The sequence below is a fragment of the Microtus pennsylvanicus genome, chromosome 7 (genome assembly GCF_037038515.1).
Source record: "Microtus pennsylvanicus isolate mMicPen1 chromosome 7, mMicPen1.hap1, whole genome shotgun sequence".
NCBI lineage: Eukaryota > Metazoa > Chordata > Mammalia > Rodentia > Cricetidae > Microtus > Microtus pennsylvanicus.
This window is the reverse complement of record NC_134585.1, coordinates 84,682,061-84,826,239: the sequence shown is the minus strand read 5'-3', so window position 1 is coordinate 84,826,239 and position 144,179 is coordinate 84,682,061. Positions and strand designations below refer to the sequence as shown.

The following is a 144,179-nucleotide window of genomic DNA, read 5'->3' as shown; positions in this document are numbered from 1 at the left end:
CCCCTCTGAAGGGGCGTCCTTCTCAGCTACTGGGCCTCCAGGACTTCATCATTGCTTCCTACCGCTCTGTTCCCTTATGTTCAACACAGACAGATAGTGATTTGGTCTACCCATTCCTTCTTCTAGGTCCTGGCATTTAACACACAGCTTTCTTTCTAGAAGAAACCATCCCCTCTATAAAGCCACAGCTTCATATGTCATGTGTCTGTTATCCTTCAATACATTGCTTTCTATCCCTTGTTCTAACTTAATACTAGCCATGCTCTCGAGATCAAATTAAAGAAGGAATTTCAATTCTAATCTTGGTTAAATTCCTTTCTTTCTGTTTCTAAAGAACCTTCTCATATCTTAAAATAGTACATATCACATGATAAAACCAAATGTTGATTCATATTAATTTTGTCTGTCAACGTATTAGTCACTTGTATTGCTGCTCTGACCAAATTCCTGAGCCAAACAAGTTAAGGGAAGGGAGAATTAATTTAGTTCTCAGTTTCAGAGAGCCCCAGCACTTGAGGAAGCATCTCAGTGGTAAGACTATGTGACCAAAGAGTTTCTTTGTCTCACAGGGGATAAGAAACAGAAAACAAAGAAGGAAATGAAGACTAGATATAAATACACAACTAAGTTCCTTAGGATCTACTCCCCCCAATTATATTCTACATCCTAAAATTTCAACAAACTTACATATAAGCCAAACATTAACAAGTAAGTCCATGAAAAATATTTCATACGTAAACCATAATGTATATAATAAGCTCCTCAAGGAGTAAGAATACATTATTCTTAACGATATATAAATTATTATGAAAAAAATATATCTGCATATATATGATCATAATTTCAGTTAAAAATCAAGAATTCTGGATTATTGAGATACCTTAACTTTTAGTTACTTTTCTATTTTTGTGAAAATACCAAGACCAAAGCAACTTGTAGAAGAAAAGATTTGTGGGGCTTACAGTTTAAGAGTGCAATTGCATGACCATCATGGCCGAGAGCATGGCAGCTGGCAGACAGGCATGGTACAGGAGCAGCAGATGAGAGCTTCCATTTGGCCCACAAACAGGAATGGGGAGGTGGGCAAACTGGGAATGGCATAGAATGTGCTTTTGGAATTTCAAAGCCTACTCCCTGTCACACACTTCCTCTAACAAGGCCACACTCCTAATCCTTCCAAAACAGTCCCACCAGCTGGAGACCAAGTATTCAAATACACAAGCCTACGGACCATTTTCATTCAAACTGCCACACCATACAAATGAAGTGAATATTGAGACTTCTATCTTGTAGAGATACATAATGAAGAAAAATACTCTCCAAGTATTCCCTACTTAAATAGAAGAGAAAAGCTGTGGTGATTGTTGCCTGTTTCTGGGAATTGGTGAGACACAAGAATAAATTCTGAGTCCTTGTGTGTTGCTAGCTGTATGTGAGGTGTATGATAGGCTTCACATTTTAAGAGGCTAGATCTCAAGTTAAGAGTTCTTATCATACACAAACACACACATGTAGGAATATAAGGAAACCTTAGGAGTTTGGGAATGCATCTATTACCTTGTTTGGGACTATAGAATTACACATAACTAAATTAATCTCACCTTCCAAAGACTTAAAAACACCAAGTACTTATACACATTTCATTAAATCCAAGCTAAATAAAATCCTTGCAATAAAATATAAATGGAAACTTTTCATGCATCAAAAAGCCTATCTAACAGGATAATCACAAAATCCACTGCAAACGGTTAACCTATCTTATAAGTACCTTTAGAAATGACTTCTGTCTTTATAAATTAAAAGCAGGTGATGAAGGTATTTTTGGCTTTAGGTACAATTCTTATCTTTTCAGTTGTGAATAAATATTCTAACTCTAAAAAATATCCTGTTTTGCCTGGCATAGTGCTTGATGCCTTTATTTCCAGCCCTTGGAAAGCAGAGGAAGGTTATCTCTAGGAGTTTGAGGTCAGTCTGGTCTACATAGTGAGTTGCAGTCCTGCCAAGGCTGCATGGTGAGATCCTATGTAGTGCTTTGAATGAGAACTACCCCATAGGCTCATATATTTGAACGGTTTTTTCAGTTGATGGAAATGTTTGGGAAGATTTTCTCAAGAGCAAGGAAAATCATGCGTGATAAAAAACAAATAAAGTAAGTAGACAAGAGAGAAATTGACAAATTTAAGTAGAGAGAAAATAAAAACAATTTAAGACTTACTACACAAGTGTGAGGATCTGAGAGTTCAAAGCCTCAGATTCCATGTGAAGCCAATATCATGTATCTGTGACCCCTATATCAAAATGAAAGATAACAGCAAAAGACTCTCTGACAGCTTGCAGGCCAGTTAGCCTGGTAGAGGTGGCAGACAACCAAGAGACCTTGCCTCCAAGTAGGTGGAAAATGAGAACTGATACCCATGAACCATGGAATATGTGTGTTCATATTGACATACACAAATGTGCACACATTAACACATATGCACATGCACACACACAGTGATAATTTAGAAAACATTGAGAAATAAAGACATACTGACAGAGACTACAGAGAGAGATAGAAGCAATAATCTATTGTAATTTTCCAAACAGAAGTGAAATGAAGACATCTAAGAGGAGGAACTGGAGAGATTTAAAAAATAAAGTAGAAATCGAGTGATATTAAGTTTTTTTCAAGCAAAAATCTTCTGTGTGTACAAGGAGCTCAGCCGTTTACAGTATCTTAACTTCTATTTTGGAACCAAAGTCCAAATACAAGCCCTTTCATCAGTCCTGACAATGTGAAGATAGAATAGCCTATTTAAAATCTGCTATAATAAGTTATTGTTTTGCTAAAATATCACAAATGATAGCACTTGGCATCTTCATTTATAACATCTCTGACAAGTTTCAAAACATAATTAATATCTTTCTATTTATGCATGGCAATACATTTTCCTAAAAATCTCTCTTGCCTTTGAGAAGACTGAGGTTTTGCCAGACCCTGCAGCCAAGTTAACAAGATGCCTTGAGATCATTTCAGACTATGTACTTATGTCTTCTGTGTGCTCACCAGGTTTACTTTAAGCTGTTCGTAAGAGAACAATGTAACCAACCTTACTATGCCTTGGATTAAGGATGTAAGCAACTTATACAACATAAGCCAAGGACACAACTGAAGTCTTAAGTTATGTGCTCTCCCTGTCCCATGCCTTTGACCCCTGAACCATAATGTAATCGTAGCATATAGAGGGAAACCCCACATCAAGAAATGGTCCTGCAAGCAAGGACATCGCAATTGGCACAGCTCTTGTAATCTCTCCATTGCACTTTACTCTTTACAGTTCAGTCATAAGACTTCCTAAATTCAAAGGGAAAAAAGCCAAAGGAGTAGCAAAGTCACAGCATCAAAACAAAATGTGCTAGGGAAAACACTGGTGCAGTATCTTTTTTTTTAAATTTTTTTTGAGACTTCCCGAAGTTTTCTTTCTTATGTAGCCTAGACCAGTATTCTCAAACATTCCTCGTTTATAGACACAGTTATACCACTGTGGTATGCACTTTGATACGGCTGCATCCTTCTCTGTTCGCCACATTTGTCATTTCTTAATTCCATTCTGTGGTGACTTTGCTAATCATCCTTGTACTTGAGATGCGGACTGAGAGATGACCGTGGCCAGGCTGTGATGGACTGTCAGTTTCTCTACCCTGGACAAACCAGTTGGTCTCCAGGCTGTGTATTAATTACCCTAGCAGACTCCATTTAACAAGCAGCTTCGGACTGTGTTCTGAGGGGAAAGAAAGACTAGAGGTTCTGGGTGGACCCAGAAACTGAACCATCAGTCGGCACCTCCAATCTGACATAGACTAATTAAGGATTTATTCCTACGAGACAGGAATCCACATACATGCTTGCCAAAGAGACTTAGAAGACATATTAAAATCCTATCAGGAAAATCAGGTCCCCAAGCTTGCCAGCTACGTCAGATGAAAGGAAGGGTGTAACTCCCTCCCCTGAGCCCGTAAGGTGATAGACACCTAGCAATGGCATGGCATGGCATCCAGCAATCTCATGACTGATGTGTGCATCTAGGGCTGCCCCCAGTGGGATCTTAACAGTGGATTCACCGCTGCTGATATGGCCTATTCAACTGTCTGTCATCTGCTCGTTCACCTGCCTGGACATAGGCCTGACCTGTTTCCTGCTCCTGCCCCACTTCCTACAGGGATGCCCACAAGAGTCGTTTCACCTTGCTTCCTGCAGGCTGGCTGTCAAGCCTGACATCAGCCTTTTGATTTCAGCACTGGTCTGGTCTGTTATCTTCTTCATCCACTGTTTTCAACTCACCCCTGATGCCTCTTGAACTTGGCTGCAGCCAATTTAACGTTTTAACTTGTACTCATTCTGTAAGTGTGTGTGTGTGTGTGTGTGTGTGTGTGGTATAAGTGTTAACATTAGTGAAAAAATGGAATAAAATAATCTACATTTAACTTTGCCAAGATGCCAAGATCAGAGGATTTTCTGACAAACTGCTGTCATTATACCCAGTAAACCTTGGGAGTTTATTGCTACTCAGCAATTCTGACACGGTGGAAAGACACAGTGCTGCTCGCATATGCTTCTCACACAGCGTACTAACAACAGAAATAAGATTTCCTGAAGTCTCTTTAGTGCTCAGATAGAGACAGTGACTTTATAATAATTGCTTGCAGCAAATGAAAGAATAAGTGAAACAGAATTTTCTGGACATAAATGGCTGTCATCTTGCTGTGTATGTGGGTAATAGGTTAATTTGATCTCTCAAATTCCTGAACAAAAATTGTGAACATAAAAGATATAGAGCACTGAAGAGATGGCTCCACGCTAAAAAAAAAAAAAAAAAAAAAAAAAAAAAAGCACTTGCTGTTCTCCCAAAGAACTCTAGTTTGGGTCCCAGCACCCACATCAGGGGATTTGTAATCATAAATAATTCTAGCTCCTCTGGCCTCTGTGGCCATGCACTTACATGTACATACTCAATTCACAAACGCAATACTTAACACTTAATTTAAATATAATAAAATTAATCTAAAAGAACACATTGCCTTCATATGTAAGCTTAGCCCGAGAAACCTGAGCACTAACTACATAGGAGCTATTTGCTATGTTGTCATTACATCATCAGCCTTTCTCCATGAAGTTTCCAACTTAGTTCTACATCTCTACCCAGATGTTATACCAGAGAAGCAGTAATCGCCTTATTTTCACTTCAACATTAATGTTAGATTTTATATTTGGGGACGTGACATAGATCATAGTTTAATTCTATTCTTGTTATCAAGTTATAGGAATATGAGATTGAATTTAAATTTATCTAGTATACTGAATTTCTTTAGAAAGGAGAGAAGGCTATGCTGTAAGAGTGCCTACTCTTTTAAAGAGCTTTGTCTATTACCAGGCTGACCTGTGTTCTGAAACAGGCGATGTGAAGATTCCAGATCAGGGTGCGGTCAGATGGCTATGGGTTTCCCGAAAGAATCAGGAATGTCCAGAGACAGTAGGGACCCCTCCATCCTGCTTAGGCAAGAGGCGATACTTCTTGGAAGGACTTCAGGGATCTTGTGCCCATCAGCCAGGGTGGTCAGCAGGGTGGCACTTCTGGGGAAATTAGAAAACAAAGAGAATATGTTGGAAATGAGGCAACCATGGCTTTTCTACAGTTCCTATCATGGATTTAGTTCATAAAGCTTAATAATATATACTATATAAATGTGTAACCCAGACACTAAAAAGATAATGAACTCAATAGTTACAGAAAAAAAAATAACGTTCTTATTTTCTTTAAATTGAGTCACCTTTATACACATTTATGGGATAAAATGTAACATTTAAATATTTAAATACATTGCATAATAATCAGATATATATCATACATTTACTTCATATATTTATCATTCATTCCTGATAAGTATGTTCAAAACATTCATTGGGTGTCTTTGCAACATTCAGCACAATAGCTATCATCCTCCCGCCATGCAACAAATCATCTTCTTCTGTCTCATAGGTATTTCCACACACTAGCCAGTTTCTTCCCATATACTCAGAAGAGGTGTCCATTCCAATAAGGGTAAAGCACTTCTGCTCCCATGATGAATGTGACCCCATGTAACGAGCCTGCTTCTAGTTTGCTAGCTTGTTCCACTAGGGAATAGATGCCTTTAGGAGGGGCTGCAGGTTGGTCCCTGCTGTTGACTGATCTGGCACTGAGCAATAACTAAGTCCAAGTCAGTATTGCTATGTAGCAGTCCAAGTGACCCAGCCCATATATAACTCCCATCCTTGTCACCATCGTCCTTTGTCCCATAAGCCTATTTTGTTGTGGTAAGCATAACTGAAGAAAGACTTTGACTATTCACAGAACAGGTCATTGTACCCACTTGATTATTCAAGTCTCCCCATACTCCAGTTACCTGTGGAATGTTTACATGATACACAAATATATTCAGTCTTTTGTCCACTTACAGAAGTCTTTTCACATATATGTTCTGCAAATGTCACTGGTTTTCCAATTATATTACCCCAAAGTCTCTGAGAGTCTAGAGGTTGGTTACAGTCAATTAATTGTATGTAGTTGAATACTTTATAGTTTTTCTCCCAAGTTCTACTATATATAATTGCCAAATCTCTACTACCAAAAATATTTCCCATCACCATTCTCCTATAAAGATGTATCGAGAAGATGGTTTAATACCACAGTTGTCCAGTTTCAGACAGCACCCATATGATAATTAAAATCATCTTTAAACTACTCCCTGGTCTTTTCTTTCTCACCTAACTCATCATTGTGTACTCTTTATGAGGCAATGCATAGTTAAATCCTTCAGGCAGATGTGGAGAAGCAAATACCATGGGAAGTAGGAGTGGGAATGCCCCTGCCAAAGAGGGTAATGAGAACATTTTCTTCTGGCACAATAAACACATCAGAATTTAGGAATTCAATGTGCCTACCCTCCTGAGGGTACTACCATGCACCTACATCCAGTTTTCAGGTACTCATTCTCTTCTAAGGGGCCTTGTCACTTTCATGTAGATACCCTTTAGGATGAGTTACTTGCATTGTAAAACATAGGGTTTGTGTTTGGTTTTCAACCACTTCAACCCTATAGCGGTGGGAAAGAACATTCTCCTTTAGGGAATACTTAGATAATGAGATTGTTTGTGAGCATGTGAAGCTGGGAAACTGTATCTCTAAGCTCATTATTCTCCTTTATTACTTTGCTCAGAGGTACTATCAACAATCAGTCAACATTGCTAAATTCCTCACTTTTCAGAAACAAGCAAAAATACCATGTATAAAGTCATTAAATTCCTTGCTCCTCATAAGTAGTGGCTTAAAAGTATTAAATGATTACCTTTAGTCTTCGTCTTAAAGAGTTCATGACATGGATTATCAATGCCAAATTTAATATCATAAGAAGAGTCTCTGGCAACATTGGATTTAATCAAATTAAAGAACCCACTCCAGAAATCACAAAACCAAGTTAGAAGTGCATCCTTATAATTAAACGTCTCTAGAAAAACTCAATCCCTAAGTTTGTGTTAGGCAGTATTCTCTGTAGGGAAAAATCCAACAGAATATCTGTACGTGTATGTAAATATAATAAATTTTATACATATATTTTCTATATAATTATGAATTATATGTTAAATTTGATACACTGGATTATACAATTAGTGGTTGGGTAGTTTAAAAATGCCTGTGTTTGTACTGGAAATGCAGAAGAAAACAGGAAATGACAGTCTCAGAAGTTGGGATCTAATAAGGCACTACCATTCCAATCTATGAATATTAGTGTTACTTAGGGAAGGGTGGGATAATTTGGATCACAGTTTGAGAATATGATACTTCACATAGGGAAGTCACATTACATCATCAGTCATGGAGTGAAGAGAGATGAGTATCATTACTCTGCTCCTTTTGGGCAATCTAGGATCCTAGCCCATGGAAAGTTGCTGCTTTCATTAATGTTAGATCTTTCTGGTGCACATTCATTGACATGTCCAGTATGTAGTCCATGGTGGTTCTAAGTCTTGGAAACTTGGTAAAGAAGATTAACCAAAACTCTACCTCGTGTCAACTTCACATCAAAATACATCATTTTAAATCATAATATTCCTCTCTGGTACCTAGAGCCTCATTTATATCTCATAATTCAAAGAATGTTTAATCCATTTCTAAAAGTTCCAATAATCTTTAGCAGCCTCAACAGTTCAAGATTCTAAGGTCCAGTCTTTTCTGAGACTGAAGGCAGTCTTTTAACTTCAAGTTTCTAAAATAACAGGATTTTAAAAAGATACTTTCAATATGCAGTGTCATAGAAGAAATATTCTCATTTTCAAAATATCTATGTCTAACCTCCAAAAGCTGTAAATGTTACCTTAAGCAGCAAAATAAATTTTGGTAATGTATCCTGAGAATGGAAATACTCTAAATATCATATGATCTCAGGAAACCAGGAAGATTGTTCTGAATAGAAAAGGTCTTCATATAAATGTCTTAACATAATGTCTTAGCTAGGGTTACTATTGCTATGATGAAACCATGACCAAAAGCAAGTTGTAAAGGGTTTATTTGACTTACACTTCCAAATCGTAGTCTATCATTGAAGGCAGTTAGGGCAGGAACTCAAACAAGGCGGGAACCTGAAGACTGGAGTTGATGTGAGCAAGCTCCTCACAGCTTGTTCAGCTTTCCTTCTTAAAGAACCCAGGACCACATCTGAGAAATATTCCCACCCACAATGAGCTGGGCCCTCCCACATCAATCAACAATTAAGGAAATGTTCTACAGGCTTGCCTACAGCCTAATCTTATGGAGGCATTTTCTCACTTTGGGCTTCCTTCTCTCTGATGACTTTAGCTTATGTTAGTTGGCATAAAACTAGCCAACACACATAGGAAGATCTGGCTACAGAATATGGGAGGTCAGAGAGACACGTTGTGAGAACTCAGCTTATCATCAAAGGTTTTGTATGGGGGTGGGGAGGCAGGGGAGATGACCATGAGCCAGAGAATGTGGGCAGATTCTAAAAGTTTTTAAAAGGAAAATAATAGGTTGGCACCTACAGAATCCAGAAAGAAACACAGCCCTAATTGTTTGAAAGCCTCTAAAATACAGAAACGAAAACATGTTTTGATATTTTATGGCACAAAGTCTTTGGTAATTTACTGTAGTGAGGATTTTCTACAGGCCAATCGAATGGTGGTATTTTTTCAGCTGAGCTTCCCTCATCTCCGATGGATCCTAGCATGTGTCAAATTGCACATCTCCTTTGTCTACTAATTGGTCAATCAGGAATTAAAGCAATATCATGGTGTCCTCTAATTTTTAAATAAATAATAGCTACTCAATAAGCACTGAAATGCTTAATGGATTAGAACGAGTGCAATGTATTCTCATAACACTATTTTTCACTTGATCGAGAGCATTAGCTCAGTGGCTGGCGTTCCATTTATATGAGAATGAAAATTATTCTATCTTTTAAGACATTGCTAAATGTAAGGCAAACAGGACAGTGCTCAGGTATATTATTGACACTCTATAATACATTAGTTGCCATCTCTTAGTCTATAAATTACTTCTGACAAGTTTCATATCATTTAAATTGCTACACATTATCCAAAACTATACTAAAACGCTGTATACTGTCTCATTACAAACAAATAAAGACAAATGTGAGAAATTACGGGAGACTAAATCAGGCATCTGAAGCATCCTTAAGCATTGGCATTGGTCATCAGTCACTGGTATTGGTATGTGGAACCATGAAGTAATAAAATGACAGTGTCCAGTGCAGCTGGAAGAGAGAGCACTGGTACAAGATCATAAAAGCACAGAAACTGATGCTATTCGGTAACAAAAAAAGCTCACAGCACATGTACCTGGAGCTTCCTGGAGCCTCACTCACAAACAGGAAGAACAAGAGTTAACATAGTTGGTCTTGGGTAGTGCTGACATTGAACTCACATGCTTCTATATTAAAATACTTCCTCGTTATAATTATCTTTATGATACTTATGCTTGGCTGTATTTCTTTGGGCACTCATGAGGGAAGACACACTTGTTTAAACATTGAGAAACATTCATGGGAGAGATGAATGGTGATGCAAAGCATCCCGTAAAAAACACCTATGTGAATTTATTTTCCTAATTGTGACATTAAGAGAGTAAAGACACACTTCTGCTTAAGAAAAAAAGATAGCAAAGAGTACAATTAATAACAGCTTATCTCCAGTCACAGAGGAGCAGTCTATTATGTTGCCATTTCAAAGCCTGCCCTTACCCCGAGAGAAACAAAGCAAGGTATTTTCAGGATTTATAGTAAACAAGAAGAATGTGATAATCTCTAAGATGGGACAGAAAACATCTCACAAAGCACTCCAAAATGTTCCTAAGTAACACTACTTGTAGTTACCCACTTGATTTACAGTAGAATAATGAGAATTCATGCCTATGATAATGCAATCCTTAAAAAGGTTATTAAGGGCTGTATTTGTTTCCTTTTTGCTGATTCTTCAGCTTAGTTTTTTTCTATAGATTGTTGAGTCTTTAAATGACTCATACGATGCCTCCATGTGAACATTTAAAGTGTGCTAATATATGGTTAAGTATTTACACAAGTTAATCTTCACAGCTACTTGGTGAGGAAAGAAATATTGATAGCTATATACTTCAAATTCTAAGGTTGGTTTATTTTTGTGTGTGCATTCAGTGATTTTTTTAAATTGAAAATAGATTTTGTCCACACAATATATTTTTACCGTTTTGCCTTTCCCAACTTCTCCCATCTTTTGATTTAGGTTTTTCAAGTGATTTGTAACAATTTCAAGTAGTACAGTGCATAAAGCATAATAATTCAATAGATGTATACAATGTTCAATGATAAGATAGTGCTTCCATATTCTCAAATACTTATCATTGTCTTGCAGTGGAAAATTCCATACTTTTAAAAGATATTTTGATACATAGCAGAAGTTGTTGTAGCTATACTTAGCCCTGCTGTGTTATAGAACACCAGAAAAATTCTTGGCACGGAGTTGTATTTTGGTGCCCAGTAGCTGATCTTTTCTTCATTCTGCTTCTCCATACCCATTGTAGGTTCTGATCATCACTGTACTGAGTTGCTTCTAGGAGTGGTTAGATTAATTTCCACAAATGTACAAGATAATGAAAATAAGACAAGATTCGTCTTCCCGTGTCTCATTGGGTTTACTTAGCATTGTCCCTTCCAGTTCCATTCATTTTTTTCACAGTGAAAGAAATCTATTCTTTCTTATGCTTGAATGATTTCCTGTTTAATATGTATACCACATTTTTCTAGTTCAACTACTAACAAAGGAACACCTTGCTGGATCCTATGAACAGCACTGCAAAAAGGATGACTCTGATATGATAGCGTCATTTCAGTGAACATATTCAGTAGAGACATTGTTAGATAGAATTCACAGTTCTACTTTTGGATTCTGAGGGAACTCCATACAGTTCCCATATGGCTGAAAGAATTTATATTCCCATCAACAATCTAGAAGAGTTTCTGGGTCTCCATATGCTCACTGGCATGTGTTATTGTGCTGTCTCTTTGGTAAAAGCCATTTTTAACTCAGGTAAGATGATATCTCGTTGTAGTAATGGTTTTTATTTTCTTAATTGTTAATAATATTTAGAATATTTCCATATGTCCATTGACCATTTTTATATCTTCTTTAGAGAAAAATTTACTAAAAACATGTATTTCCTTACACTTAGGTTAGTTGTAGGTGTATTACTAAATTCTTTGTGGACTTTGGATACTAATCCTTTTTCAAATAAATAATTTGTGTTTTCTCCATTCTGTACAATGTCTCTTAGATATTTCCTTTGCTATATGCTTTGAAAAGCCTCTTAATCTAAAAAGTCTCATTCACTTATTTATTGTCTATTGTTTTATAATATTTTCCAAAAAGGAAAAAAATCATTGGTTATGTCAATATCTTGAAGCAAAGATTTTTAATCCATTTTCTCCTATAGTGTAACAGCTTCAAGTCCTGATCCGTTATTTTATTACTTTGTATAGTGGGAGACAGTCATCTCGTTTTATTCTGAGTGGCCTGCTCTTCCATTGGTCGTTAAGCCTTCATGCCTTTTTTTTTTTTTTTTTGGTTTTTTTCGAGACAGGGTTTCTCTGTGGCTTTGGAGCCTGTCCTGGAACTAGCTCTTGTAGACCAGGCTGGTCTCGAACTCACAGAGATCCGCCTGCCTCTGCCTCCCGAGTGCTGGGATTAAAGGCGTGCACCACCATCGCCCAACCTTCATGCCGATTTTTAATGCCAATTTCATGTAGACATTGCTCCTTCTGATTTTATAGTACATTTGATGCCAACTTAGGTAGGATTTTGTTTTGTTTTGACTGTTTGTTTACTCATTTATTTTTCATTCTGAATTGGTGTGATATTTGATATTTTGTGGGGTTTGCAGTCCTAAATTAGTTATAAGATTCATTTTCTATTTCTAATAGAATGTTATTAGTGGTTTGATGAGGATTGCACTCACCCTGTCAATTATCTTGAGATATTGACATTTTAATCATATTAATTTTTCAAATCTATTAACATGGGAATTCTTGCCATTTTTTCCTGTCCTCTTCAATTTATTTTGTTTTATTATCCACTCCTCTGTTTATTTACTTCTGTCTTGGTTATTTTCCCATTAATGGGAAGAGACACCATGACCAAGGCAACTTACAGAAGAAAGAGCTTGTGGGGTTCAGAGGGTGAGTCCACAGCCATCATGGAGAGGAAACAGAAGGAACTTCTGTTCAATCTTCTCACTTTTTTTTAACATAAGGGTTAAACAACAGGTCTACTCTTTAAAAAATTTAAACAAGAGTATTTAAGAGACCAATTAATTATCAAGGAGTATTAGTGATTGTAAAATATTTTTCTCAAAAGTCAAAAAAAGTTTTAAGACATAAGCAAAGAGAAATCCATTATTAAAGACAAAAAGAAGCATATTTTTATAAATAGATTCTCAGCATAGAGTTGAGAACTCATGAACTTTTCCCCATTCACTTTGGTACGCTTCTTGGTGTCTTCCTTTTTCAACTCATGTTTGAACAGTCATGTTCGTGAGACTTTATTGGTTAACTTCTGATAATGCTGGGGAAAAGTGTGATCCAGGGAGAGGTAACAGCTGTGACCTGCTTACATGCATACGGAGCCATACATTTGAAAATTGTATCAACATTTGACAAATTGATGTAGACAGACTAAGGATTAACAAAATTAACAGATTAATGTGAGTGTAGACCTGTTGGTCTTAGAACTTAGAACTCTCAATCGTAAGAATCTAGAAGCTCATCTATCTCTATAGAGTGAGGGAAAGAGAAGCCATCATCAAATTTAAACTCATGAAAAGAGAAACCACCATCAAACATCCCCAGAGCCAGGGAAAGAGAAGCTGCCATCAAACACTCACAAAGCCAGGGAAAGAGAAGCCACAGTGAAACACTTGCAAAGCCTTTTCCAGACAAAGTTATTATCTCTGAAAAGAAAGCACTGGCGGCATGCAATTCTGAAACTATCTCGGAAGGGAAAAATAAAGTCCTACGCACAGCAATTGCCCGTCTTGCTGTCCTTAAAAGCAAAATACCCAGTTAGCAAATGGCGAAACCTTAATTACATAAAGTAAGACTGCTGCAGACAGGGATGGGAGCATTGGTAAGATTTATCAGGAAAATAAAAGGCTTTAAAATTGCAGGAGGGTCAAATATATTTGTAAAAGCTACAGCTTGAGTTCCTAAAAATACAAGCAAATAAACAAAACAGAGACTTCATCAAAATCTAATGACTGACATCCTCTTCCAGAGCTCACAACCAGGCAAAGGAACTCTAACATGAGAGTTTATGATTGAAAAGTACAAAGCAAGCGTCCTTCTGAAGAAAAATAGAAAAATGTAGAGAAGTCTCTGGAAACAAATTTTCAGAGGAATTTAAAACCTCTAATACCCGCAACTCTGAGAAAAAATGAGCAGCCCTCCTCCAGATTGCATTAACAATCAATAATCTTTAGTTACTGCTGCCCTTTGTAACAAAACTAGCCCTAAGCAAACGCTTATAGAGTGTATACAAAGGCAGACAACACACACACTACAGAGAACACAAGTACAGCCATCTGTACCAGATGAGACAATACTCATTTTGGAATTATAAAAAGCAATAGAATAAGATCATTTTGACTATCTTGTTAAAGTCCTATGATACAATTCTTAAAATGACTGAAAGAAGCAGTGATCACTAGAAAGACTCACAAGATTCAAAGAAAATAAAACTGAAAATATAATGAAGTTTTACTGCCTTAACAAAAGGCACAGATTAAAAATAGCAAATGAAAATGTGCACAAGGCAAACATCCAAGACAAACAAGCACGTGCTTTCAAATGTCATTCTCTGGAAGTAACACAGAGATGCTCTTAATTATCCCTGGATGACAGGTGAGAATACAAGAGAAGCACACCATTCCAGAGTTCTCACAGGACATTTATGATTTCTTGGTTTTTGTTGAAAGCCAATCATGTTGCTAAGTAGAAAAGAAGTTTTCTACTTAGACTCTGGACCCCTCTGAGATATAGCACTATATGCATGTTAGAATAGTGATTGTTAGCCAGGCAGTGGTGGCACACACCTTTAATAACAGCTTTCAGGAGGCAGAGTCAGGTGGATCTCTGTAAGTTCGAGCCCAGCCTGGTCTACAGAGTAAGTTCCAGAACAGGCTTTAAAGCTACACAGTGAAACCCTGTCTCTAAAAAACAAACAAAACAAAACAAAGTGAAAAGTGATTGTTACCAAGGATGCCAGTTATACCAAATTAAGGCTGCCGTTAAATACAATGTTTGGCATAGATAGATCCCCATGAACACACGAGTCTTAAAGTTAGCTATTCATGTGTTACCCATTAAGATTAAGAAACTGAATCAAAGAAAATTGAGGGATAAAAAATATGAGGTTTTTCAGAGGTTTCTAACTAATAATTTAAAATAAACATAACCGAGAAAGCTTTTATTACAGACTTTGTACTGAATCTCTGAACTATTGTGAAAATTAGAATAATTTTTTACCTTTAATTTGCACAATTTTTAGTCTATTCCCTTCACATCGTCCTCAACACTCTAACAACACACCTTGTATAGCTCTATTCCTAAGAGACATGAGCAAAGTCTATTCATCCTAGAGAGAGAAGCAATTACAGACAAAATGAAGAATTCCACCAAATTCCAGCTTTGACACCAGTGAATTTTACTGGGGTTATTTATAGGGATGTGTGGAGAGGTTACTTACAGGAGCAGAAATGACTCCAATCAGCTGCATCACCTAAAGCCTACCCCAGCATGGATACCAGGAACATGTGATGTTTGTCTTTCTAAGTCTAGCTCCTTTTGATTAACATGGCGATCTCTTATCCCATTTTCCTGCACGTGACATAGTTTCATTCATCCTTATGGTCAAATGGAACTTTATTGTGTCTAAGTATGTCACTTTTCTTTATCCATTCATCCACTGATAAAACTGCAGGCTATTCTTCACCAACCCCGCAACAGACAAAGGTCTGATCTCCAAAATATATAGAGAACTCAAGAAACTAGACTTTAAAATGCTAATTAACCCAATTAAAAAATGGGGCGCTGAACTGAACAGAGAATTCTCAACAGAAGAAGTTCAAATGACCAAAAGACACTTAAGGTCATGCTCAACCTCCTTAGCGATCAGGGAAATGCAAATCAAAACAACTTTGAGATATCATCTTACACCTGTAAGATTGGCTAAAGTCAAAAACACCAAGGATAGCCTTTGCTGGAGAGGCTGTGGAGGAAGGGGTACCCTCATCCATTGCTGGTGGGAATGCAATCTTGTGCAACCACTGTGGAAGTCAGTGTTTCGGTTTCTCCGGAAATTCGGGATCAACCTACCCCTGGACCCAGCAATACCACTCTTGGGAATTTACCCAAGAGATGCTCTATCACATGTCAAAAGCATTTGTTCAACTATGTTCATAGCAGTATTATTTGTAATAGCCAGAACCTGGAAACAACCTAGATGCCCTTCAATGGAAGAATGGATGAAGAAAGTATGGAATATATACACACTAGAGTACTACGCTGCGGTAAAAAACAATGACTTCTCGAATTTTGCATGCAAATGGATGGAAATAGAAAACACTATCCTGAGTGAGGTATCCCAGGCCCAAAAAGACGAACATGGGATGTACTCACTCATAATTGGTTTCTAGCCATAAATAGGGTTCACGGAGTCTACAATAGGCGAATCTAAAGAAGCTAAGTAAGAAGGTGAACCCAAGGAAAAACATATAGTTATCCTCTTGGATAAGGGAAGTAGACAAAATTGCCGGGGGGAAAAGTGGGATCTTGGGGGTGGGGTGGGATGGGGGTTAGGGGAGATGGGGAGAGAAAAGGTAGAAGGGAAGGAGGGTGGACTTGGGGAAACAGGAGGATCGGGATAAAGGAAGGTTGGATAGGGGAGCACGGAACCACAATTCTTAGTTAAGGGACCCACTTTAGGGTGGGCAGGAGACTTGACCCTAGAGGGGCTCCCAGGTGCCCAAGCTGAGGTCCCCAGTTAGTTCCCTGGGCAGCTGAGGATAGGGAATCTGAAATGACCCTACCCTAGAGCAATACTGACGAATATATTGCATACCATCCTAGAACTTGCATCTGGCGATGGATGGAGATAGAGACAGAGACCCACACTGGAGCACTGGACTGAGCTCCCAAGGTCCCAATGAGGAGCAGAAGGAGTGAGAACATGAGCAAAGATGTCGGGACCACGAGGAGTGCACCCACCCACTGAGACAGTGGAGATGATCTACTGCGAGCTCACCAAGGCCAGCTGGACTGTTACCAGAAAAAGCATGGGATAAAACTGGACTCTCGGAACATGGCGAACAATGAGGGCTGATGAGACGCCAAGGACAATGGCACGCGGTTTTGATCCTATGCAATGTGCTGGCTTGGTGGGAGCCTAGCCAGTCTGGATGTTCACCTTCCTAGATATGGATGGAGGGGGGAGGACCTAGGACGTACCACAGGGCAGGGAACCCTGACAGCTCTTTGGACTGGAAAGGGAGGGGGAGAGGAGTGGGGGGAAGGGGAGAGGGGTGGGAGGAGGGGGAGAAGAGTGGGAGGAGGGGGAGAAGAGTGGGAGGAGGGGGAGGGAAATGGGAGGCTGGTGGGAGGAGGTGGAAATTTGTTTTTTTTTTCTTTTCTTTATCCTCCTTTTATCAATAAAAAAAATTAAAAAAAAAAAAACTGCAGGCTAGTTCATGGTGTTGGGTCTTGTGAATAGTACTGCTAAAGATGGACGAGCAAATATTTCAATGACTTAATTTAGTTTTCTTTGGGAATATACCCCGTGGTGACATAGCTGGTGAACATATATATTTTTATTTATTTATTTTTCTTTTGGGGAACTTTTATAATGACTTCCATAATGGCTACATTAATTTGTTTTCCCCCTAATGGTATAAAGGTTCCTTTCTCCTCTGTCCTTGCCAGCATTTGCCGTTTAATTCGTATTGGAAGCACAGATATCTTTCTATCCACAGATCTCCAAGGAAACAAGGAATGTTAAGCATACAGAATTGTATTTTAAATGTGAAAGATATAAAACCTGCACTTCCATTCAGAAAGCTTGAAATTGGAGGTGGTATATAGCCTGGCGATCTGTGGTGCCAGGCCATATTAAGCTGCCACAACCAGGATCAAAGCTGGTTAGTAATTTAAATGATCCTTACATTTCCTGTATAGCCAGAGGCAACCCCAAGGTCCCACAAGCAGGACCAGTGGTGGCTAAATGACCCAAACATTATCTGTATAACTGAGACCAGGCCATCACCTTCCCTAGGCCCTTAAACTAGTACAGGTAGCCTGTCTCCAGACCCCATCTTCTGAGAAGAAATGACATATACCCTGAGTTTAGTTTCTATGCAGTTATGCTTCTTTGTGCCCCAGGGACTGTATAACCAGCAAACTTTTCTTCCCAAATTATATTTGCTTAAATATTCTGGCAATAAGCCAACCAGCTTCATATTCCCTGAAGTTTGATCAAGGTTAACGAAGTCAATCGAAACCTAATTTTCATTTGCCCCTCTTCATGGGTCACTGTCTGCTTTGACACCTGCAGAGATCCCCTCAGATTTGAAGACAACCATTTTTACTAGGGTAAGATGAGATATCAATGAAATGTATTATTGCAGAAAAAAGCAAACATCTAAGTTTCTCTGCCTATTGTCCATTTATGAGGCCTTTTAAATATTTCTATAAATGCTTAAAAAAAACCTCAACATGCTTCTGAAAATTAAAGCAAGCATTCTACACTCACCAAAAATATTGTTTAGGTGTTTAAGTAAGCAGAGATTGGGTTTCACAACCAAAGACTCTAGAGCTGCCTAGTCCAGGTCCCTATGCTAAATTCAGTTCACATCCCGTTGTGGCGCACATAATTTTCTGTTTCTTACTCACTGACACTGCTGGATCAACTAAAATTTTTTTACTTAGTAACCAGAGGTAGCAGTAAAATTTATGATTGCTGGAAATAGATTCCTAAGTTTGGAATTTTTTTTCATCCACTTATGTGACTTTAACTTGAATTTTCTCATGACCGAAACAATGAAAGAATTTCTTAACTTCAATGGTTACTATGATGATGTTAAGAGCACTTGGCAAGCAGGGTTTGAAGTGCATTGGGGCCATTCAAAGATTGCATGTGATTGCCCTTTCTCTGATTCCTATGTGACATTTATCTCTTGGTATATACCTTTGACCTTTTATTATATTTTCTAAATCCTAGAACAGTGTTTAATACAATGTACATATCAAAAATGGGCTTTATAAAAATGAGTTAGTTGTTCATCCATCGGTACATCACTGAGCTTTATTTATTGGAAGGGCACCTTCTGGACAATACAAAAACCAATTTTAACTAATAATTTTTATTCATTACTAATTAGAAAGACTGCATACCTAGATACTGATCTAATGTCAGTCATTAAATTTTGATATCACTGGGAAGTCTGTAAGGCTAGTTTCAAACCAATGGCCACCAAGATGATTCTGATTAAATTTAGTATGTCTCAACAAACAAAGCAACAACAAAAGATATGAATATGAGAAGGGACTTTTAGGAAAGAGGGTGAATAAAAGTGAAAGTGGAATTACAATAACCTATTAGTAATTGTAAAAAAAAGTAAAAGTGGAATTACAATAACCTATTAGTAATTGTAAAAAAAGTGAAAGTGGAATTACAATAACCTGTAAAAAATACAATAAAAGATTTTATATGTGTGTGTACCTTTGATTGCTTCCCTACAGAAAAAAAAGCATCATTTTGAAAAATCTGAGAAATTATTTATGCTATTTAGACCAATCTATATCATGAAAATTCAATATAAAAATAATATCTATTATGGGGCTACAGAGACGGCTCAGCAGCATAAAGCAAGTGCTGTCCTTGTAGAGGTCTAGAGTTCAGCTTCCGGCACTCACTTCAGAAAGCACATTTTCATATGCAACTCCAGCTCTGTGTGCTCTACCGCCCATACTGTTCTGGTATTTATACTCACACACTCCTCCCCCTCACATATGTAAATATAAATTTTTAAAAACTTTAGTATCTGATACAATTTTATATGGGATCTTAAGCAAGTGAAAGTGATTCTGTGAGCAATGAAGAGGACAATATGAGGTGACACTATGAAATACATTGTATGAACTTCTCAAGGAATTAGTGAAGTTTTTATTCAGAAAGAACAATAGAATCTCACCCATTTTAAGTGTTATTAGAATTTCATAATTTAACTGTGGCCACCTCTGTAGCAGGAAAGGAATTGCATATATGAACTCACAGTTCTTTTATAGCAAGCATAAGACCTGCACAAGATCAAGTCAGAAAGAAAAATTCTCCCACCATGGAGAGCAGAAGTGAATGAACTCCTACCTCCAGTGGGGGTGTGTGTGGGGAGCTATCGGTGATACACAGCTGCCAGGAGAGCAAGAGCTCACTTGCTTTAGTTGTGTGGCATCTGGTCGGTTGGCCATGTTCCAGTGGGAGGCCACACATCTAAGTATATAGGCAACAAAACTTTAACTTGATGGGTTCAGAACAAAAGAAGTGAGGACACAAAGTTGGGTGGGTATGAGATGAGGGCTGAATCTAAGGAGGTGGTGGAGGGGAACGAATGAGATCGAATTAAAATGTATATATTATCCAAGATTATTAAAGGTATTTTAAAAATAAAAATTCAGGATGGAGATAGTCTTTGCTTCTAATCAGTGCGTTAACTTAGGCTAGTTCTTTCTGGACTTGATCATTGTGGATGCTCTTATGTTCACATACTTGAACTAAATTTTTATTGTTATTCTTTCTTTTCCTCCAATCAAAATTCTTCAAGATAAAACCTAATTTTGTTGAAAGGTCAAAACAGAGCCTCAGTTCATTTTCTCATAAATTTCCCCTCTGAGATTTTGGACAAACTCTCTATGGTACCCTCTGGGTGGTGAGAAAACAATGGTTAGAGAACCTTTAGCTAAGTTTCTGTTTCTTAAACAGTAGAAATTCATATGTATTTTAGCCAGAATCCAAAAGCCTGCTACCATTATATCCATAATTATGTCCCGGTCAGATACATGAAAATGTAAAACACGGTTAAATCAAAGGATAACCAATTTACATATTTATGTTCACCCTGCGTCTTTGCAGGCACAGAGGATATCCACAAGGTTTGAGTCCATGTCAATCTTCTGCCTGGTTACTGGCTATGGTTTAGCTCTTAATACATTGCTTCTCTGTGAGTGCCTCTGAAAACCAATGAGAAAATGCTGTTCTCTTGTTAAAAGCAATATTTAGGTCCTGGCAAATGCTAGTTACAATAATAGCCAGCACTCAAAAACATTTAAGACAAGTCCTACTCAAAGGCCAGTTGCTTGTAACTTAAGAAGGGCTTGCATTCTGACAGCACAGACCCTACCTTGTGAACATTTATAGTTATTGCTTCTCATCACGATTGACAGCTGGGTTCCTTCAGGGGAACTATTTTAGTGAGTTAACAGATATATGATTTTCTCCAAAATGCTAATTAGTCCCAGTTTTATGGTTAAAATACTTAAAAGAAACTGTAGGAACTAAAACTCACTCAAACCAATGAAATAATTTTATATACCCTGTTGATTTGATATGCAGTGCCCCTGGTACAACCAGAGGAGACAGGGGACCTCACTAACAAAATTGCTTTTCTTTCCCTTCCTGTCTCATTCTTTCTATTTATGAGACTAATCTTGAATGTGGATAATTTAGTAGACAGTAATGTTTTGACTGCTGATGAAAACCTTTTCCACGTTTGTTAGGTATTGAAGGTTTCTATTCATTTTTTGAAAGTGTCAATTGTCAAGGGTATGAGTAACAAAATATACAAATGAAAAACAGTAAGTAAAAAACATTAGGTGGATAATATTGTCATTCACCATTAGGAGAAGAGTTATTAGTAATTACATTATGGCACAGCACTGTCTGGTTTCCTGTTCCTGATAAACGGAATAATGGTATATATATAAAACTAGAAAGTTATGCCATCTATATGCATACATATAATTCACTCTTAAAAACCATTGCAAAGCATATATGGTATAGGCATTATTTGTAAGAAACCTTGCAGTGCGTACAAAAGAATAAATTAAATCGGATAGACCACTATAACTGATTGCAGAGCTATATGCAGACTTCAGTAACATTTTTATTCAATAATATATCTGATAAAGATGATTAAGAATCATTCTATTTCAGGTATACTAATCTCCATATATTAGATTTTCTTTGCCTGTCTACTTTAATAATCTTCAAGACTTATTTCTGGGTGAAGATTTCCACAGTAGTTGAGTGCTTCCTTGGGAAAAAACAAAGCCTGAAGTTCAGTTCTCCACACCACAAGAACGGAAAGAAAAACCTTCTTTGCTTTTCACTTTTAATTTTCTTTCCAGATATTATCATGGGTCACATTCAGCAATGATTTCTTCCTCTGGAATTGAAAAATGAAGCTAAAGTTCCGTACTGTGACATGAGGGAAAAGTTGGCAAGTATTAGAAATAGAGAACATGTATATGGTATAAGCATTATTTGTAAGAAACCTTATATGTATATGTAGCTCTAGCACCCATCACTTCTCCATACTTCCCCTCTGCTTCAGCAGTGATGCTCGGGGAGGGACACATGTTAAGTTTCAGCACAATCTAATTCAATGGGCAAGCCGTCCTGTCCATTCCCCAGTGTGTAGTGACCGATTGCCCATTCACAGGGCTCAGTTAACACACACAGCTCAACTGCCCAATCCAATTTTCAGCTTTCCTGCTGTTTTGTAGATGATAAAGGATGGTGTTTCTCACTCTATTATTTTCTAAACACCTGCACAGAAAATGAGGCCTCTTGGCCAAATACCATGTAGGTAGAAGGACCACATTGGAATATTATCTGCTCTATGTTTGCTACAGACATTGTGGGGTTCAGAAATATATGAATCAAACTACAGGTTGCGTTTCTAACCTTATACAGGATTTTGACGCCTATTCGCATAAAGGATTAGGCCCATTGAGAGACACATAACAAGCTGTGGGCTCAATCTACAGCCCATGGTTTTTTTTTGGCCTGTCTCGGTCCTATTGACTTAAAAAGCTACTGTTAATTACATTGTGATTTTCTGACACTGTGAGATTTAAAAAAAAATCTATCAATAATTTAATTGTTCATTTATCTCTTTTGTTCAAATAATCACTGCATGGTATCAGCAGGAATGCAGGCCACTCTCAGTATCTGAGCAGTCTTCATTAATGGTTTTAACCTACTATGTATCATCAAAGTATTTTAGAAAAAAACCAATTGCATCAGGACTTAACACGTTCAGAATTTTTCTTGTTATAACTAATATAGAGGTGCTTTAATGTTTTCGAAAGAGTGTATAAGCTGTATGTGGATTTCACATTATTTTCTACAATGAACTTATACATCTATGAATTTTAGAAACATGGGGTTTCTGGGCACCAATCCCAAGAGTACTACCAGAAGACTGCATTAACATTTAGATGTTGTTTCATGACCATTACCAACCCCCTCTTCGATTTCCCCTTTCAAACTCATAAAAACCCATAAGTAGTACTTGGTACTCTGATACTTTTTATCTTTCATACATCTAAGTCTATTTTCTGGTTCAGTTCATTGGCAATGCCCACATATATAGAAAGTCACATTGTATCATTATGACTATAATCATATTTAACTGATATCACGAGGGAAACGGCCCTGAGTTCTGCATCTTCAGTAAACTAATCTCTACCTCCTTGATTTAGGTGTAGGGTTGACCATCATTACAGGGCGTATAATTTTCTGGCTGTTAACTCCAACTCTAATTCAGTATTTGTAGACTGTGTTATATGTTTAGCATTTTCATCATTGTTGGGAGAGCATCATTGAGATTTTTTAATTGGATAGTTGGGTTACTTTTTAAGAAGATCTGGTGAGGATCTAAAGATTCAATGGTCTTATTTAATTCCCCCCCCCCACCCTCTCCTTCTTCTTTCTCTGGACCCACCGAGTCTACTAAGCATGACCAGACTCTTCATGTATGTAGGGCCATCTACTAGAGTTTAGGTAACCTCCCAGGGGCCTTACTGCTTAAAGAAACTGGCTTTCCTCTCCCCTGCAACCATCAATTGACAACAACTTCTCAACAACTGCTGAGATTACTGACTCCTGTATGTTAGAGTTTTTTTTCAACATGACACAAATTAGAGTCATCTACTAAAAGGGTGCTCAATTGAGCAACCGCCTCCATCAAATTAGCCCATAAGGAAGTCTGCAGTACATATTCTAGATTAAAGATTGCATGTAGAAATCCCAGGAGACTATGAGTAGTGCCACCTCTGGGAAAACTGGTTGGTTACGCTATAAGAAACTGACCTAGGACTTTTACATGTGTGTGTGACAATTGTGTAGCTTGATCTGCTTGTGGGAACGAGAAGTAGGGCCTGCCCCTAACATTTCCCAGGCACCTATTCCTCATACTGGGTTGCATTACCCAGTTTTAATATAAGCGGAGGAGCTTAGTCATATTTCAATTTAATATTCCATGCTGTGTTGATACTTATGGGAGGCCTGCCACTTTCTGAACAGAAACAGAGAGGATTGGAGGCAGGGGAAGATGGAGGAGGGAATGGGAGGAAAGGAAGAAGGGGAAACTGCAGTTGGGATGTGAAACAGATGAACAAATTTAATTACCAAAAAAGAAACTGAGCTGAGCAAGGTATCCCTCCATAGGAAATGGACTCCAAAGAGCCAGCTCAGGCACTAGGGATAAATACTGACTCCACTGCTAGTGGCCCCACAAACTGCCTTGGTCCTGCCTCAAGTGACTATGTGACAGACTGTGTTGACTCCATTTGGGAGGCCTCACCCTTTCTGAACAGTGAATGGGGGATGGGATGGGGAGAAGGTCTGGGAGTGGAGAACAGCAGGGAGAGGGAACTGGGGTTGTTATGTAAAACACCAATAAAACAATTGTTTTAAAAAGAGAGAAAAAGAAACTGAACAAGTCATGGTATGCAAGCCAGTAAGCAGTGATCCTCCGTGGCTTCTAGTTCAAATCCCTCATGCAGGTTTCTGCCTTAAGTTCCTATACTGACTTTTATTCATGATGGACTGTAAGCTATACAATAAAATAAACCTTTTCCTCCCCAGATTTCTTTTGGTCACAGTGTTTACCAAAGCAATTTAAAAAGCAAATTAATACACTCCCTCCTGTATCCATGCTTGAACTTTGTCTGATTTAGTTTTGATGCGTCTTATACTTGCAGCCACCGCCACTATGAGCTCGTGTGCACAGCAGCATCCTCATGTGCTTTACGGTTTTTCTTCCCTGTGTGCTGTAATAGAATATTAAAGATGGGTTGTATTATTTTATGCTGTGGAATATTTGTTTAACGATGCAAAGATGTATTGAGTTCTTTTATGTTGCCTTTGTTGAGCTCTGCGAAGCTGTGTTACTGTGCCTGTCTAAAACACCTGTTTGGTCATATATAGAACTGAGCAGCCAAGAGCTAGTCAGGAGAAAGGATAGATGGGCTGGCAGGCAGAGAAAATAAATCGGAGAAGCAATCTGGGAGGAGGAATGGAGGAGTGAGAAAATGAAAGGAGGATGCTAGGAGCCAGTCACCCAGCCAAGCAGCCAGACACAAAATAAGAAGAAAAGAAAAAAAATACAGAAATTTTAAAAGGTAAAATCCCAGAGACAAGAGGTAAATTGGATAATTTAAATTAAGAAAAAAATCGCTAGAAATAAGCAAAGCTAAGGCCAGGCATTCCTAAGTAAAAATAAGTCTCTATGCATGTCAATATTTGGGACCTGGGTGGCAGACCACCAAAGAGCAGAAAGAAAAAAAAACAAAACACAACTACAGACTTCTACAATGAAATTGAAGATTTTGTGGGGAGGGAGGGTGTGTGATATAAATGTCTCTTTAGAGCTAAGCATTCTCACTGTTGGACTCTCTATACTTTGGCCAATTATGGATAGTGTATTAATCACTATCTACTGCAAAAGAAGACACTTCTCTGATGAGGGCTTAGATGTGAATTACTCTGAGGCTATAAAAATAAGAACTATGAGGAAATATATTAATATATTCATTTATCAGAATAATAGTACTAAGTTCTATCATGGACTATACAACCTAAATAAGTATGAGTTTGGGACCCAGTTAAATTATCAAACATGTATTATGTCTTGAGTAGTGAATGTTAAATCCAGTCATATACAGAAGTTGATTATTTCCATAACAGTCATGCCACTAATATTTATCTCAGTTTCTTTTCGCAGGGAATGTTACCATGGAGTACTGATTGTTGAGAGAAACACAGTGTCGTGTGTGTGTGTGTGTATGTGTGTGTGTGGTTTATGATTTAGTAATGGGACCTAGACATCTGGAGTTGGGTTCTCAATAATGTCTTTTGGTGTAAGTATCTGTTAGACCTCTGTAGTGAATATGTTTGGATCTCTATTTGTTGCTAGCCCCGAATTGTCGGGTAACTGTATATTTCAGATACTTCCAACATTCTTTAATGGGCCAGCATGAGACCCTGATAAATATGACTGTGTTCTGGTATCTTGAAGCTTAGACGAAACCAATTCTTAGAAAACTCTCTTTAAAGTTAGTGTTTTCCTAGTAATTTAATAAATAATGGAGAGTGGAATTTCCAGATGTTCTGTATTTTCTACAGAAATTGTAAAATGAAATCAGTCTTTCTCCCTCTTAATTTGATTTTTGGAACTGACAGAAAAAAAAAACAGGTTATCTTTGGCTGTCTGAGAGCCATATCCAGTCATTCATATGTACATGGATTCAAGGAGCTTCCATATTTGTTGTAACCCCTGACCGTCCATCCTCCAAAAGTCATATAAATATTAATTATTTGCCACTCAGGTCTCCCTTGGTCTCATGCTGAGACATCAACAGAATAGTATCAGTGCAAGAGAAAATAAACGTTTTTCTCCTAACTCAAATGTAAGTCTCCTCTCTCCATATTTTGACATTAGTACCAATTTATAGATTTTTAGAAGAATAATATATGAATAATAGAGACCATGCCACAAGAATGAAAAATTGAATTTGGGTTCCTTACAAAATAAAGATGAAAAGGATGGAATTAACTGGATCAATTGTCAAAGATCCTATTTTATTTCATGTCTTTCACTTTTGAAGTCAAGCAGGGCACAGCTAATGCTATCTGAAACATTACCGTTATTGTATAACTCATAGTTCATCTCTACCATCTACCATCTTTTCTTTCAGACATATTTGGTGATGAGTGGGGTATACTAATATCTGCATCAAGTAGATCCTAGATTAAAATGAAATGTGTGTATTTGAAGTGAATGACTGGGTTGGTCAGGTAGTTGAAGGGATTCTGATCTAACATTCTCAAATAAAAACAGGATGAATAAATGTTATAAACAGATTTCCTTCTCCATTGTTTTGGGCAACGGAAACTTTTCTATGTTTCTATGTTGTTACATTTACTCCAGTAATATGTTCCAAGAACACAGAGTCCATGACCATGCATGAATTTATAAACTTCATTCATAAATTTCTAGTTGGAGCTATTTTTCTCACTGGTAGGCTTTATTTCGTCTAATAGGTATTTCAATTATGCAACTTTGGATTCAATCATTTATCTTTTCAAGTTTTTGCTAGCAGGCATCAGTGTGACAGAACACTCAACACTAGTGTTCATCAGTTCTAATAATGTCTCCTCTATACAGACGCAGGTGACTTCAGTGCCCTTCCTCTCTTCCAGTGACTTGGTTGTTCCACTTCTAGGGAAGCAGATTAAGGGAAGCCCATAGTCCAACCAGAGACATTTAGTCACTTAATTTTTCCTCTATCTTTTGCCTGTTTCCACTCCAGTCAGACAAGGAAATGACTTTTCCACACAAGTAATCAATTTCTTTTAAACCCAGGGAGATAATTTATAAACCACAGCCTGAAAATGTAACTCTATAAACAAGCTTCCTTTTCATAAATTTAGACTCTAAAGTCTGAGATACATAATCCTATTTGCAGCACAGGCAAGCAGTGTTTTGTATTGTCCAATAACAAATTTCAGTGACCTAAAAAGAACAGGGAAGGTGTTGCAGAGAATCAGAATTTTTTTCCTTTTTTAAAAGTGCTTTATTCCTTATTTAAAAGTGATTTTTAAAAGGATTCCTGTAAAAAAAATCTTTTGTCTTGTTTCTCTCTAGGAAGAAAATTATCAATTGCATATTAGTGTATCTCTAGTATGCTAGTCACTGAAATCTCTGAATAAATGACTGATGTTTTTGAAATAGAATACCAAACATCAGAGTTGGATTCAAAGTTTCCTGTGAATACAGGAAATTGTAAGCATAATTGCTTATAGTTAAAGAAGAAAAGCTGTAGTGTAGCTTCACTCTGCTTCTGTCCCAAAACAGAAAGTAAACGTGGCTTTCTTTCCCCAGGGCATCCTTGAAGTGCTGCGAGTTGAAGACAATGGGGGAAAAATTTTCCAGAGGCAGAACACAATGACCATGCACCTTTTCTATGTCCAGGGAATGATGGTAACAGCGGGAGAAAGGACACAACAATAAAAGCATTAGCATAAAAGGCTTTGATTAGATCTCCTCCAATCAAAGAGTGTGCACACACATCACACGTATATGGTCGTTACTTTACAAATTCCATCTCTAAAACTATACTCCAATAACATGTCTAAGGAACGAGATGAAGCCTGAACATAAGAATGCTCTGCTGTATCCTCCTATGCACTGTTAAGTAGCTTTCAGCACCACATGAAGAATGTGACTTTCTTGGGTGGCAATGAGGAGACACATATACACTAACTTACTTAGACGAAGTGATGTCTACTCGCAATGCTGTATAAATGTGGACATTCGTAAAACCTTTTGAACGTTGACTTTTCAGCACTTTCATGTGTCCATGCTATTTTGTTTTATATCAAAAAATTTTCAAAGTCCGAAAAAAAGATTTTTAATGTAGAGATTCAACTCTTCTAAAGTATTGGTTTGTCGTTGTTTAGAAAGCAGAATTTTCCTAGAATTTTTGAGAAGGGGAGGGATATTATAAACTGCAACACAAGTTTACAAATCAAAAATCACATTTATTATCTTATTGTTCTATTGCTGTGAAGAGACACCATGACCATGGCAACTTTATAAAGGAAAACATTTTATTGTGACTGCCTTACAGTTTCAGAGGTTTAGTATATTGTCATCACGGCAGGAAACATGGTAGCATGCAAGCAGACATGGTGCAGGAGAGTGTTGAGAGTTCTACATTCAGATACACAGGCAGGAGAGAGAGAGAAAGAAAGAGAGAGAGAGAGAGAGAGAGAGAGAGAGAGAGAGAGAGAGAGAGAGAGAGAGACTAATGTAATGTTGGGCCTGACTTGAACATTTTAAAACATCAAAGCCCATATCATTGGCATACTTTCTCCAACAAGCCACACACCCTGATACTGTCAAGGAGTACCACTCCCTAATGACCAGGCATTCAAATATAAGCCTGTGGGGGCCACTATCATTCAAATCACCTCATTTATAAATTGACCAGTTTCTAGAAGTCTTATCAAAAACCAGAGACTGTCAAGTAAATATGAGTCACCCACCATAAGAAACCTCTTAAGAGGGACTTTTGTTTCTGTGGGAAATAGACAGGGTTTCCAAACAATAATTGCTGATATCCAAAATGCTTAGTTAGTATAAAACATATTAAAATATAAATTGAACTATGACTCATGTTTAGAACGCTCTCTTAATAACCGCCAATAGTCTTTTCACTTGCTTGCTTTACCCAGTATCTTTTATACCATGAGGTTAGCAGACAGAGAAAGCCATGTTCTCCTCATCCACTGACTTCTCAATGAAACTGAGGCCAGAAAATGGGGTGATGGTGATCATGAGCTATGCACATCTCGACTGAACCCTGGCCCTGCCAGTGCATTCCAAATTACCTCACTGTTTCTCAGTTTTCTCACTTAGAAATAAGAGATATTAACAGTAATCATTCATAGGAATTTCTGTCACGTTAATGTAGATGTTCATGGAGAACTTTCACATTTGAAGAGGAAAGTTACGTTTTTTAATAAAACAAGACATATAAGAAAAATACTGTTGGGGACATCTCTCAAAAAGGTATGAATTTAGTAACAAAAGCACTACCAAAATATGATAATGAGTTCCTTCAAAGATTCTCAGCATCTGGAGGAGGCTCAGCAAACATTAAAAATGAATGAGCATCCCAACCTTCCGTAACATTTTCATCATATGCAGAAGCAGAACCAGTCCTTCAGTGACTGATGTAGACTATCAACTATGTACATGTTGTGTAAAGATGTCTACATCAACAGCATAAACTTTCTTATGGTCATGATTAACCAAATATTACTCTATCAGTATATGTTGTAAATATCTGGTTATAATTCTCCTTTCAAAATTAGTTATATTTAAAACTCAGTCAAAATTATGTTGGTAATACAATTAAATTAGCTAATGGCTATAGATTATGTTCTTAGAAATATTATTAGACATTATATACATTTGAGTAAAAGCTGAACATGAAAATTTCTTATGCAAAAACAGGTGAGACCAATACCGATGTAATGTGTGACTATTGTGTGTGTGTTTGTGATGTGTTTGTGTGTGTACATTTAGAAACATTAATAATGAAAAGGTTGTACAGTGTCATTGGCCATGCCAGAGGAGCAGCAGATGGTAACTGAAGTCCCAGGTATCAGCCCACCAGAAGGAAATTCTCTGATGGGCCAATCTTGTTTAAGTAAGGCCACGGTACTGCCGACTCCAGAATGTCTTGCTTCTGCTGTGCCTTTCCATGTTTGCTGCAGCTTTCTTTCTTTGGTATCTAACATGGTGTGAGTGGATGTGGGGAGACCTCCACTGCCTGTAATATCATATGTTTATCTCTTGGAAACCTCCTGCTCTACTGGGCATCTTCCCTGTGGATTGTTAAAAAGGTGACCCTTCTCTAAACTATACTCTCTAATTTAATAATAATAATGGTAGCCTATACAGAGTTTTGATGAATAAAAGTAAATACAAGGATATGGTTCACAGCTAAGGCATATGGGTTCCACCTTAAGAGCTTCTCAGGTTAATGATTAAAAGGAAAGCACCTGATTCCAGGAGCCAGGCGGGTTCTAATTCTCCGAATGCTGAAAAGAAGCGGTCACGTACCATTAGCTAAAACAAAGCTTCAAAATAACTTTGGGTTAGACAAGATGCCTTGCTAAAAGTTTTAAGCTAAATAATCTCAAAAAAAAACAAGTGAAAATTCCCAAGGACACATAGCTGAGTGGTCTGATTCATTAGGCTAGGGTCAAAAATACAATACAGCCTGATTGTTGCTAGCTCTCCTTGCTAGGTTTGGTTGATGACCAAAGGTGATAGATTCCTTATACACACATCTGTCCTCAATCTCCTGATACAAAAAAACTATTAATGAGTGGATATGTACCCTAAAGATTTAAAGTACAGCTGCCTGAGTTTTTTTTTAAGACTCCTTATGAGATTACCTTTCAAGACAAGTAATGAAGTAATTGGCCCTTTCTTTGTAACTGCAACATGCAGCCTGCCAGTAAAAGACTTGACAAAAACACCTTGCTTTCCCACACAGTTAAGCTATAACAAGTTGTTGAGAATGCATGTGGGTTCTTCGGATAATTTGTTTTCCACTTGTAGCACATAAAATGTTTAATCATGTAAGGGATATGGGGAACATGCTGTTTTAACTGTTTGCTTTGCATTCATTGTAATCATTCACTTGCAAAACAAAATGTGACTGTATTGCAATTCCTATATTTCTTGAAGCACTTTGCTGGGATATATAAGTTGCAGAAAAAAAGTATTCAGTAGAAAGGACACGAGAAAACAGAGAATAAAGAGGGAAGCCATCAAGAGAGTGTGTGAGTGTCTTTTTCCTTAAATTCCCTCAGACAGAAAAGTCTAGCTCATGCCTTCTCTGTGGATTCCTCTCAAAGCACTATGCTGCTGGAGACCAGCCTCCCAGAGAGTGGTAGTGCAGAACCATTACAGCTGATCCTAACCAGCTCTTGATCATGGTTTCATCCTTAAATCAATGTTTTTTCAGACCTCCTTTTGTTGGCTATACCTTGAATCCAAAGATATTTTTTGCTGCATGTCTCTCTATCTGAATGTCAGCAAACCATATCACTGATATTAGACACAAGTCCTTGCTGCTCCATTAAATAGTGACACTCTTCTTTAGCGTGGATCTTTCAAGCTCAACTCCAGAACCTATGCATCAACGTATTCTGGGCACACCCTCACAGACATATCTAGATATGTGCTTTACCAGTTGTCTCTTGATCTGGTAAAGTCTATAACCAAGATTAAACCATAAATTTAGATTTCTATTTGGTAAGGAGGGGTTGGCATTTGTAATCTACTTATCAATAAAGTCAAAGCTCATAGTCTGCCCTTGATAAGGGGAAGTTCTATACTACTGACTATTTGATGAATGATCTCCACATGAGTTAGAAAATTCATGTTTTATAATGAATTACTCATCTCTTAGCTTCTATTTAATAAATTCTTTCTTGAATTTTTATGTCTTTCTGAGGTTAAAAAAAACCCCAAAACTTTCAAAACTGTATCTAACCAAAATGATTCTAGAACGGCCTGAATGAATCTTTGCATTTCACTGACGCTTCCTACCAATTATTGCTGTTAAAGTTGTGACTCAGGAACACTGTGGTTTTCTGAGTCCTTTGATCATTCCACTTTCTAGGAAAACCCTGAGCTTTATCAGTCGCTCCCACTTGGCAGCCACACGCTTCATCTTCATACAATATTGAATTGCATGAGTCAATCTGACTCTGCATATGGCTCTCTGGGATGGATGTCATCCACAGATTCTATTAAAGGCTTTACTGTCCTTTTTTCATGTTTCAGGAGAAGAAGAGCAATGTAATATCTTTGGACCATCAATTTTAACTTGATAATTCCCTTTTTATTTAAAAGACTTTTCTATTTTTCCTTTTGTTCTGTCTGGTTTTATTTTCCTCAGATGAGGTAGTAACAGGAAGAAAGAACCTTGTATTGACTCTCAGCTGCAAATCCAGCTCCTTATTTAAACTATTTGTAAATTGATTTATTTGATTCTATATTTATTTTATTAGATTGATGGTATAATGAAATTATTAATATAGTAGACTCCTATACCAAATGTTGGGTATAATTCTACCTCCTATTATTTTTGGAGATTATGTGAGAATTCAGCCATGTTATTTAACCTCCTTATGCCTCAGTTCTTAACTCAAAAGTTAGAATACAAATGACATCATCACAAAGGATGCTTATGACACAAGAGTGAGTTAGTGCTTATGTATGTCATGCTTGAAATCCTTCAGTACATACAAAATGCTCAATAAACTCAACTTCTATTTTATGAGATTCATTTTCTATACTTATATGCTTGGGTATTTTATACTTAGCATACATTATGCAATAAACTTTTAATATAAAAGATGTATGAGTTAATATAATCATCACTAATTTATTGAGCACAAGACTAAGCCTAAAAGAAGGTAGTATCAAAAATAGAGTAGGATTCCTCAGTTTTAACCTCAGCCTCTCAGTGCTCAAAGCTTAGTTCATTATCGCTATCCAGGAATAGCTTTAAAAAAAATAAACAATAGAAAGATTATATATTTGTTAGTTGATTAGCTACATCCAAAGTCTAACTTTCTTAAAACAGAGAGCACTAATTCAAGGCTAAGTATGTACTGCCTTAGTCTTGTTCATTATTCTGTGATATTCTTTGGAGAATATCTGCAGTAATATCATTAAAATGTTACCTGATTAAATTAGCTTGTCAGTCAAGAATATCAATTCCTCAATAAAACTATCCCTTCATGTGAGTTTTTTTAATTGAATCACCCTAAAATATATATTTATTTCAATTACTCAGATCAAAAGAATGTTTTTCTCAATTCTCTTCTTTCTCAATATCATAAATTCTCTAGGCCACAACATCCTTTATTTAAAAGGTATATAAGTGATAAAAATGTAGAAATGAAAAGAATTTTAAGTGTAAAAGTTAAAGTCATAAACAAGTCTAAATCAATCAATAACTTCTATCATTAAGAAGGTTGAATACCCTTAACTTCTCCATTTCTGTCTGTGAACATACAAGGGATTTCATTGTTCATGCATTAAAAATTAAGATACATACATAATTTGTATGTTTTACTTAATTTTTTAATACAACCCATTCACTAACAGTCTTTAAAATATGCTATTTCCAAAAAAATAAAATAAAATATGCTATTCATAAGGAGAAAAATCTATTTTGAAATATGACATTATTACTTTTATTGGCATTTCAAAATCATTTTACAATTATACTTCTAATGTCTTTACTCCCAAAATAAGGCTACAATGTGTGCAATTTTTTTCATAAATTTCTGTGTGATGTTCTGATTATGTCCTTGCATCAAGTTGCCAGGTCCCACTAGCAATGAACTTACTTTACAGAAGAACTTTTTAAATTACTATTTTGGGTATATATTAATAAGTTAGTTTCTAGTGTATCAACTTCTACCTCATTAATGATATACTGACCCTCATTGGGCATTGTTACCTTGAGAACATTTGCTCTTTGCGGGGGGAATAATTCAGGGAATCATCGCATGCAATCTCTTTATACATGGCTTACCACCCGATGCTTCACTCCGTGACATCTATGAACAGCAGTAGAGCTGCCGTTCTCCCATTTAAAACCCACCTGGGTATCTCCTTCAACACAGAACTTGTTCAACCCAGCAGGGGAATTCATGTTTTCATCCTGTGTTTCCATGTTTCACCCATGTCTTCAGCAGTGTCTCCCTCCCCTTGCTACCCTCGTACAGATTTCTCAAAGCCTTTGTTGGCTCTGCTGTCAGAAGAGAATTGCAACCCTGTATTATAAGAAGAGATGAGATTTTTATAACTATAATATTTTATCAGAATACATGTTCCATAACTGATAGCAGTATGAACTAAGTTAAGTGATAAACTCTTCTATTAATTGAGCTTATACACTATTTTTTACAATTTCCACTGTGACTAGGTTATGTTTTAACTGTTTTCCCCAAAGCTTCCTGTCCTGAAAGTTTTGTTCTCAGTGTGACAATGATAAAGCTAGTGGCAGGTTTTCAGGTCACTGGAGGCACTACACTCACACGGTAATATGACAGTTTTTTAAGTACATCAGTCACTTCCAAAAAATGTTGCAGCAAGAGGACATAGAGACTTCTTTAAATCACTCTTGCTTCCTCTCTAGCCATGCACTGTTTCCCGCTTGCAGATGTGCCCACTGTGATGTCATCTACGATGCTGTGATGTAGCCAAAAGACTCTCTACAAAAGCTTCACAGATGGAGATGCCGAAACTGACCTCAATAAAGCTCTCTTCTGTATAAAGAACCCATCCTCTGGTATTTCATGACAGCAACAGAAAACATACTAAGATCTCCAGGAAGAAAGTATAGTTATAGAAATTCTATACATAAGCTGCATCAGAGTTCAAGTCATACATGATTACCAAGGCTATAATAAAATGAGAAGTCACAAGTTTTTGAAGGACTTGGTAACAAAACCTCATTTCAGTTAAAGTCTGTAAGGAAGCTATGATTGTATGCACCAAACATTTGAGCATTTCTGGTGTCCTCCTTTGATAACGGGGATATATATACTAGAGAAACAAACGCTGTAGATTCAAAGACTATGCCAATTTTACTGAGAGCTCACTGTTTTTTGTCTCCTTGGCTGTACATATCTTTGCTTCCCACACAGGTGTAGCAGAGAAAGAAATAACTATATGGATGATAATTCATTCCACATGATGTAAACTTTAGAAGTGATTCACAAGTCAAAAGAAGAATAAAAATAATCAAAGAAGAATTAACTCCAGATTCTCTTTTGTAAGATACATATTTTAATGAAAGATTATTATAAAATAACATCTATAATTGTTTCTTTGTAGCTGAAACCTCTGAGGAAGTGATTATACTCTTGCTTCAACAGATGATTCATTTAAAGGTTCTAAAAAACAACCATATTTCCAAACGATTTAATTTCTTATACTCTCAACCAATATAATATAATTGTGTACTTTTCTGAAATGTCAAAATCTTCTCAGCCAATTGAATATAAAAAGGCTATTTTAAAATCACTGTTTGAAATACAAACCAGGATTGTTACATGAATCACATCTCTTTTCCTGAGCCTTATTAGAGAAGATATACACAAGAATTGGCAATAATACCATCATCAGTAAAACTGATAAGGTACACCTTCGACGACATCTACAGGTTTGTCCCTGAACTGGGTAAGTAGCAGTTGTGAGAGTCACACTGCTACTACTGCCACCCAGTAATGTGAATAATGCAGGCCAAAATCAAGTGATAGATGATGATATATGATGCCATAGGACACATAAGAGAAAAAATAACAAACTCTTAAAATAGGACACTACTACTGGATGTAAAATAAGAAAAAATTTATTAAGCATTGTATTAAAAACTATTAACAATGTTGAATCTTATTGGTGTGAGAAGAAAAGAGGAAAATGCAAGAAGTCTAAGGTATCACTTTAGGTTCTAGTGTAAGCAATTACAAATTTCAAAGACTTTATATGCTAATCTTATTCAAATATATAGAGATAAAAAGTTGATTTTTATATTTAATTAAGCTTGTAACAAAGATGTTGAAATAACATGGGTCGAAGAATACCAGGCTAAGTCCAAGATAAACAATTTATATTTTATTTATTATTATAAAGGCAAACTCACGAAACAGGAACACAGGAAGGAGAAGTCCAAGCTATACCAATGTAAATTATCCATAAATAATAGTTCACAAGTATTTACTCTATTTTCCACTATTACTAGTGTGGATAAGTTCACACTAAATTATCTAAAATCCCATTCAATTTTTCCTCTTTTTTAATATCTCTGGGCCTAGAGTATTTGAGTGCAATGTTCAATGTGTGTACAAATAAAAATGTAAATTTATTATATGATGGCTAATCTTGGCTGTCAACTTGGCACACCTGGGAAAAGAGGACCTCTTGAGTCTTTATCAGATTAGTCTGCGGGTATATATGTAGGGGCACTTTCTTGACTGCTCGTTTATGTAAGACGGCCCAGTTGACTGTGAATGGTACCATTCCTAGAAAGGGCTGAATGTATAAAAAAAGAGCTGAATGTGAACTTAGAAGCAAGCCAGTAAGATAAATTCCTGCATGGTCTCTGCTTCAGTTTCTGTCTCCCGGTTCCTGCCTCCAGGTTCCTGCCTCCAGGTTCCTGCCTCCAGGTTCCTGCCTCCAGGTTCCTGCCTCCAGGTTCCTGCCTGGAGTTCCTGAACGTCTTGGCTTCCCTGCATGGTGAACTATAGCCTGTAAACTGGAATAAACCCTTTCTTCCCCAAGCTGCTGCTCGTCATGGTATTTATTACAGCAACAGAAACAAAGTACAGCACCATTCTAGAAAGTATGGAAGAACTGAAAGAGCGTTAAATGAACACACCTAAGTTTGAAACAAACTCTAAATGACCTTCTGTGAATCCAGTGAAGACAGCAGGTCTCCTCAGGCCTTCTGAGCAAGGGAAAACAACCGGGAAACCAGTACATTACATCTACCACAAAGCATGCTAGCATGTTTTCTTAACCAAAACATGAATTAATGTCTTCCCAATATGATTTAAGATACAAACTAACTTCAAAAATTATTAGCAATAGAGTGTAAATTCCACCCAAAAATGACAAATACAATGAAATTATACACATTATTGAGAGGTCATGGTTTGATAAACCAAATGTGTTCTTAATTTAGTATCCAGTTGAAGGCTATTAATTTTATGTTTGAAACAAGAGATGGTATGCTAAGCACATAGTAATTTAATTAAAATATTTATTATAGACTCTGTGCTGCTCATCCTTATAAAATAAAATGTCCTATAGTTTATTTGGGAAGAGAAACAGGTAAATTAGAAACATAGACTGATGCAGAAAGTGCAAAGCTGAAATAAATAGAACTTTATAATGAGCTGAGCTGTCCTGTGAACTTCCCTTTGGAACAGAATAAGTGAGGTTATGTTTAAATATTAAGTAATGTAGAAATGGGGAGGGGTGAAAGAATTTTCCAAGAAGATCCAGAATTGTGAGTGCATTATATATCAGACAACAGAATATTTGGGAAGCATATTAAGAAAGAAAAAGTCAATTTCAGCTGACAGTTTGACAGTACAGTGCATCACAGCTGGATGCACTGCATCCGTAGCCATGAAGCATATCAAAAGCTACTCCTAAGATCACTTTCTTCTTTGGACTCAGTCCAGAACTCTGACTTGTAGAATGAATGATACCATCTACATTTAGGGTAGGTCTTCCAACATCAACACAGTCTGGAAGACCCTGCACAGCTGTCCCTAGAAGTTTATTCCCTCTAATCTAGATCCTGCTGAGTTGACAGTTAATATTATCCCTGTTAGTATTGTCAGTAGTTCCTGATAGCTAAAGAACAGCGTCAGAGAGGAGGTGATGAAGGTAAAGACTCAACAAGTGGCCAGATGTTGAACAACCTGCTTATTCTATCCCAAAATGTTTGCTCTGGTTTATTTGTTTTAAATGCAGTAGAGTAGGGAAAGTGCAACTAAAATCGCAGTGTTCCGTTATGAACCTGTCATGGGATCCACAGGAGAAATAAGAGGAGCTGGTCTGTGGGAGCAGCACTGGAGTGTCAGTTGGGGTTTTTTATTGCTGTGATAAAATCCCATAGCCAAGAGCAATTTGGGGAAAAATAAGATGCATTTGACATACATATCCAGGGTCACAGTTAATTGAGAGTAGCAAAGCAGGAATGGAAGCCTACATAGAACCTTCAGCTCTACGTATTATTTGCATTATTGTTCAGTACATTGAACTATAAAATATTCTGCAAGATACACTGGGCTTAAGGTAGACGGGATAATATCAGTTACAAAAAGCTGGTTAGAAACATGACAAGTTAAGACCAGGCATTCATAAGTAAGCATAAGTCTCTGTATGTTTATTTGGGAGCTGAGTGGGAGGCCCCCAAAGAGCAGAGTAAGAATTTTAAAAAAGCCAACTACGCACATGTAGGCATAGTCTTCTCAAATAGTGTCAGTTTATTTGAAGGGATTTGTGTAATAACAAGCAATAATGGAACTAAAATCTGAAGTAATTCTCCTACAAGCTTAGAACACCAAAGACTGTGCAGTGGAGCCAAGGGACAGACATGCAACAGATTCTCCCAAGTCAGACTTCAGCCTTTCCAACTGTGAAGGAATACATTTCTGTTATTTCAAGCCACTTGGTTCATAGCACTTTGTCATGGGAAAATTAATTAAAATGTCAAGCATGACTGCTATAGGAATATGAAGTAAGTCAAGGCTATAACTTCACTAATAGGTTCAGTATGCAAATATTTAATAGGAAAGTGCATTGTCAAAAAGTAGCAAGTACTTAATATTTAGAGTGAGGGCTATATAAGTGGAAACATCAAATGCAGATATCTTGATAAAGAAATTCACTTAAGGATTACAAAGAGCAGTGAAAGTAGTTTCTGTAAGATGTGTTCAAGAAGAAATCGTTCCTTTTAAAAGTAAAGAAAAAGGGCAAAAATAATGAAATATTTAAAAGAGAAAAATGGTTGCAAAAAGAAGTAGTAAAAAAATAATATGTCTTAGGTGGACAACAACTAAATTAGTTGTAACCCATTCCTGATACTGGAATCGTCATTTGGTGACAAGAGATGATCAGGGAAGGCTCTGTCTCCTGCAAATTTTGTTTATATCATTTATTTGGGGTATACAGTTCCCCTCCTCATCTATCCATAACTATCTATTATATTTATCCTTCATAGTGAGGCCCATCCCTTTTATCTAGTCCTTTCTCTATGCCTAACTTCTGTAGTTACACAGATTGTAGCATGTTTATCAATGACTTAACAGCTAACATCCACATATAAGTAAACACATAACATATTTATCTTTCTGGGCTGGTTTACCTCCCTCAATATGATTTTTTTTAGCTCCACTCATTTATCTGCAAATTTCAGTTTTAAGCAGATGATTAATATGGTAACTAGAAAAAACATTTAAGGAACATCTGTCTGCACAAATGAATGGAGCTGTATTGATTGACTGGCTATCTTTGTTGCTCTTCTAGCGCCATGTCAAAGCACCACAGCCAAGTCAACTTACAGAAGAAAGAGTTTATTTGGGGAATACAGTTCCAGAGGGTTAGGTCCATAATGAGGTGAACGGAGAGCAGACATTGAGGTGGGAGCTGAAATTTGAGAGCCAAGCACTCACACTTTGAAATACAAACAGGAAACTGAGATAGTGCACTGGAAAGAGCACATGACTTTTGAAAGTTTAAAACCAGACCCCGGCAGCATAGTTCCTCCAGCAAGGCCACGCCTCTTAGCCTACCCAAATAGACAGCAACTAATAGCTAAAGATGCAGACGCCTAAGGATATGGGGAATATCTCATTCAAACCACCACATTGGCTACCAACAGCATTCACTGGCTTGATGGTAACAGCCCAGAACCCCAAATCTAGAAATGAATTGATATGATTACAAAGCAGTTCTGATGAAATTGCAAAGAAAAACATGTAAATCCAGGGCCAAAGGATGAAGAGGATCTGAAATTGATAAGAAAAATATTTCAACATGGTGAAAATAAGCTGAATATACTGAAAAGGAGTTCTCTGCGAGAGCTGTCAAACAGAAGGTTATTGTCAGAGATATAAATCTGCAGCTTAGACAAATTCTCCCTTCCAAACAGCAGTTGCTCCACCAGACAGCAGTATTACCTGAAATACCATCTTATTATGCTTATTTTGGGAAAGCCTGCTCAAATACAAGTCCCCATAACAATAGCACATGAGAAGTGCTCATTCTCTTTTATATGTGGCTAACAAACAGCTAGAGCCCATGTCCATTGTATAGTCTAAGCAAAAATGTGGCCAGCAAAGTGGAGAAAAATATAATCTAGGTATGAGACCTTATAATAAAATGCATAAGAGCTTCTTGACCAATAGTAGTAAGTAATAAATATTCACATAAATGATAGAATGTTTAATTCTACTTATATAATTAAGTAATTTTAGTTTGTTAGTATGTAAAACATATCAACATTTCAAGCTGAGCTGTCTCCCACCATGGCTATATTTTCCAACTTCCTCCATATCGCATTGTGGTATGAGGTACCCACTTGTCATGCATACACACTCAAAGGTTTTCAGTTCCAGATCCTGTTCAAATAGTTGGCTTCTGATGTTCTACCACATACTTTGTGTTTCTGTTCATTCTTTAAAGGCTATGACTTTTGAAATTCTTATGATAATACAAAGAGAAGAAAGAATATTATATAAAAAAAAAACCTGTGAGTAGGTTGGGATAACAGCAAGATTCTGAATCTGATTATTTGGGTCAACTGTTGTCCAAAACCCTTAATCAGGAAATCATTCCTAACTACTTTACTTTTCAAATGTGTGTGTGTGTGTGTGTGTGTTGTGTGTGTGTCTGTATACACCTATGACATTCTGTATTTCAAGAATTTGCTCCATCCTCACAAAATAATATATGAAGATAGATCCAAAGAATCCTAAGAAGACCTGTGTTTCCAGCACCCTTCCATATAGTTAAACAGTCCAATATTTTTCTGTTCCTTCCTTTTCTTTAGGGAAAGAATGCGCTGCTAGACTTCAGGCTAGCACCTGACATAGCATGTGGGAGGAAGTGCCCTCAATAACTACCAGACAAATACGACAAGCAACCACCTATTGAGATGCAGAGAGAAAAGATCTAGAAAAAAAAAGCCATGATTTGAATTGCTCCCTTTGAGAAAAAAGAAACTCTTTAAAACCCTTTCCATTTTATTTACTCCCAATTCTATTAAGCAGGAAGTGTGAAACCATTAATAGCCTTACCTATTAATACTCTTGGAAGAAGTATTAATATTTGATAACTATTCTGTGCCACATGTATTTGTTTTGAAAGATGGTTTTGTCAAAATAATGGTTACCAGGTTGGTTAAACCCATGTTTCATGTTCAGTTGTCTGTTCGTGCAATAATCACACGTGGCTTTTGAACAACATGCAAAAACGCAGAATGCCTCTAAGCCAGCTTCCATTGACTCCACTTTTTCTCAGTCTGTTTCACCTGAAAACGTGGGATGCAATGTGTGGTGATTACAAAAAGGCCACTACCATGGATCCGGGCCTTCCTTCTACACCGTGTGGAAGGAAACCTGCTGAAACCCCACATCATACCCAGGAGGCAATTAGATAGAAGATGGTTTTCAATGGACACATTGGAAACTGAATTTCAGAGGGGTAAGTATATGGAAAATTAAGAAAATGTTTATCCCTGAGTCCTTGTACATCTGCCCGAAGATTAATCAAGGGAGTTTTGCCTGGGCATCTTCTGAAAAGTTGCCTGTGATGTCCACTCATTGCAGACCACTGTCTGTGGTCTCTGCTCTACAAAGCACTCTCATTTCACCGGGCTCACCTTGCTCTGAAGTCAGGCAAGCGGGTTTGCTTGGAAAGTTAAGGCTTGAGCACAAACATCTCGAGCTACATAAACACCTGTGCGCGCGCGCGCGCGCACACACACACACACACACACACACATTGCTCAGCTGAGTGGAGCCACGTAAACACGTGTGCACCCTCATATTGCTCAGTGAAGCCACTTAAACAAGTGTGCACACTCACATCGCTCAGTGGGGCCACATAAACACGTGTGCACATCCATGCAGCTCAGCTCAGTGGAAACACGTAAACGCGTGTGCACACACTCGCATAGCTCAGTGGGTGCATTTGACCAGGGGATGGATGAAAAGCGACCTACACAGTATCGGTTTGTTTTCTGAACATTTACATCCCTGGTTTACATTCTGAGTGCTGAGACAATTTAATCTGAAAAGAATCCTGGCCGGGGCGGGGGTCCATCTGAGGGGAACAAAGCAGAGGGAGCAGATTTCAAGTAATGAGGGTTAGAAGAAAGGAAGTGGTGGACACTTGAAAGTGGGAGCAAGAAAAGGAATCTCCGACTGAAAATATAAACAGGACTCAAATGCTGACTTAAATAGCGAAGCCGACGACACAGAGTATAGTCGCCTGTACCCACTGCCTGCTGCTGGCTGATTTCCTCCTCACTCCCTCCCCCCCCCACGTTTACCTGTCATCTTGCCTTCTACTTATTGGTGAATTGTTTGTTGTTTCAGGAAAGTACATCTCACTGAAAAACTCAGAGCAAAATCCTAAAGTTAAAAGCAGGAAGACAATTTTGGTAAGATTTGATTCTGGGGACAAAGCATGTCTTTCCTGTGCCATTAGCCGGCAGTCGCCTGAAGAGGAGCAGGAGCAGAGAATGAATGAAACCCTGAGTGCGGGCTGGAGAAGCAGAGAGCCTAGAGCGGGAGCTTGCAGGGGGTGGGGGTGGGGTGTTCGTCAGTCTTGCAACCCGCGACGTCACGGATCCTGGGGACTCCTGGAGACTATAAAGCGCGCCTTCAGAGCAGATCTCAGCTCTCTGGCTGCTGCCTGGTAGCTCCTCCCTGGCAGGACCCAAGCTGGAACAGTCCCTGGTTCTTCCCTGCCAGGCAGAGGCGCAAACTCCCAGGACTAAGTGTGGCCCCTGCTCCGCATCCTCTGCCCCATCACAGCGTCCCAGGAACCGGTACCTTCCCTACTTGCTACCAGGCAGTACCCGAAACCGCCGTGCCCAGAGGTTGGAGAACTTCGAGGAAGCCGGCTCCGGCTGGCAGCGGGAGTGTGGCACGTCCGGGGCTGCAGACGCTGGCCATGGCTTCAGTCCCCACCGCCGAGAGCTGGACCGACGGGGCGGCAGGCGTGGGAACGCAGGCAGAGAACCTGAGCGCTGGATTGGGGGTCACTGAGTGGCTTGCGCTCCAGGCTGGCAACTTCTCCTCGGCTCTGGGGCTGCCGATGACATCCCAGGCACCTTCCCAGGCCCGGGGCAACCTCACGAACCAGTTCGTGCAGCCATCCTGGCGGATCGCACTCTGGTCGCTGGCCTATGGCTTGGTGGTGGCTGTGGCAGTCTTTGGCAACCTCATCGTTATCTGGATCATCCTGGCCCACAAGCGCATGAGGACCGTCACCAACTATTTCCTGGTAAACCTGGCTTTCTCCGACGCCTCCATGGCCGCCTTCAACACTTTGGTCAATTTCATCTACGCTCTTCACAGTGAATGGTACTTTGGCGCCAACTACTGCCGCTTCCAGAACTTCTTTCCCATCACAGCGGTGTTTGCCAGCATCTACTCTATGACAGCCATTGCAGTGGACAGGTGAGGGGGAGGTGGGGGAAGGGCGGACCAGGGCAAGAGGAGCAAAATGGGACAAGCAGTCGGTATGGTTGCAAAAGAAATAATGACCCAATGGGGGCTTTAAAAGTGAAGGAACTACGAACCAGTTTCTCTTCCCATGACCCGTGCACTCCAGCCCCATCACCCTGGGATAGGGCATCTAGAGGGACCGCAGAGACAAATGACTACTCATTCCTGGAAATCCCTCATTCCAAGTAAGCAATCAGCTAGAATAACGGAAGTATTGTTTAGAATTTCTGCTCCGTGAAACTTAATTTTTTGCCTTTCTTTTCTCTGTTGGTCAGTCACTATGCTGGCTTAAGAAAAAAACAAAAAAAATCACAAGGAGTCTCCCATCCCCCTGCCATGTTTTTCCAGAGTCTTGGTCTTAATCATTCTCTGCTCTCTAAACCTGCCCCAAAGTCAGCACTCTCCTGTCCTCCCGTCCAGGGTCCATGAGAAGCAGCAAGACCTTGCTAAAAGTCTTGTCAGTTTCCATGATGTTGCTGAGTAGATTTAACATCTGGTAATTTAAGGAAGATTCGTGTACCTGGAAGGGTGTAATGAATTCTCAGAATATATAAAACATTAGACCCAAAGAATAGATGGTTCATGGTTCTTTAATACATAGATAGATAGATAGATAGATAGATAGATAGATAGATAGATAGATAGATAGATAGATAGATAGAAAATGTTCTTCACCTAAGGTGGAAACTCTGAAATACTTAAGTAATTAAAAGCTTATTAAACCTCAAGTATTTGTTATTATAGTCAAGTTTTTACAGATTGCTGATGCTTTTGTTTTTCCTTAGAGAACACTAGGAAATATGCAGGCTTGTGGAAGCACTGATGAACCCCCCTTATATGTGAAAGCTGGTAACATCTAAATCCGACACAGCCTACAACCAGGTGATCCTGCATTCGGCTTAGTGATTGACACTTGCATGAGCTTAATGCCTAATTTAGCAGTCTCCAGATTCTGTGAAAAGATTGCCTTCTTACATTAACAAACATAAATACTATTGCTACACTCAGCTATCATAATGAGGAAAAATACTGGATTTTTTGAAATACTGAACGAAGAGGTTTTTAATAGTGTAAAGCTATATACTCTTTCTTATACCAGGCCCACATTGCCAACCTGAAGGAACTAGGGATGGATGTCTCTAAGTAGGATAAACAAATGCACTTTTTAAAGGTCTTCAGTAGTGTATCATCCCCTTTCTGTCTGTCTCTGATTTTCCACACATTTCTGCTGGGGATAAAAGTGATTGCAAGGACTGAACAAAATCAGTCCAAAGCTTGGAAAGGTGAAATCCCCCTTCACCTTGCCCCACAGAGAGAGAAGTAAACACTTCTTAGGTTTACATATCACCCTTTGCTGTTTTGTTCTGGTTTCTTTTAAAACAAATTTCTTATGTGTGAGTGTTTAACATTGTGATGGGGGAAGAGGCGTTGGCATGTAATGCCAGAGAATGATCATAATCCTTTTGAAGTGCTAACAAGGCAACATACAATTTGATGGAAATTCGAGTGTGTGTAAAATTGGTTTCTGAGAGGGAAACAATTTATTTTTATTTTTCCAGTTTTATCTAGTCAACATTTCTTAGACAGCTTTGGCATTATCTTAACTGACCGTGCAAAGCAATTTCATTTTATTGAATGACTTGAAATAATAAGACTTTATTACTTATTCTTTTTATTTATTTCATAGGGAGCATCATTAAACTGACTGTAAACAAAAGCACAGCAATCTGTTATGAAATTAAAGTGTGCTCTGAAAGTTTATGTATTGCAAATCTCTTGTTTGAACTGTTATTCAAAAGACTACTCTTATTTGAGCAGATGTTTATTTTAAAACTATAGATGTAAAGAAAACCCTATTTGAGATAATTTTTTGGTCAAAGAGTACAACACATTAAAATTCTTGTTGCCACTCCATGGACCTTTTCAACAATGATATCTTATCAAACGCAGACTGGGAGAACTGGCCCTATAGTGTTTGCAGTCCTATCATAAGCTGAGCTTTGCAAGATTAATCCTTTTGAGGTTGCAGGAACATCATGACTGCTGGGGTTCCAGTTGCATGGATGTACTGCAGCACGTGGCTGACATCATTACTAACTATATATTTCCACAGAATGCATAGTTTCTGGTATAATTAATGCTTTATTAAAAATAACCATAAAATTAAATTATCTGCAATTGGTTCTCATTAATAAGAGAATATGTCACCAGGCACATCCACCCGGTGGCCGTCAGGCTTCATGCATCCCAGGAGAGCTGTGTATGGGGCTCAGTGCTTATGTAAATGACAGTTAGCATCATATAGTATGTGAAAAGGTGGAGCATCCCTGATGTAACTCAAACAACAGTTGTTTCAAGGTGAATGTTCTCTATTATAATATAATATAAACTGGCTTATATAATACCATTCTGAATGGAAAGCACACTCACTTCAATCTGTTTCTTTATCAAAATTAAAAGATCCCCTGAGCGTGGAAGGAGAATGAACTTTGACGTAGACTTGTAGCTTTCCAGGAGCTGCAACAAATGTTTGTTCCTGTGACTCTTAGAAAACTCAGACTTGAAAAGGGTTATTCCCTTGTAAGCAAATGACAGTAACGGACTCACATCTATTCAGTAAAAGGCATTGTGTGGCTTTGAAAGCCATTCTGGGCTAGTAGAGTTGATCGCTTTATATTTCCATTCTGTAAAGGACTACACCAAAGACTTGAATGTGAGATCACAGGTTTTAACCTTCTATTGATGTGTGCTTCTTATTACATTAGTAAAAATTCCTGAAAGCCTGTCTTATTGCCTGGAAGGCCACTTCCCTATCATCACTGTCGTCTTGATACCCAGGCCCCAAAGTCAAGGTAGAATTGCTGGCCACTATCCAGTTGTATTTCTCTACCGTTTTCTCCAAATTTGCCTTTCTGCAATAAAACATTTGACTACAAAACATATCTTTAAAATGCCAAACTTTTCCAAAATCATGCAAAGAAGCAAAGATTCAAACCACTTTAGTCTGATCAGAACTATTTCTCCTCCGAGCCTCCAAGCTATCATATCTAGTGGTCAGCTGTGAAGCCTTTAGTATTAGTTAGATCAAGATTGCCTTTAGACTGTTAGAATCTAGCACTTACTTATACCACATGTGTTTCATGAAAACACATAGCAAGTTCTTTGTTACCTGTGTTTCAGTTGAGAATGTCGGAGGTAGAAAATCACTAAGAGAATAGTTAATAAAAGAAATTGTGGTTTCTGTTTAGTTATTGCATACAGCACTTGATTTAGGGAGATATAAGAAATAAATATTTTCTTCTATTTTCTAGGCATGTAATTTGAAATGAAGTAAGAACTTCTAGGAAGCTTTATTTTTAAAATATAGTAAAGGATGATCACAGGGTACATGGCCTAGTTTGAGCAGAATGCTTGAATAACTTTGTAATATCCAATTAACTTATTCTTCCTGATAAACTTTGAAAAGATAATTTCATATGTTTCATATGAAATGTAACTGCCAAAAATAAAGTCACAACAAAGGACACTTTATATTCTTTAGATTCTGATACATACCAAAATTCATAATTACTAAAAGAAATATTTAAATGAACCAAGAAATAGTGTTTATCTGAATAAGTGAAAAATGAACTTATTCTCTATCTTCTGTTTTTAACAGAGATCTTTGGTTTTCCTATCACATGGTTAATTCATGCAAATTATTCATGAAATGTTAGAGGGTGCTTCTAAGATACTTTGAACAAATAGAAGCTTACAATAGAAAAGAGTTGTCCTAAAGGCTGACTCTAAAGGTATGCTAACATTCACATTATTGCCAAAAATACTATGTTTAATGATTTTGTAAATGTTTCTAGAAATCTTTTTATCTAAGTCAAGTTATCTTTTTATCGGAGTTGAGAGCCCTAAGCCGATTTTGCTCTACTCTTGAGGGAAGCCAACGTCTCTACAGTTACAGTTCCTTACCATTATCCCAGGTGTACATGGCACATTATATAGTCCATAAGATGAATTTGCTGAAGTCAATATAAGATCAATCACTTGATATCACTGAATTATTTACAAAATAGTAATAAAGCTATGTTCTGGGAGATATTACTTTCAGGAAATATCCTAAACCTTTGGCTTTCTTGTAGTTCTTTTATAAAAACTTTAAAAACACTTTTTGTATCTAAAAATTATTTATCTCTAATGGTTAACAGTGAAAGTTCTGTTACAGTGCCATTTGTAAGATTTATTTTATTTGTGTGTGTGTGTGTGTATGTGTATGTGTGTGTGACATAGACACATACAGAGATGTAGGTGCCCACAGACGTCAGAGGCAATGAATCCCCTGATTTGGGGAACTGAATTTGGTAGCCAACTTGCTGCTAACTCATCTCACGAGTCCTGTTGTTACCAGTTCTTATGAAATTAATCATGAGAACATAATGAAAACCATAAATACATATTTATTCATTAGGTGAAGATGTAAGATCAGCACAACTAAGCTAACGTCAGAAGTATGTTATATAATTTGAAGAACTTCAGTTGATATCAAGATTATACCAACAACAGGAAGTAAAATATATCCCCAAATAATCTGTAGTAAATAGGTACCATTGAGGCATTGGACATATAGCTGCCTTTCAATAGGCATGCTTTCAAAAACAAACCCTTAATACATAACATAGTATACCCAAATGTAAAAAGAAAAGAGAGAAATAGAACACCTACAATCTCAGCACTTGGAAGGGTGAGATAAGATTGTTGTGAATTCCACGTCTGGCTGGGCTGTAGTATGTGAGCCTGACTCAGAGAGAGGAAAGAGAGAACTGACCAGTACACAGCAAAGATAGCGTTCTTATACTTATTTCAGTGGCATTACTTTTATTCAGTCTTAAAAGCACCAACTATTATTTCATATAACTTGGCCCAATATAAATCATGTATAAATTAGCAAAGATCTTTCAGAAGTGCAGCGCAGTTTGCCAATGCAAACATTATCGCAGGTCCTCTACAAGAGCAGAAAGAGCTGTTAACTGCTGAGCTGTCTCTTCAGCCCCCACGAAAAACAATGGACTTCAATAAAAATCCACATTAAAGGATTTTTCTAAACCAAAAGCTCAATAATGCAGCACAAATGAAAATCGCAGCAAAAGAGAATAAATAAATATTGGGTCATCTGGAAATGAAAGTCAGTGAAGAAATGAAAATTTCTAAGTTGAAATATAGCCCAGCTCTTCAGTCAGAGGGCCATGGAAGCCATCAAGAATGTCCAAATTTCTTTGTTTGTAAATGTTTTCTTATACAGGTTTATTTTTTATGTCCTTAGATAACATTCTTTTTAAACTTTTTAATCAATTTAATAAATTGTCACTTATTTAGAGTATGTGAGGGGTGTGTGTGTGTGTGTGTGTGTGTGTGTGTGTGTGTGTGTGTGTGACAGAGGACCACTCCTCAGGGTTCAGTTTTCATCTTCCACCATGTGAGTACTGAGCGCAAGCTCAGGTCATCAGACTTGGTAGTAGGCAAGAGAAGTGGTCCTCTGTCACACACACACACACACACACACACACACACACACACACACACCCGTCAAGCCATCACACCAGCTCTGTCAATTTCATAATAAACCAGAATCCCTTCATCTTCTACTGCAACAACTCTAAATCATATACTGTAGTATTAAAGACAAATAAAGTCATTAACAAACTCTTTAAAATAATTGAAATGAAAATCGTGTTGTTAAGGACTTTAAGTTTCACTGAGTCCCTACAAATCAAAAACATGCAAATAACCAAGGCTTTACAAGAATAAATTACCTAAATAAGAATAGTCATCATTATCATGATGCACATTTGATTAAAACATAAAGTCCCATATTTTGAGCTAATATTTTGTTAATGAAAGTCAGAAAAGTAGACAACTTCACCTCTCTACTTAACTAAATTTGAGTTTTCTCTTTTGGGGGGCATGGAATCCAGTTTGTGTTGCTTCATCATTCTCAAGAATGGAACCTGATCTGGAATGTGGTAAACCTACTAGAGATCATATCATTAATGAAAATCAATCACTACAGTTTTGTCCAAGATGCAAAAAAATAAAACCAGATACTAAAGGATGTTCAGCCCTATAGGGAGCATATATACTATGACTCTCCTCCACAGGCCCAGAGATCACTGAAGAGAAAGGAACAAAAAGACCATAATAGCCAGAGATAATAGATGACTCGAAAACATCTGTGTCTTCTGAGCACAGCAAGCCAACTGCACATATGGACTCACAGTAGCTGTCATAGCACGCACGAGACCTGCCCAGCACAAGCCAGACCAGAGTCAAGCATGCAGAAGCGAGTTGGGCACAAGTTCCCTCCATAGATAGACCAAGAGCTTTTGGCAGCTGTTCACTGTTGGCAAAGAGCTGCTTTTCTCTAAGAGTTATTATGCCCTAAGTCAACCATACTCTCTGTGAAAGGTCACACATCCAAGAATATTTGGGCAACACAAATTGGCCTTAGTAGGGCAAGAATGACCAACAGTGGGAAGGAAAGAAGGTTGAATCTGGGAAGAATTGGAGGAGGGGGTAAATATGCTCAAAATTTATTATGTAAAATTTGACCAGCACCATTTGTTGAAGATAATCTCTTTTTCCCAACGTGTATTGTTGGCTTCTTTGTCAAAAATCAGGTGCTCATAGGTTCTATGACCAATGTTTCTCTTTTCTGTTTTCCATGTTGCTTCTATTACTATAACTCTATAGTATAACTTGGAATTGGGGGTGGTGATACCTTCAGCAGTTTTTTCATTTTCAGAGATGCTTTGGATATCTTTTTTGTTTGTTTCCCAATTCAGTTTTAGACTAATATTTCAATTACGGTGAAAAGGTACTTTGGAATTTTTATCGGTATTGCACTGAATCTGTAGATTGGTTTTGGTAGGATAACTATTTTCACAATTTTGTTCTTACTAATCCATGAACATATGAGGTCTTTCCATCTTCTAATGTCTTTTCCTGCTCAATGACTTTCTTAAGTGTCTTAAGGTTTTTATTATATAAGTCTTTTACTCCCTTAGAATTATTGCAAAATATTTTTGAGACTACTAAAAAAAGGGATTATTTCTGTGATTTCTGACTTGATATTTTTGCCATTTGTATATAGGAAGGCTGCTGATCTTTATGTGCTGATTCTGTGCTCTGCTGCCTTGCTGAATCAGCTGTAGGAGTTTTTGGTGGAGATTTAGGGCCATTCATATAGAGAATTACATACCCTGTGAAGAGGATACTTTGAGTTCTTTTCCCATTTGTATTCCTTTCATCCCCTTAACTTGTCTTATTGCTCCAGGTATGACATCAAGCACCACACTGAATAGCAACTGAAAGGCTTAGAAAATCCTCTCCTCTGATCTTCAGAAGTCTGTAGATGTCTGGATTCTTTCGGTGGTCCTGTCGTTCTGGGTCAGACTCTCTGTTGGTTCCAGGCAGTTGGTAAATATGGTGACATAAGCAGGCAGAAAAAGTGATCCAATAGAATTCCCTGGAGTTGTGGTTCTTACTCTGCTCAGTGCCTGTGTGGAGAGCATGGGTAACTGGCAGGACTTTTACTTTCTTATGGATACATTTCTTTTTCTCAAAAACATATGTTTAAAAGTGAAAGCAAATGCAGCTTTTTATTATCAATAGATGATTTTTCTTCAGATTCACAAGAAACTGAAAGCTCGTGTGCCTTTGCTTTGCTCTTTCTGTTGCAAGTTCACTGCTGAAATATCAGGCAATGGCATTGACTTGCCTTAACCTATGACTCTTACAGCAGATGTTGACCGTTTGTGTCCATTCCTACACACTTCTAAATTATGCCATGAAGATAAGTAATGACACATTGTATAGTGTTTCCCATTTATTTTTACATAAATATGCTTCAACCATTGGCTTAGTAATTTTTAGAGGATAATAAAATAAAGACTTAAGGGAAAAATTCCTACAAATACAATATGACAATTTAAATTAGCAAAACTGTTCCACATACGTCATCACCGTCACCATAACCACCGTCATCACCATCATCTCATAACAAGCTGACTACTCATAATGTACAAATGCTTTCTATGTTTGCTAGTTTCGTTCTCTCACTTTCTGCTTCTATTGGCTGCTAATTGGGGGCTGCTAATGTGTTTCTAGATTGGCTTTGTACACTTTTGAGGCAGTATGTAACTTCATATTTTATCATTTTATTTTATGTTTGATTTACATTTACTAAACTTACTTAACATGGTATCTTACATTTTTTTAATCCCAGAAATCAGGAGGATGATGTAGGAGGACCACAATTCCCTGGTCAGCAATGGCTATGTTGAGTTGGAAGACATCTTCAGCTATATAACAAGACACCATCTAAAAAAAAAATTCCCTCAGAATTTATTTTGATTGATGTAAAAATCTAGGCTGTTTAATGCATGACTAAGTTCATCAACACCATCATTTTGTAGAATTCTCCATCATCACAAAGGAACTCCCACCTTTGGTCACTTTGTATTCCCACCTCACCTTCTCCTAAGCCCTAGCAGTGACTAATCAGTCCTCCTTGCCACTTGGTCTTCTTGTGAAAAGGTCATATTAACATAAGCATTCAACATGTGATCTTTGATACTGGGTGCTTTTGCTCCCCAGAACATCTCTGGTATTATCTAATGGCCTGAATAGTTCACAGAGCTGTTCACACATTCTTCTTTATTGCATCCCATGGTGCAGCTCTCCCGGAGTTTGTTCACCCACTCTCTGTGGGACACTTAGGGTCTCCTAATTTGAAGGAATTATAAAGATATAAATATATGCATCTGTGGGCCTTGGTTGACTATTTGTCGAACAACTCGTGGGCTTTGATCTCTGGGTGTCCATGTGTCTGTTCCTATGTCATTACCACACTCTGATTCATCTGCACTTTTAGCGTGATTTGTAACAAGTCTTTTAATATTTTCATCTTTTTTATATCTAGAACCTTTGAGTTCCTACCCGACTTTGGGATGAGCCTTTATATTAAGGAATTGGACTCGGAGATTTACAAGGATAGTGTTACATGTTCTGACCAATTTTGAGGACATTGTCTGTTGAAAATGATTGAGCCTTCTGGTCCATATTCATTCCTTATGTTTCAGTTCATTCAAATCTTCTTTAATTATTTTCAGCATGCTTTATCCTAAGTAAATGATCCCTGCATTTCCTTTTTGTTCATGTTCATCTTAAGTATTGTTTTTTAAATATTACCTTAAGTTTGCTTTCAGATATTTCATAAGTGGCCTATATTTGGAATTTGTCTTCCTAGTTATTTGGTGTGATATTAGTGCAGCCAGTACAGCTCTTTTGTTTTTACTCATTTAGTTCAGTGTTATCATGGTGTCTCTTTGCCCACTCTTTTTCTTTCAACCCACCAGTCTATCTGACTTCGCTTTTTAGTGCATATGGATTTGAGGTAACATTTGGTGTTACTTTCTTTCAGCCTAAAGAACATCTTTCAGCATTTATCTAAGGTGGGTATGTTTGAGCAATTTCTCTCAGTCTTGTTTAGGTGGGAATCCTTAATTTAACTTGCAGTGTAATATATGTTTTACATTCAGATATATGATTCTTTTAAGCTTTTTAAAATAAAACATGAGGTTAATATCAAGGTATTTTTTATATATGGATTGTTCCCAATTTTTCCAAATATTTAGTGAAAAGACTGCCATTTGTCCATTTAATTGTCTTTTCACCTTTGCCAAAAAAAAAAAATCAATGAGACATATTTTTGGAGGTCTATTTCTGTTCTCTTGATTTTGTTCCATTGATCTTTGTCTGTACCAAATCTTCGGTCTTGATTACTGCAGCACAGAATGGGTCTTAACATCTGAAAGTGTGATTCCTTCTACTTCAATCTTGTTTGCACTTAGTTTTCCATTCTGCTCTTTTACCTTTTCATATAAGTTTGAGAATGAGCTCATACCGTTAACAACAAACTCCTACCTTATAACTGCACTGAATCTGTAGGTCAACTTGGGAGATTATTAACATTTATCATGCCAAATCTTCCAATGTCTCTCTTCAGCATATTTAAGACTTTTTAAGATAGCATTTTGTAATTTTCAAGGAATAGATACTGTATATGTATATGTTTGTTAGATGCATGTGTGAATGTTTTTAACTTGTGAAATGATATTTGAAGTTTCTGTTTCAATTTGTTTTTTGCTAGCATATAAATATTCTTGTTATTTTCTTTATTGATCTTCAATGAGCTGACTAATGAGTTTTAGATTAATTGATATCATTAAAAGTATTAGTGAGAAGAGAGATATTATTTTTTCCTTTGTATGTATGTGTCTGCCAATCCTTATTTGTGTTTTAATGCACCACAAGCCCAATGTTTAACAAAGGTATAAAAATGGAAATTCCTGTATTATTCTTAGAGTAGGGAAATGTGTAGCAATGTATCATTAAACATGTCATAAAATTGATATTCTATAGACTCTATGATATTAAAGAAATTATTTTATATTTTATTTTTTTTAATATTTATTGTGTATACAATATTCTATCTGTGTGTATGCCTGCAGGCACCAGAAGAGGGCACCAGACCCCATTACAGATGGTTGTGAGCCACCATGTGGTTGCTGGGAATTGAACTCAGGACCTTTGGAAGAGCAGGCAATGCTCTTAACCTCTGAGCCATCTCTCCAGCCCCTATTTTATATTTTAATGTGCTAAAAATTTAATACTTGCATTTCAGATTTAATTGGATGTTTTCTGTATCTCTTGATGTGTTCAAATGGTTAGTTTAGATTAAATTGATTTTTTAAATAAAGTACCACCCCAGATATTTTATTAGTAGTAAAAGGGACAAAGATGATAGACTTAATATTTGTATAAATAGAAGATTTATTAGGTTGACTTACAGGATGCTGTCTGGGCATTCCAACAATGGCAAGCCCACTTTGGAGAGGCCCAGAATCTCATAGTTGTTCAGTCTATAAGGCTGGATGTCTCAGCAGTCCCAATATGGCACTGAAGGCCTGGAGAGTTCACTGGAGCTTCTGGTTCCCAGCCTATGCTGCAGTTCCCAAGTTAGTTCTAATATTAATGAAAGAATGACATTGTAACAGGATAGATGGACTTGCTAGCAAGAGTGACCACAAGTGGGCAAAAGCCAAGTTTTCTTCTTCCATGTCTTTTCATCTGGGCTGCACCAGAAGATACCACCCAGATTTAGAGGGGTTTTCTTGCTTCAACTGTTCTGATAAAGCAACTTCCTCTCAGGTATACCCAGCATCTTACTTTCAATTGATTATAGAGTCAATCCGATAATAAAGATTAGCTATCACAATTAGATATGACAGACATAATATTACCTAAATTGCTCTAAACATTTATTAAATATCCATCTGCAAATTCTGCCCTTGTATTGTTCAAGACTGGTGCTGGAAAACTAGGTGGAACCCAGGCTGGTCATCATCTGTGTGGCTGTACCTGGGCTGCCATTTTGTCCACTTGATAAACATAGGCAAAGCAGAGTGTGGAGCTGTATTTTAAGTGAGGTTTAGGCTTAGGCCTTGTTGAGCTACACATTGTACAAACTAGGAGTTTCCCTTTAGAGAATCTGAGCTGAACAAGAAGCTAGTAGTAGTGCCATTGTCATCATAAGCACCAGGAGCATTTCCACCCCGAGTCTCATATGCTTTGTGTAAAATTACTCTCCCATTCTTGTCCCTGGAAACCACTAATCTGGTCTATTTTCTTTTCTTTCATGTTTTGTTAGTACCATGAAAATTCAATTATACAGTACTTAGCCTTTTGAATCTGGCCTATTTTTTTCTCACCTAGCATAAGTCTTGTAAGATTCATTCATGTTTTTACATGTATCAATTGACTTTTACTGGATACAAACTGTTGATGTATTCACGATCTCTCTTAAGAATATAAACAAAACTAGTATAAGTATTTCAGGATCTGGAGAGATAACTCAGTGGGTAGGACAGCCAACTGCTCTTACAGAGAGCGTGGGTTCCATTTCCAGCACCCACATGGTTGCTCACAACTGTCTGTAACTCTAGTCTCAGAGGACTCAATACCTTTTCTTGACCAGGCACATACACTGTGCAAATAAACACATGTAGGCATTTTCATACTCATTAGAAAGAAATAAATCTTTTAAAAAATAGAATGATTTCAATAATCTAGTGTCTTCTTGGAAACACTTTCCTCCATTGTAATTCAATTACCCTGTAACCTCATTTGCTTAAGAAAAGTTATGAATTTATAGATTATATGAGATTTTTATATTCAGAGTATGAGTCATGTTGTTTGTAACTATGTAAAACTGTCTTTAAAAAGTCTTACTTCAATAATTGCTAACATTTCCACTGGTGCAAAGGATTCTGGGAGTAGTGCCTAAGAAAGAGAGAAAATTCTCATAAATAACCAGCTTTACACAAATAAAATCTAAAAGAACCCTCAGTATGGTGTCTTTGAAAAACACTGTTAAATAGTTAGGCTTACTGGACCCATCCTTACCACAAGGGAAAAGGCACCGGGCATGAAAGGCCCTGCTGGGTTTGTAGGATCATGACCTTGCTCTTGTGATTCAAGCTTATATCTACTACATCTGATCCAGTTTTAGGAAGAGCTAGCTTTCAGTTTGAGGTTTTGGTTCTTTGTTTGTTTGGTTAGTTTTTTTTTTTTTTTTTGGTTTTAGTACAAAGTGAATTTTAGTAGATTTCTTTAAGAAGAACGCTAAGAACACACTGAAGATCCAGTCTAGCATATTTTTTTGATTTTCCTAGAAGCAACTTAAAGATGAAGACTTGAGCTGATAGTTTTCATCTGGGAATTTGGCCAAGGGTTGAACACTTTCTCAATAATATTGACCTCAGGTGGAAAGGGTACTCTGGAGAAATTAGAAGTAGAGAAAAAATACAAGCTCTGTAAATGCAATGAGACTTTCTTATTGGATGAGAAATAGTTTACAGGTCCTCATTCAAGGAAGGCAGTTTCATCACAAAAACTACTGAGTCCACTTTTCATTAAAGAAATACTTTAAAGGTGCAAAAACTGCAACCAATAGTAAAAGTTCAAAGAGAATATCCACAGTTTCAGAATGGCAATTCTAACTGTGCAGAAGCTCATTGAGGTCTACATGATACAGAGAAATCAGGGTCCCCTCTTGGGAGTCTTAGTTTCATCAGTAAAAGAATTTAAAAGATGGATTCAAATGGAACTGCAAAGGTAATTCCATGAGGGTCTAAAAGAAAAACTGCAAAGCAGAGAAGCTGTAAGTCTTTGGCTGCTGCCCAAAGGGAAATGGAAGTGGGAAGAAAAAAGCCATAGCATGTAAGCTGGTATGGATGTCACACCCGTGGTCCACAAGTAACCGCATGATGGGAAGAAACACTTTAGAGAAACGGTAGAGAAGCTCAGATTGTTGAAGGTGTTGGGGAAAGCTCAAAGAGTAAGGGAAGCCTGGCTATACAAGAGAGAGGAAGAAGAAGGGGTAAAGTTGGGCTTTCTGAATAATTCAGACAGGTAGACCCTTAGGTGGCTGAGGTCCATAAGTCGCTGCTGACTGATATTTAGTAGTAGTAGTAGTAGCAGTGTAGTAGTAGTAATGTAGTGGTAGGGTAGTAGTAGTAGTGTAGAAGTGTGCTAATGGTAGTAATAGTAGTTTAGTAGTAGTTTAGTAGTAGTCTAGTAGTAGTAGTGTGGTAGTGTGGTAATGGTAGTATTAATAGTAGTGTAATAGTGTAGTAGTAGCATGATAGTAGTAGTGTCAGAGTAGTAAACAAGTTTTAGGAGCTGGGAGTCTTCCTTAGTGTTATAATTTACACTGAGCATATACAAAACTCTGGATTCAACCCCCCCAAAAAAAACACACAAACACATGCATACACATAGGCAGAGTTGAATTCTGAGAATAAACACTCTTGATGGAACAGGTCTTTGTCAGAGAGATGGGGAGGAAAAAGGAGAAGGAACGGGAAAAGGGGGGTAAAGAAAGCCATAAATAATTGGAGTTTATATTAGGGCTCTGTGTCTAATGTCACAATAGTTATTGGTTTATATTTTGCTATCTTTATCTGTCTTTGACATCAGGTTAATATTAACCTCAAATATGAATCATAAATAACCTCTAGTTTTGAGTTATGCTGCATTGTGCCTCATTCAGTGTTGTTTTCTTTGAATTTTTCCGTGTCCAAGAGTGGAACCAACCACTCCTAGATGGATAGTTGGATGTTTAATAAACATGGTTGTCATTTGGAGTGAGTGGTCTATAGTATTAAGGAATTTCTCTATTCCTTTTAAGAAAATATCTTCAATATTTGTTTATTTTTCAAACTTGTCTTTATGGTGATATCACTTACTCTATATAGGGTTTTCTGTGTTGCTTGCTCTTCATGGAATACAATGAATAATACAATTGCCATTGTATTATCATCTTCAGGGATTTTTCCAAAGCGTCAGCTTTCAGGTTCACTGATTTTATTCAAACTTTATTGATTTCCTTTCTTTTCTCCTGCTAAATTTGCTTTTCTCTTATTGTTTTCTAGTTTCTTAATATTATAGCCTTTATTTAAGGTTTCTTTTTACTGTCTCTGATATTAAGCATTTGGTTCTGCTTTTCACCTAAGCGTTACTTTAGGTGATCTCACTAGTTTTTATATTTTTATATACCCGATTCAGTACAAGATATTCTTTTAGATTCCCTTGAGAATTCTTTGACCTTTCTTGTGGCAGTCAGACTTTAAAATAGTTCTCGTTATCTCTGTCTCTTGGTCATATTCTTTTAAAAATTATCTCCTGGTGATCGATCTCTGATTCACATCTACCTAATAAAATGTGGCAAATGACATGTTGGGGAATATTATTTTCAGGTGTGTGACTTTTGCTTACACTGTTTGTTTAACTCTGTGACACTGTGTTACTGTGCCTGTCTAAAATACTTGATGGTCCTAATAAAGAGATGACTGGCCAATAGGGAGGCAGAAATAAGGATAGGTAAGGCTGGAAGGCAGAGAGTATAGATAGAAGATGAAATCTGGGAGAAGAGAGAATGATGAGCAATCCAAGAGAACAAGGAGAGGAGGACATCAGGGGCCAGTCACCCAGCCACCCAACTACCCAGCCAGCCACAAAGTAAGAGCGAAAGTAAGATATACAGAAGTAAGAAAACAGTAAAAGCCCAGAGGCAAAAGTTAGACAGGTTAATTTAAGAAACCTGACAAGAAACAAAACAAGCTAAAGCCGGGCATTAATAAGTAAGAATAAATCTCAATGTGTGAGCTAGGTGGCAGGCCCCCAAAAGAGTAAAAAAAAATCACACAGCAATGACATAAGATTGTTATCATGATAATTATAACTCACAGCTCACTAGTAAATACCCACAACAGTTACCCTTTTTCTATTGATGACTAAAGAAACAAGTTTTCATGAAGCTTTTGTCCACAAGAACATTTTCCTGACACCCTTTCTAGGGTGGACATAGATGCTTTATTAGCCAGTGTCCCAGATGCAAATGTGCTCAAAGCTTCTATTTATGTGATCTAAGTAGAACAAAGAGCGACATTTTCCAAGATTTCTGAATCATAGAAATTGGACTTAATTGAACCTGGGTTGTTTATACAACTGAATTGGTAGTAATAGTTTGTTGCACAATACATAGAACTAAGATATAAACCATTGAGTTAGTCCAGTGTGTTGTATAACATATCAACTGGGTTATAGCTGAGTTTAGTATAACTCCTGAGCTTAGAGATTTTTCTATATTGTAGCTTCCAAGCAAAACAATTGTCATTTTCATCAGTACAGTTGTGACTGCTTGAAAAAGGCTTTGAGATTGAGTTTGTGCACTGTCAACATTCTGTTTAGGAGGAATAAAGGAGGATTATGGGACCATTTCTTCAGTTTCTCATGCCCTCTCAGCCAATTGAATATAACTCACTTTTAATTTCATGTGACGATGTAGTTATATGGTGACTTTATGAGACTATAAAAAGCTAGATACTCTTAGTGCAACACACTGCTTATGTGTTTCTGGTATGAAGAAATTTTCTAAGATGTAGTAGCAGGCCGTTTGATCACTTGTTTGTTTCCTGGCCACCCAGACCCCCTAGATAATCACACAAAAACTGTATTAATTAAATCACTGCTTGACCCATTAACTCTATCTTCTTATTGGCAAATCTCTTACATATTATTTTAACCCATCTCCATCAGTCTGTGCATCACCACAAGGTCATGGCCTACCAGCAAAGTTTCACACATCTATCTTCAGCGGCGGATCCATGGTGTATCTCTGACTCCACCCTTCTTTCTCCCAGCATTCAGCCTAGCTTTCCCTGCCTACCTAAGTTCTGCTTTGCTATAGGTCCAAAGCAGTTTCTTTATTCATTAACCAATAAAAGCAACACACAGACAGAAGGACCTCCCACATCACCAAGATACCAGTTTTATAAAATTATGGAATATACAGCTACGTACTTTGCATTATATTTGACTACATTTATATATTCCCCATACTCTAGTTTTTATTCTTGTCTTAGAGTACACTCCATCTACTGATTAAAAACATTTATGGGGATGTAGCTTAGTGGTACACTGCTTATCTATCAAGGTCCTGGGTTTGAAGTACAGAGAGAGAAAAAAAAAAGAGTGAAGTACAGAGAGGGGGGGAGGGAGATGGAGAGAAAGAGGGGGAGAGAGAGAGAGAGAGAGAGAGAGAGAGAGAGAGAGAGAGAGAGAGAGAGAGAGAAGAGAATGCTGGTGCACCAGGCTACCAGACAACAACCTCATATACACATAGGGATCTTTATGGTCTACGTGTAAGCAAGTATGCTCTATGACACCTGGAAATTTGGGAATGGCAAATGCACATTTCAGAAGGCATCCCGTGATGATGGAACTCATGACTTTACAAGATAGATGTGTATAATAAATTTCCAAAATTATATTTAGGACATGAGAGAGATAATATTTTGGATAAATTTTGTAACATTGGTAAGTAAATGAAGTAGAAAAACAAAGTTTAATGGAAGAGGGGATAGAATAGTATATGCAATGTGAGCTCTTCTTCTATTTTAATGCTGTTACATCCTCAGTTTGGAAAGTTACTTTTAAATATCCTGTTTCATCAGCTTAAAATGCAGACAAAACAGGAGAAAACGTTTTGTATAATATTTTATATGCAAGCATAGCAAGAAAACCAATCGATCAAAATAAAACATTTAAGGAAGTAAGAGAATAAGCTTAGAGAGAGAACTATGGAAGCTGCCAACAAATTAAAATCTCTTTACAAGATGTTTTCAGGCTATGGTACCAAACAGGTGGCTAACAGAATAATTGTCGGCTTTCTAATCACTCTATTAACACTAAGTGAGACTATAAATGAGATTCTTTACTCTAGACAGTTAAAAAGATCCTCACATGGTGAGAAAACAAAGCTGGAAAAATCTATAGTTCTCATCAATAACCTCAGGTAATAGATCAGTTAAGTAAAATCCGCTGTGAACTGAGAAACTGGTCTTCTAATCAAGCTTCCATTCTTAGCTCCACTGTAGGGAACAAATGAAACACTATTGTGTGTAGCAATGATGGCATGATCACTTAGTGATGGAGAGAGATGTGTTCCGTAAGTTACTCTGGAAACCTTCCAATGGACAGTCATGAGAGAATGGTTTTAAAGTAGAAAACACTTGTCATGCAACCCAAATGGCTTTAAATATTTGACTGACAAAACCAAAATATTTTCCCATTTTAATATGAATGTCTCAATATTCTATATTATAGAAGATCTGATAATATGGCAGAATTTTCTAGTTAGTCATGGATATATTGCCTCTTCTGTCGCTGAAGTCTGTATTTTATGTAAAAAGGCAGAAAGAGGTTGATAAGCAGTGGTCAGCAATTTACACAAAAGGATGCTTGTGGGCTGTGTTTGATCCATACATCCTCCATCCCTGGAAAAGGAGATAGGCTTGGACATCAAAAGAAAACCTGTGTCAAACTGTGGCTAACTGATTAGCTAAAAGTTTTTAAATGGCTGAAGATGGAATACATTTTATACTGAATCCTTAAGGGAACTTTATCAGGCTAATAAATCACCATGGATCATAATTGCCTGAAGCTTTAAACCCACAAATATGTAACCAACAATTAAAGATAAAATAGAAAACTGTTAGATTTCTTAAGCTATCTTACCACACGGCAGAAAAAGATTTGCATTTCCACAGTCGCTCCATAGTCAACCTTCAATTCTGCTCTCAAGCACCTGGCTTGGACATACTCTGGCAGCCAAATGTATGCACAATTTGAGAAATGTTAGAGAATACTTTCAATTAAAGGGGACAAGAGAGGCAGAAAAGAACATAGTTGATTAGCAATATAATAATGTGTTTCTCCTGGCATGGAACTTAAGATGTTCCACACCTAATTTTATCACTCAGAACTATTCCATATTGAAAAAGAAAAAGAACAACAATAAACTTGCCACCATCAAAAGTCTTAATATGGTGGGGTTTGCCTCAACTCCTGAATTCCTTGTGGATTAAATTCATATTGAATCTGCTACTTAATTCTGTTAAGGGAGAATTTTCATTATAAACTATCATTTTACCTACTCTTGGCATAATCCTCTAGAGTCATCATTACTTTGTAGAATTGGGATTGCATAAATTTAAAATCGTGCCTTCTAAAGTTTAAAAGCATCTTGTTTTACTGTTGCTAAGCAAGCACAATTCAGTGTAGACGATTCATATTCTATTCTCCCATCCAAGTTCCTCCAAACTCACAAGAAAACCCTTGCTGTTGCCATTATTGACCATTTTTATCTTTTGAAAATTTCATATATGAGTTTTGAATTTACATCATTCCCCTTCTCGTTGCTCCAGTCAATTCTGCCTGAGTTCCTCCTAAACTTCAAGCCCTCTCATTCTTTAACAATAGTTTTACACACACACACTTACACACACACACACACACACACACACACACACACACACACACACAAACCTGTTGCAATTTCCAGCTCTTGAAAACAAGACATGATGGTGGTGTGAATGGGTGACTGAGTGGAAGTAATCTTTGAAATTACTTTGTAAAATTTGTGCTATAATCAACTGGGATAGGACATGAAAATATAACTAAGGGACAAAATCAACCATAGGAACAGCTTCCCCTTTGATCTTTATTATCTGAGTTTTGAGGTTTATTGACTGCTTTCTCTACTTTAACGTTTAAATAAACATTTGTATCATTCACAACTTAAGAATTAACACAATTTGGAAACTCTACTGATAACCTTGATATCTGTGAGATTAAGGACAATCTACTGGGACAGCTTCAGGCTGCTCTTCATTTCAGAAAAGAATTTGGTATATATAGATGTATGTTAAATAAAATTATGAGAATTGATTCCTTCTACACTCAATGAAATTACAGTGTCTTCAGGTGTAGCATCGTTACCACTGAATCACTGAGCACTTGTCCATCAAACCACTGATCACTGGAAGTACTTGTATTTGTTGCATTCACACTGGTGAGGCCGTTCCCATGAGCCTAAGCGCGCATTTCCTACATCCACACTGGTGCATCCACACTGATGAGGCAGTTCCCATGATCCTAAGCGTGCATTTGCTGCATCCACACTGGTGAGGCCGTTCCCATGAGCCTAAGCATGCATTTGCTGCATCCACACTGGTGAGGCCGTTCCCATGAGCCTAAGTGTGCATTTGTTCCATTCACACTGGTGAGGCAGTTCCCATGAGCCTAAGTGTGCATTTGTTCCATCCACACTGGTGAGGCCGTTCCCATGAGCCTAAGCGTGCATTTGCTGCATCCACACTGATGAACGTTATTAATGCTGGGGCAAGATACAGAACCGGAATTGTTAGTGACTGAATCAGTTTCCAAGTGGTCTTCAGCAATGAGAAAACTTTACTGTTTGTTCCTACTGGGTCTCCCTTCTGTATCTTGTCATTCAGTTACTTTCATCAATTATTACCTAAACGCAGTGGCCAGTGACCAGACCCTGCCCTTGAACCATCATTTCTAATTCAAATCAAAACAGGCTCAGGGTAACTTACTGTCTCCTTGTCTCATCAGTCATTCTCCAACCTAACTCTGGATGCCTTTTTTTTAATTTCCCCATGTCTCTGTATTTCCATATTATTGCTTTTCAACCAATTCAGTGGCTGCCCCTTCAACAACTGTTGTCCTAATCAGCTACTGCAGCTCCGCAGCTACCAGCAGCAGTCCGGTCATAAGGGCCACAGCCTGCAGGAATTCTGTTCCCTCACACACCACCAAAGGAAACTTTATCAAGATCTCTATGCATCTATAGAACTTAATAATAGAGTAGAAAGGAGAAAAATGCCTTAAGTTTCAGGAACTGACATGACAGCTCAGCAGGTAAAAAGTGCGTGCCGTGCATTTCAAACCCCAATTCTATCCCAGCATCCACGTTAATGCAGGAAGAGAACACAGACTGCAGGGAGTTGCCTTCCAACACATATATTATACACATGCATGTACAAACAATATTGAATAAAAATAAGATTTTAAAAGCCTTTTGAAGATTCAAGATTTCATACTATTTGGTGAGAACATAAATTGATTCCACGTAATAGTCTACCTATCAGGAAATAATTTATCATAAGTTAGGATAAATATACAAAGGAGTCATTGAAAACTTTGGAGTTTTTTTCTTTAACCTATCTGTGTTATAGGACCTAGAAAGTACTTTACGCATATAAAACCAATTGTATAACTATCCAAATGGCGTTTATAAACTTTTAGAGCCACAAAAGAAGCCAGATTGTGACATAATTGAGCAACACACCGTTCAGTAGTAGTAGAGCAAACTTTATTGACAAGTGTGCTTGGCTCTAGAAACACCCATAAAGCCATAATTGAATATATTGTGATCAATGCTTTGAAATTTAGAAGCAGCAGCAGCGAGAGCAAAAACATGTTTGCCTACAGTTCCTGCTATTGCATGCTTGACTAAAGGGTTTAGCACTGTGCTTTTGGATTTAGAAGATAAAAATGATACATTTGATGCTCTGTAAGGTCCCAGCTTATATCTGTTTACCTCCACTTCTGTGGTCTTTATGCAACTGTCAACACCACAGTTTGTATCTGTTTGGACGTTGACAACAGCAAGAATATCCAGAGAAATGATAATGCTACCCCCATAGACAAGGATTTTCCATTTTTGTCCAATTATGAATGATTTTAACTTCCTTAAACTTCAATTTTATTTTCCATAAAATCTATCCCATGGTAAAACTTATTGAAGAGGTTATTTGAGGCTTTTAATGTACACATGATGAAGTGCCTGTCTATAGTTAGTAATCGGTGATGAACGACGAGAGGGGTGAACTATAAACAGCTTTTCACTTCAACTATGCATTACATTATCTTATGTGGTTCTTGTTTTCTTAACTAACTGTACTATTTTTATAATCATCTTTTCTTATTTTTTATTTTTAAGCTTCAATAATGTATATTGATACAGTATTATATGTATGTGTGTGTATTCTAGCGTATACAGTCTGATGGGTTTGAGAAAATGTAATTAGCTATAATAAAGTTATTTAATCATAATCAAGTTACTAAACATATACAACACCTCAAAAACTTCCTTGTGGTGGTTTTATGTTCATGAATGAAGTTTTCGTTTTGTTTAGCACACACGCGTGTGTGTGTGTGTGTGTGTGTGTGTGTGTGTGTGTGTGTTATAAACACTGAACATGAGATCTGGACTCTTAACACACTTTCAAGTTCCTAATTCCACTTAGTAATATAGGTACTATGTTATACAGATCTTTAGGATGCTATTTCTTGCATAAATGAAGCTTTATGCCCAGCAGAATTAATTACCAGTTTTCTTCTCCCTCCACTATTCTATCCTCTGCTTTTATGAATTTAACTATTTTTGATGCTTCATATCTGTATACTCTTACCGCAAAGCCAACCACAGGTAGATAAATAGGATATTTGTATCTAAGATTCTTCTTTATCACACATACTGAATTAACAATATTGCTTTAGGTAAGTTGCAACTAATGTTAATATTAGTAGCAGTTTATAATTTCCAAAATATCTACTTAAAAACTGAAATAGTCTAAAAATTACATAAAAAAATAAACAATTGCATTATTCTTATCCTCAAGGTTAAAATGGTTAGTATGTATGTGTGGGTATGTGTGCATGCATAAGTAAATACTTTGATATTTTTCTCTTTATCAATATTCTTCCTACACCTGAGGTATAATCTCTAAAAAACACAAATATATAAAATTATACTTGCATAATACAAAATGGACCACAGTGAAAATGAGACAAAAATGTGTTTTTTCTATTGGTGGAAACACGAATTAGTTTGAATTTATAAATATTATTTTCTTCTCTAATCACTAGCCAAAATTTGGCAATGAACCATATTTTATCCAATTTAAAGTTGAACTTGTTTTTCTGAGATGCATTTTATTGCAGGAATAAAATGACTTTTCTTCACATATTGAGAAAATTCCCAAAATCCAGAGTGAGCTGCAGTAACCACATGGAAGCATGCTCTTTGATCTGCAAGTTCACATTCCCAATCTAAGCTGTGGATGATTATGTAATATACATCATGAATTTTCCCATGATGCAATAGAAACTTAACTTATTGAATAACATGAAAGCCAAACCTCTATCCAGCTTGACATAGTCACCCCAGCTGAATCCTGAATTCTTTTGTTACTTTGAGAGTGTGGGCCACAGCCTTTGCATGGGGTTCTCTCTCCTTGTCATGCATCTAGCTATTATCCATGTTATCTAACCCTAATTTTCTATAAAAAAATTAATCCAGAAGAGGCATAAAAGAAATGATAATTGATGACTGGGAATATAGCTTAGTGGCAGTGAGGCCCATGCTTGACTCTTGGCCCTGATCAAAATAAAGGGAGGGAGGGAGGGAGGGAGGAGAGAGAGAGAGAGAGAGAGAGAGAGAGAGAGAGAGAGAGAGAGAGGCTGCTGTGATAACAAGCCTGTATTTTCAGGCATTCAGTAGGTACCTTTTCAGTTCTATCCAGCAGACATTTATGAATTCAGATAGTGTTGTAGGCACAGCACCAGGTAATCAATACTTCCACTTATATGGTTTCCATTGATCCTTACTGAACCCCTAAGGCGTGGATGTTCCTATTTCTATTTTAAAAATAATGAGGCCGAGTTCCAAATGGTTAAGCAAGTCTCAGAATAGGATTTGACCCCAGGTCTGCTGATGCCTGAGACAGTGCCACAGTTCTCCTTCTGTGCTACCTCTAAAAGCAAAATCCTTATCAATTTAAGTTCTAAAGCCCATCCATTAAAGCACTTTTGAAGTTCCGTTTTCAATTCCAATAGTGAAGGAAATGACAGAACACTCTTCTTTGTTTCACCTAGGTATATGGCCATTATCGACCCTTTGAAACCCAGACTGTCTGCCACGGCCACCAAGATTGTCATCGGGAGTATCTGGATTTTGGCATTTCTACTTGCCTTCCCTCAATGTCTTTATTCCAAAATAAAAGTCATGCCAGGGCGTACTCTTTGCTATGTGCAGTGGCCAGAGGGTCCCAAGCAACATTTCACGTAAGTCTATTCTCCTTGACAATTTTCAACTCAGTCTATCAAACACTTAGGAAAATGAAGATGGGGTGAGGGGTGTTATAAAGTTATGACCCAGTCATTCACTTCCTATACTACTTGGGGAAAGAAATGTAAAACTACACTGCGATCTGATATGCTGATTTGTAAAACTACAAAGGTTTTTAATTGGAAAAGTGATGACTTCTATTGGAGAAGCACTAGCATTTCCTAAACAGGGTGGTAAAGGCTGGAAGCAATGTGCCAGGGACAGCAGGGTGTTATTGACTGAGGAGCTAGAAGTGGGAACGGATGCCCAGTGTGTTGATTGCTCTTTTAGAAAGCCTGGCTGCAGTAGAAAGAAGTCCTGGCAGGTGTTTTAATTTTGTTTTACTTTCCTATGTTTGTATTTGTTCATTTCAGCATGAAAAGTCCTGGCCACTAAATTAAAAAAGAAATAGGTATGCCATTTGATAGATTTCATATTTTAGACCTAACTTGAAAAAAGTAAAAGAGAAAGCCAATGTAATTGTTTAATTTGATTTTTTTCCTGTTCCTGTAAATTTCAATGAACTTGTTTGTTTTCCTATCATTGATGACATTTAAAAATAATAAATGTTGCCAGGAACTATCAATTTTTTGAGACAAGGTCTCTCTATGTAGCCCTGGCTGGCCTTGAACTCCAAGAGATATGCCTGCCTCTACCTCCCAAGGGGTCAAAGAACTGTGCAGCCATGCCTGGCCTGCAGTCGCCTCTTCTGAAGTTATTTTATCCAACTCTGCTCTCTCAGAAGTCCAGACGATTTTTTTTAAGGGAATAAGAAATAGTTTATTCTGGAGCCATTTTGAGTGACTATGACCCATGAACATAGATTTAGGATACTCTAAATTCTATATTCCAAAGTGGAAGAAGCTTCATTAAGTTCTATGGAACAGAAAAGGGCACAAATCAAGACAACTTTAAAATACATTGGTGGGTATATCAGAGAGAAGGATACAGTAAGGTGGGGAGCTTTTCTATAGGCCTAAGATGCTATCTGACAACATCCTAAGCTTTCAGGCCGGTGGAAGTTAGTAGTCTGCTAAGTTAAAACAGATCCCAACTCATCTTCATCTACTGGTAAAAAGATATTAGATCAGACAGAGGTGGGCAAGGAATGCCTGAGCTAGAGGACTAGAACCAGCACAAGATCAGGCATGACTTCTTTTAGAAAGCTCCATTTCCGGTTTTCTCTCTTGGCCAAGTGGGAGGTTCTACTAAAGAGAAAGCAGGTAGGGTTATTAATCTGTGCCATAACTACCTATTATGAATAATCCTACCTAGAGCATACTATTATTCTGAATCACTTCTCCGTTGATTTTAAATCAGTACTTAGCTACCAGGATGAAGATAGGCAAGGAGGTTGAAGATTTCTTGTATGGTGTCCTTCACTCACAGAATCAACTCACCTAGACTCCTAGGGGCTCACAGAGACAGAACTGACAACTAGGTAGCCTGCATGGGACTGCCCTAGGCAGGCTGCGTTTGTGTTACAGTTGTATAGCTTGGTCCTCTTGTGGTACTCCTAACAGCAGGGTCAGGGGGTGTTTCCAATGCTTTTCCAGGCTTTTGGGACCCTACTTCTCATACTGGGTTGCCTTTCCCAGCCTTAATATGTGGGGAGGTGTTTAGTCTTGCTGCAACTGGACATGCCATGTTTTGTTGATACTCATGGGGAGATCTGACCTTTCCTGAACAGAAACAGAGAAGTGGATTGGAGGGTGGGAACAGAGGAGGGATGAGGGGAGGGTCTGGGAGAAATGGAGGGAAGGGAAATTGTGGCTGGGATGTAAAATAAATAAATTTTTAAAAAAAGATTTATTTTAGAAGACAAACCACAGTTATAAACTCAATAATTAATTTAAAGTCTTCAAAAGACAGTAGAAACCACATAAAATGTGCAAATTTGTGTATGAGCCAAAATATTATATATTATGCTTCCATTTCTCCCTAATGACATCCTTGTTGCTTTGATGGAAAAGTACGGAATCATAAAATTAAATTTGGCAGTTTGTAAAGCTGTGTGTTTATCACGCACGACGAGTTTGTTATCTGAGTTAATAAGGCAATCAAACATACCATGACTGTGGAGACATGCGTGCAATGTTTTCACAGGGTTTTTCTTTTGGAAATCAAAAAAAGCGCACAATGTGGCTCAGAGTGCCTCTTTTCATGCAGAAGAAAAAGTATTTTATGAATGTCTGATGTCACCAGAATAAATAGAATATTCTCTTGTGGAATAGAATACATATCATGGCTGACATATTCTTGCCTTCACCCTTACCTTTGAGGATTCACCTCAATAGTTTAGCTCAGCAATTACTAAACAAAGGACAACAGAGGGGGGGGGTATCACCCTTGGTTCTAAGTAAAGGGAATGTGTATAAATTAAGAGAAGACTTCATTTATAAATTTTCATTAATAAGCTACAGGTTGGAAATGAGCAATTAAAACATTTGATACATGACCCTAGGTTACAATGTTTACATGATATTTTGATATGTTTGTGAAATGAAGACAGCAATAAGATGAAAATAACTGTTTGCATTTGTATTATGATTTAAAGCTCAACAAATTCAGAGTCCCATATGTCTCCTTCCAGGAGTCTTCAGCATGCATGTGTGTGTGTATTTCTCTGCAGGTACCACATCATCGTCATCATCCTGGTGTACTGTTTCCCATTGCTCATTATGGGCGTCACCTACACCATAGTTGGAATTACTCTCTGGGGAGGAGAGATCCCAGGAGACACCTGTGACAAGTACCATGAGCAGCTGAAGGCTAAACGAAAGGTACTGTCCCACCTAACTGCACCTAACTGGTGCAGACTGGGTCCCTTCCGAGAGAGAAGGGAGAGCCGACTGGTGTCATTTGATACGACGTGTGTTCATATCCCGTTTCAACCTTTCCAAATGCCTCTGTGTTCTTTTTACATAATCGTTTTGTTGTTGCTGGCCTCCTGCGGACCTTGGCCCTGAAGGTCTGCGCATGTCTGTCTGCAGTAGACGTTACATCCTTACGGATGAGCTGTTTTTTCGCTCGCCTTTGTGGCTCATTCTTAGTTACTTTCCCGAAACTGTCAAAGTTTTTCTTAGATGGAATCTAGCTGATTTTTATTTCTGCATGTGTAGCTGCTTTTTATTGTGCTCAACCAGAGCTCCTCTGCTGCACTCTGAAATCTGCTCCACCTTGTCTTTATTCCCCGAGTGGCACAGCTCGCTAAAAGTTAAAATAATGGAATTTTCTCCTCCACCCTGTCTCCCGTCCCTCACTCTTCTACTGCCTTCTTCTCCCTTTTCCATTCCCCTTTCTTTCTCCTCCCCTCCCTCGGTTCCTTCCTCCTCCACCTTCTCCTCCTTCCCTCCCTCTGTCCTTTCCCTTCTCTCTTTTACCTTCCCTCTCTCTATCCCTCCTCCTTCTCTTCTCTTTCCTTTCTTTCTCCTTTGTTTGTTCTTTCCCTTCATCAGCAACCTTATACATCTCCTTAAGGAATGAGTATTTTATTAGTGGTATTATACACATCACTGAATGACTTGAAAAATTTGTTTCTGATCATTCACATTAAATATTAAAATTTCTCCGAAATAGGCTTTTGGCATCATTTGATGAACATATCAGTCATTGTTATTTATTTCATTTAGGACTGGTGAATCTATTTATTGGAATATTACCTACTTTATGAGAATCCCTTTAAAATCTTGCTATCTTTAAACATCTTATCTACTACTGTCTCATAAAAAGTAATAAATCAAAGTTTTAAAATATCATGTAACAAATGACTCCTTTTTGACACCACATCCTTTACTGACAAGTGTTGCTAAACAAGACACATCACATTAATATACACAATCTACTATATTTAAAATTAGAAAATAAGACCGATCTATTTCTGACTAGCTACAAATATGAAATATATATAATTTCTTATTCTGTTTTTTAAAAAATTTCATCTTAAAAATTATCTGCAAAAACAAACTATCCCTATAACAACTGAGAAAAAACCTAAGACAGGGAATGTTTCAGCAGTATGTTCATTTTACATATATCTTGATTTCCTTTGAAATCTTTCATTATTACTACTATCATCATCATTATCATTATCATTATCATCAGTATTGGGGAATACCACTGTGTGTCACAGGCTCTGTATGGGAGTTTAGAGAACAACTTTCAAGAAATCCAAGTGTATTATTATTACATATTTTAATTTTTTTCATATATATGTAATATTTTTCTAGGAAAAAATAAAATTTCATACTTGTTCTTTTATTTTTTTAGTATAAAGTCTTACTGAGAACAAAACCAAGAGGAAATTTGTCTTTTTTCCCTTTACCATTACTGGTAAAAATAAGATATAAATGTTCCCTTGATTTCATTGTCTACACTTAGTAGTTGGTACAATACCAACCAAGTCTGGAACATGACTTTTCTAGAATATTTTAGAAAAGAGGGCACTTAAAAGTTATGATTCATTTATCTATCTCTGACTGAAATAATGTAAAATGATAGCCCAGTCGTACGTACTTCATATCTGATCTCAACCCTAGATTTCTTCACAGCTTATCCATGCTTCTAACTCTGTACAGTAATCCTCATTTTATCTAAATTTTTAAGTATAGACATCTCTTCATTTATTCTTGTTTTAAAAAATAGCAGCTGAATTATATTTTTCTGACACATAATAAATGTGTAAATATTTGTGTATATAAATGTGACTGACTTCTAAAAACGTATATAGAAATAAACACACCTTAAATATATTTAAATAAAATTAGCTAGCAGGCATGTTGGTACCTGTAATCTCAGCGCTTATAAAGCACATAACACACAGGTGACTGAGACAGAGGAATCCTCCTGGTGTCTTAGAATTACTGTTTAGAACATTATGCTAATTAGCATTGTGCATCCAGGACCCTTGAGACTTAGCATCCCACGGTTCTATACCTGGTACCTTTTGCACATCACTTAGTGCAAGCTGGCATTCCCTTCTAATGCTATGTTGTTCTCTTCTCTATGTAGACATCCTGAATGCAGATGCAGAACTCATATTCATATACAAATATCTGGTTCTAGTTATTTTTTCTGTTAACTGAATGAGAAATTTTTAGGATTCCTATAGATTTTTATCAAGACAGAGTCAAGACAAAAGATATTGGTTTTTCAGACCCTAAGGTTTCAATGAATGAATTTTAACAAGAATAGAAAGGGGAAATGCCCTGAGACATCTTTTGACTATAGGGGCAAAGGCAGCAACCTTGAGAAGGGGTATATTTTACACTTTTCAAATCTGGTGATACCATCTCTTTTTCTTACTTTAGAAAATACCTATTCGGGGCTGGAGAGATGGCTCAGAGGTTAAGAGCATTGCCTGCTCTTCCAAAGGTACTGAGTTCAATTCCCAGAAACCACATGGTGGCTCACAACCATCTGTAATGGGGTCTGGTGCCCTCTTCTGGCCTGCAGGCATACACACAGACAAAATACTGTGTACAATATTTATTTATATATATACATATATATATATGTGTGTGTATATATATATATATATATGAAAATACCCATTCAAGCATGTTGAGCAAAGAAAGTGAAAGTGCATTTCCCTCTCCACATTTTAATTCCCAAGTCATATTTTATGCTGTTAAATTGAACTTTGGCTTAATAGTTTTTGTCTTTTAACTCCCCAGAAATAACACTGAAAGTAACAAAGTGTACTTGTACTATCAAAAAGAGAACTCACCACACATTGTCATCTGTAGGACAGTGTAGCTCGTTTTTTTACTCTTTGAGGGCGGCCACCCAGCTCCCAAGTAAATACACAGAGTCTTATTCTTACTTTTGAATGTCTGCCCTTCATTTGGCTTGTTTCTAGCAAGCTTTTCTTAAATTATCCCATCTACCTTTTTCCTCTGGGCTTTTATCTTTCTCTCTTCTATCTACCTTTTTTCCTTCTTACTCCATGGCAGGTTGTGTGGCTGGATGGCTGGGCCCCTGGTGTTCTCCTCTCCTCCTTTTCCCCATCCTTCCTCTTCTTTCTTTTCTTGGGCCTAGATTTCTCCTCCTATTTATTTTCTCTGCCTGCTGGTCTCGCCTAACCCTCTCCTCCCTAGCTATTAGCCGTTCAGCTCTTTATTACACCAATCAGGTGTTTTAGGCAAGCAAAGTAACACAGCTTTACAGAGTTAAAGAAATGCAATATAAAAAGAAGGTAACCGTTGCATCATTATACAAATATTCCACAGCATAAGCAAATGTAATACATCTTATGCTAATATTCCACAACAGGAGAGAGAGTAATTGAGCAACTGCTGAAATGCTGGCTTGTGAATACACGAGCATCTTTTTATCTGGGTTTTAGCAGCCAGTTCACTTCTCTATACTTCCATTTATTTACTGTATATCAGAAAAAAACACTCTATAGACTGACTCTATGGTTTAGAATGTAAAGATACTTGCCACCAAATTTGCCAAGCTCAGCTGGATCCCATAAGAGAAACAATTTCCACAAGTTGTTCTCTGATCTCCACACATGCAATATCATATAAAAAAACTGGGCAAATACTCACACAATAAATTATCTAAATACAATAAAAAGAACTTTTAGGCTATGGTGGTTACCCAGATCCCACTTGTGTTAATATCATAAAGAGTCCCAAGTGTTACGCCTCACAGCTGTGGTGTGCCTGTGTTGATAACTGTCTTACATTTCTTTACCTTCATGACACATTCCTCCTTATGGCCATGCATTTTTATCCAAAAGTTTGTTAAAATAGCTGTCTTGTTATTTTCATTATTTTTTCTTTACAGTAAACATTGTTTTCTGAATATATTTTCTACTTTGTCATTCCCCACTGGACCCTGACAAATTGTAGGAATATCCTTTATTATTTTTAATCATAATACAAGGATATGTCATGAAATACTGTATGTCTTAAGTTTTAATCATATATATAAAATCATATAAGTATATACAACTATTTTAAGAGTAAATTTTCTAGGAAAATGAAGTTGAGAGATGAAAGATAACTTTTGAAGTTTCTACCTTGTTTCAAAATGTCTCCAACAACAAGAGTAAATACAGAAATTTTAGATAGAAAATAATGATTATTTATCAAATATTTTTCACTCAGTTTTTTATTTTGTTTGGACTGGAGAATCAGTCAGCAATGTTGGAATATATTTGCTTCACATCTTTCTGAAAGTATGCAAATAATTTAATCCAGCAGAGAAAGATGAAACATACAGTTGGTTCTTTTAAAACTGCATTCTTTTAGTGGAAAAGAACCAAAAACAGAGCCTTATACATCTAATGCTTCTGGCAGGACTGAATCTCATTATCACTCTGTGTTTTTAATTGAGACAATGAAATTTCAGGACAAATAGCTGTATGTGCACTCTGGCTAGCTTCTTCTGCTGTGCCTCATGCTACAGGATGAGATCAGAGAACGCTTGGCCGCTGTGCTGTGCATTGATTGCCAGCACCACACGTCTGAATCCTTTGATTGACTAATCTCCCAGACCTCCTTGGCTGGCAGTGGGAAAGATTCATCTTGGAAAGCCTGGAAAAGTTTCTGTGTTTCTTTCAGGTTTTCCATTAAGCCTTGAGAAATAAAAGTGTTTACTCCTTTATTTAAAAAATAAGAAAAGATGCATATAGGTCTTGACTTCTTAACAGTGATGTGAAAAGATCTCCAGAGATTATTCTTGGTATCTCACATCTCACAATTACAAGTTCAGGGAAGGCAGAGTCAGATCCTGGCATCATGTATTTCTATGAATAATAAATCTTAACACATGAGATATATAAAACTTCAGGATACGCTGTAACTGAACACAATGTGTTCTTGTGATGATAAATGAAAATTAAATATAAGCATATCTAAGACATAACAAAACTAGTAGAGAGCGTTTTATTATCTGCAAGAACCCAGAAGTTATTTCCAAAGCAATACTCCCCTTGGACAAAGAAAGCATTTACATAGAGACTGGCCTATTCCTAAGCATGCTCCCTTTAAGATCATGGAAATTAAAGTGCTAGGAAGGAAAATAGCATTAATGGCTTATTAATACAAAGAGTCAGCACTTAAAAGTGCCTGCCTCATGTAACAGCGAGCAGTTGGTCCTGGGTCATTTTATTCCCCATCCTTGAGCGGGTCATGGATAGTTATCATTCCTATGGGTGATCGGGAGGGATAACCTACCTCTGGAAGACAGGGATGTTTGTGATAGGGATACCCTACCCCTGAATAATGGAAATTCTGTGGTTACCCTAATTGTGGATGACAGGAATGTTCTGTCTTTCTAGTCAGAGGACTGAAATTAAGTTGATACTGACTTGGAAGCTTCATCCCTACCAGCTAACTTTCCTAGTGAAAGACCCTCAGAGAGGTCCTTCCCTCAGGAGGAGACCCCTAACCCAAGGAACAGTCGAGACCACAGGCTGTAATTAGCAAGAGGTTTATTGGGTGGGCACAGGTACCTGTGGGCGGCAATGTCCTTTCGGAGGACTTGCGCGCCTGTAGGCTGGGAGAAGGTCTTTTTATAGGAAAAGGGTGGCAAAAGCAGGCATACAGAAGCAATGCATGGTTAAAGGGATCTCATTGGTCAGTTCGAATGAGGCGATGGGTTCATTTAGGGGACAAGTTCCCCGGAGACATGAAGGTCTGATAATAATAGCAGACTTGGCCCTATCTAGGGTACATGTAGTTTTTCCCAGAATTGTTCGTTCCCCTCCTAGGCCTGGTATCTGACCACAGATATCCTGTTTGACCACCTAGGAGTACTGACTTTACCTTGAACTTACATTTATTTGTGTGAAGGCTTTGCAAAATGGCATTTCAGCAGCTAAGCTGGGGTCTTTCACTAGTGCTGGAAAGTGCTATCTCTTATTGGAGGAGCAAAACAAATATTATACAGGAGATAAATTTTCTACCTGATTTCAGCTGGTAGTTAAACCTTGAGAAGGCTAGATTTGAGATTAAAGCTGGAGCAATTAAAAATAGATTGATGCTACTGAGAAATTTACATTAATGAAAAATTTTATTAATAAAATATATTAATTATATTACAAGTCTAAACATATAAATGATGAATATATCAAAATTATAAAATAGTTGTAATTCTAAAAGTGTATTTTGCATGTGTTTATGTGGACAAACATATTTATTTTATCTCTACATGTATGCTTGTGTTCACATATTGTTTGCATGGTAACAAATAAGCTTATAGGTAAGTGAGCACACACATAAATTAAAGCTGTTAAATTAATCCAAATACTTACAATCTATATGATTTAAAAATATTTGACAAATAGGTTAACTTAGACTTTTGGAGAGAATAAGGATTGATGTGCATCGAAGCTCGCAGTATTAATCTCAGCACTCAGGAAGCAGAAGTAGGCAGATCTTCATGAGTTCAAGGTCAGCATGGTCTCCATAGTGAGATCAAGGTTTGCCAGGACTACATAGTGAGGCCCTGTCTCAAAAAATAATAATAATCTCCTGAAAGCATTGTGATTCCATATGTACATCTGACTTGTTGTGTCCAGAAAATACCTTTTCCTTGTAGCTTGGCTGTGTGCTTTGGGGATTATATTATAGCTACATCATTTCACCCATCCCTCTTTTCCCTCCAAACGCTACCATGTACCCCTTCTTTCTTTCAAATTTATGGCCTCTGCTTTCATCAATCGTTATTACATATCACGTTCACATTTGTTAGCATTTGTTTTGCCTGAGTTTTTGGCCAGATATCTGGGGTATATCTCTTTATTAGATATTTAAGTTATTCTGTTCATATCTTTCCATGTATCCAGATAGGAGATGCATCATTTAGAGAAAGAGAAAGGTCTTTTCATAGTAGTTAAAAGAATAATCTTAAGTCTTATTGAGCGGGACTCGTGTAGAGTTCATATGTTAATGGTTAGGCATACATCTCATTATTTTGTTGAGAAACGTCTCACACTGTGATCGTTTCTTTTTGGCTATCTGTGTAAGGAATCAAGGGTCAGCAGAGGTCGAACTCCAGGTGTTCTGGCCCTGCTCATTAAAGTGTGGAATTCTCCAGCAGTGCTGTAATGCCTTAAGAAAGTCTGCAGCCAGGGTCTGCAGCCGTTAACTGTCTCAGAGTAGAAAGCTCAAAGACAACAGAAGCCTTGCTCTGAGGCCAAGGAAGCTCAGCACAGCCATTTGTCTCACAGTGACATCCACAATTAACCCTAGCTTCTTAAGTTTTAAAGAGGTAATGGCAACATATAATGGCATACTGTAGTCTTATGTTGCTGACATATGGCTGATAATTCAAAATTGCCTTTCTCTTCCTCCTTCAAAATTGCTATTAAAAATTTAAAACCATCTTGGAACATGTAATTTCAAATACAAAACACAATTAATCCCTAACATCCCTTACATCGTGGGGCAGTCATGATTTCACTCCCAGTTGCTGGTGTTCCCCTTGGCTGACAAGCAGCTAGAAGAAGTAGTATCTGATCCAGATATCTGGTCCAGTACACAGAACTCCCCATCAGACAATAAAACTTTGCTTCACAATCAATGAGATTTTTCTCCTGCCTGTGTCATAAGAACTTCTAATACATCATTTCCCAGAACTCTGAGACTAGGCAAATTCAAACCAAATGGGTATTCAAAAAAAGCCTGCAATAAATGCTAAAATGTATGATTGTCAGCAAGAATAATTTTATAATTAATGGCCCATGTCGAGTTGATTATACAGTGGTTTCTTTCTACTGATGCGAAAAGCTCCAGATCCTTCAGAACTTTGACAAAAATGTTGAAATAATAACCAAACTTAAAATACTCGGATTAAGAAAAGGGGAGACATTGACTTGCTGTCCAGATTCCAGATATGCCTTCTTGTGATTCACGGTGCTGGTACAATCCAGGGACAGACAGAGATGGTTCTCTCCACTGTACCAGTCTTGCAGTTTACAGTGAAGCACAAAACAGAGTCTAAAGCTGTGAGGCAGCTAATGGACTCTCCCGTGGGAATAGGGACCCAGGTTGACCCAATTATATCAGGTTTTCCTTTTCTCCATCATATAGGGTGATTTTTTTACACCTTTTTCTTAAGATAAGCTCTAACTTCTGCATGCCTTTTAAATATGCCATTTTTTTGTTATAAGGAGAGGCAAAAATTTGGTAGTTGAAGGAAGTATTCCTCTTTAGAATTTAAAATAAGTCCTCTATCCTGCCAGGGCTCCAGACCAGTCCTTTGGGTATGATATCACTCTTTACAGTGTGTCTTTTATCTCAGTGGAATTAAATAGCATATAGGAAAGAAAGATTTGGTTATTAAAAAATTGCATGGACAATTGTTAAATGTTCCCACAGTTTATTAAACTTACTATAAAAAGTTAATCTCCAGATTTGTAAAATTCCTATGTATTCAAAATGACAACGGACTGGCTTTGATTTCATAGGCAATAGGTGCGATTTCCTTGACGTTAGGAATAAAATGAATGTTACCTGCAACAAGCAGACACCAGTCACGTACGTAAGTCTACCTTGGCCAAGTTGCACCAAAATAAATATTGGTTAAAATGTTATCTATTGCCCTAAATTATCACTAAAGTTTTACAAAAGTTAACATTTATTTGCATGGTTTGTTTGTAAAATTCTGATAGCTGAGATGTTTCCCTTGCCTCTTGATTAAAAGCTAATATTTCCTATATTTATGGGTATGTTTTGGTGTTTGACCTCTGTATATTTAAGGAAAGATTAAATTGAGCTAATGACATATCTACTTTGCTACTTTATTACTTTCTTCTTTGGATTCCTAGCAATTTTTAAAAGTGCAATATAATCTCACTATAGTCACGGGCTGTGCAATAGACATAAAAATATATTTTTCTATCTATTTGAAACTCATGCCTTGACAAACAAGCTGGTTTTCCAACCCTTCTCACCTCCAGTAACAACTATTCTACTCTTAACTTCTACAGGTTTAACTTTTGCGCATACAGTAAGATCATATATTTATCTTTCTGTGTCTTGCTTATTTAACTTAGTACAGTATTCAATAGTTTAATCCATATTTTCTAAAATAGCAAACATATTTCTTTCAACAGGGTTAAAGTACTCCATTGAGTACCATTCATCCAATTAATGATTGACTTAATTAATATTGACTCCTGATCGTGACTGTTGGACAATGTTACAATGTAGGAATTCCAAGAATGCTAATTTGAATGACTTTGGATATGTATAAATATGTATGTTTGTGTGTATATATTTACACATGGATGTGTGTATACATATCTCCAGAAGTGAAATTGCTAAATAATATGATACTACTAACTCTAAATTAGGGAAGCACCAGTATACCATTTCCTATAATGGTATACAAATGGACATTCTTGCTGTTAGCATACAGGGGTTGACTTATTTCCACATTGTTAATTTTAAGCTTTCTGTAATAGCAAATGAGGGTCATAGCTCACTTTGGGTCTGTGTCACATTCACTGGTGATTAGTGATGCAGTACATTGTAAGTGAAAAAAACCTAGGGGCATCATAAAACTTGATAAGAAATTAGATCAATCATAACCAGATACTTGAATAAAAACAAATATATGTATCAGTAGAGTGTATAATGAGCTCAGAATTAAACCTACGCTTTTATCATCAATTGATTTCCATAAGAAAAATAATGTTCTTTTCAAAACTGACTGATGAAATTTTATCCACAATCCAAAAAAACAAAACAAAAAACCCTGGAGCCTTTCATAAAATTAACTGAAAAAAAAATCAACTCAAAGTGGACCAGAAATGTAAGCACAGGGCTTGAAACTGAATCTACTAAAAGAATTTGTAGTAAGAAATCTTCGGACAGTTGTTTGGATAACGACTTTTTATTTTTTTCTAAAAATATGTGAAATAAAACCAAAAATGGTCAAAAAGGACTTCACTGAACTAAAGAAGCTCCTGCACAGAGAGGAAAAGGAAGATAAAACTTATACACTGGGTGGACAGATTCACATACTACAATCAACCTACCTCAGGATCCAGCAGTACCACTCTTGGGAATATACCAAAGAGATGCTCAGTCATACTACAAAAGCATTTGTTCAACTATACTCATATCAGCATTATTTGTAATAGCCAGAACCTGGAAACAACTTAGATGCCCCTCAATAGAAGAATGGATAAAGAAAGTGTGGCACATCTATACATTAGAGTACTACTCCTCCGTAAAAACAATGACATCTTGAATTTTGCATGCAAATGAATGGAAATAGAAAACGCTATCCTCAGTGAAATAACCCAGACCCAAAAATACAAATCTGGTATATACTCACTCATTAGTAGATTCTAGCCATAAACAAAGTACAATGAGCCTATAGTCCGCGATCCTGGAAAAACTAAGTAATAAGGTGAACCCAAAGAAAAACATATATTTATCCTCCTGGAAATTGGAAGCAGACAAAATCTCCAGGCAAAAGTTGGGAGCATGGGGGTGGGGGTGGGGTGGAGTGAAGGGGAGAGGGGAAGAGAGAAGTGAGAAGGGGAGGGTTGGGGAGAACTTGGGGGAGTGGGATGGTCGAGATGGAGGAAGGACTAAACTGATATTGAAGTAATCTTTTTTTTTTTAAAGAAAGGAACCATTGTGACTTCCTTGAATTTCTGACACCAGACACACACACCTGCTCAGTGTCACACATTAGGGAGAACATGAGCTATGAGTCAGGCAGGATGGCTTCATACTGAATCTTAATCTCTCGCCCTCTATTTCTTATTTATAAAATTCTGAAGTGTTCTTTTGCTTACTATTTTTATAATAGTATATGAACAAAATGTACAACGCGTTTGATACCTAATGTTCATAATATAGGAATTTTCTCTATCTGCTCCATGTTTGTTCCATGAAGCAGAAATAAACCTGATATGATTTTTAACTAAAATCATAGTGCAGAGCCATCCATATAGCTGCTCTTGCAGGCTTTGCTCCTGGGCCACATGAGCAGAGCTAGCTCTCCAGCTGAGCTGGGGGTTTATTTCTGTGCCACACGGGGCACTCCCTTTTGTGGTTTAAGCAGATTAAGCATCTGAATGCTAAGAGTCACATGAGAAAAACAATGGTATTATTTTCATTTTAGAGATATCTTATTACATGGGTTTTTAAAAAGGCACAGACTGCTGAGTTAAGATTCACAATTTTAACTAAAGGAGTCTCTCCATAAACACTACTCTTAACTTCCTTTATGCTGCCTTCAATGCTAATGATCTTTCTATATCTTTCTCAGTGGGTAAAGTTGAGAGAGCAATTGTTTATTACTAATAAAATTATGAGTTTATTACTTCTTTTAGCCTATAAATACAAGTGACAACATTTTTTTTCTTTTCAATTTCTATTACATCTTTCCCCACTCTTACAACTAGTCCAATATAACTGGGGAAAAGGAGAAAAATGTACCACTGTTGACTTACATTTGGTAAATATTCCATATACATGATAGTATGAAAGAAAAAAAGAAGCAAAATAAGAGAAATATTGATCGTTAAAGTATTGACATGTACTGTGCCAAGGCATGGTATTTTTATGTAGTAAGTATGTCTTAATTCCTCATATGAACGTTCATGTATGGATTCATATATAGTGTATTAATATATTTTGAGCACATAGAAGTCTACCTAATGACAAAACAAAGATGTTGTCTGCAACTAGACATCACTAAAAAAAAAAAAGATTACCAATTCTGAAACCCATTTCTTGATTTTTAGATTTTAATTATTTCATTCATTTTTAGATAATATAATTACTTCATTTGTTTCTTCTGTTTCTTTCTCTAAAACCTCCCATATACTCCTCCTTACTCTTTTTCAAAGTCATGACCTCTTTTTTCATTAATTGTTGTTACATGCATACATATATATTCCTAAATACATAAATAAAACCCACTTACTCTGTAAAACATTACTTGTTTGTGTATGTTTATAGGCTAGCCATTTCTTAGTGGATAACCAATTAGTGAGCTCTTCCTGACTTTACCATCACATTAATGATCTCAGCTATATAAAGACATACATATTTAGAAAGTTGAATCCAGACAGGGTAAACACAAAATGAAAGGGATCAATGTGGAAAACTTAATAGGATCACGATTTGATGACTGTTTAGATATAGTTGCTGAGAGAGGAAAGGAAAATATTCTCTTTTACTGCTCAATTGTTAATAAAATGGACACACCACTGAAACAAAGTAGAAAGTCAGAATCAGGTTGGTGGCCAATACCTGGAATCTCAGCATTTAGGAGGATGAGAGAAGAAACTTATTTCCTGAGCTACATAAAGCTGGGAGACATAGAAATAGAGATAGACAGAGAAGGAGGGAGAAAGATAAAGAGGAAGGGAAGAAGAGAGAGCAAAAAGAGAAAAAGATAAAGAGACAGAGACAAAGGAAGAGAGAGAGGGAGAGAGAGAGAGGTTGCCTTTATGACAGCCCAGCAGGGTTCTGGGATAGGGAAAGTGAGCTACTATAGGACAACCCAGCAAGGCTGAAATGACCATGTGTTAGTGGGAGTATGTACCAATCTATACCTTCCAGAGGAGAATTGATGGTAACAATGTGTGCAGTCAGATTTTCTTCGGACCACCAGCTCACAAATAACAACCCAGAAACTTATTACTAATTATGAAAGCTTGACCTGAGCTCTTATAGTGTAAATTAACCATTAACCTTTTTTTTTTTTTTTTACTAATCCATGTTCTGCTATGTGGCTTGATTACCTCTCCTCCGTTCCATATGTCTGACTTCTTCAGTGTCTCGCTGGGGTCTTCCATGCCTGGATTTATCCCAAGTTCCTCTCTTTACCCGGAAGTCCCACCTATTCTCTCCTGCCTAGCTATTGGACATTTAGCTTTTTATGTGCACAGGATCATATTTACCTAGTCCCTTCTTTGATTAGAAATTTTTATAAGAAGAGTCTCCTATCACACTTCTAAATGGCAAAAAAAAAACATGAATACAATGGCCTACTAGGAATCATGAACACCAGTCCATTCATGCACCCTTAATCAGTCTTCTAGCCCCTGGAGCTTAGAATAGGGGCAGAAACAAAAAAAAATATTGTTTTGCTACACTATGTGCATTTTCTCATAAATTTTGCATTTTATTTGTAATTAAGCAAAAGAAATATTTCCAAACAATATATAAAATCCAAGTAGAAATTTTCCTTATTATAGTGGTTACCAGTTGGAAACTGGTTATATAGTACCTCGAGGAAAAATGAGTTAATACTGACTGATCGTGCATCTATTTGGGGCATTCAGAAACAGTAAAGTTTGTACCACCTGCCTCGTATTTCTGGCCTGTTAATTATACGGTTTGCATGGATCACAGTGTGCTGCCTCTGAACTTCTGATCCACTGTCAGCAGGTATTGCACTTGTGACTGTTTATCCAGCATGGTGACAGACTGATTAGTATTGACTAATAACTTTTTATTTTCTTTGACCTCTATTTTTAAAAGATTGTTTGTTTGAAAAGCACTTGCTGAGTTTGAGGGAAAGTGTGATCACAAAATAGAACAAATATAATTGAACCCTAAAATGGCAATGGGTCAAGAAATTATCAGCCTGTTTTCTTTTTAGTGGCTCAGGAAATTATCTGGCTATGTTTTAGTGGCTCAATCAACAATAGAAATGATCACAGTAAAGTCATAGTAGCAATCTAGCCAATGAACTTCTGTCATTTTTTCATTTAGCCATTAGATTTATAAAATCTAGATACACTTTTTTCATATGTTCTCTTTCTTTTTAAATTATTTTTAATTAAAATAATATCATATATCAAATCACAGTTGGCCACATGCATTCTCTGGCTTGGACATATTAACACTGTGAGATAATGATGGTGTAATAAAGGCTTGAAGTGTTTGACTTGATTGATTTTATGGTGTCAAGTAAGTAGAGGAGACTGATATGGAGCTCTGTCTACCACTAAATTCGAAGTAATTTCTACTGCCTTTCATAGTGCATTATAGATAAATGAATGTCAAGAAACAGGGGAATGGATGAGCAGTTAAAGATGGGAAAGGGTATGGAGAGATGGCTCAGTGGTTAAGAGCACATACATCTCTTACAGATAATATCAGTTTGGTTCCCAGCACCCATATCAGCTGACTCACAACTACCAACAAACCAGTGCTGCTAGATTTCTAGAGCACCTACACTCGTGTGCACATACCCACAGACAGACAGACAGACAGACAGACAGACAGAAACACACACACACACAAGTAGGAATAAAATCTAAGGACTGGAGAGAGCCTTGGTGGTTGTTGGTCCAGGAGACCCAGGTTTATTTCCCAGCACCCTAATGGCAGCCACCAATTGTCTGTAACTCCAGTTCCGGAGAATCCAATGTCCTCTTGTAGCCTCCCAGGCACTGCAAAACATAAATCCAGGCAAGATACCCACACAGAGAGAAGAAAAGAAAAAAAAAGAATAGAAAATAAAAGAAATTAAAGGATAAAATATTTTAAAAATAAATAATAATAAAGATGAAGAAAATCATATGATACTTATCTGTGCGATATATTCTCAAATATATTGCACTCTGTACAATATATCTCAAAATAAAATTTTAAAACTCAGAATTCTTTTTTAAACTTCATCTCTTTAATGTTATTGTCTGTGCACTTAATGATATATTTTCCTCCTTGGAACCGTCTCTTAGCTCTCTGCCCTCTGGTATTCTGTAATTATATTTTAACTAACTTCATCTATGCCATTGTTTTTAAGCTTTTTTGTATCTTGAAAGAAAAATTCTTGTTTTATTGGGGATTTTTTTTCATTGGCCCCCAAACAGAACTTTCTTGCCTCGCATGAGATCCCTTCCAGTTTACAATGATGTGAAACTTGGCAATCTCAATCTCATTCACTACTCTGCTCACAAACAAAATGCCTTCCACATTCCCAGGATTAGTTTCCTTCAGCCTAGATGAACAATATAAAGACAGACATATTTTATGTCACATGATGCACAAAAATATTTTTAGATGGTCACAGTTATTTACCCTATTTTTTTAGATGCCTACCCGTTTTTCCATTCTTATTTCATGTCATCAGGTATCAGAAAGGTTTTCCTCTATGACTTTGCTTAGATATTAGATCCTCTAAGAATTCTATTTCCTTGCATATCTCCGTGCAGCCTTTGCTCCTGGTGTTCTCAAGTTTATGAATTTGTCAAATCATTCAAATGTCTCCCAACACATCCTTATCTGTTTATATTTAGCAATCGCATGGTAATTAGTTCATTCCCTTTGATTCTCAAGAATTATCCTGAGATTACGTCTGTTTAGTCACTTTGCCATGCTCCAAAAAGATGTGTTAGTCTTTTATAAACTTCTGAGATAGGATTCCCAAAGTCTGCTGTTATGGTTATCTAAGGCAGAGGAGTAAAATGATTTTTACTAGCACACATGAGGAACACACACAACCTCCACACAGCATTATCAGCAAAAGAAAATAGCATCCTAGATCAAATAAAAATGGTCCATACTCACCCCTAAAGGGAAAAGGAACTTGAATTTTAATTTTAAAAGCTGAGACCTTCAAACGCTGCCCATCTTGACAAAAAGGAAAATCAAGTCTTTAATGTAAATACACTAAAAGCTGGTAAGTGGTGGTCAAAATTTTTTATGTCACCATTGATCTGCTTTTGTTTTTGCTTCCAAATGTGGTTTTATAGAAAAGGAAAAGATGTGACTTTTCTTCCTTAATTGCAAATACAAGTCAGTTCTCTGTCTCCTCAGCATCTTTGCTGTGAGATTTCACGGTGCCCCTCTTCACCCACTGCAATTGAACCAGGATTTTTACCAGATGTGGCCCCACATAAAGACCCCTAAATGGTGTCAGGAGGTGATGAGCAGGCCAGTTTCTATGCATTTACAGCTCACCTGATACAGTGAGCAGAGACTGTCTTGTAGCTGGTTTTATTACTCTCATCTGGCTGAAAGGTTTCCAAGAATTAGAGCATGCTTAAACACATGACACAAAATGAATATCTTTACTGTACCATTCTAAAGGGTCACAGCTTAAAAGGGAGGCTTAGAGAAAAAAATTCCATAAAATAAGCAGAATGGATAATATTCTAATGCACAAAATGATACTTTTTAATTTCTTTGGAGAAAAAGAATATCAGTGTGTTGGCAATTTAAGAGTGTAAATCAAATTATAACTTTTCTGAACTATGTGGGTGTGCACATGTATTTCCACCCAACTAAAGAACAAGGTTATATTATTTAAATGGAAATAAAGCATATAATTGTGTTTATTTAAATTCAACACAAGGAAAAGTCATTAGTGTACTCATTTTCAATCTCTTTTTCCAAGATAGATAGACCACGAATTGAGGGAGGACAGGTCCAGCAAATGATCTCGCAGTACATCCATCTTTAATTTTGACCTTGAACTCTTAGATTAGAACAGCATTCATTTCATTTTGCTTTGAGCATATGGCTCCTTGGAGCAAGAAAAACCCTTATCCATTGCCTTCGTGTTGATCCTTCTACATCTGATTCTTCCACTGTCTGCCCCATGACTCCATAGCAGAGCAGACCTCAGCGAGTTAGTTCTTGGGTCTGAATATTATTGGTACCTTCCAACAAACTCCATAAAAGTGCTGGATAGGATCCATGTTTTATTCACAATTAGACATTGTGACTCAGCTGGAGATGAGTGTAACTCACAGGTGAAAAGCTAAGTCTTCTGATTTCACAGATAGGGAATTTTAGAATATTGTGGACTTTTTCCACCCTTTACCTTTTTTTTCTACCTCCCAGGATTATGAGGTTCTGGGATATGTTTTGCTTTTCTGATTGTAGATTCTCCAGGATTAAAGATAAACACTCTTTCAAAGTTAGGATGACAATTAAATCTATTATTCCCTATTCAAGGGAGGAATCTTATAAAACCAAATTATTAAATGTGAAAGCTTATATGACACATAAAAAGTTGAACCTAGGGTCTTGGTTTCTTTATAAACACAGTGTTATTGTAAAGCAATTATGATCAAAGGATATAATATTAAATAAGAAAAATAATAGTCCATTTGTGTATATGTTCCTATGTAGCTCAGGTGGTTATTCTTTCCACATGCCCAAAAACATAAAACAAATGGCTGGTAAAGGTTAATTAAATTTGGCTGTAAAATATTTTGAAACATTTTATTTCTCTCACTTCAATAATTTTGGAGTTCATACAGTGGACATGCTACAGGCAAGCAGCGGTGATGTGAAGTTGGCTAAACAGTAAGTTCTCTCTGTTAAACTGCTCATAGCATGATTTGAGGGAAATGGATGGTCTTATTTTTTATTGATTTTATTGGCCTATACATTTTTCTCTGATCCCCTCCCTTCCTCTCCCTTTCTCCTCTACCCTCTCCCGTGGTCCCCACGAATTATAGGCTGGTTTTTCTTTGCTTTATTTCTAAAAGCCACTTATGAGTGAGTACATATAATATTTGTCTTTCTAGGTCTGAGTTACCTCACTCAAAATGATGTTTTCTAGCTGCAAATTTCAATATGTCATTTTTTTCTGCTATGTAGTACTCCATTGTGTAAATGTACCACATTTTCCTTATCCATTCTTCAGTCGTGAGGCATTTAGGTTGTTTCCAGGTTTTGGCTATGACAAATAATGCTGCTATGAACATAGTTGAGCACATGTCCTTGTGGTATGATTGAGCATCCTTTGGATATATACCCAAAAATAGTATTACTGGGTCTTGAGGAAGGTTATTTCCTAATTTTCTGAAAAATCATCATACTGATATCCAAAGGGGCTGTACCAGTTTGCACTCCCACCAGCAATGCAGGGGTGTTCCCATTACCCCACATCCTCTCCAGTATAAGTTGTCATCAGTGTTTTTATCTTGGCCATTCTTAACAGGGTGTAAGATGGAATCTCAGAGTTGTTTTTATTTGCATTTCTCTGATGGCTAAGGATGTAGAGCATTTCCTTAAGTGTCTTTCAGCCATTTTCGATTCCTCTGTTGAGAGTTCTCTGTTTAGGGCTGTACCCCATTTTTTATTGGATTATTTGTTTTTTTTGATGACCAATTTCTTGAGTTCTTTGTATATTTTGGAAAACAACCCTCTGTCTGATGTGGGGTTGGGGATGGTCTTGTTCAACAGATATTTACTCAGTGTCGTGGAGTCTGGTAAGGTCTAAGGGCACAAAGATGAATGATACATGTGCCCTCCTCTGTACTGGAGAAATGGAAAACATTTTCCACGTTAGGAAATATATGTGTAGAAAGAGTGATGTGCTGTCTCCTTAGACATCACCCTGCAGTGCCTGAAGAGAGAAGGGAAACAAGGCTAAGAAGAGACCTGAGGCAACTCCCACAGGAAACTGTTTTACAAACACCAGTGATGGGGAGGGAGTATGAGGCATGCAAATCACATAGCCGTACTTCACTGTGAAAAACAAGTAACATCGTAATTTACACATCTTGCTGACTCAGTTCACCAAACACTGTAGAGAAATAGCTTCCTTTTCAGCGACGAATCTAATTTTCTGCCAAAATCAGTGCTGGAAAGAATAATCTTAAATATCCTGTATTTATGCAACTTCAAAAGGAAAATAAATTAAGGTTTTACACTTTCAAGATGAAAGGCCAGTTTCAAAAGCACACTGAAAAATTAAACAACACCAACAAGTCTAACCTTTTCCCCATAGGAAAAAATTCCGCATTGAAGCAGTAGTTGTTGCAACAATGTATTTATGAGCACAATATATTAAGCACACCATATATATATATATATATATATATATATATATATATATATTTGAGACAGGGTTTCTCTGCATAACTTTGATGCCTGTCCTGGTGCTCTTGTAGACCAGGCTGGCCTCAAACTCACAGAGGTCCACCCACCTCTGCCTCCCTGAGTGTTGGGATTAAAGGTGTGTACCACCACTGCCCGGCAGGCACGCTATATTTTTAAGAGAGCTAGCAAGATTCCAATATATAGAAAAACAATCTGTGATTCTGACAAATGGTGTCAGCATAGCCTTTTTCTGCCTGCACAGGAAGTTTTAAATGTACAGATCTGTCTTTGCATATCCTGGGAGAAACAAGGTGGGAAGGCTCTGCTAAGCAGCCAGCAGCAGAGACAAAAGATCTTATGTCTCACTGTCTGTTAAAAAAAAAAAGTAAATGAAGCTCATCTTCTTTTTGTGCATGTCAAGCCCTGACAGTAGCTTTTTATCAGGGCTGAAGGGCTCCTTCCAGAAAATCCTCAGTATGGCTTCAAGTTATAGTGAGTGTACATGAGATTGTCAAGGATTCATGGTCCAATCCTTTTGCCTTCAGATAAACGAATAATGTAAAAGTGTTTTGTACTATACAGGGTCCTAAAACACTGCATTACAGCCCCTATTTGACAAAATTTTTACTCAGAGAAATTTGTCCATGCTCATGTAGATTTAAAACTCTCCTTCAACCTTGAGATTCTCACACATCTCAACTACTTTTCTCATTATTTTACTTTTTGGCTTGAGCAAAATGTTTCAACCCACATGAGGCTTTCATGCAATCTTTCTTGGGGGAGGAACAATCTGTAAGTTCCCTTCCACATGAGCAATTGATGGCCGTGACATCATTCTCCTCCCCACTACCCATATGTATCACGTGTCTTTGCCAGTGATCTGTTACTGTGAAGAAATTCTGTAACCATGGCAACTTTTATAAGAAAAGTGTTTAATTGAGGCTTTTTTAGAGTTTCAGAGGTTCAGTCCATTATCCTCATGGTGGAAAGCATGGCAGCACATGACATGATAACTGAGTTTCTGCATCCCAATCTGAAGGCAGCAGAAAGAGAGAGACACTGGTCATGGCTTGAGCATTTGAAACCTCAAAGCCTTTCTCCAGTAACACACTTTCTCCAACAAGGCCCCTCCTACTAGAGTAAAGCAACACCTTCTAATCCCTGTCAAGCAGTCCCGCTCCCTAAAGTCAAGCATTCAAATCTATGAGCCTATGGAGCCATTTGTACTCAAACCACTGCTTCGCCTCTAGCCCTCTTGATAGTCCCACTACTCCAAATAATCCAGACTTCTTTACTATAACACATATTCCATGACTTTATTTCCCTTGTCCCTCTTTACTGTGATTTTTTTCTTCTCTCTCTCTCTCCTCCTCTCCCTCTCCCTCTCCCTAGCCCTCTTGATAGTCCCACTACTTCAAATAATCCAGACTTCTTTACTATAACACATATTCCATGACTTTATTTCCCTTGTCCCTCTTTACTGTGATTTTTTTCTTCTCCCTCTCCTTTTCCCTCTCCCCCTCCTTCTCCCCTTCCCCCTCCCACTCTCCCTCTCCCTCTCCCTGGTCCCTTTTCTAGTTTTATGACGTGTGTGTGTGTGTGTGTGTGTGTGTGTGTGTGTGTGTGTGTGTGTATAATTTAAAGCTAGTTTTCTATAAATAAAAGAAGATGTGCATTTTTAGTTTGGCTTATTTTGCCAAACAGTTACATATGTTTTCCACGGAGGTTATGATGTCGTTTATCATTGTTGCTAAATGAAACTCCAGAGTATGTATGTACATTTCTTTATCCATTCATCTACACATAAGCTGGTTTCATACCTCAAGCATTGCAAATAATGCAGCAGGCATATACACGGATATATAAACATCTCTGTGGTACATGGATATGTACCCAAGTGGTCCAGCTGGGTCATAGGATAGTTCCACTCTAGCGTTGTCAGAACTCCCCCAGGACTGCTCTAGTCGCTGAGTTCCCACCTGTAGCTAGTACACATTCCCACCTGTAGTTAGTACACATTCCCACCTGTAGCTAGTACACATTCCCACCTGTAGTTAGTACACATTCCCACCTGTAGTGCCTAAAGTCCTTCCTTCCTCACATCCCTGCCAGGAGTTATTGTCATTTTCTGTCTTCATGGCAGCCTTTCTGAATTGTGTGAGTTGGAATCTCATGGCACGTATTCAGATTTTTTAAATTAAAATATAATTACATCATTTCCCCCTTTCCTTCCCTCCCTCCAATCCTTTCCATGCACCCCGTTACACTATCTCAAATTCGTGAACTCTATTTCTTTCATTGTTGATATGTGTACATTGATAAACACACATGTATTTCTAAATATGTAGCTATATCCTGATAAGTCTATACAATGTTATTTATATGTATATGTGGTATCAATGCTTCCCCTAGATGTCTCAAAGTTGCAGGGCCTGTAGTTAATCTTCAATACATTCTTAAGTAGATTCCTGTGCAGAATGACAGATGGATCCAGGGTTATTTTTCTACATGTGGATATCCACATCTAGAGGCTATGTTTTCGTTAATATGTGTTCTTATATCATTATAAAGAACTGGTGGCCATGGCTGTGTGAGTTTATTTCTCAGTCATGTATTCTCTATTCCATTGTCCTACATGTCTGCACTTGTGTAAGAACTATACAGTTGTGTTACTATGACATTATAGCATAATTTAAAACCAGGTGTTATCTATGACACAAATATTGCTCTTTTTGATTAGGATCAAGCTAGCTGTTCCAGGTTTTATTTATATTTTTCTCTACATGAACTTTAGTATTTCTTTTTCTAGATCTTTGAAGAACATAATTGAGATTTCAGTGGCGCTTCTATTGACCCTGTGGATTTTTGGTAAAATAACCACGTACAATATGGTCTTGCCAATCAATAAGCACAGAAGGTCTTCCCATCTTCTAGTGTCTTCAATTTTTTATTCTGTGTTTTAATATTTATTATAAAGGTCTCTATTCTCCTTGGTTAGTTTTGATTTTGTTTTGTTTTAGCAATAGGGAGTTCTTTTTTCCTTTTATTGTTCTCTGATTGTTCATTATTGGTCTATAGAAGTCTATTGAATTTTGTATGCTGATTTTGTATCCTGCTAATTTACTGAAAATATTTAGCAGACCTGGGAGGTTTTTCTGTGAGTTACTATGGATTTTCCAATAGACTATAATGTCATCTGTAAATAGAGAAATTTTATTTTTTTCTTATATATATCCCTTTTATTTCTCTTAAGACTCTAACACTTTAGGCTCTATAATAAGATGGAGGACACTATCTCATTCCTGATTCTTTAGGAAATGCTCTGAGTGTTTACCTACTTAGTATAATGTTGCTTGTAGACTTGTTACATGTAGTCTTTCTTATGTTGAGGAACATTTACACTATCCTTATTATTCGTGACTTGTATCATAAAGAAATGCTGAACTATAGGTGGATTTTTCTTTCCCGTCCTCCAGTTCTTAAATAACTGACATGGAGACTTATTATTAATGATAGATAAGTTCTCATCTGATAGCTCAGGCTTTTTACTAACTCTTACAACTTAAAATAATCCATTTCTGTTACTATGTGTTGCCCCAAGGCTCATGACTGTTACCTCTTCTGCATGTCCTGTTTCCTCTCCATCAGACTGGAGGCTCCTCTAACGGTTCCCTTCTTCCCAGAATTCTCTCTATCCAAAAATCCTGCCTAGTTATCCATCAATCGGCTTTTTACTAGCAATGAGAATAACACATTTTCACAGTGTACAGAAGGCTTATCCCACAACACTGAACTTTGTCAGAGGTCTTTGCTGAAGACATCGAGACAATCTTATCTTTCTGTCCTTAATTTATGTGCTATTTTCAATTTATTGGTTTGCATACATGGAATGATAGAAAGGAGTTATAATGTATGATGTTATTTTGCTCTTGAATTCAGCTGCAGAACCTGAGAATGTTTGTATCCAAATTCATCAGAGAAATTGGTCATTGGGTGTTGTTGTGACATTATCCAATTAAGATGCAAGAGCATCACTGGCTTTGAAGAATCAGTTTGGTAGTATCCCTTCCCTTTCCAATGTACAGAACACTTTAATGAGCATTGGCCATAGCTCTTCTTTAAAAATTTGGTGGAATTTGGAGGCAATCCGTTGGTCACAAACATTGTTGCTTCATTCTCATTATTTGGTATAGATCTATTTATTATGTTCATATATTTTTGTTTTAATATATGTCTTCAGCGATACCTGCCCTTTTCTAAAGAGAAAGGAGGAGGAGTGGATGGGAGGAAGTTGGGAGGAGTGACTGAGAAGAGGGAGGGAAAAATGTGATCAGGCTCAGAAAATAATTAATTAATTTTAAAAGGTCTTCAGATTTACTTTTTTCTATATTCTATTAGTTGGGGGAAATATATTCAATGTCCTCTTTAGTGACTATCTATATTTCATTGGAATTTGTTAGAACTGCCTCTTTATCGTCTCTATTTTTATTAATTTTGGTTTTGCCTTTCTTTGATAGATTTGGCTAGGGGATTGTCAATCTTGCTTATTTTCTTCATAAAACTCTTTATTATTATATACTGTTCTTTTCATCTCTGTTTCATTCATTTCTGCCCTAACCTAAAAATTTTCTGCCTCTACTGACTGAAAGTTTGACTTGTTTGTATGTCTCTAGGATTTTGAGGTATAGCATTCGGTCAATTATTTGAGATCTTTCTGACATTTTGTGTAAACACTTCATCTTCAGAACTGCCCTACCTACAGCACAATGGTTCTAGAAAATAGTACCTTCCTCTTTATTGATTCACAAATATTTTTAATAACCTGCTTGATTTCAAAGATGTACTGATCTTTCAAGAATGTTCTGTTCAGTTTCCAAGTATTTGTGTAGTTTTGCTGGCTATTGAATTCTGGATTTACTGCACTGTGCTCTAATAAGAAGGAAAAAGTTATTCTGAATCTTTGTATTTATTAAGAGTAGATTTGTGGACCAGAATTTGGTCTCTTTTAGAAAAGATTTCATGGATGACTTAAAAGAATATATACTGTTCCCGTTGGATGGAACATTCTGTGGATTCTGCAGCCAGAAGAGAGAGAGAGCAGACACACGCTTTACATCAGCATATATAGTATATGAGGTCCTGCCAAAGTGGGCAGGTAACTTAAAGGCTACTGGCTGTAGGAATTCCTATAGCACCTCCCCCTTTTGTTTAAATAAGAGAGTTCTAAGCCTAATACAAAATTTCATACAATATGAACAAATACATCAAGCAAGAAACATGTGATAAATGTTTCAACAATTATCCTATCCTGATGAATTTAAGCCTTGTATAATAAATAACTTGTATATTATGTGAGGCCCCACCTAAGTAGGTAACTTAAAGCCTAATGGCTGCAGGAATTCCTACAGCATAATATATTATATAACGCGCGCGCATGCGCGCGCGCGCGCGCACACACACACACACACACACACACATATATATATATGTATATATATATATAATTAATGTATAGTAGCCTTCTTTTTCTTTCCAGAATAATTTTGGATAGAACTCTTTTTTCCTGGTATCAAAATATTTATGGCAGCTACTTCTCACCCATTCACTCCATCTTCTGATTTTCAGTCTACAGTTCTAATTACTGGTGAGGCATGCTGGTTGACAAAGCAAAGAGTTGGTTCTTGTTTTCTAGTCCAGTCGAACAGTCAGAGTCTATATTGTTGAGTTGAGGTCATTTACATTTAAGATTATTTTTGAAATATGTTCACTAATTCCTGGTGATTTGTTAACTGTTTTTGTGACTGGCCATTTCAGTGTTTGTTTTCTGCTCTCACCTTTGACTTGTAAGGGTTTGCTGCTCTATTATTTTGGGCATGATATTCCTTGCTCTGCTCTGTTAATATTCTCCTCTGGTGAAATTTATTCTTTCTTTTGCTTTCATGATGGAGACTCTCTTCCTCTTTATACAATATTCCTTTAAATGTCTTTGTCAGTTCTGGATTGGTAGTCATGTTCTACCTTATTTGGTGATTGTTTTGATTGTATTTATTGCTCCATCATTTTTTATTAGTAAAGTTTATTCATTGTTTTACATCCTAACAGCAGTTTCCCTTCCTCTCCTCCCTTTTCATCCCCCCACCTCCCCTTTGCACCCAAACTCCCATGCCTCTCCTCTGTTTCTGTACAGAAAAGGGCAGGCCTTTCTTGGATATCGACAACGCATGGCATATAAAACTGAAGTAGGACTAAGTTCCTCCCTTTCTATTAAGGCTGTGCAAGGCAACCCTGTATGAGGAACAGGTTCTCCAATGCCAGTCAAAGTGTTAAGCACAGCCCCTGCTCCCACTGCTAGGAATCCTTCATGTGGACCACGCTCCACAACTGTCACACATATGTACTGAATGTAGATTACTCCCACGTAGGCTCCCTGGCTGTTGGTCCAGATTCGGCAAGCTCCTCTGAGCTTAGGTTAGTTGTCTCTGTGAGTTCCCTTGTAATTTCCTTGACTCCATCAATTTTTTAAGAGGCTGATCTGCGGGATATTGCAATCACGGTTAATTCTTTTCTTTCAGGACTTTAACTGTATTATTTCATGCTTTTCTGGCTTTTAGAGCTACTGATGAGAGCTCTGATGGTATTCTGATTGTCATTGTAGGCAGTCAGCCTTTATCTTTTGCAGTTGCCAATATTGTTTCTTTGCTTTGTACACTACACTGTAGAGGGGTTCATCTCTGAACCTCTGTACTGGAGATTCTAAATACTTTTTGTGTTTGGATGTTCTTTTTTTCTCTAGAATTTGGACATTTTCTGTAACAATTTCATTGAATAAATATATTCTTTATGACTTTTAAATCTTAGGCCCTTTGTATATCCCTTGCATTCTTAGATTTGGTCTCTTGATCATACTTCAGAGTTTGAAAATGTTGTGGCCATGGTCTTCCATTTCCAAGATACTACCAGTATCTTGAATTTCTACAATGACTCTCAAAATGAGATGCAGGGTGGCTTACGGAGCAAAAAAAAAAAAAAAACAGATTAGGTATGGATTTCATACAACCCCAAAATAATTGAGACAATCACTTGATCTTAGACTGAAAAATGAGTCCTTTATGTACTGAGCAATGCCTTCAGCAACACAGAGGTATAAACAGAAATCTTTAGAAAAATAGTGAGAGAAATGCAGTAATAGATGTTTAAATGGAAAAATCCCCAAATAGACCGTGAGATGGAAAATTTGAAAATAATGCTGGCCCATTCTGAATTTATTAGAGAAGAGCCTAAAAGGAAACAAAAGTGACTTTCTGTTTTGTCTATTGCCATGTAACACATTAGCCATCTGCACAAGGAAGCCAGAACTGTAATGCATATCCATAAAATAAGCATTTGGGAGGATGATCAACACCAGCCTTGGATACAGAAAGACATGATGCCTTAACAAAACAAAAGGAGGGAAATGCTTGTCAAAAATGGTCAACCTCGCCTGGCAAGACATGCCCACTGTTGCAATAGTGGCATAAACATCATGAAAGTAACCAACCACCAACCACTTCCTTATTGGATTTAAGTCCTACCCCATAAGATGAAACCAATATCTGGTACCATTATCAGGACAAGAACCTATAGCTAGGCAGGTCATAGACCCTAAGGGAGAACCTATTACTATTGTTTTGCTAAGTACAACTAGTATGAAACCAACTCTCAGTGGTATATCATTATACCCAGATTAATGCATCTCTCAGTTCTCGTCATATGAGCTTCTATTTGATCTAGATGGTGATTAGCAAAGACTGTTTACCAACAACTGACAAAAGCACAAAAAGTAAAAGTCAGCAGAATGTTCAGTCCTAAATGGAATATACACAACAATCCCTTCTCCCAAAGCTCAAGGATCACTGAGGAAGAGAGAGTGGAAAGAATGTAAGAGCTGGAGTAGTGGAAGACTACAAGGAAACAGTACTTTATAGACACAGTGGGACAGCTACACATATGAACTTAGCATTTGTAAAAGCATGCCATGTTGTGCACAAACCCAAGGCCAAATCCAAGCTTGGAGACGGAACTTGGACAGGAAACCACACCATAGCCATGGAACTACTGGTGATCGTTAGCCAATAGTTAGGAGATGAGGAGTCAGTTTTTTGTAAGAGAGAGGCTCCTAGTAAGTCGGTCAGGCTCTAGTGGAATGCCACACATACATGTATATTTAAGCAGCAAAAAGTGGTCACTAATTTTTAAGGGTACAACAATGTATATATAGGGTAGGGAATTGGATCTGGGAGAGTTGAACCAGGAGGGGTGACAAGATCAAAACACAATACGTGAAATTCTCAAAGAACTAATAAAAATTTTAAAAACTCCTATTCCTATTACAAGACTCAATTTATACTGTTATGTATTTTACATATTTTGACTATATGCACTATGAATATGTATCCTTATTACATGTTTGTATTCATTTACTCACATACATACCTCCAAAATAGATAGTACTTTTAAAACTATATTTGACTTCAAAAATATTAGATGTCTCAAAACAAAATCAGTCACAATACTTACCGTATTTGGGGATTTCATCTAAAATTTATTGTTGAAATTGGTCTTATTCTGACCACTGCAATACTGGCAAATAAGTCCGTGTCTGTTGTTTAACAATCATGAACATTGCACTGGTCACCATTTTCTATTTTAGTCCTCTAACAACAAACAAATTGTCAAAGGTGAATCCTTAAGTGTGATAACTAAGAAGCATTGTCAAAAAGGCTCGCTCTTCAGTCTAAGCTCAGGTGACAGATTCAATTTGATTTGTGAGTTGTATGAAAACCAAGACTAATCTGTCTTCACTCAGAAAACAAACCTTCTGTGCGCTTGTCATCCCTTCTTTATATGGGAATTAGCACAGAAGGCAGATCTTGTGAGAAAGATCACGTTTAACCTAAAAGATGCCAGAGTGATAGGAATAGTGACCCTGCTCTATTCTGTTTACTGCTGCAGGAGGGCCTACAGGCTAAACCACCTTGGAGAGCTGCATCTCACTAGGACCCTATACAATGATTTACTCTCTGTTCTTCTTTAATGGAGCCACATAGTGTACTGTCTATCACAAACATCATATTTAAGACACTCGCTCAGGCTACCATTAAAGAAAACACCTCAAAATTATTGCCTTAAACTGCAAATTTGTTTTCCTACAATTTTGAAGCCTTTGAGTCCGAGATCAAAGTGTCATCTGGCCTGATTCCTTACACACAGCAACAACTTAGTTTCTTCACAGGGTCACTCATCTCTCTCTGTGTGTTACCTGTTAGATTGGATCAACACGCACTCCAATTATCTCATCTTAATTTAAGAGCCGTCTGTACAAATGCAATCATGTTCTTGAGTTACTGGAAACTAAGACTTTAACACGTGAATGTGAGACACTTACAATTCAACCCATACTATTCTGGGTTCTACTTCCTCCAAAGTCTGTCTTACATGCAACATGCATTTAGTTTATCAATTTCTAAATTCAAACATATACATATGCATGTACATCATCTTACTTGAAACATGGATTGAACTTGAAGGAAGATCTCCATTCTCATACAAATTCTTTCTACCTGCAGACGCTGTTGTGCAACAGTCTTTGCTTCCCAGATGACATACTTCCTCCAGAAGAGGGGGTGCAATGAAACTTGGGGGTCACATGTCTAGAACCAAAAAATTTTTATGGCCCCTGTCCCACAGTATACAAAGAAATAAATACCTGCTTAGGGAGGCAACAGGCCAGGTGCAGACAGAAGTTTTAGCTGTGAGAAGAGGTTACATGGGCCTGTGGACTGCTTACAAGATGCCCAGAAAGCTCCAGGCTTCTGGTGTGTTCACCAGCGTTGGGGTGAACTTTTCATAATAGACCTGATATTTTTAGGCACTCCTAAAATTATTTGTAAATAATTCCTTATATATACTTCAATTAGTAACCGCCAAAAGAACTCAATTGTTTGCCAACTTGAACATTGGTATAACCATTATTTGGAGCTTTCACAGGTTTCCTCTCTGGGGTGAAGAAATGTGTGTGTGTGTGTGTGTGTGTGTGTGTGTGTGTGTGTGTGTGTGTGTGTTTAATCTCCCCAGGAAAAGTTTTTCACCTAACAGTTCTGATACCAGGCAAGTTACCTGCTTCCAAAATACAGAGGCAGAAAAGTCACAGGACAGATATTTCCCCTCTAAGCAGGAGAACTCAAAAAAAGAATAAGGATAGGCTCCAAGACTCCTAGCATTTTAAAATATTTATTACATCGGGTGCCCGCATTTCATGAACAAATTCCACATTTATTTTTCTGAGTTGACAGAATACCAGACTGGAAAATGCAAATAACAAGGTTCACTTTCTCCAATTTCTGAAGGTTAGAAAGTTTGAAACATAGTAGGAAAAATTCCATTGCATTTAAATGATTGAGCAAAGTTCTCTAGGTCTGTGTGCTTGGAGCCAGGATGGCAAGAGAGCCCTGTTAACCCTGTCTTTTTTCCGTGTTCTCGAAGGGAAACACAGTCAGGCCACAGAACAGCTCTACTGTCTGACCTGAAGGATGCCATTCCTTGTTCAGTCCCATCTCTGTCCCCAAATTCAAAGCTGGAAGATTCTCTACTAGCAAAACCTTCTGTGTTTCTGCCATTCACTGAGACACCTGATTAGGTCCTTCTGTCATTTCCTGTAGCCACTTTATCAAATGAGCATGTGGCCATATGCTTATACTATCTCCAAACAAACCCTCCCACATGTTTGTGATTAGATAGACTCCTAATTTTTGTCTAAAATTTCTTCTTTCTCTATGTCCTCTCACATCTTGCCAGCAACTGCAAGGGAGCCTAGGCCACGCCTTCAAACTTTATAATTCCCTGCTGTTAATATCCAAGCTCTCTGCCTACTCTACTTTTCACAAAAACCAGAACATTATCTCGTTATATTATTTTCCAGATAACAAAAATTGTCTTTCCTGCATTGTCTAATATGTTCGCATTTTATCAGAATTCACCAGATACAGCTTAAACATTCCGATCTAATGAATAAATAGTCGATCGATTGTTATATATGTACATGTCTAGAATTATAAAACCTTTCCCTAGTGTTCTAGTCTCTTCATGAGCCCTCACTAAAAAAAAAAATCTTTCACATCTGTTTTATCAATGGCCTAAGAGGAAATCCAGGCTCTTGATTATATATCAAAATTTCTTGAGCCAACAAAATTCCTTGAGTCTGGTTCAAAGCATCTGCATCCTACTTCTCATGAACAAATTCCACCATTATTTTTCTGGAGCAACAGAATACCAGACTGGAAAATGTAAATAGCAAGGTTCACTTTCCTGCAATTCTCAAGGCTGGAAGTGCAGGTGAACGAGAAGCACAGGCTGCTTCTTCTGAAGCTATTCTTCTTGCAAGAGGGTGGCCATCTGTGCCATCTGTGCGTCCACATGCTTCCCTGGGGATGTGTATATGTCAAATCATTTCTTCTCCAAAAACTACTAGTCATGTTGGATGGAGCCCACTATCAAGAATTTTAACAAAATCACATTTGCAAAAATCCCATCTATCCAAATAGGATCACCTTTGAGAGACTGAGTATTCAAACATCAAGATATAATTACATTTGGAGGGCACATAATGCAGGCTAGGGCAGATGTTTATAACTTATCTATCATAATCCCATAAAACCAATTTCTATTCCCTTTGCTTTAATGTATTTTTATAATGCCACATATCTCCTTTCTATGGCTGTATCTTTTTAATTATTTTGATATCATGATATATCAGAATATAGTTTTAAAAAATGATGCATTGGTAACAGTAAGAGAGGATCCAAAAAAACAAGGCAAAGGACCCTTTACCTCAAGTGCATTTTGTTCTCTGGGTGGTTCTTGGATATGATGTCATGCCTATTGTAACAAAGATTTGCATTTAATCTATAAGACAAATTTATTCTTGTCAGATGTCAGAACATAGCCACAGAACCCGATCTGTCTGAAGGATATGCTGTGAGCTGTCCTCAGTGTACCCTGAATGGGGCTATGGCCTTCTGCCTGGCTTTTGTGCTTTCCCAGGTAGCATCTTGAGTATGTGCCAGGCAACTGTGTTTAAACTGGTCTGTCTTGAGGAAGTTCTGGGGAGGGGCTGCTCTTTAAATATTTACTATGTGCTTACTGGTGTTTAGTTACATTTTTTTCTGAACTCAAAAAACCGTCCTTCGATCGTTGTTTTCTTTGTTACATTCATATATAAAAATACACAGAAACGGAGGTAAAACTGTCTACAGCATTAGACTATAGCCCTTTGCCTTTCCTCAGATCCTCGGATCACAGGTTGCAAAGACGGATCTGCATATATTAGTGAAATCCGGCAGACAGATAGTGCTAAAATCTTACAGTAGTCTCAAAGGCTGTGTTTCCAATTAGAAAATAAAAATAACATTAAAGTTAATTGTGACTAATAAAATATAGAAAATAGGTTGCAAGGACAATGTGTATGTGCGAAAATTTCATCTAATACATGAGTATAGGAGTTGTCTTTATTTACGTGGGCCTCATATAATTTCCTACAAGCCTTGGTTATGTAGATATCCATGTTAGTTAGAATTAGAATAATGTCTAATTCCTAGATGACCTTAGGTTTACTACCATAATATCCTTACAATATATCTATATCCTCAAATTTTCTGAAATAACTGACAACATTCAGAATTATTTTCTTACTTGGAATGAAAATTTTAAGCACTGTCTTTGAAAATGAAGTGCCCAAATCAAGCTCAAGTAACTGGTGGGATAGTATTTTAAATTTAAATATTTTCTTTTTGTTGTGTTTTACTAGTAATTGTAGTTCAAATAAGGAGGCCAGTATTTTTCAAAGCAATGTCCTCTTAAGTTTCTAACACAGAAAACACAATCAGGAAGGAATAGAATATTGGTTAGTTCTATGTGCTCTGTGGAGACCTAATTAAAGTCTTTCACGCAGGATTAACTACTTTGACATTCAGAATGCAAAATATTGTACTGAAAAATATTCCTCCAAGATTTTTTCTAGTAGTTGATAGTTATTTTAATTTCCTAGTTCAATTCTTTCTTTGTGGCCTAAACCTGAAAACCATCCACCCTGCAGTGATTGAACATAAGAGACAAGAGGAGCTGCCAGCATCTCAATCTGACCTGTGCAAGGCACCAAAATCTAACATTTCCTTTTCCCTTTGACACATGAAGAAGAAGTAGGACCTTGTCTCACTGGCATATGACCTGTGTTTCAGTTCTGCATGGGTGGTTGAAGTGGATTCTTAACTACTAAAAACAGGTACTAGGCTGGGATGATGGTTCAACTGATAGATGTGCTTGCCACCAAGCCTGAAGACCTGTGCTGGGTCCCTGGTACCCACACAGTAGAGGAGACAAACAGCTCTGAAGATGTACACCATGGCACACGCATGCTCACATGTTGGGGGAGTCTGCTTGTTCCTGCCTGGCTGCTAAGCTCTGAAATAATCACACTGAAACTATATGAATTACAACACTGCTTGGCCTATTAACTTATGCATATCTAGCTCATGGCCTACTGGTAAGGTTCCAGCTGGCAGCTTGCATCTTTCTCCTTTGGCAGCTCCTTGTGACTCTGCCTTCTTCCTTCCAGCATTAAATTTAGCTTTCCCTGCCTAGCTCTATTCTGTCCTACCACAGGCCAAAACAGCTTTATTCATTAACCAATAAAAGCAACACATATACAGAAAGACTTCCCACACCACCTGCACACATTCAAAAATAAGTAAGTAGGTGGATAGACAACATAAAACTAAAGTAAACAAATAAAAGCAAACATCACAGCCTTTTAAGATCTGCGTCACTAGTCTATGCATCCTTCTCTTGTAGCTGGTAAAATCCTATACCACAGACAACACAGGATGGTAAGACCCAAACACTATCGTAGAAAATCTTATTGCCTCAGAAGCAATATACCTTTTTCAACTTCAAAAAATATCCCACATGTTGTCATTGGCTCCATCAAGCTTTAATAAAGAACAAAGGAGTAAGGGTCTGAGTATAAGCTTCATCCCATAAAAGACAGCAGTTAAACCTGTCTTTTAAAGCAGTTTTTAATTTCCCCCTGAACAATAGAGAGATCATAACCTGTTGAAATGTGTAACGCTGAATTAATTAAAGCATGGTCCTTATTTGAATTTCCCAAATACATGAGTAAGAACCATGAAACTAACTGCAGAAATTTGATCTTCAGATAACAATAAAATTTAAAGAATAATGACAAAAATCAAATGACTTGGAGAGCTAATGACAACAATCTTTGAGCTATTGACCTGGGTTTTCTGCTCTAATGGCCAGTTTCCCCTGAGGTTAGCACTAATCACCTGTACCATCCAGCATTTAGACCCTAAGAGAAGCATTACCATTTGCATTGACCATTTCAGGCTTTGTCTGTTTCTAGAATAATGATTCTTAACCTTTCCAACTCTCATCTAAATTCACAACATGTAGTCAAATGCCAAGTGGAGTTTATAAATAATGTATTTTTCTACTTCTAAGATGCCTCATGGGCCATGCATCAGGTTATTCCTTTGAGTTGTGTTAATCTGACTGTGGTTATGCCTCAAAATTGTTTTATTGGATTTATCTTATTCTGAACTTATTATTTCTAAATTCCTAAAGAAGTATGAAGAGATTTCAGGTACCTGAGTAATGAGAAATATTAAAAGAGATAATCATATTGATGATACAATCAGTGTGTGATGTTTTTGTTTCTATCTTTCTTATAGACGCATGAATGAGATTTTAGTTCAATCATAGACACATAAAACATTCTTCCATTCATTTCCTTTCACTCTAATTGTTGCTCATCGTGCATATATTCTCTTTCTATTTTTTATCCCCAAATATATTAGAGACCGATCTTGTGTTGGGTTATCTCTGCTTTTCATGAACTCAAAGGCAGGTAGAGGAGAAATAGAACTTGGCATTTTGTGATACTTTTCCTGGGGAGATACAATACAAACTTTTATTGACTCCAGGTAGAGAACCAAAGACAGACCAGAGTAATGATTACACCAGAGTCCAGGTTGGTTGAATGAGTGAGTTTATTCAGGCTGCTTAAGGGAGTATGGCTAAGGCATTACTTAGAAGAGACAAGTCAAAGGCAGCCACTTTACTGAAAAGCTCACCCCAACACGGTGAGTGATGTCTTACTCGTGAAGGCTGCATCCCTAGATCACTCTGTATGGCTTACAGTGCCAACTCAACATGTCATAGAATCTCTTCTCGAGTGATGGTTGAATGTTTCTATGACTGTGGGGAAAGGGCCCATGAATCTTATAATTTTCAACCTCCCCAGCTGTGTGAAGTTTGTTTACTTATTGAGTCTTCTAAACTCACCCTCTTCTTCCCGGAGGCCATGTTTTAACTTAAAACTTTTCAGAACTTAAGGAACCTCACATCAATATAGAATGTTCTAACTATGAGGAAATTAAACTTCTTCCCTTTCTCCAGCTCTTACATTCTTTGGTTCTCTCATCTATAATGTTTTCTGAGCCTTACAGGGGTATTGTAGATAGCTGTAACTGGACCCTAACATCTTCTTCAGGGGAGGAGATAAGAAGGTATGACGTCAATGGTCACAGATGCTGGGAGTCTGAAGAAAGGGATAGAGCAGAGTCATTTATTTAACAATGGAGAAAAAACTTATAAACCCTCCCAGCACCCAGGCCTTCTGATCCATTGACAGCTGACATCACGTGGTCACGCCTCATTGGCTAGGCATGATCAGGACTTCTGACAGCACCAGGCAGACTCCAGGTTGGCTCCTCTTGGCCTAGTAGGTCTTAACTTCCTACAAACAGCCATCTACCATCTTAACCACTGTGTGTGTGTGTGTGTGTGTGTGTGTGTGTGTGTGTGTGTGTGTGTGTGTTGCTAGAGATTGAACTTGGGGCCTCTTGCATGAAAGGCAAGTTATATACCACTGAGCTACGCCATCATCTAGATGCATGTCTAAAGGTAGGCATTGGACCACTACGCCACAGCCATAGTCACTTCTCATGGCTTCACCAGTGGTTACGAGTCTTTATGGTAACCCATGGCTTCCATGACTGAAATTGACAACAACTAACTGAATGGCGGGAGTATAAGCAAAAATGTTTTGAAAACATTTTGATAGAGACATAACACCCATTTAACAAAGCAGTAGCGGTAGTTCCCCCCCACACACACACACTGAACCCTAGCTTACAGTATCAGATGTGAATTTCCTCCTGTGGAGCAAGTCTCAAATTCAACCAGAAAATTGTCGATTCTAGTAAGGCCATCATTGCACCAGCAGACATCCACTACATGGTATTTTGGTACTGCAGCATTCAGGGTTTGTAGCCAAGTAGGACTATTGTTGATCAATACAGCATTTGGTAACTTCAGCAGTAGGTTCTTATCAGCTAGGTCTGGCATGCCATTAACAAGAGAGATAATAGCCTTTATGATTTGTGGGGCCTTCGGAGCCTCCCTGAATAATAACTCATAGAAAATCAGCACACCTCTGACACTGTAATTTTTGTTCCTCAACCCTATATATAATAGCTTCTAAGACTGGAGAGACATGACACAAACTTCCATTTACCCCAGATAGGAAACAAATGGCAGATAAAAGTAATAATTACAGTGGAGTTCAGTCAATAAAACAATCAATTCATTTGTGGTGCTGAAATTAATAAGGGCAAAGAGTTATTTATTGGAGCAGAGGTAACTCAAGGCAACTGCATCCCCAAACCCTGACTCAGGAAAGCTGCATCCCTAAGGTATTTGCATGACTGGAAGGCAGCAAACAGGTCAGATCTCTTTTCCAGCAACCGTCTACTATTTCTCTAACCTTGGGGAGAAACCCTGAGAACTTGCAATATTTGACTTTCGGGGATGTATGGATTGCTTACTCTTTGAGTATCATGCATGAGCCTCCCACTCTACTTCCCTGAGGAAACATTTCCACTTAGAGCTCCCTAAACCTTCAAGGGCCTTCCTTCAGGGAGGAAGATTTCAACTCTAAAGGAATCGGTACACAATCTTGTCCTACTCAAATGGAATCTTCTAGATATTAAATTTCAAACTTATGGAAGCAAAAAAATGTAATTTAGTATCCAAGAAGATTCCTTTTGAGATTCTGTGAGAAAGACAGGGACTCTCCTTGTTCTGAAAACAACATCCATCTCTGAAAAAAAATAAAATTTATGCCCTGGCAATGCTGAGGCATGCATGGGCAGCCCATATATGGTGGTTCTGTTGAACTTGTCCATATTGAGCTTTCTGATCTAAGTTGATGAGGACGACTGACCAGTTCCCTTCCTAAAGAGAGTGCCAGATCTTCATTACAGATTGTGAGTCACCATGTGGATAATTGGAATTGAACTCAGAACCTTTGGATGAGCAGGCAGTGCTCCTAACCGCTGAGCCATCTCTCCAATCCCTACCTACCAGTAAATGGCACTAACACAAATCAACCATATAAACCAAACACTTACTTATAAATTGTAAGTTAGTGAAATTTCCTTAGATTATTATATTAATAATAACTATTCAGAGACAGTATCTCTACAAAAAATACTCAGACAGTTGCCTAATGAGCACAATATTAACAAAATTTAAATGGTCTATAACTCTGAGAAGACTATTACAAATAATGAAGAACCAGTCCATCTCTTGTAGAATAATATACCTTCATAATGGCTTAGTTTCCATAAATATATCTTCACCATTACACATTCCACGTTATCATGACCTAAACTAGTACCTGCCTTCCTCTCCACAGGTTTTTGTAAACACATTTTTAGGTCAATTTTTGTGTGTACAGAGGATCAAACCAGGCTCTTATTGTGCATTCTAGGCAAATACTCTATCACTGAACTACATCCCTAGCCCTAGTCCAGACCAATGAAAATACACTCAATCATATTTGTGTGCCTGCCACTTACTATTAGGTAACGATGGAATTGTGGCATAATATACCTGAATAATATATTCAGCTTAAATAAGCATTGTGTATGCATAAATATAAAGTATATTCATTTTACCATTTACAGTGCTTCAGCTAGTCATTTAGTATGCTATATAGTTTATGTACTTAGCTATATTGCTTAAAAATAACCTGTAGAAAGTTATTGAAACTATTTTAATGACTTTTTAACTTGCTCACGGTGATTTTCCCCTTTCTTCCCAGGTTGTAAAGATGATGATCGTTGTTGTGGTGACATTTGCCATCTGCTGGCTGCCCTACCACATTTATTTCATTCTCACTGCCATCTACCAACAGCTGAACCGGTGGAAATACATCCAGCAGATCTACCTGGCCAGTTTCTGGCTGGCAATGAGCTCAACCATGTACAATCCCATCATCTACTGCTGTTTGAATAAAAGGTATTTGAATACCAGGTCTCTTAACCCTTCCACCTTCTCTGGAAGCACTCTGGTTTCTTGGTACTGATTTAAAGTACAGACATGGGAGAACTCATGTTCAGTGTAAGAACTCAGAGGGGAACACAAAGCTTGATGCAAGCTTTTTATACTTCACAAAATGTCCCACCTTAAAACTTGGGTTCTTGAAAGGGTCAGCACAACTGTGGTTCTCAACCTTCCTAATGCTGTGACCGTTCAATACAGTTCCTCATGTTGTCATGAGTCCCAACCACAAAGCTCTTTCCATTGCTATTTCATAACTGTAACTCTGCTACTGTTATGAATTGTAATGTAAATATGTTTTTAAATGGTCGTTGGCTACCCCTGTGAAAGGGCAGTTAAACCCCCAAAGCTGCCATGACCAATAGGTCAAGAATCACTGCATTAGAAGTTTTCACTGGGTGGTTTTTACAAAAGACAACTTCTCCCCTAAAACCTTCAGAATTGTATCTAGCATTGTAAAAGAATTCCTCGTGAGTGAAGGCTTATCCACAATCCCAAAGACATGAGAGTTCTTAAAAGAAATAAAATACACTTTCTATGGGAGAGGATATAACGGTTTACATGATGGGCTCGGCTCGGCTCATAAAGTTCTCCTATCAATATCCTTCAAAGTGGATATCACTGTCAAAGCAAGGAGAATTCCTGTCCTTCCCACACAGTCTTGCAAAGTGACAGAGAGGATGTAGTTTCCATGGGATGGCTAGTGAGAATGTTGGAGACGTCAAGCAGAAGATCTTTTTAAAGACAAATCATCATTGTACATGTGCAGTGGCACAAGCCTGATATCTCCGCAGTCTAGAAGACTGAGACGGGGAGACGGTGAATTTGCATTGAGCGAAGGATACAAAGTGAGATCTTGTCTTTAAATAAAGCAGGAGCCTTGATGACCAATGTAATAAAGCAGGAACCTTGATGACCAATGTAATACTGTAAAGAAGGTTAACTGTGCCCTCTTTGTTTTAAAAAATTAAAAATTCAAAAACCAAACCCCACTTTGTGGGTGCACTGAGCACAGAGGAGTAAGACAAAATGCAGCATGGTTGACAATTCTCTCAATAAACCAGTAGATTTTATAGACCAATAGAAATGGTTCTTTATGTAGATGTAAGTGCTAGCTTCCTAGCTTGGGAAGACACCAAGAGACCTGTGCCATAAGTTGGTTAAATATTTCATTCTTTATAAACTAATTGCATAAGCCATATCTCAATTTAAGCCACTGTACAAGCAATAAATCTGTTTTAAATCAACTTCATTTAATAATGTACAGTAAGAAGAATTTCACATATTTATAGATGATTAAGTAAAACCATAAATATTAACAACTAATTCTAACATTAAATGAGTCAAATTCGTAAATGTGCAATTGTTTCTGGAAAAAAAACATTTGAAATATAGTATGCCATTTTTAAATATTTTAACTTGCCAACCTCATGCAATTAATTGTGTAAATGTATGAGATTATTGCCAACAAGCAGTTTCCCACGTTGATAACCCCATGCTTTTCCAATTTGATGAATTATCTCCCCATTGACGGAAATGATTTTTTTTTTTTGAACAAGAACTCACTGAACTGATTCTGTAGCACAGACTTAAGCCTCTGTAGAATTTGGCTAAATTCAAAACCAGCGTTAGTCTATATCCTTTTTGAAGGCAGCGGAAGGAAATGCCCACTTGAAAACAACTTTTCTCTCCTGCCTCTCAGGTTCCGCGCAGGCTTCAAGAGAGCATTTCGCTGGTGTCCTTTCATCCAAGTCTCCACCTACGACGAGTTGGAGCTCAAGACCACCAGGTTTCATCCCACGCGGCAGAGCAGCCTGTACACCGTGAGCAGGATGGAGTCGGTGACCGTGCTGTTTGACCCCAATGACGGGGACCCAGCCAAGTCCAGCCGGAAGAAAAGGGCGGTGCCCAAAGACCCGAGTGCCAACAACGGCTGCTCCCGCAGAGATTCCAAATCTGCCTCCACCACGTCAAGTTTCATAAGCTCACCCTATACCTCTGTGGATGAATATTCTTAAATCCATGTCCTGTGGTGAAGGCTGCTATGACGCCTACGTCCCCCATTTTCCTAACTGTGTAAAGCCCTGTTCTAGGTACTTAAGGGAGACAGAAGGGCAATCATTGGGTAGGGATACTCAATCTGAGAAAGAGGGAATGTAAGTGTAATAAAACATACCAACATATCAGCTAGTACAAAAAATAAAAAACTAGCTAGTACAAAAAAAAATAAAAAACTGAGTCTTCAACTTATTCTTTCAAAACATTAGGATCATATGCAACAAGCACAAAGTATGAATCAGAAAAATGTCCTAAGTGTCCAGGGTCTGTCACTTAACAATTGCAGTACACCTTTTCCACACAGAAACAGCACAGAGGTTTTCTAAGAGATTGAGGGAGCCTTAAAATACAATGGCGAGCAAAGGCGACCAACACCTGTATAAAACAAGCTCTGCATAGCTGTGAAAACGAAAACGCAGATGACTGATTTTTCCCCAAGAGTGACTGATGGGTAGTCAACCTCAAAGAATAGAAAGATTTGGAAGTCTTTGCTCAAGAAATATCCCTTTGTTGAATGAAAACTTTCAGAAATTCCCTCCAAGACACTGAGCGGAAAAGGCTATCTGATCAAACCAAACATGCATGTCTTTCTCTTGATTATTTTTCCAAGAAAAATAACTTCAAAAGAAAAAAAGAATAATTATTTAATTTTGATTACTAAGTGTTTTGAGTGCTAAAGTAAGTTGCAGTCAAATTTAGGATCTTAAAGGACAAAGAAAATTCTTGCAATCTTTTTTACAATTTTTGTTTACACATTAAAAAATAAGTAAATTGTAAAACACTAGAAGTATCTTCTAATGCAGAAGGAAAGACTCACATTTGCCTCTGTAACTTGCTACCTGAATTTAGGTAACAATTTAATATATATATATAATATTATACATATGCTATCAAGCCAGACACTGGTATCTCCAAGTCCCCAAGCCAGCTGCTTCCCACTGCAGTACAAAGAACAAGTCACAGTCATTGCTTTATTTTGTATCATGTAGTCCTCCTCTTGTTTTCTCACTGGGAAAAAAGGGGCCAGGGAGAAATATCACAATATATTTCAAGTGTAAGAGTGTAAGTTGAGTTACAAAAGGACGTGTTAAAAAATATATATGTGAATCAAAGAATATGCAAACCTGTGAGTCTCTGGCCAGAAAAAGAATCTGCATAATAGTCTGGGAACATGAGCTAGTTACAGATGAGCCAGAAGACAGCATGCATACTTCCAGGAACAGAACTCTGGTTTTCTGTGCTTAGGTAACAAAAAGTCATTCTAGAAAGAACGAGGTAGTGACACTTGGATGGATGGATGGATGGATGGATGGATGGATGGATGGATGGATGGATGCACACATACATGCATGTATGTATCCCTTTCTAGACAAGTTCTAGAAATCTATATAAATATATTTATATCTAATGTATATTAGTATTTTTTGACAGTCTTCTTTCTTGGTCTTATAACTTCCTCCCTTATGAATTTATGTTTGGAATATATTGTGATATTTCCCTTACTCCAGTTTTGGGCTATGTATGATTTTCTGTCCTATGTAGGCACATTTCTGGGGCCCAGAACAAAAGAAGAAACATCTGAAAATGCAGATGTGTCTTCCAGATTCTCTTCCTTACAAATCATCTCCTTCGGTTGCTACAACTATCTGTCCACAAAACCACAAACCTTCTGGAAATGAGTTGTGCCCTAAACTTTGTCTTTCCAAACATTTGTGTGGGTTGTTAAAACTATCTGTCTAAAAGAATTGCCTTGATGGTAAATTGTGGTGGGTTATCATGCCATTAGTCTCTGGGCCTCATGTCTTCCTTGACACCCAAACCACAGATACCTGATTGTTACCCAATTTCGAGTGTCTAAAACACCAAGTCATATATTGTTGAGTTTATTTTAATAATTCCAATAAACAATCAGCAACCAGATACCGATATGAGTGCACAAATAAAGCTCTATCAAAAATGAATGTAATGACTACAAGGGTTAAATTCAAAATGAAAACTGAAATAGCAGGTGGTCATACAGGCTTGTCACACAACCACTCGGTTACGTCTAAGAAGCTTTGTGTGCATGTTTCAACCTAGCAATTGTACTAAGTATCTCACTGTTTGAATATAATGTTTAAAATGTTCATTCTTAAAGCATGTAAGTGCTTATCAAATGTAAAGTGTCATGAGAAAACCTGATATGTGTCATTTTCTTCTTAAATGTCTGAATATGTAGAGCTAGTATAATTATACTCAAGGTACATGAGAACACACCCAACCTTGGAGTGCAAATCTGAAGTTTGGGCTTCAAATTCAATGTGGTCAGTCACCTTCAAAATACACCTGAAAACCGTAACTCCTGGCTTTCACATTGGGGAAGTTCAATAGAACTTTCTAAGACCTCTCTGAAGTGATCCTTGCTATATATAAGTGGTTGTTATTGCTCTTGTTTGGATTTTTTAGTAGATATGTTGCTGCCTTGTCCACCCAGGACCCTCCCTTCTACTGGGACTGCTGCCCCTGAGACCCACACACCAGCATTTTAGGACCTTTTAAGGCAAACAGACATCATTTGCTCAAAGTTCAGGGATAAACCAAGAGTTAACAGGCAGACATTTTTAAGTTCATAAGTTTAAATAATAAGAGGAAACTGAATAAATGGATAGGGAAAATATAATAAGACCTTTTCCTTGAAGTTCAACACAGACCTGCAGAGGAAAGCGCGTGGAGATCTCCTTCAGTGGTGCCAACTTTAAGACGACCGTGCTTGCATATCTGACAGCGTTTACTTGACTTCTCCCCCAAATCCAGTCTATCCTCTAATGGTGAAGCTCAGACCTAGTCTTCCTCCACTCTTCACAAATACTGACTTAGAATCCTAAACAGGTGGCTAAAATACCCCAGGTTTTTTATTTTAAGTATCAGGAGAAAAAAAAAACACTAAAATAGTTTGAGGGGAAATATAAAACATAATTGACTAGTGTTTTAAGTTTCTCTTCTGAGAAAGAAAAAGTGAATTCAAAATGAGCATCTTGTGTTGGTATTTTACATTTCTCCAAAGGAAAGCAACAGCCCCAGTTTCTGTGGAATCTAATCTAATCTATCTTTAGTGCTTCTGTAAACTGCTCTATTATTCCACCTCCCAAGATAAGTGTGCTGACATTTCTAACCCAGCAGTCAATTCACATTCTCTTTGGTGTCTGGCAGTCTCTTAGAAACAGGTACCTGACCAACCTCAAAGAGCTCCCCTCCTCGCATTGTGCCCCAAATGCCAGAAGGCTTGCTATCAAACCCAAGAAACACAAAATAACTGTGAAAACCGTGCTGGCCAGCTCTGAATCTGAACTGGATTTTTGTTACTGCATAATTCCCCCAGAAAGCCTCTAATTGGTTTCTGGACAATTATTCCATCAAATAAAATAGCAACAATTTAACAATTAACAGAACAGTCAGCTTCCTTTGCCTTTGACCATGTGCCAAAAGTTAAGAAAATCAAGCATGACTCTGGCCATGCAGAATAATAAGATTGGAGTAAATTCCCTTCAGGCCAAACAAAGATCAAAAAGATATCCATTAAGGCTATACAAGGTCACTAATTGCCTGGTTTAATACATATTTGTAAAAACTATTTGTTTATAAGAAGTTCACACACACACACACACACACATATATATCTTGTAATTACTTAAGAAAATATTCTCAGGTTGTGATAGTTATTCTAGGTATATTTAATAAGTCCATACTCTTTGAATATGTGGTAATAGATGGCAACATTCATTTCTATGTTTTCATTTAAATTCATTAAAACACCATGAAAATTGTTAATCCCTAATACCTTCCTTTATGGCTATTAAAGCACATTCTATGAAGAAATCTATGAATTCTAAGCACATTCAACCATTTGCAAACTACATCGTTTTTTCTTGCTTGTCTTTCCTCCTGAAGAGTTTTCCACGTTGCTTTGATTCAGGAAGGAAAGAGTATTTATGAGAAGCACGTTTATCAAAATGTAGAGGATATTCTTTAGAGGGCAGAAACAGAGGAATTGAATTACCCTGTGTGTGTGAGCAAGGGTAGAACATTGGGTTTCAGAACTGTGGCCTCCAGGCTTCCCTAAGAGAGCAGAATTAGATCCAAGCCTAATAACAGATCTCTCGCACTTTGAGGAAACCATTATCTGTTCTTGGTCCAGCTGAAATTATCAACAAAAACAGGAAATAAGAGTTTCCTGATCATGCTATTTGAGGAATATTCATTAGTACATGAACAGGACAGAGCTAAGCAGAGAAGTATATTAAAACAGGGAAGCCCTTTTTATCCTATATCATTGTTTCCCCATGCTAAGTTGTTTCAGGTCCTTTCAGTTACTAAAGTAGGGCTGTTTCCACAGCTCTAAGGTCCTCTGCGCTGTATATGAGCACACACAGTTTTCACTATGATTTTTGGCCCCATCTACACCAGCTTTTTGTTGTTCTGTAACTGTCACCAGAATCATGGGGCAAAAATCACTATTATTTGCTAAACTTTTATTCCCTAAACCAGGCACCCAGCGCTGTCTCTAGAACTGCTATTGCTTCCATGTCTGGAAACTGAGTCTTGGACTACTGCTGTACCAGGGCTCTTGGAACACACTGGCTGTGTTTTGTTGTTTTGCTTCATGAGCTTCCAAAGCCCAAGTCCATTGCATCAGTCTGGTGTTGCCTAAGCTAATATGTTTGTTCCTTGTCCCAAGAGTTTCTGCTTGTAAAATAGGACACAAGATCTGCCTCATACACTGGAAAATCAGCAAATATAGAAGGATATAAGATATACAAGAATAACAAGTCTGTAATAAATGCCTGAATGAAAACAAATTACTTTTGAGTTAAGTGGGTGTCTTCAATTGGTAGAAGAACAATTTCTAATATTCTTTTTATTTATCCATGGTAAATCACACTTAAACCTACATATTTTCCTTTTATTACTACACAAATAACAAAAGTATCGATAATATTCTGAGTTATGAGTATTCTGTTTAACTAGAAAATACCTACAGTTTTTCAAGGTTATTGTTATCCTGACTTGCAGACATGAAAAACAATTGTTATGCGTTTTAAAGGTTAAAATTGCCTGTTGATAGGCAGCCGATACCACAATTACGGATAATCAGCATAATTACTTCTAAATAGAATGTCACTTTCACAAAGGTGCTGTATAAATTAAAAGGTAACCTTGGCCTTCACACATCCCACAGGCAATGATGAACAACACAGTATCCTCCCAAAGAGCTTGTAGCTGACAGGTCTGAGTTTTGAGAATGTGGTACAGACCTCCTTTGACTATGCATCTTATTATAAGGCAGTGTTCTCACTTTACAGCAAGATGATCACAGTGCATTCTAAATGTATTGGAAAAGCCACAAAAATGATCCTCATCTATGAATAAAAAGTCATTGGATTGTTATTCTACTTATTAAAACATTGATCTGGTCATAAAATAATATGACTGCTCTACATATATTAAAAAGCACATTGTATCCCATAAACAATTATTATTTTTCAAATGAAAATAATCTTTTAAAAGTTCTGCTTCTTACTAAAAATATCGATCAGACTAAGTTTCTTTCCCATCACCACCCAAACGAGCTGAGAGTAAAGCTTTATGGGGCTATCCTAAGAGTCCGAGAGGGCAAATGAATTTTAATGACTTCAGCTCCCGGGGTTGTGTCGATGAACTGGGCTAAGCATAACACAACAACAAGCTTCCATTCTACTCTCCACAAAGGAGGTGGTTTCAAATAATATAGACTTTATTTGGGAGAGTATCATAAATTCTTTACATGTCAATGTACTTGGTACGGGTGGTTTGTAAAGTACATAACTGAATTAATTGATTGCAGAAGGTGTACCAGTAGCAATAAATTCTGAACATACAATAATCTGCTGAGACTCTAAAGCAGAGGAGAGACAAAGTAGGAAATCCCCATGGCATGGGGTCTAGCAGAGACTCTGTATGAAGAATACAAAAGAAAAACAAAAAGGATATTATGAAAATTGTATAATGCCAAATTGGAATACAGAAAAATTTTATCTGATAAAATTCAACCCCCTTTGATAATGCAATCCTGAAGAGCCTATGTACACAAGGATCATACTTTAACTTAGGAAAGGCTGCCGGAATAAACCCACAATCAACATCATGCAGGATAATGAAAAGCTGAAACATTTCTTGTTAGATTCAGAACAAGTCAAAACTCTCTACGGTCAGCACTCTTACTCAGAGGAGAAGCAATAAAAGGCATGCACATTGTCTGTGGTCAAGAGAGGTTTCCTTGATGAGGAGTGAGGGTGAATGTCATCAGGGATTTAGTAAAGTGGTGGTTGTAGGTTCTCCTCCAACAGCCACAACTTCGCTAGCAATTAGCTAGGTTTCCAGTGTGCAGTTTCTCTCTTGTCGAGCAGCCCAGAGACTACTGCAGAAAAATCACAACCAATCAAAATGCAGAGCTGTGGTGCCCAATACCAATGGGTACTTCTACAAAACACTCCCATGCCTCAGGCTCAGGGAACATGAGGGAAGGGAGGAAGGGAGGGGATGGAAAGACTTAAGACCCAGAAGACCAGGGAGTTTGCTGCGAGATTGGGTCTCCTAGTAATGTCTGAAGCTACACCCATAAAGTCTCACCAACACGGTTGCCTAAACATGAGCTGAACCAGGATGAACAAGGACACAGACATGCCGAAGTGAACAGGAGAAAGCCCACAAGGCCTCAGCCCTGCACAGAAAACTACAAGCAACTGAGGAAAGCTGAGTCAGGAGAAGGGCAAGAGCCCTTCCCCAAGGGAAGAGCCCATCAATTGGTCACCAAGTGCCAAATGGTCATCCCTGAAAACATACTTACAAATAACATTATGTGGACTCAACATGCTATATTTAGGAAGATATGTATATACAAATACATCTATGTACCCAATAACAATTAGTGTAAAAAAAAAACAAGAATTCAAAGGGAGGGGGAAATGAGAGGGCTTGGAGGAAAGAAAGGAAAGGGATACGTGTTGTAGTTATATTATGAGCTCAAAAATTAAATTTCGAAAAACTTTTTTTTTGAAGATTTTCTATTTTTATTTTTTTTTGATAAAAGAAGAATAAAGAAAAAAAAAACAAATTTCCACCTCCTCCCAGCCTCCCCTTTCCCTCCCCCTCCTCCCACTCTTCTCCCCCTCCTCCCACCCCTCTCCCCTTCCCCCCACTCCTCTCCCCCTCTCTCTCCAGTCCAAAGAGCAGTCAGGGTTCCCTGCCCTGTGGTAAGTCCTAGGTCCTCCCCCCTCCGTCCATATTTAGGAAGGTGAACATCCAAACTGGCTAGGCTCCCACCAAGCCAGCAGATTGCGTAGGATCAAAACTGCGTGCCATTGTCCTTGGCGTCTCATCAGCCCTCATTGTTCGTCATGATCAGAGAGTTCAGTTTTATCCCATGCTTTTTTTGGTAATAGTCCAGCTGGCCTTGGTGAGCTCCCAGTAGATCAGCTCCACTGTCTCAGTGGGTGGGTGCACCCCTCGTGGTCCCGACTTCTTTGCTCATGTTCTCCCTCCTTCTGCTCCTCATTGGGACCTTGGGAGCTCAGTTCAGTGCTCCAGTGTGGGTCTCTGTCTCTATCTCCATCCATCGCCAGATGAAAGTTCTAAGATGATATGTAAGATATTCGTCAGTATTGCGCTAGGATGGGGTCATTTCAGGTTCCCTATCCTCAGCTGCCCAAGGAACTAACTGGGGACCTCAGCTTGGGCACCAGGGAGCCCCTCTAGGGTCAATTCTCCTGCCCACCCTAAAGTAGGTCCCTTAACTAAGAATTGTGGTTCCGTGCTACCCTATCCAACCTTCCTTTATCCCGATCCTCCTATTTCCCCAAGTCCCCCCTCCTTCCCTTCTACCTTTTCTCTCCCCATCTCCCCTTACCCCCTTCCCACCCCACCCCCAAGATCTCACTTTTCTCCCCTGCAATTTTGTCTACTTCCCTTATCCAAGAGGATAACGATATGTTTTTCCTTGTGTTCACCTTCTTATTTAGCTTCTTTAGGTTCGCCAATTGTAGATTCTGTGACCCCTATTTATGGCTAGAAACCAATTATGAGTGAGTACATCCCATGTTCTTCTTTTTGGGTCTGGGATACCTCACTCAGGATAGTGTTTTCTATTTCCATCCATTTGCATGCAAAATTCGAGAAGTCATTGTTTTTTACCGCAGCGTAGTACTCTAGTGTGTATATATTCCATACTTTCTTCATCCATTCTTCCATTGAAGGGCATCTAGGTTGTTTCCAGGTTCTGGCTATTACAAATAATACTGCTATGAACATAGTTGAACAAATGCTTTTGACATGTGATAGAGCATCTCTTGGGTAAATTCCCAAGAGTGGTATTGCTGGGTCCAGGGGTAGGTTGATCCCGAATTTCCTGAGAAACCGAAACACTGACTTCCACAGTGGTTGCACAAGATTGCATTCCCACCAGCAATGGATGAGGGTACCCCTTCCTCCACAGCCTCTCCAGCAAAGGCTATCCTTGGTGTTTTTGACTTTAGCCATTCTGACAGGTGTAAGATGGTATCTCAAAGTTGTTTTGATTTGCATTTCCCTGATTGCTAAGGAAGTTGAGCACGACCTTAAGTATCTTTTGACCATTTGAAGTTCTTCTGTTGAGAATTCTCTGTTCAGTTCAGTGCCCCATTTTTTAATTGGGTTAATTAGCATTTTAAAGTCTAGTTTCTTGAGTTCTCTATATATTTTGGAGATCAGACCTTTGTCTGTTGCGGGGTTGGTGAAGATCTTCTCCCAGTCAGTAGGTTGCCTTTGTGTCTTAGTGACAGTGTCCTTTGCTTTACAGAAGCTTCTCAGTTTTAGTAGGTCCCATTTATTCAATGTTGCCCTTAATGCCTGTGCTTCTGGGGTTATACCTAAGAAGCGATCACCTGTGCCCATCTGTTGTAGGGTACTTCCCACTTTCTCTTCTATTAGGTTCAGTGTTTTCGGGCTGATAATGAGGTCTTTAATCCATTTGGACTTGAGTTTTGTGCACGGTGATAGATATGGGTCTATTTTCATTCTTCTACAGGTTGACATCCAGTTGTGCCAGCACCATTTGTTGAAGATGCTTTCTTTCTTCCATTGTATACTTTTAGCTCCTTTATCGAAAATGAGGTGTTCATAGGTTTGTGGGGTAAAATCCGGGTCTTCTATACGATTCCATTGGTCGACTTCTCTGTTTTTATGCCAGTACCACCCTGTTTTCATTACTGTAGCTCTGTAATAGAGTTTGAAGTCAGGGATGGTAATGCCTCCAGAAGATCCTTTATTGTATAGGATTGTTTTGGCTATCCTGGGTTTTTTGTTTTTCCATATAAAGTTGATTATTGTCCTCTCCAGATCTGTGAAGAATTTTGATGGGATCTTGATGGGGATTGCATTGAATCTATAAATTGCCTTAGGTAGAATTGCCATTTTTACTATGTTGATCCTCCCAATCCAAGAGCAAGGGATGTCCATCCATTTTTTGGTATCCTCATCAATTTCTTTCTTCAATGCCTTAAAGTTCTTGTCAAATAGATCTTTCACTTCCTTGGTTAGATTTACCCCAAGATATTTTATGCTGTTTGTGGCTATCGTGAATGGAGAAGCTTCTCTGATTTCCCTCTCTGCTTCCATATCCTTTATGTATAAGAGGGCGACTGATTTTTTGGAGTTGATCTTGTATCCTGCCACATTACTAAAGCTGTTTATCAGCTGTAAAAGTTCTTTGGTGGAGTTTTGGGGGTCGCTTATGTACACTATCATATCATCTGCGAATAACGAAAGTTTAACTTCTTCCTTTCCAATTCGAATCCCCTTGATCCCATTATGTTGTCTTATTGCTGTTGCTAGAACTTCCAGCACTATATTGAAGAGGTATGGCGAAAGTGGACAGCCTTGTCGTGTTCCTGAGTTAAGCGGGATGGCTTTGAGTTTCTCTCCGTTTAATTTGATGTTAGCTCTCGGCTTGCTGTATATAGCTTTTATTATATTTAGGTATGACCCTTGTATCCCTAATCTCTCCAAGACTTTTAACATAAATGGATGTTGAATTTTGTCGAATGCTTTTTCAGCATCTAATGAAATGATCATATGGTTTTTTTCTTTCAGTTTATTTATATGCTGGATTACATTGATAGATTTTCGTATGTTGAACCAGCCCTGCATCTCAGGAATGAAGCCTACTTGATCATAATGGATAATTTTTCGGATGTGTTCTTGGATTCGGTTTGCCAGTATTTTGTTGAGGATTTTTGCATCGATATTCATGAGTGAGATCGGCCTGTAATTCTCTTTCCTGGTTGAGTCTTTGTGTGGTTTTGGTATCAGAGTAACTGTAGCTTCATAAAAGGAATTTGGTAATGACCCTTCAGTTTCTATATTGTGAAATACATTAAGGAGTATAGGTATTAGGTCTTCTTGGAAGTTCTGGTAGAATTCCGCATTGAAACCATCTGGTCCTGGGCTTTTTTTGGTAGGGAGGTTTTTGATAACCTCTTCTAATTCTTCGCGACTAACAGGTCTATTTAGATTGTTCACCTGGTCCTGATTTAACTTTGGTAAATGATATTTATCTAAGAAAGTATCCATTTCCTTTACATTTTCCAGTTTTGTGGCATATAGGCTTTTGTAGTAAGATCTAATGATTCTCTGAATTTCCTCTGTGTCTGTGGTTATGTCCCCCTTTTCATTTCTGATCTTATTAATTTGCAAATTCTCTCTCTGCCGTTTGATTAGTTTGGATAGGGGTTTGTCAATCTTGTTGATTTTCTCCAGGAACCAGCTTTTTGTTTCATTGATTCTTTGGATTGTTCTCTGTGTTTCTATTTTATTGATTTCAGCCCTCAGTTGGATTATTTCCAGTCTCCTACTCCTCCTAGGTGAGTCTGCTTCTTTTTTTTCTAGAGCTTTCAGGTGGGCTGTTAAGTCTCCAATGTGAGCTTTCTCTGTTTTCTTTAAGTGGGCACTTAGTGCTATGAACTTTCCTCTTAGGACTGATTTCATAGTGTCCCATAAGTTTGAGTATGTTGTTTCTTTATTTTCATTGAATTCCAGGAAGACGTTAATTTCTTTCTTTATTTCTTCCTTAATCCAGGTATGGTTCAGTAGTTGGCTGTTCAGTTTCCATGACTTTGTGGGCTTTCCGGGGGTAGCCTTGTTGTTGAATTCTAACTTTAATCCATGGTGATCTGATAAGACACAGGTGGTTAGTAATACTTTTTTGTAACTGTGGATGTTTGCTTTGTTACCGACTATGTGGTCGATTTTCGAGAAGGTTCCATGAGCTGCAGAGAAGAAGGTGTATTCTTTCCTATTTGGGTGGAATGTTCTATAGATGTCTGTTAAGTCCATTTGTTTCATTACCTCCATTAATTGTCTTATTTCTCTGTTAGGTTTCTGTCTGATTGACCTGTCCATTGGTGTGAGAGGAGTGTTGAAGTCTCCTACTATTAGTGTGTGCGGTTTGATGGCTGCCTTGAATTTTAGCAATGTTTCTTTTATGTACGTGGGTGCTTTTATATTAGGGGCATAGATGTTCAGGATTGAGACTTCATCCTGATGAACTGTTCCTGTTATGAATATAAAATGCCCCTCTCCATCTCTTCTGATTGATTTAAGTTTGAAGTCAACTTTGTTAGAGATTAGTATGGCCACACCTGCTTGTTTCTTAGGTCCATTTGCTTGATAGGCCTTTTCCCAACCCTTTACTCTGAGTAGGTGCCTGTCTTTGTGGTTGAGGTGTGTTTCTTGTAAACAGCAGAATGTTGGATCCTGTTTTCTTATCCAATCTCTTAGCCTGTGCCTTTTTATAGGTGAGTTGAGACCATTGACATTAAGTGATATTAATGACCAGTGGTTGTTAACTCCGGTCATTTTTTTTTTAGTCGTAGAGTTTGTGTGTATCCCTTCTTTGGTTTGTGTTGATGAAGGGCCTCTAGATGTCTGAGTTATTGTGGTCATTATTGGATTCCTTGGTTAGTGATTTTCCTTCTATTACTTTCTGTAAGGCTGGATTTGTGGCTGCTATTGTTTGAATTTGTTTTTATCCTGGAAAATTTTATTTTCTCCATTTATAGTGAACGAAAGCTTGGCTGGGTATAGTAATCTGGGCTTGCATCCATGGTCTCTCAGTTTCTGCAGTACATCTATCCAGGACCTTCTGGCTTTCATGGTTTCCATGGAAAAGTCAGGTGTAATTCTGATAGGTTTACCTTTGTAAGTAATTTGGCCTTTTTCCTTTGCCGCTCTTAATATTTTTTCCTTATTCTGAATGCTTTGTGTTTTGATAATTATATGGCGAGGGGATGTTTTTTTTTTTTTGATCCAGCCTATTCGGTGTTCTGTATGCTTCTTGCACCTTCATAGGTATATCTTTCTTTAGGTTGGGAAAGTTTTCTTCTATAATTTTATTAAATATATTTTCTGGACCATTGAGCTGCACTTCTTCTCCTTCTTCTACTCCTATTATTCTTAGGTTTGGTCTTTTTATTGTGTCCCATATTTCCTGAATGTTTTGTGATGAGAGTTTGTTGGACTTGCTGTTTTCTTTGATCATAGTGTTTATTTTCTCTATGGTATCTTCAGAATCTGAGAGTCTTTCTTCTATCTCTTGTATTCTGCTGGTTATGCTTGTTTCTGTAGTCTCTATTCGTTTACCTAGATTTTCCATGTCCAGCCGGCCCTCTGTTTGTGTTTTCTTCTTTGCCTCTATTTCAGTTTTCAAGTCTTGAACTGTTTCCATTATCTGTTTGATTGTTTTTCCTTGGTTTTCTAGGGTATCATTCACTGATTTATTCAATTCTTCAAACTTTCTGTTATATTTCTCATCCATTTCTATAAGGGCGTTTTTTACATGCTGTTTAAGGGCATCAATCACTTTCATGAAGTCAATCTTTTCTCCTTCTTGATTAAGGTGTTCATGTCCTTCCGTTGTGAGGTCGCTGGATTCTGGTGGCTTCATGTTGCTTTTCAGTTTGTTGGGCGAATTCTTGCCTTGGCGTCTGCCCATCTCTTCTTCCAAATACTCCCTTATGGGTCTTCTTTTACCAGATCAGGTCTCCTTGCCTACCCAACGCGGCCTCCCCAATGTTGGCTCTCCTGGCACCAAGGGATCAGGTCTCCGTGCCCAACCCTGGCTCGTCCCAGCGCTGGTTCTCCCCATTGCTGGTTCTCCTGGGGCCGAGAGATCAGGCCTCCGTGCTGGTTGGGCAGCTAGCAAACAAAGCGCCTACCCTGCTGGGTGCAGGCAGGCCACAGAAACAAAGGAACTGCAGCCCGCCTGGACGCCCCAAGGACTGGGACCCAGCTCCCAATGCCACGCGCCAAAAGAGGGGGGGCCCAAGTGGGGAGGGCTCTGGACGGAAGCTGGGTGGGCCAGGAAGAAAGAGGCAGTAACCAGGGAATAGAGGTCCTGCAGAGAGCCCAAGAAAGACAGGAGGCCAAGGGACCCCCGAGATCCCCGTCCCTGGCTGGCGCCGCGGGCCAGAAACTCACCCCAATGCTGGTTCTCCTGGGGCCGAGAGATCAGGCCTCCGTGCTGGTTGGGCAGCTCGCAAACAAAGCGCCTACCCTCCTTGGTGCAGGCAGGCCATAGAAACAAAGGCAGTGGAGCCCGCCCGGGCACCCCGAGGACTGGGACCCAGCTCCCAATGCCACGCGCCAAAATAGGGGGGGGGCGAAGTGGGGGGGCTCTGGATGGAAGCTGGGTGTGCCAGGAAGAAAGAGGCAGTACCCAGGGAATAGAGGTCCTGCAGAGAGCCCAAGAAAGACAGGAGGCCAAGGGACCCCCGAGATCCCCGTCCCTGGCTGGCTCCGCGGGCCAGATACTCACCCCCTCGAAAAAACTTTTTAAGAAATAAAAAACAAATGCTGGTAAGAATGTGGGAATAAAGGTACTCCTATACCGCCGGTGGTGATATAATTAGCATTGCTGTTAAGCAGAAGAGCATGGAGTTCCCCGATCCCTCCCCCCAAAAAAGCTAAAAATAGATCTTCTCCATAAAGGGAGCACTCTCATTTCTGGAAATATAGCCAAAGGCAATGAAATCAGCATACCAAAGAAGTGCCTGGACTTGCACGTCCATTTCAGCACTATTCACAACAGGTAAGACATGGAGTCCACCTAATTTAGCCATCCACAGGAAAAGACATGAAGGCACATACATACATACATACATGCATACACACACATCCACACACAGAGTGAGGTACCCTTCAGCAACAATTAAAGTAAATTACTATCACTTGAAAATAAATAGATGAGCCGGGCGGTGTTGGAGCATGCCTTTAATCCCAGCATTAGGGAGGCAGAGGGAGGAGGATCTCTGTGAGTTCGAGGCCAGTATGGTTTACAAGAGCTAGTTCCAGGACAGGCTCCAAAGCTACAGAAAAACCCTGTCGAAAGAAAGAAAGAAAGAGAGAGAGAGAGAGAGAGAGAGAGAGAGAGAGAGAGAGAGAGAAAGAAAGAAAACAAAAGAAAAAGAAAAAAGAAAGAAAGAAGAGAAATAGATGGATACAGAGGATAACCAGTCATGTGAAATATCCCAAACACGGAAAGACAAGTAATACATAATGCATATATTCTCTTTCATATGTAGAAGTCTAAAAATGTTGGCCTGGAAGTAGAATGTTGATTACTACTAGCTAGGAGGAATATTTGGAAAGAAAATGAAAAGGATTTCATTAGTGTTGTTGTATGCCCATGTAGACATATCACAGGTTAATACCAAGGTACCTTTGGCTCCTTATTGTATTGCACTGACAAAGAATTAATTGCATGATGTCATCCATATGCAAGGGTTTCGGAGTAATATATTGGATCACTAGGCAGCTAGTTCTCAGCAGCAGCTTTGCATTAAAGAGAACAACATAATTCTTCAGGGAAAATCTGTTCTTACGGTGTAGATTCTACTTTGGCACATATCTGAGTACGATATGTGCTCAGTGCAGAACCTACTCCAGCATACCTCAGTTTTGACATCTCCAAACAGCATTTACTTAACCATTCAACTAAAATATTGGATTATTAAATGCTTGGATGTAGCTACTTATAGTTGAGCACTCTAACATCTAAAACGGCAAAGCTGTGTCTTCTACCTCAGATCCAATGGTCAGTGGTGAAAAAGATAAACATAAATGTAATCCTAAACTAAATTCCAGAGAGAAAATGATGAGCAGTACGCAGCAGGGACCGGCTTAGAGAAGCAATGAAATTCCATGTGATAAGTGTTATGCACTTTTCCTCTAACGGCAGAAGATGTGTTCCAGTATCCGGGTTTAGTGAATGCCCGTCTGAAAACACATGCTTCATAAAGATATGTTTAAATGCAAAAGTGCACAACTTTAGCTTCTCCTATTATTTCTTGATAATTGATATTAAAATATAAAATATTAAAATACAGTCTATAAGTAAACATACAGAATAACTGTTAAACAATAACACTTATTTTTATACAATCATATAAAAAATTTTAATATCTGAAATGCCCATAACATTCAATCAGGTTTTTATATAAGCAAAGGCATTCCATAATAAGATAGAAGATTCAGGTGCCTTGTAAAAATTTGCATTTAGGTTTTATAAGAATGTACATAAGAAAGGCAATAGGAAGTGTCATTCTTTGCCCTTGGAATATGAAAAGCCTTGAGGCTTACCACCCAAAACTCATGTGAAACAAAAAATCAAGTGACTGCTTTGAAAGGCCTTTTGACTCTGGTTATGTTGACTAACACACACATGTTCTGGTGTTGAAAAACCCACCATCCTGCCCTAAGGTCAAAGAGACAGACACTTCTTTCTGTGTATTAGTCTTGCGTAGATTCTGCCTCTTGGAACAGAGGAAAACGCTGCATAAACAAGACAGTCATTTCTCTTTTCTGCCTGTTGGAGTCCATGGGAATTCTGCTGTATAGAATGCAGTCCATAAAACCGGACTCGCTGAACATAGAGGACAATGAGGACTATTGAGAACTCAAGAACAATGGCAATGGATTTTGATCCTACTGCACGTACTGGCTTTGTGGGAGCCTAGGCAGTTTGGATGCTCACCTTACTAGACCTGGATGGAGGTGGGTGGTCCTTGGACTTCCCACGGGGCAGGGAACCCTGATAGCTCTTTGGGCTGACGAGGGAGGGGGACTTGATTGGGGGAGGGGGAGGGAAATGGGAGGCGGTGGCGGGGAAGAGACTGAAATCTTAAATAAATAAATAAATAAATAAATAAATAAATAAATAAATAAATAAATGCAGTCCACCTACTTCATAGTGACTGACTGAACCTACTAAGGATGACCCTGAACGGATGCAGGTGACAAACCCTGAGAATTGTTAAACACAATACAGTAGTACTGCTAATACTCCACAGTGGTCACGTGAAATGTTACTGCTAAGAATGGGCTTGAGACCACTGTAATATTTCAGTTTGCCATTCCACAAGAAGCAAATACGCATAAAGGACATAAACATCCAGGATGAGTATTACTAGAGCGTCAATGACTTTGCGACATAGTCCTAGTGATTGCTCAATTTATATTATAATGTTGCCAACAGAAAATATGTATAAGAAAAGACTTTTAAAAATCAGATCCAACTTAGTAAGAATTTTTAAGCTAACATTTATTTCATCAAGAATAATACATTATCATCTTTGTTTACTTTTCTCCTAAAACAAGCACTGATATTTTGAATAATAAACATTGTTTATAAACTTTAACAGTGTTTTTAACATCTTATAAACAAAGAACTTTAAACATCTTGCCCAAATTACAATTTGTTACTGATGAGAACTGAGTCCCGAGTTTGACTCCACAACCTAGTTACAGCTTTGACAACTGTGTGCAATTCAGCCCCACAAACCTTAAGTAAATGCTGCGTTCATCTGCCTCTGAGACTAACAATAATCCAAGGAAACATGATCCAGCCAGGCTCGTCTTGAAAGTGCCAGTGTTTTGTATTTCGTGCAGAAGTTTTAAGGAGATAAATTACTACCTCCACGCATCCCCCAGTATGTAGCATTTGTAGAGAGTGTCTGATTAGTTGGGGTCTAGATACTTTAAATTAGCTCCAGCACCGGATCTTTTCTCAGCCTTGGGGTATCCCAGGATAATTCTAAATTGGGACATTTAAAAAATAATACAACATTCACAGGAGAAGATAGCAGAATATCAGCTATCACTTCTTCCAATATGGGAAGAGGATTACTCAGAACATTTGACAGATATGTAATAAGAACAAGGATCTCCATGCTATCATTTTCTTTTATTAACTTTTTATTGTTCCTCTGACAACAATTGCTATCCATGACAAAGACATTGATGATTAAGACAATAGACCCTGTTGAATCTATCTTGCTGAATCATCAAAACGCAAGTTATAGCAGTTACAAAGCCCAACAACTGACTTCAGTATGATCTAGTAAGTGATTAAGAATCAACGGCTAAGGTGTCATGGGAGCAGACCCGGGAAAATGTCTGTTTCCCTGGAAGAAGCAACAGGAAGAACCTGAAAGGCTCATTTTCTCATAAGAGAAGATGCCTGATCTGATTAGTACAGGGTGAGCAGAAATGCCCTGAGAAAAGAAAACTCCAATCCCAGAGCACAGTGTATAAAAAGTCAAGGCACCCACAATTTCCCATGCTACTGAACACCTCTAAAGTTAACGGAGAAGCGAACTAAAAATAGTCATCATTAGGCAGCATACGAATTATCTAGAGGTTTGACGGGACAAAACAATGAATTCCCTCCACCAGGACAGTCATTGCCCTCTGTCACAGTGGCTCTCAACTTTCCTAGTGCTGCAACCCCTGGATACCCTCCCAACTATAAAATTATTTTCATCGCTACCTCATGACTGTAGTTTTGCTACTGTTATGAATCATAATGTAAATACCTGATATTTCTGATGACATCAGCTTCCATCAGGCACTGGATGAAGGCTCTCTGATGGCAAAGAGAGAGAAGAGGGATTATATGAGCAAGGGGGGGGGGTCAAGATCATGATGGGAAACACACAGAGGCAGCAAACCTGAGCTTGTGGGAGTCCATGGACTCTGACTGACAGCTGGGGAGCCATCATGGGACTGAACTAGGCCCTCTGAATGCTGGTGACAGTTGTGTGATTTGGTATGTTTGTGGGGCTCCTGGCAGTGAGACCAGGATTTATTCCTGATGCACAAACTGGATTTTTGGAGCCCATTCTCTATGGTGGGATACTTCATTCAGCATTGATGCAGGGGGGAGGGACTTAGTCCTTCCTCAACTTGATATGTCAGGCTTTGTTGACTCACCATGAGAGAGGCCTTACCTTCTCTGAGGAGTGAATCGGGGATGGAGGGTGGGGAGGTGGGGAGAACAGAAGGAAGAGAGGGAGGGGGAAATGTTTGGTATGTAAAATTAATTTAAAAAATTGAAATGACATTTTAAAAGGTGACCTTATTGGTATTATTTTTTGAAGCTAAGACTGAACTTAATTACTTGCTGCTTTTACTTCACATTAATTTTGCAATGAAAGTCCTTCATGATGCTTGTGGCAATGACATAATTTGTTTATGTTCATCAGTAAGAGATTTAAATACAGACTTCATTGCATCATTACAAAATGTCAAAAATTCTAATGGTCCACATTAAAGAAACTTCATAAGAAGGTTTAATGCAGTCATGGTCATCATTATTATTTGCATTTATCCAAATAAAAAATACACTTGACAAGAACCAACTTGAGGTAAAGCTAGTATCATTTGTATCAGAACTCAGACACCAGTACAGAAAAATCAACACATCAGAAACACAAGAAAAAAATAATTTAAACAAATTCAAGTCAGTGATCTTAAGAATTTACCTTAGTGAAATGTCTAAAGTGATCATAAAAAAGAATCCACAAAACTTTTCAGGCCCTTAAGTGTCTGCATAATTTCCTCATGTCTTCACTTAGCCTACGGTCACACCACAACAGAACTAGCTTACAGTCACACCACTACAACAGAACTAGCTTACAGTCACACCACTACAACAGAACTAGCCTACAGTAACACCACTACAACAGAACTAGCCTACAGTCACACCACTACAACAGAACTAGCCTACAGTCACACCACTACAACAGAACTAGCCTACAGTCACACCACTACAACAGAACTAGCCTACAGCCAGATCACTACAACAGAACTAGCCTACAGCCAGATCACTACAACAGAACTAGCTTACAGTCACACCACTACAACAGAACTAGCCTACAGTCACACCACTACAACAGAACTAGCCTACAGTCACACCACTACAACAGAACTAGCCTACAGTCACACCACTACAACAGAACTAGCTTAGAGTCACATCACTACAACAGAACTAGCCTACAGTCACATCACTACAACAGAACTAGCCTACAGTCACACCACTACAACAGAACTAGCTTAGAGTCACATCACTACAACAGAACTAGCCTACAGTCACACCACTACAACAGAACTAGCCTACAGTCACACCACTACAACAGAACTAGCTTACAGTCACACCACTACAACAGAACTAGCCTACAGTCACACCACTACAACAGAACTAGCCTACAGTCACACCACTACAACAGAACTAGCTTACAGTCACACCACTACAACAGAACTAGCTTACAGTCACACCACTACAACAGAACTAGCCTACAGTCACACCACTACAACAGAACTAGCCTACAGTCACACCACTACAACAGAACTAGCTTACAGTCACACCACTACAACAGAACTAGCTTACAGTCACACCACTACAACAGAACTAGCCTACAGTCACACCACAACAGAACTAGCCTACAGTCACACCACTACAACAGAACTAGCTTACAGTCACACCACTACAACAGAACTAGCCTACAGTCACACCACAACAGAACTAGCTTACAGTCACACCACTACAACAGAACTAGCTTACAGTCACACCACTACAACAGAACTAGCCTACAGTCACACCACTACAACAGAACTAGCCTACAGTCACACCACTACAACAGAACTAGCCTACAGTCACACCACTACAACAGAACTAGCCTACAGTCACACCACTACAACAGAACTAGCCTACAGTCACACCACTACAACAGAACTAGCTTACAGTTAGATCACTACAACAGAACTAGCCTACAGTCACACCACTACAACAGAACTAGCTTACAGTCACACCACTACAACAGAACTAGCTTACAGTCACACCACTACAACAGAACTAGCCTACAGTCACACCACAACAGAACTAGCCTACAGTCACACCACTACAACAGAACTAGCTTACAGTCACACCACTACAACAGAACTAGCCTACAGTCACACCACAACAGAACTAGCTTACAGTCACACCACTACAACAGAACTAGCCTACAGTCACACCACTACAACAGAACTAGCCTACAGTCACACCACTACAACAGAACTAGCCTACAGTCACACCACTACAACAGAACTAGCTTACAGTCACACCACTACAACAGAACTAGCCTACAGTCACACCACTACAACAGAACTAGCGTACAGTCACACCACTACAACAGAACTAGCCTACAGTCACATCACTACAACAGAACTAGCGTACAGTCACACCACTACAACAGAACTAGCCTACAGTCACACCACAACAGAACTAGCTTACAGTCACACCACTACAACAGAACTACCCTACAGTCACACCACAACAGAACTAGCTTACAGTCACACCACTACAACAGAACTAGCCTACAGTCACACCACTACAACAGAACTAGCCTACAGTCACACCACTACAACAGAACTAGCCTACAGTAACACCACTACAACAGAACTAGCCTACAGTCACACCACTACAACAGAACTAGCCTACAGTCACCCCACTACAACAGAACTAGCCTACAGTTAGATCACTACAACAGAACTAGCCTACACTCATATCACTACAACATAACAAGCCTACAGTCACGTTAACATCAGAACTAGCCTACAGCCAGATCACTACAACAGAACTAGGCTACAGTTACATTAAGAGCAGAACTAGACTACAGTCAAATCACTACAGCAGAACTAGCCTACAGTCACATCACTACAACAGAACTAGCCTACAGTCACACCACTACAACAGAACTAGCCTACAGTCACACCACTACAACAGAACTAGCTTACAGTCACACCACTACAACAGAACTAGCCTACAGTCACACCACAACAGAACTAGCTTACAGTCACACCACTACAACAGAACTAGCCTACAGTCACACCACTACAACAGAACTAGCCTACAGTTAGATCACTACAACAGAACTAGCCTACACTCATATCACTACAACATAACAAGCCTACAGTCACGTTAACATCAGAACTAGCCTACAGCCAGATCACTACAACAGAACTAGGCTACAGTTACATTAAGAGCAGAACTAGACTACAGTCAAATCACTACAGCAGAACTAGTCTACAGTCAAATTACTACAACAGAACTAGCCTACACTCACATCACTGCAACATAACAAGGCTACCGTTACATTAAGAGCAGAACTAGACTACAGTCAAATCACTACAGCAGAACTAGTCTACAGTCAAATTACTACAATCTACAATCACATCACTACAAAACTCCTGCATTTCGAAGCCTTTTTTATGATTTCCAAAGTCAGAGTACAGAAAAATATGAGACTCTACAAAAACAAACATTAAATTCTCATTTAAATTATTAACTATGTCTTAGCCTTAACTACAAGTTAAAACATATGTATAAATGTCCATTTATAAATACTAATTTGTGAACCAGAATTTGATTCTCATAGACTTAAAAAAAATGCCCAGCATTTTATGTTTGACATTTTTGTGACAGTATGTGTTCTATTCTTTGCAAATCATTGTGAAAAAATATTTTGTTTCTTTCCCTCAACTATACATAATAGATTATTAGTTTCTATACAGCTTTATCTTTACTATCTTAGGCTCTAAATTATGTCAAGTACTCAATAAATTGTATTAAATCTTTATTAAGTCATAACTGTAAGCCATTCCCATGAGCTATCTTACTGAATCCTCACAATGTCCCTCTGAGGGAGGTCTAAGTTATCCTCGTTTGAACTCGTGCAGTGTCTGAGAGCTTGCAGCATCAGGACCATGGCACCTCTCCTCAATACAAAGGTAACATCTCCCCGAGGAGTGGCCTTCACATAACAAAAACCCATTGACTGCCATAAAATGAAAGAATATGGAGCCCCCAAAGATTCCAACAAGCTATGCAGACTTTATGTGAATTTCATTAACTTTTGGCAAAGGGTCTAAAGGCCAGGAATAACACTCTATCTACTCATCTGTTTCAGCTGGTTACTTTTTTACAACTGAAAATAACAAAAAGCCCAAATCTCTCTACAAAGGTCTTAAATGTAACATGCTCGGGCAAACTGAAATGCATCATTTAATCTCTCTGAGCTCACCACCCTGTGATCTGAAGCTTCACAGATCTGTGTATTTTTGTTTAAATGCTTTTGAGTGGAGCTTGGGGAAAATACTTGCTCGATGAGTTTTAACGAAGAGTTGAAGGAAAAGGGTTGATGTTGTCTGTACATTTAGAGGCCATAATATAACTCAATACGTGGGGTGTTATCTCAGTGAGAAATACTTCAGAATTTATGCAGCATAAGAAAAAGTAAGTTAGGACCTTGAGAGACTGAAAACCAGATAATGGAGGCCCACAGAGCACCATGAAATCCAAAATACTGTTTGGAGACTGTTTATATTGATTATTCCTTTCTATGGCTTTGAGGGGTAGTTTGATTTCCCCAGGGCCCTTTCTTTATCAACAGAGGGAAAAGTGAATTAAATGACTCAAGACTTCCCACAGCAAGACAGAGGCCACTTGGAGACCGACGCTTTATGCCTATTTTGTCAGCCTTCCAAGTGTCGAGTGAAGGTTCCTTGTCTCTTAGAAACCATAAACAGCACATAAAACAAATGCTAAGAATTTCAAAGCTCAAAAGAAAAGTAATGAGGGAAAAATAGCCACTTCTCAAGAATTTCTCTTAGCCAATTTTTTAGGCTCTGTTTCTCATAAATATTTTATTCCATTATCTCTGGTCAAGATAATTGGATTGGCTTCGGACCAATAAAGGGAAAGTAGGATTTAAAAATAAGTCTCACCAAAATGACTGCCTAAACGCAAGCTGAACAAGAACAACAATATTAGTTGTGCTGATGTGGAGGGACAGAAGGCCTCAACGCTACTCCAAAAACTGCAGGTGGGTAAGGAACGCTGAGAGTGGGAGACACAGTCTTCCGCAGGGAAGAGCACACCAACTGGTTATCTGCTACCAAAATGATTAACCCTGAAAACATACATACAAATAACATTACACAGACAGAGCAGGTTGTACTTATGTATTTATGAATATGCATGTATGTATATATGATGTATGTGTATCTGTATGTATGTATTTATAAACAATTTATGGATGATAGATAGATAGATAGATAGATAGATAGATAGATAGATAGATAGATAGATAGATAGATATAGGAAAAAGAGGCCATGAATTTGAAAAAAAGCAAGAAGATGTATATGGGAGGATTTGGAGAGCAGTGGAAATATAAGTGACATAATTATGTTATAATCTCAAAAAAGAAAATATATTTTTTAAAAAATCAGGTGTTTCCAATTGGCTGTTCCTGTCACCAAGCGCATCTTCAGCTTTACCAACCATACTTCCTGCCAAAGCTCAGATAACACCACAGAAGGGGAGGCAGAAGGAAAGAGCACAGAAGAGGATGGGAGGGGTTCTGTAAAACACTGTCTTCTGGACATGGCATGACTATTGAATTCATGAACTCACACCAGGTGTGGTTACCTGCACTAGACCTGCCAAGATGAAGCCAGCCAAAATTCTAGCACTGATGGAAGAGGAACTCTCCAGGCCTCACCTCTTGCTAAGAAGCTATTGGCAGACAATAGTTAGTGGGAAGGGGAGAGCTTCCTTCTTGGAGGATATGGACACTGGTAGATTTCCCACTCTCCAGAGGATGGTCCCATACCCATGCATATATATGTTTAACATTAATTATGCTTATCAGGAGAGAGAGAAGAACAAGAGAGGAAGTTGAAGGGGGATATTGAGACCTCCTAGTGGAGTTGGAGGAGTAAGTGGAGAATGGATATGGTTGTATTCTGTTGTATACATGTGTGAAATATGCAAAGAATAAAAACAATACAAAATTTCTTCTAGAAACCTCAAGAATTCCCCCCCCAAAAAAAAACTATCATTTACTGTTTTCCCCGTCAGTCTTTCAAAAACCAGACTGGCTCTATAGAAATATTGAGTATCTTTGTATTGACATCTTTGTATCAACTGACTGTAAGAATTTTATCTCACACATGAAAGAAAAGTCCTATGAGCTATAAAATAATTAATCTTGTTCTAAAATTTCACTGCAATTTATACATCTTTTATATTTATTCATACTGAGCAATATAATTATAAAATACAATTCCATTATACACTTTGTAGATACTGTCATCAAATGCATATATTTATGCATATATGTGTATGCTCTGGGTATTTACATACACTCTCTCAATATTAATTTAAAATTCATGTGCAATACTTCTGACTTTTTGATCCAATAAGTACATTTAAGTTTCATCTGTATCCTTTAGCTCAAGGGTTCTTCATCATTTGTTGGCATCAACAAAAGAGAAACTAACGATTCTTGAAAATAGATCTCTAAAGTTTGAAGTAAAGATTTAAACCCCTCATATAGTCAATGTTTCATACATAGGGACTAGGAAATGAGCAAGTGAGAAAGAATGCTAGCTGTGCAAGCCTGGAGGCCTGAGTTCAGAGTCCCAGATACTGTATAAAAGGTCAAGCATTGCTGCACATGCCTATAACTCCAGTGGGCAGAGACAGGAGGAAGCCTGGGAGCTCTCTGTACATCAATCTAGTCAAAATGATGAACTCCCAGATCAACGAGAGAGCCTGTCTCAAGGAAAAATGGAAAAAAGTGATGGGAAAAGATACCCCATATCTTCCACTGGCCTCCACACAAGAAAACTTTAGAAAATCATCGTTATCATCAGTCTCTAAAACAAGCAAAATTAATGTTTAGTTTGAAAAGTAGAATATTCTTGATAAGGATGGTCTAATGTGTAGGCCTAAATCTGGAAGCTTAGGAAAGGTCAGGGGAGGTTCTTCTCTCTTTCCCAGGCCCCTACTCTATACCTAACTTCTGGGATTATATGGATTGAAGCAAGCCTATCAAAGTCTTAAAAGTTAAAATCATCCAAAGGAAAAGATCCATGCTCAATAAAAGAGAGATGAAAGAGAAATAACATACAAAATTATATTAAGTGAAACAAGTGTGGGGAAATTTTAGATCTGTTCTATCATTTTGTAAGGAGTAAGATTTATTGTCTAATATAAAACTATCAACAGAAGAATAATTTGAAAAAATACTAACGATGAGATAAATTGTCACTAATAATCATTTATGGATCTGGCTACGAATCCATTAACTCACCGGTTCGATTACGAGGGGACAGGGATCTAGCCTAGTTGGAGAATGTCTTCCTTGCAGGCAAGAGGATCTTGCTGCAATCACTCACATGACCAAGTAAAAGGGTACTAGTTACAACATCACCAATTAAACTCAGCTGAAGAGCACGGCTGCTGTTGGAAGTCACAGCTAAAACAATGTGAAGGAAAATACTAATATCAATATCAGAATTAGGCAGCCTGAGAATGAAGGTGAGAGCTCACAGATAACGGAGGTTAGCCGTGCCTGCTGGGGTTTCTTCAGGTTGAAAGTGCACGCAATACAATTGGAAAATTTGGGCATGCTTTTCACGAATCATACTAGTTTTTAGAGTCGGAAAATCAAAACTCTGTTGGAAAGCCTATTTCCACCACAGATGCATTTTCAAGATGTTGATGACTTGCAAAATACTCACTCGCCTCGGTTCTTAAGAGCTTCTTGGAAGCAGACATTAAATAAGTGAAATACTCAAATACATTAAGCTAAAATTTATCTTAGCTCAAATGAAATTCTAAAGTCTTGCATAAAACAAAATAATAAATGACATGGTTTTTTTCTCTTATTTTTAGAGACAGGCAACCATATTTCTTTTTTTTCCGTTTATTTATTTATTAAAGATTTCTGTCTCTTCCCCGCCACCGCCTCCCATTTCCCTCCCCCAATCAAGTCCCCCTTTCTCGTCAGCCCAAAGAGCTATCAGGGTTCCCTGCCCTGTGCATAGTCCAAGGACCACCCACCTCCATCCAGGTCTCCTAAGGTGAGCATTCAAACTGCCTAGGCTCCCACAAAGGCAGTACGTGCAGTAGGATCAAAAACCCATTGCCATTGTTCTTGAGTTCTCAGTAGTCCTCATTGTCCGCTATGTTCAGAGAGTCCGGTTTTATCCCAGGCTTTTCCAGACCCAGGCCAGCTGGCCTTGGTGAGTTCCCAGTAGAACATCCCCATTGTCTCAGTGTGTGGGTGCACCTCTTGCGGTCCTGAGTTCCATGTGCGTGCTCTCTCTCCTTCTGCTCCTGATTTGGACCTTGAGATTTCTGTCCGATGCTCCAATGTGGGTCTCTGTCTCTGTCTCCTTTCATTTCCTGATGAAGGTTTATATTCAGGAGGATGCCTACATGTTTTTCTTTGGATTCACCTTCTTATTTAGCTTCTCTAGGATCACTAATTATAGGCTCAATGTCCTTTGTTTATGGCTAGAAACCAAATATGAGTGAGTACATCCCATGTTCCTCTTTTTGGGTCTGGCTTACCTCACTCAGGATAGTGTTTTCTATTTCCATCCATTTGCATGCAAAATTCAAGAAGTCCTTATTTTTTACTGCTGAGTAGTACTCTAATCTGTATATATTCCCTACTTTTTTCATCCATTCTACCATTGAAGGGCATCTAGGTTGTTTCCAGGTTCTGGCTATTACAAACAATGCTGCTATGTATATAGTAGAGCATATACTTTTGTTGTATGATAAGGCCTCTCTTGGGTATATTCCCAAGAGTGGTATTGCTGGGTCCAGGGGTAGGTTGATCTCGAATTTCCTGAGAAACCGCCACACTGCTTTCCAAAGTGGTTGCACAAGTTTGCATTCCCACCAGCAATGGATGAGTGTACCCCTTTCTCCACAACCTCTCCAGCAAAGGCTATCATTGGTTTTTATTTTAGCCATTCTGACAGGTGTAAGATGGTATCTTAAAGTTGTCTTGATTTGCATTTCCCTGATCGCTAAGGAAGTTGAGCATGACCTTAAGAGTCTTTTGGCCATTTGAAGTTCTTCTGTTGAGAATTCTCTGTTCAGCTCAGTGCCCCATTTTATAATTGGGTTGATTAGCCTTTTACGGTCTAGTTTCTTGAATTCTTTATATATTTTGGAGATCAGACCTTTGTCAGTTGCGGGGTTGGTGAAGATCTTCTCCCAGTCAGTGGGTTGCCTTTGTGTCTTAGTGACAGTGTCCTTTGCTTTACAGAAGCTTCTTAGTCTCAGGAGGTCCCATTTATTCAATGAGGCCCTTAAAGTCTGTGCTGCTGGGGTTATACGTAGGAAGTGGTCTCCTGTGCCCATGTGTTGTAGAGTACTTCGCACTTTCTCTTCTATCAGTGACCTCAATATCAGTGTGTTCGGACTGATATTGAGGTCTTTAATCCATTTGGACTAGGCAACCATATTTCTATACTAAACTGGCTTATTGCTATCCCGAGTACTTTTGTACTTTACAGGTCATAGAGCATTCTTCCAGCACTAAAAGTTAACTCAGAATTCATCAAGGTTCAAGCAATGAATTTCCCCCCAGCAATGAAGACCAGTGATGCAGTTTTTAGTTTTAACATTAAAAATCTGTCGGTGTGAACACACCATGTGTTAGGTAGACTTGTCTTTGTAATTCTTGAAAACAAGGTTACAGTGTTATGTACGGTTTACAACGCCATATCCCCTGAATGTTATATATCACTATGGTTACAAATAAGTACTTATGAATGATAAAAAAAAATCTAAATAGAATTATCTTAATCCAAAAGAAAAGGGTCCTCTGAGAGCATGGAAGAGAGCTGAAGTTGTTAGCATGAAGAACATAGAAACAAAAAGGAAAAGAGATACAAAGGGAAGGGCGGAAACCCACTAAACTTACCAAATATTTAAAGGATGGGGACTGGTATTATGACTATCAAATCAATGAAGTCTTAACAAAAATAAATAAATTTTAATACAGAAAAATTGTTTTAGGAACAAATTCTCTAAAATAAGTATGTTTTAGAAGTTCAAATATATTTGTACATTTCTTTATCCTCCTACCATCTATTCTGTAATATCTGTGAAACAAAACAAAAGAATAAAAATAAAAAAGTAAGTCATATGGAGGAAAACTGAAAATATGACATTAATTTTCAAAAATAAAATTTAACCTATTTCTTTAATGTTTCCTTTGAATAGTGTAATCCTATTTACCATTAGAAGCATTAACCTCCATTTCTAATTTGATAAAAACCTAAAAAAAAAAGCTTCAATCCTATCTATCTTGAGAAAGAAATATAGTAACTTTGTCTAGTCCATATTTATGGAATCCAGTTAGTACTTACTGTTATTTTAAAATATTGATCTTCACCCAAGACACTGAGAGCATTTTAAGAGATTTCATGCAGCAACCGCCTCAGGAACTTTAGCTGGAAATTTCTTTGGGGATCCCAGCTTAGAAACATGTCATAGCAAGTATGGTGAAACATTGTCCCTCCTGAGCCCATGTTTACCTAATTCATCTTGTCCTCCTTTTATTGAATCACAAAAGAATGGAATTAAAGGGCAGTCCATATTTTAAAAGAGGAAACCGTGTGTGTGTGTGTGTGTGTGTGTGTGTGTGTGTGTGTGTGTGTGTGTGTGTATTAATACTTCGTTCCACTATTTTCAAGATAAGGCTTCATTCTGAAACTATCAAAGAAGCTGGAGAACAACAAAAACAAATCTCAAGAGACATAAAATAATGAAGCTATGTTGTTTTATGAAATAAGTCTTCATAAAGACAAATGCAGCTGAGCCCTTATTTGTATTCCTAGCTAAACGTGTTCCACGTGAAGCACAGAACCTTCAGTTCATGTTGAACAGCCCAGTGACAGAGTCCCAAGTGGCATTCAGGTGTTTACTTAGTGACCTTCAAGAATAGTCCTATGAACCTCTCAAATCAACCCAAATGTTTTCCCTACGAAAGCATTAAGGGTCTTTCCAGTTTCTCCAGCTCTGTGTTAATTAGCTGATCTTTTTACAGTTTCCCAACAGTCCAGAAAAGTATATTTCAATGCTTTCTGTTTTAAGTGAGTTAGACACAGGTATTTACCACGCAATCAGTCTTGTCTAGCTTGCTTAGGGACAAATAGTTAAAAGCCACTTCCCTCCTCCTCCCCCCACAATGAAGTTTTAGGACAACCATTAGTAAGAGAGTCCACAACACTTCTATTACGAGAGTGCACAACATACTTCTATTAATAGAAGAGCCCACACCCAGACACAGCAACAAGTGGGTCCACTGTAGCCTCACATGCATATTTTGGTAGCATCACAGATTTTGGTTATAGTTTATATTGAGTGTCCCCACAAAGGCCATGTGTTGAAGGCTTTCTAAGAGCCTGAAGTCTCATCAGAGGCAGCAAAATTTTCTAGGAAGTAAGGTATAATGACAAGAAGTCAGGCCATTAGAAGCATACCCTTAATGAGGTAACTGGGACCTGCACACTTCTTCTTCCTCTTTGCATCTCTCCCCAGGTTCTACTTACCTGATTACTCATGCCCACCATTATATACTGTTCTTTCAAAGACCCACAGAGAAGGAGCAAAGGACCCACGAACTGAAACCTGTAGAATCATGAGTGAGTGAATCCTGGCTAACTCTAAGTACAATTCCACTGACGCTTACTAAGGTCCATCAGTCTTTGATGTGCAGCCTCCTGTGGGAAAGAATGACCTAGATGGAACAAACAACCACCTGAACCCTGTCTAGACGGTGCTACTCTACTTAATCTCCCACCTATAAATGCACATTTCCACCCTTCTAAAGTTGCAACAATTACATGCACTGACTCCAGAAAATAAAAATTCTTTTCAAGGTCCAAATACTAAAAATCCAAACTTAAAAGTTTCCAAAAATGCTGACCTTACAGCTACAATAAGTTTGCTACACTCTCAAAATATAGCTTTCCAAAGCAATATTTGAAGAAAGCTTTAAAATATATTTTAATTGTTTCACTTTATAAAAGTTTGCAATTAACTATATTCCTCTCTCATTTTATCGTTGAAGCTTCCTCTGGAGCCATCTCTATCTCATGAAATAAATATTCTGTATCACTTTTTAATAAGACAGATGATTACAATTTTCTCAACAACCTCAGGGTTAGATTAGAAAAGTAGGATGCATGCCCCCACTGTTTTGCTAATCTATAAGTGATGGCTTAAGGTGTGGCATTGACTTGACAGCCTGTGCCCAGATATCTAGTTAAACATTATTCTGGAAATGTGGGGATGTTTCTTGATAGTAAAATTTAGGTTGATCAACTGAGTACAACAGGCGGCCCTAAATAATGTGGGCTTGTCTCCAACTCACCAAAATCCTGAATATAAAGGTAGAATAATTAATAACTCACATTCTGTGTCTATTTTCAAGTGGGGACAACAATCTTCTGCCTTTGGAAAAACTTAGATAGGAACAGTGGCATTTTCTCTCCTGGTCACCAGACTTTAACTTGGTCTGGAATTATACCACCAACTCCTAGATATCAGGCTTCCCCTGCATTAACTAGGACTTCTCAGCTTCCAGGATATCTTATAACAAATACTTGATTTGGTCTTTTTGTCCAACATGCATTGCATTCTAATGCATACTGCAAATGTGGAATCAGGGCAAAGGGCAGATATTTATTGCTCTGCTTAAACAATCCCAATCAGGTGATGTGGGATATCCCTCTGTATGCTGTGATTACCATTAATGAATAAAGAAAAAACTTCGGACCTACAGCAGGGCAGAACTTAGCTAAACAGGGAAAACTAAACTGAATGCTGGGAGAAAGAAGGGTGTAGTCAGGGAGAAGCAATGGAGCTGCCAGAGACAGATGTCAGTTGGAATCTTACCGGTAAGCCACAGCCACGTGGCGATGCACAGATTAACAGAAATGGGTAAAATTAATATGTAAGAGTTAGCCAATTAGAAGCTTGAGCTAATGGGCCAAGCCATGATTTAATTAATATAGTTTCTGTGTGATTATTTCAGGGTTAAGAGGCCGGAAACCAACAAGCAGCCTGCTGCTGCAATAAGAAACTGGCTTAAACAAAATTCAAAAAAATTAAAAATTAACTTTGGATGAAGGAGCAATCTTCAAGGGAGCAGGCCTGAACCAGCAACCTCTGTGGGACTGGGCCCAAGCCAGCGACCTCTTCTGGAGCAGGCCCAAGTCAGTGACTTCTGCTGGAATAGGCCCAAATCAGGGACCTCCATAAGACCAGACCCAGGCCAGCAACCTCTGTGGAAGTAGGCCCAAGACAGGAACACCTGCAGAAGCAGACCCAAGTCAGCCACCTCCACTAGAGCATGTACAATAGAGAAAAATGATGAGTTGGGTGGTGGTGGCGCATGCCTTTAATCCCAGCATTCGGGAGGCAGAGACAGGTGGATCTCTGTGAGTTCGAGACCAGCCTGGTCTACAAAAGGTAGTTTCAGGACAGGCTCCAAAGCTACAGAGAAACCCTGTCTCGAAAAAAAAGGAAATAAAGAAAGGAAGGAAGGAAGGAAGGAAGGAAGGAAGGAAGGAAGGAAGGAAGGAAGGAAGGAAAAAGGAAGGAAAAGAAAAATGATGGTCTTACAATTTCACTGCTTGAGCACATATGGTGATTTTTGTCTTTGGGAAGAAAGCATTACTCAGAAGGTCAACAGATCAACTAATTTTATTTCCAAAGTATCTAAAATAAAAAATTAGAATAGCCTGTTCATTTCCAATCCACCCAGACACCCAAAATAATCACACAGAAACTGTATTATTTGAATCATTGCTTGACAAATCACTTATGTGTATTGCTATCTAGCTCTTACATCTAGAATTAACCCATCTCCATTATTGTTTATTTTACCACGAGGCTCATGGCCTACTGGCAAGGTTTCAGCATGTTTGTCTCCGGCAGGCAGCTCCATGACTTCTCCCTGACTCCACCTCCCTCTTCCAGTATTCAGTTTAGTTTTCCCCTCCTAGCTCTACCCTACCCTACCCTATCACAGGTTCAAAACAGTTTCTTTATTAACCAATGGTTTTTACAGCATACAGAGGGGAATCCCACATCAATAGCCAGCTTGATATAATTTAATGTTTCAAAATTACAGAAATAACAGTGTATAGTATTGAGAGCCCTGAAGCTCAGCCCTCCCAATTCCTAAGGTGCTCACACTGACAAGCCAAAGTCGCTGCCTGATGATGCTCTAAGAGTTGTCTTTTTAATAACAGCAATTGAAACCAGGGTTTCAAACATCCCAGGCAAGCACCGTAGTACTGAGCTATAACCACAGCCCTAAATTAAGATTTTTAAATTAATCTACACTACTTCATCATAATCTTCATTACCCTGAATCTATACTCACATGCCCCTACTAAAAACTGAACAGCAGCCCTTGAGCACATATAAGCACAGCCTTATTACCTAGAAAACATCATCTAAAATTTTAATAGATGCCAAACGTATGTCCTTGTGTTAGTCACATTAACACAATGTTCTTCTTCATAGGACATTAAGTTACTACATCATTTTAAGAAGTGTTTTCACAGAGAGGTTATTTGTGAACAAGTATATTGATCTGAGCTGGCAGGCATTAACTTTCTTTCCAAGATAGCTTTATTCTGCGAAGGTACAATTTTGAGCCAAAAATATGATTGCTAGAGGGAGATAGCTTCGTGCAACTTTAGCAGCGTCAATCTGAAGAGATTAAGGTAAACATGAGGTTTATTACCAGCCTTTGGGGAAGAGAAGGAGAAAGGAAATGGAAACAAAGTAGCCAATATGAACACAGACAACTCAAAGCCAAAATATAATTCTAACTACTTCTCATTTCCAGAAAGCAGCATTTTTAGGATAATTATAGATTTTCAAGGTTAGACTCAGGAGTTGTCAAGGGTTAAGCTTCAGGTTATGAAAAGAATGCAAATGTGGAGTGTAGATTTCACACACAAAGTCTAAAAGCAAAACAGATGTCACCCCTGTCTGGTTTTTTACCCAAACCCACCTGCCTAATACTGTCTTACAAAAAGATTCTTAGTTTATGCGTGAAAAGCTAGCTTTTATGGGCTCCATGCTACAGAGAATCTTAAATTTTGCTGCAATCTTATTAAACATGAACCAAACGCAGATTGCATTATGGACAATCACATGGTCCGGTTACAAAATAAATCATTCCCAAAAAGGCAGAGTTAACAGAGACTCTGGATGCCCAGCTTCCATTACATACGAGAAATAAGGAGCAAAGAAGAGAATGAGGATGGCAGCCATGACACAAGAATATGCAGTAAAGGAACAAGGGAAATTTGAGGAAAACTACTGGAAAATTTGCTTTTTCAAAAAGAAAAAAAATCTTCCCCTTGTGCCTTTTACAGGAATCCTATAATCCTATGTGCTTTGTGAGTGACTTTGGTGAAAATGGGCTGAAATCATTGCTATTCCTGTCCCCTTTGAGTTCAGACGAAGGCAAAACTTGAACCATTTGGAGTTCTGTTATAATTTTTTATTTATTCATTATGGATACAATATTCTGTCTGTGTGTATGTCTGCAGGCCAGAAGAGGGCACCAGACCTCATTACAGATGGTTGTGAGCCACCATATGGTTGCTGGAAATTGAACTCAGGACCTTTGGAAGAGCAGGCAATGCTCTTAAACCACTGAGCCATTCCTCCAGCCCTTGTTATCATTTCTTTAGACTTCATTTTGACTCTCCTGGGCCCCTGGAGTTAGTCTTCCTCAGGACAAATGACCCTGAGCCAAAATTTGTCTTCTAGAAATAGTCACGAAAGTGTTGTCTTTGCAGCTGTAGAGACGGCTTGGTGAGTTAACAGTTTACTGTACAGGCATGAATACCGGAGTTCAGATCCCCAGAACTCACATAAAAAAATCCATGTGTAGCAATCCTTGCCTGAAATGC

General features: G+C 38.0%; 1 protein-coding gene across 1 annotated transcript; it reads left to right on the top strand.

The window, feature by feature from the left end:
- Window positions 1-43,007: 43,007 nt before the first annotated feature.
- Window positions 43,008-110,160, top strand: Tacr3 (tachykinin receptor 3). Its single transcript, XM_075981289.1, has 5 exons — window positions 43,008-44,005; window positions 67,472-67,660; window positions 70,336-70,486; window positions 107,703-107,899; window positions 109,644-110,160. The coding sequence occupies exons 1-5, from the start codon at window positions 43,497-43,499 to the stop codon at window positions 109,957-109,959; spliced, it is 1,362 nt and encodes a 453-aa protein (XP_075837404.1). The 5' UTR covers window positions 43,008-43,496; the 3' UTR covers window positions 109,960-110,160.
- The last annotated feature ends 34,019 nt before the right edge of the window (window positions 110,161-144,179 follow it).

Bases quoted from the DNA above. Each gene is read 5' to 3' on its own strand.
- Tacr3 (XM_075981289.1), top strand. From the start codon at position 43,497: ATGGCTTCAGTCCCCACCGCCGAGAGCTGGACCGACGGGGCGGCAGGC. The intron at 44,006-67,471 runs GTGAGGGGGAGG...TGTTTCACCTAG, and splicing joins ACAGCCATTGCAGTGGACAG to GTATATGGCCATTATCGACC. The intron at 107,900-109,643 runs GTATTTGAATAC...CCTGCCTCTCAG, and splicing joins TACTGCTGTTTGAATAAAAG to GTTCCGCGCAGGCTTCAAGA.